At 36.7% G+C, this 144,179-nt stretch overlaps 1 protein-coding gene across 1 annotated transcript; it reads right to left on the bottom strand.

Moving 5' to 3' along the window:
* Window positions 1–29,213: 29,213 nt before the first annotated feature.
* LOC149921397 (protein amalgam-like) lies at window positions 29,214–139,920 on the bottom strand. Its single transcript, XM_090163074.1, has 10 exons — window positions 139,607–139,920; window positions 52,528–52,646; window positions 44,020–44,227; window positions 41,697–41,852; window positions 40,383–40,511; window positions 39,892–40,179; window positions 39,366–39,434; window positions 39,181–39,297; window positions 32,756–32,851; window positions 29,214–30,403 (listed from the first exon to the last, which is right to left on the bottom strand). Exons 1-10 carry the CDS (start codon window positions 139,665–139,667, stop codon window positions 30,303–30,305), a joined length of 1,344 nt encoding a protein of 447 aa, XP_090019200.1. The 5' UTR covers window positions 139,668–139,920; the 3' UTR covers window positions 29,214–30,302.
* Between the last annotated feature and the right edge of the window lie 4,259 nt (window positions 139,921–144,179).

The following is a 144,179-nucleotide window of genomic DNA, read 5'->3' as shown; positions in this document are numbered from 1 at the left end:
CCAGGGGGGATTCAGGCATGGTCTTTATGGGTTGCAGCCCGGGCCCCCGTTCAATCAAAGGGCCCCCTTTGCGGTAAAAAAATGAAAACCTTTTAAATTTAAGAAATATGAATTTTTAATTTACTTTGCAAAAAGCATCTGATACCCCAAACTTGAGTTCATTGGAGATGCCGCAAACAGTGTTAGTCCAAGACCTACAAATTTAATGTTACGCCCGAGGGGTCGGACACTTGCCATTATTTTGTACGGGATTTCGGGATTTCGTAGAGATTTTGGTGATTTTATCATTACTTTTTGAAGTGATTTTGAGATTTCTATGTTAATTTACCATAGAGAGAGTTAAAAGATTATGCGATTTTAGACAAAATGTACGGGATTTTGGTAAATGTCCAACCCCTCGGTTACGCCCCAGCGAATAACACTAGTATTATAGACCGATGGCTACTAGTACTATATACTTCTGGTATTATTTTATCTTCGATGCATTTTACACATTTGAGAATAAGCAAATTACCCAATTGTATTTTTGAAAACTTCTTGAAAACCATTTCCAAGTGTTCGCTCTTGTTAAGGTGTCGTAAGTGACGAGATTATTTACCCTACCAAATACTAAAACACGTTTCTTCAATGTAGCGTCCGACAGAAGCGACACTTTGATACGAAATGTCGCAAATGCGGAAATAGGTCATTTTGGGTGCACTAGAGGAATCTGAAAGTGTGTATGAAATTCCATTGTGTACTTGTTTTAAAGCCAATTTTCTTGAAAGACCATCAGTTTTACAATGATACAAGCTTAGTTCGGGGACAGGTAGAAGATATCTCTCCTGGTTGCTATTATTGGTCTATGTTCCAACAAATGGATTGAATTCCCAATAAATTCCAAAGTCAAGGTGCCTGTCGTGAACTCTTTCGACATGTTTTATATTTAAGGTGACATCTACATGTAGCTTCTTTAAGTAACAACCCAAAATTGATTAACTCAGACTTAATAAGTCAAGTAAATAACAACAGTATGTATCTATGTCTCGAAACGTCTCCTAACAGTCTTAAAAGAAGTGTATTATATTAAAGTAACTGAGTGCTAGATGACTCTTCAGTCGTATCATCGATTTTCCACGTTTCTCGTTCTCTGGGACAATCAATGGAATATGAGCCTAGTGACATCTGTCGGCTTCGTAAATTATTAACTTTGTTAAATTATATCGCAAGAAATGGGTCATACTTTAATAAAATGAAAATATTTATGATAAACATGAAATTACACTAGAGTTAATTTCTTGACGTGCTTTAGCGGAAAATAGGTTTTTCGATCAATAATTAATTCATTTATTATTTTATTAAAATTTTACTATATTATTATACAAAATTACATTATTCAAATAAGCTAATAAATTAAGTTTAAATAAAATTAATTAAAAATCAATAAGTTTAGTAATGGTGACACTAGTTGGCGATAAAGTCTTCACCATTGATTTTTCCTATTTAATATTCCATTATGGTGGAAAGTTTTAATAATAAATTTTATACGAAATATGGATAGTTTTAATACAGTGATATTAAAATTAATGAACATAAAGCTAATCAAGTTGACATCCAGTTTACAAAGCAAGCTATTCAGAAATGTAACGATTACTTAAAGGGGAACGGTCAAGTTTGAACCAGTTAGATAGCCCTATATCCCTTTAAAAACTAAAATTTATGGCGAAAACCGCATAAAAAATATTGAGGGGTTAATTTTTAATAAAATAAAGACATTTCGGGAAATCGAAAAGCGCGCGTCCACCGCGACACCTGGTGAGAAGTCGGTGAGACAGAAAAACAACGTTAAATTTCTGGGTATACACGTATTAAAACTACTTTTTTTTAATAATATCAAAATTATATGTTTCGGCAAATTGAGAGGTGACTAATCTGTATAAATATTTCTAGTATAATAGTTAAATATTTAATTTATTACTCATTAATTGATTGTAAGTTTAACCTTTAAAGCATTGTAGCAAACAGAATCCATATGAGCAAATGAAGTGTTTTGGGTTTCATTTTATTTACACATTTTATATTGGTTCATAATATATTTAAATGTAAATATAAAAAATGGTTGATTTCTGGTTTATATTTTAATCATTTGGAAATTACAATACATAAGTAGTTCAATCAACAGTCGGACAGATTTTCATACTTATACTCTGAAAGTTATTGACAAATATTTCTGCTAAATATATTGTAGGTTTGTACAATTTAAAATTTCGAGATATTGTATACTTAAAAAATTTGGACCTAAGCTTGTTTTTAGCCAAAGAATTTTGACAATTCAAAAGTATATGCAGCATACAATTCTCTAAATATATAAACAAAACAAAACCGTATATAAAAACATCGAAATCTGGTATCAACAACTTTGCACATCAATATTTTATCACTGTGAACCCACACATTTATATTTACTAGTGTCAGCTAGTTATTTCGATCGTGTAGTATTTTCTTGTTTACGTAAGTGAAATGATAGTTAATAAATAATCTGAAATTTTTAGGGTCTTATTTTCGTCAGGAGCCATTGGTTTGCCTGTATATCTATAAATTGTCTGTTATTATAAATGTTTACATAAATTTACACGATGGTCATAGCGATCCATTTTTATGAAAATTATTACAATATTTATCATAATAACCTCTAGCGTAATAAAATGTTAACATTAGCTAGTCTAATAACCAAGGCACCACCTTGGTCTGAAGTCAACTAGAAACTTTTCATGCCATTAATTAAGTTGGCCGGGTTATAATGCGTAGGAGGGTGGTGGCAAGCCCTTAACGCCGCGCGAGCCAACAGCTCCCTTCAAAAACTATTATTACCGTTAAACTCTAGAAATTTCTATGGAAAGGGAAAGCCAAGAACTTAAGCCATTGAAGTTAAAATAAATTTGAAATTTCAATAATTTAGGTAAGCAAATATGTAATTGTTTAAATGTAATTTTTAATATTAGGCTCTATATTGGGTAATTGGGGTAGGTACATTTGTTCGAATTTCAATCGTCTGAACGGTGGAGCAAATGTTCGAATTTCATTCGTCCGAACCGCCGAAATAACAAATGTTACAATTGTTCGAATTGGACAGCTTGTTTGATTCATTCGTCCGAATCGGTAGCATCACTTGTCCGAATTCTGTCGCTTAATTAGTATTTCTTATTGGTGTTTTTTGGTCCGGATTTTTGGCCGATATAGTAAGTGGGAATTGCGTTGAATGTTGTGGATATTTTAGGTTAGGTTAGGTTAGGTTAGGTTAGGTTCACGTTAATGTTACTATTTTCTTATACATGTATTAACAATATTTAAAAAAACAACCAATTTCTAATGTTCGAAAAAACGGACAAACGATTATTCGAACAAATGAAATTCGTCGGTAAAGTTAACATAAATTGAACGACTAAATCACCAACAAAACTTGTGATAAATTTTTCGGGCAATGAAATACGTTTTTGGACATACGATCCTGTTTTCCGGCATTCGGACAAACGATCATTCGGACATTTGTACCACCGTTCGGACGAATGAAATTCGAACAAATGTACCCAAATCGGGTAATTTCCTATTCACTTTGCAGGATTATACATTAGCATTACTACTCTCGCGAAAGATAGCAGCGATAATGTTAATGCAGTAAAGTCAGAATTACCCCTTTTTAAATTTATATTGGTCTATTATTTTAGATATTTCCTTTCCAGAAAGGTCATTTATTAAAAAGGTATATAGCTGATTTTTCCATATCGCCTATTTGCCGAATTTTGTTGTGAATATTGGTAATTTCTTATCATGGGTTCCTAAACTTTCAATTTAAAAGATTTCCATTTTTCAAGGTCAATATTACAATTTTTGAGATCACCCTGCTTATAGTATAGTAGTTATTTTATATTGTAACGTATTTTAGTATATTTCATAAATACACAATTTGACGGTCAACGGAGAAAAACCCGATGGATTTGATATTTTCCACCGCGGAGCTTTTTCGTCATAACGACGTCGTAAGTTGCTGAACGCTTTTATTCAGTCATCGGTGTTTTTTAAAATGGCGTAGCTTTTATAGTAGTTTTACGTCAGTACTGACGTAAGTCATCGTAAAAACCAACTTTTCCAGCCAATGACTTCAGTGAGTAACCGAAGACTATCGTGACGTCAAACCGGAAACGCGAAAAAGCGTACAGTAGGAAACCGATGTCACCGATTAGTAATCGGTGAGTCCGATGAGCGCTGCTGAACGTACCCAAGATCGTAATTTTTGGCCGATATCGCTATTTTCATAAGATAGCCCCTTTTAGAAACTCTTGCGCAACGAAAACCTGGGACAACATATTACCGCTCCATGGTAATCGGTAATACCGATGCCTACCCTCCCATTTCAGGTTCCATCATGATTAAGTCCAGAGCTCCATCTTTTGAAGGAATAACAAACATTATTATATATAAAATTCCTAATAGTTATTAAAATGTATCAAATAATATTATTTTCTTGTTTTTGTGTTTATAATATTAACTTCAATTTTTAATAATTAATAGTATGAAAAGGATGTTTTTCTAGATTTAGCATTATCGTTGCAGAATTTTACAAAAGTATATTTCGAAATAGTTAAATGAAAAAAGACTTAAAACGGTTTTAAAATTCACAATATATTTATTTAAAAATCCAACGTTTCGGAGGAACTGTTCCTCCTTCTTCAGGGATTTTTACAAGTAAAAATATATTGTGAATTTTAAAACCGTTTTAAGTCTCTTTTCATTTAGTTTTTCACTTCTATTCGAAATAGTTAGACTTTAGTCAAATTTTATATTTGTTAAATTTGGATTGTAAATACTTCCAAATCTAAGTATTACCAAAACAAATGAAAAATATAGTAGATCTATAAAAACATGGAAGCCGAAACGGTTTCTACTGCTCTCTTGCGTTAATCGGATCTCAGATTTCCATTAACGTAGGCGGGCCACATTTTTTAACGCTTAAATGGTTTTAGAACCTCAAGTCCGGTCGTAAAATTCCTTGAAAAGTGGCACATTAAATAATTTTATACGGTTCGAATATGATTTGGAAGTTACACTGTGAAATATCAATGAGTAACCGACAACCTTACTATCAACATTAGTTCTTCCAACCGATTCTCAGATATCAGTTATCTGAACCGAGTAGACTAGATAACGTACTAGAGATTACGTACAAGAGATAAGATACTATAGATAAGGTACTGGAGATAAGTACTAAAGATAAGTACTAAAGATAACGTACTAGAGATAACGTGCTAGAGATAACGTACTAGAGATAAGGTACTAGAGATAACGTACTAAAATAAGGTACTAGAAATAAGGTACTAGAGATAACGTACTAGAGATAACGTACTAGAGATAACGTACTAGAAATAACGTACTATGGATAATGTACTAGAGATAACGTTAGAGAGATAACTTACTAAAGATAACGTACTAGAGATAAGGTACTAGAAATGAGGTACTAGTGATAAGGTACAGGAAATGAGGTACTAGAAATAAGGTATTAGAAATGATGTACTGGAGATAACGTACTAGAGATAACGTACTAGATATAACGTAGTAGAAATAACGTACTAGAGATAACGTATTAGAGATTAGGTACTGGAGATAACGCACTAGAAATAAGGTACTAGAGATAACGTACTAGAGTAAAGGTGCTAAAGATAACGTATTATAAATAATGCACTAGAGATAACATACTAGAGATAACGTACTAGAAATAACGAACTAGAGATAAGGTAGTAGAGATAACGTACGAGAGATAACGTACGAGAGATAACGTACTAGAAATAAGGTACTAGATATAAGGTACTAGCGATAACGTACTAGAGGTAACGTAATAGCGATAACGGACTAGAGATAACATATTAGAGATAACGTACTGGAGAAAAGGTACTAGAGATAAGGTACTAGAGATAACTTAAGATAGATAACTTACTAAAGATAACGTACTAGAGATAAGGTACTAGAAATGAGGTACAAGAGATAAGGTACTAGAAATGATGTACTAGAGATAAGGTATTAGAAATGAGGTACTAGAGATAACGTACTAGAAATGGGGTACTAGAGATAACGTACTAGAAATAACGTACTAGATATAATGTACTACAGATAACGTACTAGAAACGAGGTACTAGAGATAAGGTACTAGAAAAAACGTACTAGAGATAACGTACTAGAAATAAGGTACTAGAGATAACGTAAGAGAGATAACTTACTAAAGATAACGTACTAGAGATAAGGTACTAGAAATGAGGTACTAGTGATAAGGTACAGGAAATGAGGTACTAGAAATAAGGTATTAGAAATGAGGTACTAGAGATAACGTACTAGAGATAACGTACTACTTTGATAATATTAATTTTGCAGCAAAATACTTGGATTAATTTTCTAATCATTACTAAGCAGTCGTCATAAAAGTGACCATATTGTTTAGTGGAAACGGTCTATTGAAATTCAATAGGAGTGTATATTTAAATTTATTAGAATCGTCGTTCCTCACGAGACATAGATATATTTTCCATATACTTTCTTTATGGTCGATTGGCCGATTGCCTTTATCAGTATTTGCCGTTATAACTGGGACATGTTCCTAACCATATCTTTACGATTTTTTTGCTTTCTGACTAAACCAAATGAGAACCGCGTCGTGGGCTGCGGAGGAAAACTCGCCAGATGGTCGTGACAAGGAATCGTTTTCGTTCCAACTTTGGTTTTCTTTCAAAGCAATAATAAGCGCGCTAGGAGAAATCTTGGTGAGAAAATTGAGTCTTTTTAAAACGTTTTAGAACCAATCACAGCGATTCTAATTCCGAAATTAATTACCAAATAGAAACAACTAGATTAAAGGGATTAAATTTATTAATTTTCTTTGAAAACCAATTAAAATATAGTACAAATTCAAATATCGTAATTAAATATGTACATTGTATATTTCTGGTGTAATTTTCGGTAAATGTCGATCTCAAAAATATACTTAAATCTTATAAATGTAAAATATGATATAAAAATAATGTAGTATATAATGTAAAATAATATAAAAATAACTACAATAAGCAGGGCTATCTCGTAATCTTTAAAATTATAAATTTGGTCACTACTGTTATATTTCAATAATAAGAATTCTTTTGCACATTTTCCAATTGCATTCCTTATAATTTAAAACCAAATTGTAAGTGATTAATTATAGCATTCAAAAAGCAATTTATCTCATTTGATCGAGTTTACAAAATCGTTTGTTACGTATGATTGAATGATGTGGTTGGTTTCCATTAGAAACACAAAGAATGCTAGACAAGCTAATAAATATTACAATACAAAGTTCACTAACCTTTATCGAAATGGAAAGACTTAATCTAGATTTCACAAAAAAAAGGTTGAAATTCATGTTAAACGTCAGCGGAACAAATAATTTCGTATGATACAATTTTCTTTAATTTAATAGCAAATTCGTTGTCGACACGTTCACCATTAAAATTGGATCGATCTTCAGAATCGATACTGACTCTGCCCAATAGCTGTTACTATATCTTAGTTTCTGGCAAAAATGTTTTAGGAAAAAGGTGATCTTTGTTTTTGCGTATTTCTATCAACGTATGTGAGAGGACTGAAAGTTAAAATCCGAATTCAATTAGAATAATCTTTTTTAGGTATTTAAAAAAATTTCTTTGGAAATTCTTCGAAGTGGATCAAACTCCGAGGTGATTTTGGATTCCTTCTAAGAAAGCATAAACCTAAAAGACCTAAGAGATAAGTAGTTACCAACGTTAAAAAACGGAGTTCTCTTAAAAAACACAAAAGCTTTGAACTTCCGGGTACGAAGAGAAAACCATTAGGAATCCATTTACTTAAAACGTCGCCAATCTTCCAACGTAAAGAAGAAATGAACCCCACGTCGGGTATTTGTGAACAAAAACCGCACAGTCTTGCGGGAAGACCTATAGCCGTAATCAGATTAGCAGAGTCGGCTGTCTACAACTGGAAGATTTATCGAGGCTTTTCACAGCCCTGTACCCCGTGAATTACCACGACAAACGTTTGTATAGGTTTACATTCAAGCGTAGTATATATATATACCCTAATATCTTACACGAAATAAACTTCTTCTTTAAACCTAAGTCGGCAAAACGTAGATTATACCTTGTTTGATACCTTTCCAAAAAAAGCCTTTTTGGTAGACGAAAAAACATGCCTTTGCTATCGAAATGTTTATATATTTTTGGCGCTTTTCAACGTCTTCAAAGAGGTTTTTTTGGCCGAGCCGGGCGTAATACCAACTGGGAATCGTTGAGAAAGAAGATTTCCTTATTTTGCACTTAGCGCATTAGGGCCACGACGATTCTGTCGAGAGAGAGCCGAAATAGGAAAAGAAAACCCTCCGAAGAATACACCGAAAAATCGACGCTTCTTTTTACTTTGAACCAATGTAATTAGTCCCCAGTGGGTCTTGAACCTAGTTTTTCACGCCCACTCCGAGTATAAAGCTATTATTTCGTATATAACACTATCATAAGTAACATCTTTCCGTTTATAATTCTTTCTAAACGGATAAAGCTTAGATGCTTCAAATTTTCGAGTACGATCTATATTTAGAGTACGAATAGCGGGTGTTGGACGAAGACGCTATCGAAGTATTTAACAGGGTTAAGCGAGCCAGGCCCACCGTATAGGTTTAATAATTTGAAACTAATTTAAGGTCTAATAATTTAAAACCAATTTCAGGTCTAATAAAATTAAAAAATTAAGGTTAACAATTTAAAAAAAATTCAAGTCTAATTCAAAAAAATTCAAGTCCAATTTTAAAAAATTCAAGTCTAATTTAAAAAAAATCAAGTCTAATTTAAAAAAATTCATGTCTAATTATTAAATAAATCAGGTCTGATAATTTAAAAATTATTTCAGGTATAATATTTTTTCAAAATATTTTAGGTCTAATAATTTTTCAAAATTTTTTAAGTCTAATTAATTTGATAAATGTTTAAGGTCTGATTACTTTGGGAAATATTTAACGTCTAATTATTTTGGGAAATGTTTTAGCCTGGTGGTTTTGAAAAAATTTCGAATACGATCAAATTCAATACTGCCACCCTTCACATTCGAACAAATTGAACCCGCTCCTAGTTTCAGAGTTTTACCCTTTTGAGCTAAAAAAGCGAAGCTTTCGGAAAAAAAAACAAGACCACTACAAATGCCAATTGTCACCCAAACCAGGACCACAATTCGCCCGGTCCAGGACAGCGCATCTAATACATAGTACATTTGAAGTAAATATTTTTAGGATAAAATTAAACGAATTTTGGGTATGAGCCCTTGAATCACCGGCTCCTAGGTAAACTTACGTAACAATACACAGACTAGTTACCGAGAGCTACGAACGTTTTTAAGGATGCATTCTTCAAGAGTATACAATCTATCGGAAGCGCGTGGCTTAATGTATCTGTGATTTCGTCTCCAGTTCTCCGAGGGCAGAGTGGGTAAAATTTGGAATTTCCTTCGCTAGATGGAGTGGGCCGCTCAAAAGTGATGTATCCCCATCAGTGAACTACTCAGAAGGCTGATGGTTCTTGGGCCATCGGCGTCTCGTGATTGTCACTAATCTACCTTCTCAACTCATCGTTTCTGCACTTCTGAGCTCAGTCGGACCTTGATGACCGCTATCCATCAACTCTGATGCCATCCTTTATCTTGCGCCAGATTCGAGCACCGGTTTCTCCTCCTCCTCCTCCGCCTTCACTCATCGCCTTCTCTCGAGCTCCAAAGCTTCCGTTCATCGTGCCACTCTCTGATAAGCATCGCTTCTCGGTAAATTCGATTCTCTCTCTCTTGAAAGACACAATATGGAAGGAAAACACTTATTGACTGCTTGTTTTTACTTCTTCTACAAGGAACTCGATCAACTAAGTCCATAAACGCTATTGCTACCATATTTTCAGTTTTCTTATAGAAAGAGTCTACTAAGAATGGTTTGCTAACGCAATACCGGTTGGGATTTGTTATTTGGAACAGACTGGCGTTTGTAGGATTTATTTCTGAAATAGCTTCTAACAGGAATCTAAATTCGTCGATCTTTGTAGACAGATTCACCTAAGTTATGAAAATATAGTATATCTCAAGCACCAGGCATCATAGAACACGTTGAAATCCTCTCACAAAAATGTCTACAACGAATTGGTAACCAAATGTCCTGATTTAAACTCTTCGAAAGATGTTAATGACTTTTAAATAGAAGTTTGAGTAGGTTTTTACGTAATTTTTAAAATTTTTGAGTTAACTTGTTACATTTACAAAACCCAATTTTCAGATTCTTGGAATGATTTTGGAATTTCTAAGCATATTTTCGGATTTTCACAACCACAAATGGATTTCAAAAGATTTATTATATTGAAGTTAGTATAGACCGGTTTCGTCTATAATAATAGTTATAATAATATTTAGGCTTAGTTTCTCTATTCGGTGTTAGAGTCGCAAGCCAGATTTCCCGCACGGTACTGACGAGTCCCAAATAGGACGAAACCGGTCTACCGTTAGATTTTCTGGTTATTTTATTTTATTTTATTTAATTTAATTTAATTATTCACTCGAAGATCTATTTGGTACGAGTTTCGCGTTTTTGTTTGCTCGAAGACCTATTGGTACGAGGTATTAGTAAGTTTTTAAATTTTTTAAAATTTGTTTAGGGTTTAGCTTTATTAACCCTTTTCATTATGGACTTATCTACTTATTCGCCAATTTTATCATCCTGAAGTTAATGATGATAATTCTGAAATTGCTTGGATTATTTTGAGGTTGAATTCATGACTTTCAAGTTGATTTCATGATTTTTAAGTTGATATGGTAATTTTGAAGGTTTTTTTCATGATTTTTAGTTGGTATCATAATACTGAAGTTGATTTCATGATTTTCAAATTGGTATGGTAATTTTGAAGTAGATTGCATGAAAGCTGATTTCATGATTTTGAAGTTGATATGGTAATTCTGAAGTAAATTGCATGAAAGCTGATTTCATGATTTTGAAGTAATTATGTTAATTCTGAAGTTTATTGCATGATTTTGTAGTTCCTATCATAATACTGAAGTTGATTGCGTGATTTTGAGGTTAATTTCATGACTTTCAACCTTATTTCATGATTTGTAAGTTTATATGGTAATTTTGAAGGTTTTTTTCATGATTTTGTAGTTGGTATCATAATACTGAAGTTGATTTCATGATTTTCAAGTTGGTATGGTTTTTTGAAGTAGTTTGCATGAAAGCTGATTTCATGATTATGAAGTTGATATGGTAATTCTGAAGTAAATTGCATGAAAGCTGATTTCATGATTTTGAAGTAATTATGTTAATTCTGAAGTTTATTGCATGATTTTGTAGTTCCTATCAAAATAGTGAAGTTGATTGCGTGATTTTGAGGTTAATTTCATGACTTTCAACCTTATTTCATGATTTGTAAGTTTATATGGTAATTTTGAAGGTTTTTTTCATGATTTTGTAGTTGGTATCATAATACTGAAGTTGATTTCATGATTTTCAAGTTGGTATGGTAATTTTGAAGTAGTTTGCATGAAAGCTGATTTCATGATTTTGAAGTTGATATGGTAATTCTGAAGTAAATTGCATGAAAGCTGATTTCATGATTTTGAAGTTATTATGTTAATTCTGAAGTTTATTGCATGATTTTGTAGTTATTATGTTAATTCTGAAGTTTATTGCATGATTTTGTAGTTCCTATCATAATACTGAAGTTGATTGCGTGCTTTTGAGGTTAATTTCATGACTTTCAAGTTTATTTCAATATTTTTTAAGTTAATTTCATGACTTTCAAGCTTATTTCATGATTTTTAAGTTTATATGGTAATTTTGAAGGTTTTGTTCATGATTTTGTAGTTGGTATCATAATACTGAAGTTGATTTCATGATTTTCAAGTTGGTATGGTAATTTTGAAGTAGTTTGCATGAAAGCTGATTTCACTATTATGAAGTTGATATGGTAATTCTGAAGTAAATTGCATGAAAGCTGATTTCATGATTTTGAAGTTATGATGTTAATTCTGAAGTTTATTGCATGATTTTGTAGTTCCTATCATAATTCTGAAGTTGATTGCGTGATTTTGAGGTTAATTTCATGACTTTCAAGTTTACTTCAATATTTTTGAAGTTAATTTCATGACTTTCAAGCTTATTTCATGATTTTGAAGTTGATATGTTAATTCTGAAGTAAATTGCATGAAAGCTGATTTCATGATTTTGAAGTTATTATGTTAATTCTGAAGTTGATTGCGTGATTTTGAGGTTAATTTCATGACTTTCAAGCTTATTTCATGATTTTGAAGTTGATATGGTAATTTTGAAGGTTTTTTTCATGATTTTGTCGTTGGTATCATAATACTGAAGTGGATTTAATGATTTTGAAGTTAATTTTATGACTTTCAAGTTTATTTCATGATTTTGAAGTTAATTTCATGAATTTAAAGTTTATATCATGATTTTGAAGTTAATTTCATGATTTTAAAGTTGATATGGTAATTTTGAAGGTTTTTTTCATGATATTGTAGTTGGTATCATAATACTGAAGTTGATTTCATGATTTGGTAGTTGGTATCTTAATACTGAAGTTTATTTCATGATTTTGAAGTTAATTTCATGACTTTCAAGTTGATTTCATGATTTTGAAGTTAATTTAATGACTTTCAAGTTTATTTTATTATTTTGAAGTTGATATGGTAATTCTGAAGTAGATTGCATGAAAGCTGGTTTCATGATTTTGAAGTTGATATGGTAATTCTGAAGTAAATTGCATGAAAGCTGATTTCATGATTTTGAAGTTATTATGTTAATTCTGAAGTTTATTGCATGCTTTTGTAGTTCCTATCATAATACTGAAGTTGATTGCGTGATTTTGAAGTTAATTTCATGTTTTTCAAGTTTATTTCATGATTTTGAAGTTAATTTCATGACTTTCAAGTTTATTTCATGATTTTGAAGTTAATTTCATGAATTTAAAGTTTATATCATGATTTTGAAGTTAATTTCATGACTTTCAAGTTTATTTCATGATTTTGAAGTTGATATGGTAATTTTGAAGGTTTTCTTCATGATATTGTAGTTGGTATCATAATACTGAAGTTGATTTCATGATTTGAAGTCAGTTTCACAATTCTCAAGTTGATTTCATGATTTGAAGCCGGCTTCACAATTCTCAAGTTGATTTCATGATTTTAAAGTAGTTGACTTAACGATTTCTGATAACTGTAACAGATTTCGGCGCATGCTAGGGATTTAAAAATTTCGCAGTTTTCAGTAATCATCTTATGAAAATTTAACAAAGCTGATAACCGATCCAATTGTGTCAAATATATATATATATATATATATATATATATATATATATATATATATATATATATATATATATATATATATAAAAGATTTAATACTAATTTATCTTGATTATCTTATAGATTAGGTGCTCGGTTGTCGTAAAAACTACAACTGAAATTATTGAATAATTGAAAGACCAAATACAAGGGTTAATATTGACTCTGTATAAGCCAAAAAATAGTAAAGCCGTTATATATTTTATATCTTATCTTATTTAAATAATATAAAATCATTTTTAAGGAAAAGGAAATATTACGAAAGAGTATGAAATAATATTATTCCTTTACTTTCATTGCCATATTGGCTCAACTTTCGTAAAAAAACGATAAAACCAGTTTTTTTTAATAATTGGAAGAGCAAATATGAAAGTTAACATTGATTTTATATAGAATATAATATAGCCTAAATCGTTCCGACAAAGCAATTTGAACCGGAAAACTGTCATTTCGAACGACTTTAGGAGGAATGTACACTGTCATAAAGAAGTTAGTTTCGGTAATATCTCTCGATTTCCTAGACTTGTTGAGCCTTGGCAGGCCAAAATCTTTCTTCGCCTCTCGAAGCGAGCCAATGAAACCACGGTGACAGCTCGAGTGCCAGTTGAAAGAGAAAAAGAATCCTTTCCGAGAAAAAGAGAAGGCCACGGCTAAAATAGAGAACCGTCGAAATGGCCGCCCAAGAAATTGATTGTCAATAGATGGGGCTGCAATCTCTCTTATTTATTTTTATGGAAACCTAACACCTTCTTTTCTTCAGTCAGAGTCGCTGTTCCGCCGTCCTACTCTGTATATAAATATATCTTAAGTCAAAGCGCGCTCTGTATACTTACCCTCATAAAGGTTTCCGATAATGGTGAGGCTTTGCTCGGATTCGTCTCGGGAACTTGGACTTGGGTGTCTTTTCCGGCATGGCTCCCTCTGCTGGGAAAATATAGAGACTACACACTGTTTGCTTAAAAGAGAGTAGATTCTTTCCCTTTTCGAAACGAAGCTCGATCCGCTGATTTCAACCTTTAAATGTTTACGTGTAGAAGACAAGGCCTTCTAATTCGTTTAATTGGATTCATATTATGGTACAATAGTTGCGTACGCGGCGCCTTTGTAAACAGTAGGCACCGCGATTAACGGAATAGGCTTTATCGTCGATAGTTAGTAGCGGTTCGTGTTGCTTTAGAAATGTTTATGGTTCGATTGCGTGCGTATTCGATAAATACAGAAATGCTAGAGATGAGTTTTGGCCCTGCTAAAGGCGGGCTTCACCGACCCGACCCGACCCGAAGTTTTTGGTGGGTCTGGTTGTGCCGGGTTTAATTTTTTAATTTTTTTTCGGGTCAGGTCGGGCTTTTTACATAAAATTGACCAGGTCGGGTTGGTTTGGGTTGGGCTTTTTACATAAAATTGACCAGGTCGGGTTGGTTTGGGTTGGGCTTTTTACATAAAATTGACCAGGTCGGGTTGGTTTGGGTTGGGCTTTTTACATAAAATTGACCAGGTAGGGTTGGGTCGGGTCAGGTTTTTAACATAAATTTGACCAGGTCTAGTCGGGTCGGGCTTCTTACATAAAATTGACCAGGTCAGGTTGGTTCAGGTTGGGCTTTTTACATAAAATTTACCAGGTTGGGTCTGGTCGGGTCGGGTCGGGTCGGGTCGAGTCGAGCTTTTATCATAAAATTGACCAGGTCGGGTTGGGTCAGGTCGGGCTTTTTACATAAACTTGACCAGGTCGGGTGGTGTCGGGTCGGATCGGGCTTTTTACATAAACTTGATCAGGTCGGGTGGTGTCGGGTGGTGTCGGGTCGGATTGGGCTTCTTACATAAAATTGACCAGATTGGGTTGGTTCGGGTTGGGCTTTTTACATAAAATTTACCAGGTCGGGTTGGGTCGGGTCAGGTCGGGTTGGGTCGGGTCGGGTCAGGTCAGGTCGGGTCGGGTCGAGCTTTTACATAAAATTGACCAGGTCGGGTTGGGTCGGGTCGGGTCGGGCTTTTTACATTAAATTGACCAGGGGTCTTATTCTATCTCTCTCGTTATCGTTAAAAATGGCTCGTTACTCGTTAAATTTTACGAAAATCGTTAAGTTTATCGAAATCTGATTTTTAGCAATTCTATCTCTTAACGGTAACGAAAATCAGTTAATCTTATTCGTTAAAGATAACGAGAGCTATTTTGGCTCGTAAACAGTTACGACTGTGCTCCCATTGGACGAAAGTATTTGGTGGTTTTTTAAAGGTTGAAGTTCACTAGGTTTTTTTTTTAATTTTACGTCATTTTTGTGTGAAAATATAGATTATAATGGCGGTACGTGGTGTCTTTAGGATGGAGTTTTTAAGGCAATTATTTGAAAATGAAAATAACAATGCATGGGACCAGGAATTCATACCACGAACTTGGAATGGTTATCCGGCCGTATCCCCTATGGTAAGATCTCGGGGACCGTTTTCAGTGACGTGTATGAGAAAACAAAATCGCCCCCTCGCACGCGTCTCCCCTCTTTAGGAGTTTTTACCCCGCGCAACCTCCCGTTTTTACAACTGTAGTTTTTTGTTGTTCGACTCCCCGGCCATTTCGAAATTTAGGGTTTGAAACCCCACCATTGATAGCGACGGGTCAGCTCGCTCTCCCGACCTCTCCATGTGGAAGGATTAAGTCCGGCATTGTTAGCGCTGTCAAATTGTCAGCAGTGACAATGCCCTTGAGAACCGCGAAGTCCGAATGACGAGGTGACCGTCGCTATCAATAGAGCGATAGCGAAGGGAAAAGCAAAAAGATGTTTGAACCCTTTTTCGACACAGGGAGATGAAATTATCTGAAACTAGGATTTAATACCATTGAAAATCGTATGAGAAAACACGTATGCTCTGACGACAAAATGATGAAAAAAAAACGGTCCCCTAGATAGAGACGGAAATCGGGCGAGATAACCATTCCAAGTTCGATGTATGAATTCCTGATGGGACTTAAGTGAATATACGCTCAAAAAGCTGTTCAGACTTCCAAGAATTTTGGTTTTAGAACTTTGTCAAACTTTGGAAAATCGCCTTTCTGGCTCTCTGAGTACTGCTGTTCCAGTTGATAGCAAAGTATACGAAAACATGTTTAATATTTTAAAGAATTTATTAATATATTATTATTACCTAAATAGATATTGATTGCATTACGCTTTTACGCTGTGGGTTGCTATCAGGTTCATATTATTGGGCAGGAGAACTTAAAAAGAATGGGTTATGAAACAAATGATAAATTTGATAAATTTTAAATAATGTGAAAAAAGGCACCTTTGTAACACCATATTTCATTGGCTTATCAATCGGAACTACGTCATCACTCGTTACCAAAACGAATTCGGAAATAACGAGAAAAATTTAACGAGAGCTTAACGAAACTCGAGACAGAATACGTTTTTAACGAAAATTCGTTAAGCGCTCGTTATAAGAAACTCGTTATATTTTACGAGTCTCGATTTTACGAAAAAGATAGAATAAGCCCCCAGGTCGGGTTGGTTCGTGTCAGGCTTTTAACATAAATTTGACCAGGTCGGGTTGGGTCGGGTCGGGCTTTTTACATAAAATTTACCAGGTCTGGTTGGGTCGGGTCAGGTCGGGTTGGGTCGGGTTGGGCTTCTTACATAAAATTTACCAGGTCGGGTTGGGTCGGGTCAGGCTTTTAACATAAATTTGACCAGATCGGGTTGGGTCGGGTCGGGTCGGGTCAGGCTTCTTACATAAAATTGACCAGGTCGGGGTGGTTTGGGTTGGGCTTTTCACATAAATTTGACCAGGTCGGGTTGGGTCGGGTCGGTTAGGGTCGGGTTGGGCTTCTTATATAAAATTGACCAGGTCAGGTTGGTTCGGGTTGGGCTTCTTACATAAAATTTACCAGGTCAGGTTGGGTCGGGTCAGGCTTTTAACATAAATTTGACCAGATCGGGTTGGGTCGGGTCGGGTCGGGTCAGGCTTCTTACATAAAATTGACCAGGTCGGGGTGGTTTGGGTTGGGCTTTTCACATAAAAATTACCTGGTCGGGTCTGGTCGGGTCGGGTGGGGTCGAGCTTTTATCATAAAATTGACCAGGTCGGGTTGGGTCGGGTCGGGTCGGGCTTTTTACATGAAATTGACCATGTCGGGTTGGTTCGTGTCAGGCTTTTAACATAAATTTGACCAGGTCGGGTTGGGTCGGGTCGGTTCGGGTCGGGTTGGGCTTCTTATATAAAATTGACCAGGTCAGGTTGGTTCGGGTTGGGCTTTTTACATAAAATTTACCAGGTCGGGTTGGGTCGGGTCGGGCTTTTATCATAAAATTTACCAGGTCTGGTTGGGTCGGGTCAGGTCGGGTTTGGGTCGGGTCGGGCTTTTATCATAAAGTTGACCAGGTTGGGTCGGGTCGGATCGGGTTGGGTCGGGTTGGGTCGGGTAGGGTTGGGCTTCTTACATAAAATTGACCAGGTCGGGTTTGTTCGGGTTGGCCTTTTTACATAAAATTTACCAGGTCGGCTTGGGTCGGGTTGGGTTGGGTCGGGCTTTTTATATAAAGTTGACCCGGTTGGGTTGGGCTTTTTATAAATTGGTAATCGGGCCTACAAGTTTCTATTTTATTCGCAACAGAATATCTCTACGTACAGAAAGCTAATCATTATCACTAATTTTTAACCGTTTCTCAATGAGCTCCGAGCGCTATCTACTTACAAAATTTTAATCTGGAGACCACTTTAGCATTTAGTACAAGCGTAAAGTATAAACCTAAAAAGATAGAGTTTTTCGGGTCGGGCCGAGCTTCAATTTTATCGGGCCTGTTCGGGTCGGGTTTTCGAAATAAATAATTTAGGCGGGCTGGGTCAGGTCAGTTTTCAGTTTTTATTAAATCGGTTTGGTTCGGGTTGGGCTTTAAACTAGCTGGCCCGACTCATCTGTAAGAAATGCCGAGTAGACGCCCAAAAAAATCTGGAAAGTAAATGTAAACCGAATAGCAACTTAACCTTAACCTTTTTTCTCAGTCTAAATATACAATACTTATCATAAAACGTGTTAAGTTATATTGTGTACTTTTATCTTTCATTTTGAAGGCGTTTTGGTTGTAGCAATAACTTTGACTTGGAATTTAATTAATTTAAAGTTTGTAATTAGCCTTAACTAATAAAGCCTGACAAAAACGTTTACAAGAAAGAGAAAATGAAATCAAATGAATCCTTATTTTATGTATAAGTAAGTTGGAACATCATTTTACCTTATCATTACTCGGTCTATATATACTCAGCTTGAATGGTAAAAATAGAAAATTATTAAGCTTAGAAACATCCATTGTACGTAAAAGCGTTAAGATAACGCGTTCATTTATGGGCAGGATATCGAGGAATCATTTCTGAATTGAAGCACATTTTCCAATCAATTTATTGAAAGTGTTTAATAGCGTCAATCTACCGAAAATATCCCAATCTGGAATGAGCTAAACTATATAAAATTTAATTAGGAACGTTGGCTCGGTGGTATTATTCTATCTGGGAGAAGCCGAGTTTAGATAAAGCGATCAAACCCACAGAAAGGAAATCCTCGAGTGCGTATAGCGAGGCTTAGGGACAACGATAGGACATGTAGGTCTTTCCTTTTCGTGGATGTTCGCGTATAGGCGAGCATCCGAGGCTAACTTAGGACGACCCGAATTATAAAGTCAGCCTTCCTGAGAGGCCGCTTCTGAGAACAAAGTCAACCGTTGAATAATATTTGCGCCAGTCAAATTATCCTTGGGGCGTCCTAATTCAATTATCGCGAAGTCTATTCGCCGTATTAGTACTGTCTTGCCGACCGAGCGCGCTCCGAGGGTCCGTCGCGAGTCCCGCGATATAAAGACAAATGCCGGAAGGAGCGAAATCTTCTCCTTTCACCAACACACCGAGTGTGTGCCAGTGTACGCGTCCGAGATAAACAACCGTTATATTAATACGGAGTTTGCGGACTTTACTCTTATTCTTAATGATTTATGTATTTCAAGTGGCAAGATGGGCCTTTGCGGAAACAATGGGGGGTGGATATGGTCTTGTTTTGGGGCGTCCTTTTAATTAGAGTCCGCGAGGTCATGTAGAGAATTTACAAATGAGCGTCGCGATACATTGACCGAGAAGACGTGCAGTCTTCAAAAACTTTTCTTTTGATGGCGTTTTCGACTGGTCCTCGTCGTAAATGGTTCGAAAGCCGCTTAAACTGAGGGAAAAAATTCCTTGAGCTATGTATTATTTTGACCAATTTATAACAAGTAGAAAAGGATGTAGTTATATAGAAAAACCCTACTAAATAAAGCCATGAAAATCGTCATTTATTAACTAGGATTAAACTGCGGCAAACAAGAAAATACAGCATAATTAAATAAAATATGTTAGGTTCATTACCGTAAAATATTTACGCTCGAAGTAGATATTTATTTGTTGATTTTATTACTTTGACAAATAGATTTTGCTCTATAAACCTTGTTTCGCAGTCGTAGCCCCCATTACTACTATTATTATTATTATTATTATTATTATTATTATTATTATTATTACAGCTCACTTAGTATTTTAAAAACACACTCCAGTCACCCTACATCAAACTTTTGAGCGATAACGACGGTTTCCGGAATTAATATCTCCCACTAGGAATGGTTATCCAGTGTTAATTCGAACCCAGTGGCTTAGACAAGGGGTTAATTATAGGGCCAACAATTCCATTGAACCGGAATCTCGCATCGATCCCTCCGCAATTAAACATAATCTGTCTGTAACGTTGTGGGTGCGTTGTGGGTGGGGCTTCTACATTTACGAATGACGAGTTGTACATCGAGAGAGATGACGTCACGGATTAGGGGCGGGGCATAGGAGCCCAACAGCCGCCCATAACACGCAATGACATATTACACATGTGATGTACAATCTATGATAATAGTTCCTTGTAGCTTATCAGGTTACGCGCGTTACGCTCAGTCCACTAGGCGGCGCTTTCGATCAATTACGTTCCCAATGGACGGCAACGTTAATAAATCGAACGCTTCACGTGGGTCTGTTCGTGATCTTATAATTACTTACGGAATGTAAAACGCAATATCCAAAAGTAGCTAATATAATTTTTACAAGCCACATTATATTACCACCAGAGAACTAAGAGCGCGACGGAGATTGGGCTCTTCTCTTTAATTAAGAAGAGAAAAATTATCTTTTTCCTTTGTTCCGCTTCCTCGCCAGGCGGCGTTGGCCGACGGCCTACCCAACACAAAAAAGGAGAGTGCCTCTCCGTAGCGCGCGGGCCTTGGGGCGCGGACCAGACCCCTTATGAGAGCGACAAGCTAATAGAGGCTCATTTTTCACCCTGGTTGAATGTCGCTTTCCTTTCTTCGAAGACTGGGTTTTGCCGGTCTTAGGATAATGGGAAACGCGCGGTTTTTCTCGCGTTCCGCACCGTTTCGAATCCAAAGGAGGAATTAAAGGGGAACTTCGCTCCCCTCGCCCTTAAACACTGCAGGATTTCCCCTGTCCCTCTCCGCGACCCTCGCCCTTAAACACTACCGGATTTTCCCTGTCCCCGTGCGTTTACTGAACGCTCTTTTTCATTAGCGAACCAACAAAACCCTTCTGGCTGCAATAAAGAAACGAGGTAGCCACTGTTAGTAGAGTATTCACACTTAATTCACCTTTTTCCCTCTTTTTGACACGAGCGACATCTATCCGATGAAAAAGTAAGAATTAAAGTGGAATTCAAAAAAAATTATCATTTCAACTGGTATCCGGTTAGTTTGGTGAATTTTGTCAATATTATTAGAATTATTTTTTTACGTTTGCACACGTTGGCGAATTTCATGATTTTCATTTTCTGAATACTATGTTAAGATGTCACTCACAAAAATATTTGTTTTCCTTATTTTATCTCAAAAATTTTCCAATTTACCGAAATTTGATGAAAGTTACCTAAATGTGGTCCAAATTATCCATTTTGTGATTTTAATTTTTTTTAATATCGTAGGTGTGAAACCGAGAAAATCCCAGGTTTTTTTAAATGGAGATTTTTTGGTTTTAAGTGGTCAAAAACATTTTCGGTTGCCATGACAAATTGAATGGGTAGTGCCACGTCTTCTTTTGGGAAATTTCATATCTCATATAGATCTACGTTACGCCCGACTGTGAACAAAATCGGCAATAAACACCTCGGGTACTTTCCTTGTAAGTGGTAAGTCATTAGTTAAGATTTCATTCATTTATTTTGGTTAACAGTGCCGCAACCAGTTATTCAGCAAAATTGGATATCGTCAGACTAACCTATTGTCGTTCGAAATTCTGTACATATTACGTCTAAGATTCTAGAAATAACCATTTTAGGTTAATCGCGTTAGTTACTTAGTTGGTTCGGAGTTGAGCTAATTAGATTAAAAGTGAAAAATAGGGAGTCTTAAGAAGAGTCTGAAATTGCAATACAACTAACTTCAATTATTAAATTAGTAATACTTACGTCGTTAGTGTCGTGTGAAACTAGTAAAAAATTGTCATCCATTTTAAATAATCGTATAGAACTAATAAATTCCGCCTTTGTATATTGAAATATTTCGGAATCAGAAAACATGTTTAAAACGAAACCTTAAATCTCTAATTTTAAATAATTATTTATAAATTATATATAAATAAATTAATTATTATTTAATTTTTTGTTGTTTTTTAATCATATGTAACTTTTAAGTATAACATGAGTGTTTAAAAATAAATATAATTGCTGATAAGTTAAGCGCTTACAAGTCAGAGAATTGACTAAGACCAAGAAACTAGCAAAATTCAAACGTCCGATAAAAATAATTTTTTAACAGCAAAATACTCAAACTTAAAATTAAAAAAAAGTTTTATTAAAAGGAGGTTTATTCAAAAAAGTCATCAGAATGTAACTTTGTAAATGTGATGAACGGCGACTTCAACCCAACCACAGCTCTCCCTTGAAAGTCCCTTAAAGTTTAACTCTAGTAGAAATTACCAGAAGTAAATGAACCGAAGTTATCGAAATAGCGCTCAGAATCGGAGGGCGTTTTCGTTATGAAAATAATGATAAAATCGAGTCAAATAAAAGTTAATTTCCATCCCCGTCTTTTGACGCGATAAATTGCACTTGGGAATTGTGGGTATAGCTATTTATATGTATAAAAAATGATTTCATAAAAGCAAAAACCTTTTTTTCGGCCTAGGAGCGCGCAAAATTTCAAATTTGAGATCAAAATGTAACTTCATAAGGAAAACGCCTCCAACATGGGAAGTATAGCAGTCTGATAACTCCGGTTCATTTACTTTTGAAATTACTCGACAAACATTTTAAATTTATCTCGCGCTACTTTTTTTATTTTATGGAAATTAGGGTAATCTAATAGTTCAGTTTATTTTAACGAATCACATTGCGAAGGAATTGCTTAAGAAAAGGCTGCAACCGGAAGCAATTGCATAAGCTTCCTCCCGCAGACGGAAGCGGAGCAAGCGGCGTCGGAAAAGCCATATTCCTCGCGTGAGCGAATTACGCCTATGAGGGGATCTTCTCCTTATTTCAAGCCCCGTCTGAGGAGGAGATTTTCTTTCGAATAGGCGGAGCCCGTTTCGCGGGCTTAGCGAGTAACGGTCGGGCAATTAACGATTAGAGGGAGCTAGATGGGGCTACGTACTTTGCCAGTCAGGCGAACTAAGGCCACATTTATCATTGCCATCTTCGTTCCCCTTCTGTTCGTCTCGGGTCGGTCGGGGGCTTTGGGCTAAGACGCCAAATAAGCGGGTGGTGGTGGTTGGGCCGAAGAAACTGAGTTCAGGCTGGTTCACACGGGCAGTGTTTTCCTCATTTTCTCTATTTTCCCGGTGTTCTGGCGCACGGGAAAACGACTGTACACACGGACAACATTTGACGGATTTTTCCGCCGTCCACGCTGCCGGTAAACGAGAAAACGTAGAAAAAAAATTATGAAATATCTCTACTTTATTTTCCCGGTTTTTGAAGCTCTTTGAGTTCGACTAATCAGCGAGCTTTTCGCTGTCACGTGATATAAGGAGTGATTTTGAAAGTCTTTAAAAGTAGGCTTAAGAATTTTTGCGTCTACCACGTGACGGCATAACGCTGGCTGACTGGTCGAGCCCAACGCCCCTCAAAAAAAGGTTATGCGTTTTATCGTTCCCCGGCAGCGTTCGCTGTGATAAAGTCCGGCAAATCTTGTCCTTGTGTACAGTCGTGTTCCTGCGCGCCAGAAACACGAGAAAAGGCGATAAAACTAGAAAATATAGAAAACCAGGAAAACACTGCCCGTGTGAACTAGGCTTTAGAGTGACGAGAAATCTCGGAGCCTGGACGGACCAAACTTGAAGTAAAGCTGGCGGCGCGCCGAAATAAGCGTAACACGAGGGCTGAAAATACGATCGTTAAGAATGCCTCAGCGCCGCGAAATTAATAACCGCTCTTCGCTTTGCGCTGGCTGACGGCGTACGAGAGAGTAAACCTAGTCGTGTACTTGTCTCGAAATCGTTTTATCACAATTTTAACCATCTACAAGCTTAAAAATTTCCCCTCTTCCATCAATGCCTCTCTAGCTCTTCTCGGGGCTAGTCCGGGCTTGCCGCGTTTTCCTTCCAACCCCCCTCGTTTCCGCTGTTTTCCCCAATTCTTTCGCTTCCACTGCGGGGTCTGCGCCTCGCGACTCGTTTGTCCCTGGCGTCTTTTGAAGTTATATAGTCTATGTGAGCAGCTGCTGAAGAATTTGCTTTTGAATATTTCAGATTCTGTATTTGACAATCTTCAGGATTTTGAGTCGCTATTTTCGGCTTCGAACAAAAAGGGTTGTATCGTGGATGTTTTGAAAAAAGGGGAAAGGTTAAATGAGCTATTTGGAGCCCAAGCGTTGGTTAAAAGACCATCGCTCGTATTCGACCAAACGAAAATTAGAAGCTTAAAGGTTACTCATTAGTTGTATTCAATGTTTGTGTTTGTATTAGGAAAATATTTTACTTAAGCGCAAAACTAAAGGAAGCTTTCGTAATGATTATTTTAAATTAATAAATATTTTTCTATTATTATTAGAATCTACGTGCGTTTTGATGATGGTTAGGAGCATTATACTAAAAATACGCTAAGCTTAAAAATAATAATAAACTTTAAATATTTATTGATCAATTTGAAATTTACGCAATTGACTTTTCTAACATGTATTAATATAACACGCATAGGAACCTTTAGGAATTCAACAGAAAAAAAGGGTGAAATTCTAAATTCACGCTGGTCCTAGGGTTGAAAAAAAAACTATTTCTTGGAAAATAAATAAAAGATTTTTGGCGTTAACCTGTCACTTGTTAAAACCTGGATTAATTTCACAATGGTTTAAATTAATGGACTTTTCCGTTAATGATATATAACAGTATATACCAAGTAACTTTTAACCAAAAATTTCAAATGAGTAAAAAATATAAAAATTCTGTGCTTAAATTAAAATCAACATTTGGTTTCTATACTCTGAAAAAGGCAGAATTGGATAAAAAGGTTTCTTTTTCAAGAGAACCTAAACCTTGGACGGTTCACCGAAACCTGTTCTTATTTTGATGCTCACACTACAATTAGTTGTAACACTTGATGGATAAACTAACCAAATTTCGCGGCGAACCTCTCAATTTCTTTTGGTCAAAGTTTACATCAAAAACGATTTTGTTAACGTTTGAAGGCCTAGTGTAGAGTTTGCACGTACTCTCCCCACTGGTTCAAGGGGTTTCCCCCGAGTTCTTCAATTTCCCCTTTCCATGAAAAATTGTAGAGGTTAACGGTAATAGTTAGTATAGGGAGCTGTTGGCTCGATCTCGTGGCATGCAGGGCTTGCCACCACCCTCCTACGCATTGTAACCCGGCCTCCTGTTTAAAGGCATTAAAAGTCGCTTGATGACTTAGGCCTGAAGCGGTGCCTTGGTTATAAGCCTAGCTGATTAATTAGTCTTTGCAATTTGTATTGTCTGAACGCTCCTGTACTCGGACCATACATTCAAGTTAAAACTAATTTAAATTGAAATAAAATCGCCCGGCGTAGCATATCAACTTCTGAAGTTTTCCGGCGATATTAACCAACCGCTATTGTTAAATCAATTTGGCAGGTGAAGCTGTCGTTTGAATTGCGCCGCGCAGTTATTAAATTAAATGTCGACTAAAAAGCGTAAGAAAGCGGGGACTTTAAACATACGCGAATTTGACAACCAATTCGATCAAGCCGTCTTTTCCTACTCGCTCTTTAAATAGCGTCTCAATCCTTTCCGATTCATTTTAACCCAGCACATTTAACCCTGCGGGGCACGCAATTTTTCTTGTCCGAAGCCATCTACTTTTCGTATCCCGCGGAATTCTCAATTTGAAGTGACAGATGTTAAACCTCGTTCCAAAAGGGGTTGGAAAATGGAATCGAATCGTCAGGAGAATTTTGGACGCGCGAAATAAGAAACGTTGTTTATAAAGGGGGGATGAAAAATGGGGGGTACGTTTGAGGCGTTTTTGATTAAGACGGCGAAGAGACTATAGACTCGCGAGATGGCGACAAAAACGTTTCCGGTGTAGCCGATACAACGGCTGAGACCAGAATGGATTCGCTGGGTTTTCAGGCGATGTTTGGTTGAGATGGACGAATGGATTCTCCCGGTTTTCAGGCGGTGTTTTGCAAATCAATGAGTGATGACAACCGTTAAACGAGACGAACATTGGAAAGGCGGGGCGAATTAATATAAAGGTCGGCTCGACGATCCGAAGCAGAAAACGTCGCCTCGCTTAAAGTACACATTGAGACGGCGGAGATATCGTAGTGCCACTGCTGAGGAGCATCGGGGACATTCTCAATTAATTACTGACGGTGAAGTGTTACGTAGGAAACTGCTATTGTCCCCGGAAATGGACCAAACGTTTAATTAGATAAACTAGAATTGATTGGGTTTAACGGTTTTCCGACAGGGCCTCTTCTCTAAACATTGCTCTCTATTTTCTCTAATGATACTGAAGCCTCTCGATGTAGTTGGGAACCTGGACTGCCACTCTTATGCCACGAGACAGAGCGATTCATAAAGTTGAGAAATTGGTCGTGGAAAACTTTACTTTCTAATTTGAAACGGTTTCAATTCAATTGGTCATATTTGAAAAAATTACTATTTGGATAGTTTTATAAGAAATATCATATTTAACTTATAACTGACAATGTGAGTTAATTCATCTAGAATATTACAACGTTGACTTCAAAAAAAAGTGAAATTTCAATAGACTAGAGTCTAGAGACATTTTAAGCATTTTCCGAATTTATTTCAATAGACTTTTCATAGAAAATTTTGCAAAGAGCGCAAAGAAAATGTTTACAATTTTTTACTACGTTGAGTGAAACCAGCTTCAAAATAATAACCATTTTATGAAAAAATTTATGAACTTGATTTTATGATATCCATTTCGCTGGTGGAGAAAACTCTAATTAAATAAAATACGTAAATTCCAGTAAAAGCAAGTTAGGTTTCTTTCTTCGAAGTTGAAAAAAAGGTCATTGATATAAAATACCTTTTTCCTCGAGAGCTGATCGGAACCCCTAACCCCGTCCGTTTCGACGGGGTACAATGAAAATTAGTTAGCTTGAAAGGAAAGGCTTGACTGAGTTTTGATGGAAAATGTAGCTTTCTCGAGTAATAGAGCCCGAATCCCATTAAGAAAACTCGATCCGGGCAGCCTTCCTTTCTGAGTAGCCAGTCCGCCGAGTGGCGCTGCGAGTCGTTCTTCTTTTTTGATTTTAACGAAATTGAGTGATCCCATAAAATTTAAAGACGTTCGAATATCTCGGATCGTAAAAGAATCTTTACGACGCTCTTCTCCCCGTTTAAGAGGGCGATTTAAATACTGGCCCGAACTCGCCCGAACTCGCCCGGAAGATATACGACGCGTACTCCCTTAAATTTCGCTTCGATTCGCGCGGTACTGTATATGAAGTACCTCTTCGACGAAAGCCGTATTTCTTTGCGAGGTCAGAAGCGGGGTCAGAAGGGTGGCCTTTTAGATACATTCTATCTGGCACACTGGCATTGATGTGTTTAGTCGATAACCTAGGCGAAAGCGTCGTGGCGCGAACCGGTCATCTGTTTCTAACCTCGGCCTATCAACGGGGCTGGAGTTTGGAAAGGTTTATCTATATTTTTAAGCTTAGTTTACGGAGCCGTTATCTAGCGCCACCTCGTTGCCTTTCGGAAAAGCTTTGTTGTGTAAAACGCTTTAAATACCCGTAATTATTAGGAAAAGCGATTAATCTGGGCAATTAGTAGGAGGCTATATCTGACCCGCGTTCGCTCGGGCTCGCGTTTGGGGCCCCGGCGCGGGCCTTGATCGTCACCCGTCTAGCTTATGGCTTTCGCATTAGGGGAATTGGGGGAAAACGTCGATTCGATTTTAATCTAGACAGGGACTATATTTTTATCGCGAAAAATTGCCTCTTACGCCAGACAGCGTTGATTAGAAGCTCGTTCGTATACTATCTACGATGAATACTGTTCAGCGAAGTAGAAGTCTCCCAACCTCAGTTTTTCCTGCACGGCACGCCATAGCGTTGCCGCGTGCCGATAAAGCAACCTCCGATATTCATCTATATATCACGAATTTCTTGCTTCAACAACAGCGCCTCCTATAAATTATATTTTGGTAAAAAGAATTACAAAATATATATTCCTTAATTGTCATTTACTCCGGTAATCCCAAGCGTCTGGGAGGTAGAGTTTGTGGATGGCCGTGTGAGGACGACCACCAATCCCACAACGGGTGGTCGGAATACTTCCGCCACGGGTGTCCCCACCCCTATCCCCACGTATCCCCGCGTTTGCGTGGTCGTTACACATCTCTCGCCCTGATTAATCAGGTGGACGAGCGGACTGAATTTGTCCCACACGTTACACTCACGCCACAAATCTTCATTCTTCCTTCTTTGAATAAAAAAATCCATTTCGAGCGACGCCCGCTAGACTTTGTTGTCGCGCAATAATTACATTATTAGGCATTTTGTTTTCTTTTTTTATTATTCTGCATAAGATTATATTAACGTTTATTATACACAATGAAAATTTATCGCGACTGGACTTAATCGAACCTTTTAATATCGGAAAAGTTAAAAGATTTTTCATTTCATCATCGTTATATTTATTGCTAATTTCTGTGTAGAAAATACACTATTTTTTATGTCTAATTTATTTAATCTTTTCTTTTTGGAAATAGCCGAGTCAACGGGGTATGTTCTTATATTTAATTTACACTTAATTACGAAATTAATATCCTACCGAAATTATACTTTGTTCGATTTCATTTTTGCGCCAATTTTAGCTTCGATTATCGTACCTTACCCGTGTACAATATTAATTATTTTTTCAAAACTAAATTTACGAAGATAAATTTGGTTTTACGTTTTTAAGGATACATTTCTATACAGTTCCTTTTTTATTAAATTATTCCCGATTTAAATATAAGTCGGTACAGTAAATCCTGAAATTTAAAATCGATTTGATTTTTAAACTTCGATCTATCGTCGCGTCGGTACGAAATCAATTTTCTTTTTAAACGTTCATCTTTCGTCGATAAGAAATCGATTTGATTTTTAAACCTCGATTGTTGAATCGAAATCGATTTTCTTTTTAAACGTTCATTTTTCGTCGATAGGAAATCGATTTGATTTTTAAACCTTAATTGTTGAATCAAAATCGATTTTCTTTTTAAACGTTCATTTTTCGTCGATAGGAAATCGATTTGATTTTTAAACCTCGATTGTTGAATCGAAATCGATTTTCTTTTTAAACGTTCATTTTTCGTCGATAAGAAATCGATTTGATTTTTAAACCTCAATCGTTGAATCGAAATCGATTTTATTTTTAACCCTCGATCGCCGATGCGAAATCGATTTCGCTTCATTTGAAATTAGAACTTAGCATTTATTTGGTTTGTTTGGAAGAATTAACGCGAAAAACTGGATAAAATTAGATCTATTTACAGTGGGCTGTGTTAATAGTCAAAAACTTAAAGCCAGCTTAAGAAAGCGTAGCTCTCAAACAACTAATTTTCATTCGAAAAATAATATCTCTTCCAGTAACGTTTTCGTTAATTTAATTTGGTCTTCAGCAATTTGCCATCTACATTTTAAGGAGACAATTTTCGCAGTTAGCGTTTTAAATAATGCAATCTTTTCTTAATAAACCTTATAAACAAAAAGATAATGGTTGACTATATACAGTAATCAGGAAACGTGATGTATTCAGACACAGACAGTCTCTTTTATATTTCCTCTTTTTTGGCACTGTTGAGACTAAAAGTTTGACTTTATTATAACGTTAAACATCTCAAAGAATTTTATTCGGACTTTTTTTTCGCGTGTAAGAGTAGATAGGTGATTAGGTCTGCGGTTTTTGTTTTAATACAACTCTTTATATTTTCATAGTTTTGGTTTTTTGGTTCCTGCATTTGAGCAAACGTTTTTGAAATATTTTTTTTAGGTCCCCAAGTTTTTTATTTATTCTTGCACGCGCTGTACACCTCGATTTAAGTACTCAAATTGTTTACTTCCCAATCTGGTCGCGGGAGAAAGAAAAAAATCAATTGGGGTTTGTTGAATTGTTGTTGGCACTATATCTTCTAGAGACGCTTTCTTAAGTGTTCTCCTTTTTTACTTTTTTTTCACAATATTTCTTTCACCACCACTTGATTTCGTTTCACAGTGACCGCCTTGCGATGGTTAAGTTCTTTATCTCTGTCTTTGTAGAGTTATCTTTGGTATTTCGTATTATTTTTATATTATATTTCGTGGCCAGGGTTTTTCAGTCGGGGTGTAAATCAAAATGGGTTATAAATAATTGTCCGATACTTGCTATGTTATCAGGCACTCGTGCGCTAGTTCTGTCATTTTTAAGTGTTAGAGAACCCCTATCCAGATGATCCTTGATATGATGGCTAGGAATGACACCCTGGAAGTTAGGGAAATTTCCGACAATCGGGACCCTTCGTTTTTGGTTCCTGCAAAGAGAACCGAAAAGAGAAATCAAGAGAACGTGTCCGCTTTGGCACGATTTAATAGACTCAATTTGTAGAGAAATCAAGAGAACGTGTCCGCTTTGGCACGATTTAATAGACTCAATTTGTAGAGAAATCAAGAGAACGTGTCCGCTTTGGCACGATTTAATAGACTCAATTTGTAGATAAATCAAGAGAACGTGTCCGCATTAGCACGATTTAATAGACTCAATTTGTAGATGAATCAAGAGAAGGTGTCCGCATTAGCATGATTTAATAGACTCAATTTGTAGATGAATCAAGAGAACGTGTCCGCATTAGCACGATTTAATAGACTCAATTTGTAGATGAATCAAGAGAACGTGTCCGCATTAGCACGATTTAATACTCAATTTGTAGAGAAATCAAGAGAACGTGTCCGCATTAGCACGATTTAATAGACTCAATTTGTAGATGAATCAAGAGAAGGTGTCCGCATTAGCATGATTTAATAGACTCAATTTGTAGATAAATCAAGAGAACGTGTCCGCATTAGCACGATTTAATAGACTCAATTTGTAGATGAATCAAGAGAAGGTGTCCGCATTAGCATGATTTAATAGACTCAATTTGTAGATGAATCAAGAGAACGTGTCCGCATTAGCACGATTTAATAGACTCAATTTGTAGATGAATCAAGAGAACGTGTCCGCATTAGCACGATTTAATAGACTCAATTTGTAGAGAAATCAAGAGAACGTGTCCGCATTAGCACGATTTAATAGACTCAATTTGTAGATGAATCAAGAGAACGTGTCCGCATTAGCACGATTTAATAGACTCAATTTGTAGAGAAATCAAGAGAACGTGTCCGCATTGGCACGATTTAATAGACTCAATTTGTAGATAAATCAAGAGAACGTGTCCGCATTAGCACGATTTAATAGACTCAATTTGTAGATGAATCAAGAGAACGTGTCCGCATTAGCACGATTTAATAGACTCAATTTGTAGATAAATAAAGAGAACGTGTCCGCATTAGCACGATTTAATAGACTCAATTTGTAGATGAATCAAGAGAACGTGTCCGCATTAGCACGATTTAATAGACTCAATTTGTAGATGAATCAAGAGAACGTGTCCGCATTAGCACGATTTAATAGACTCAATTTGTAGATAAATCAAGAGAACGTGTCCGCATTAGCACGATTTAATAAACTCAATTTGTCGATGAATCAAGAGAACGTGTCCGCATTAGCACGATTTAAAAGACTCAATTTGTGGAGAAATCAAGAGAACGTTTCCGCATTGATAAGATTAATAGACTCAATTTGTTTCACTTTCTGTACGTCTAATTTTAAAATGCACCAATTAATTATTAATATACGATCATACCTAACATAGAAGTTAACGGTAATAGTAATTGTAGGGAGCTGTTGGCTCGTGTGGCATGACAGGCTATCCACCACCCTCCTGCGCAGTGTAACGCGAATTAATGGCTTTAAAAGTCGCTCGATGATTTTGGCCTATGGAGGTGCCTTGGCTATTAGCCTAGCTAATTATTATTATTATTATTATTATTACTCTTATGTCTCTTATGTGTTCAACGTTTTCATACACCCAACATAAAATTATATATGGGGAGCGGGGTTAAAATGATCACATTTCTTGCTCAGGTCAAAGGAGACTTTTAAAGATTATAGGTTAACTTAATTTAACGAGGAGCGCTATAAATTTGACTTGTCAAAGCCGCAAGGACGACAAGATTCTTAATTTCATCTAAAACATTGGTGACGCGTAATTTGTCACGAGTTGGATTTTACATAATTCGTGTCACTGCCCAGGGAGGCTATTCTGTAAAAATCAAAAATTACAAAAATAATTAGCTAGGCTAATACCTTAGGCCTAAGTCATCAAGCGACTTTTAAAGCCATTATTTCAGGTGGCCGGGTTACAACGCGTAGGAGGGTTGTGGCAAATCAGGATCCTTCAAAAATGACAATGCGCGTGTGGAGAAGAGGCTGTTATCGAAACATAAAATTATCGATAGTATTGGTCAAATTCAAAATTGTCGCGGTCTGTAATGCCGACGTAAATGGTTTTAATGAAATGCTTCGACATACGGTCGATGGTGCCCCACAACGAAAATAAACAGATAGTTTAGTTTATGATTAGACTCAAATACTGGATATAGCGTAACATACTGCCACTACATAAAATTTAACTTATACAATCGATAGTTTGATTTTTTGATATAAACCCTTCTCCACATAGGCATTGCCATTTTTGACGGATCGGAAAGATTTTTTTTGTAATCTGGTAGTATTTAATTACTTCGAATACTAGTTTGAGTACTAAAGAGTTAGTATTTCGCACCTGTTTGGACATTCTCGGCTGACGCTTGGTAGGAACGTCCTGTGACGTCATTGGTATTCGACCATTCGGATTTCTTGGACTGACGTAACGCTTTTTCTACATTGAAAAATAGAATTCAATTTAAAATTTCTATTAGCAATATTAGTAAGTGGGAAGTGCAACTTTTAAATTTCGTAAACCCTTAAAAACGCCATCTATTGACGTTTACGAGAAATATATTCCATCCATAAAGCTAGGTTAAATAAAGCAAAGGGGATTTGCAAATCAACTTAAGCCAAAATACGTTTTTACTTAGAATCAGAATTTAGGAACCACACCTTTAGTAAACGCGCCATCTATCGACATACTGGCGCGATAATTTCCGTCCGTAAAGCTGGAGGTTTAAAAATTCGACTTAACAACGATGATTCGGAGAAAAAATTATTATTTTTCTTAAAGTTAAGCTTTATCTTCTTGACGTTAAGCCTTTTTTTTTAAAGAAAAATAAATCTTAAATAATACCATGATGTGAAAGCAAGAGGCTGTTTATTTACAGGAATAAAATTTCAATTTATTTAATGTCTGTTATTAGGCTGTCATCGCCTTTCTTTACAATATGGGCCAGTTTAGAATTGCGCCTGCGATTTGGAAGGGAGAAAAAAGACCTTCTGAAAAGGCAGGTCTGGGATGAAAAGATTCTCCCCAGACGGATAGTGTTACTAGAAAATCGATTTTACATAAGCCTTAACGCGGGCGCTTAATGTTACACTGTTTTAAAAGCAACGGTGGGAGCATTTCCGGGGTCCTCTCTTTAAATCAGAAAATTAATTCTGCAAATCCAATAGGTCTAATTCCCTCATTAGATTTGCCTGGATGCCGAATAGATTTTAACTACGTTTAATATACCACAGTCACAGGACAATTAAAATCTAATAACTTACTAGTTATTAACTGACAAGGAAACTTGCCGTGGTGGTTATCACCGATTTTGTTGAAATTCGGGGGTTAGGTAGACCTTAAAGTAGTATGGAAATTCGCAAAGGGAAAAGTTGCAATGGGCTTTAGTTTTCCTATGGCAACCGAAAATGTTTTGGAACTCGCAAAATAAAAAATCTCAATTTAAAAAAGCATGGGATTTTCTCGGTTTCACAGGGTACTTATTTACTTAAAATTAAATTTTTAAAACTAACCCAAAAAGATGAATTTGGCCTATTTTGGGTAAAATTGATCCAGGATTTTGGGTAAATTTTTACAAAATTTGAGTAACCGAGAAAATCCCATACTTTTTTAAATGGAGAGGTCAAAATCATTTTCGGTTGCCATAGAGAAACTAAAGGCCATTGCAACTTTTCCCTTTGCGAATTTTCATAATACTATAAGGTCTACCTAACCCCCGAATTTCAACCAAATCGGTGATAGCCACCACGGGTAGTCTCCTTGTGAGTTCAGTGATCGTGTGATCAAAACGAATTGAGATATGGTTTGGAAAGTAACACAAACAGGGTATTTCAGATGGATAAAACGTATCCTTGGGGTTGTCCTTAGGGTTGGCCACGCAAGCGCTTTTCTTAACCAATTTTTGAAAATAAGAAGAGTCTTTCTGACTGAGGCTTAGCACCAAATATTGAAATCGGATAATGTTCTTGTTTATTATTTAATTTAAATGATGATACTATTAACAATAATTACCGTTATAATCGTAATTAGCGTATTTTGTAATAATAGACGTAAAAATGCTTCACGTTTTGCAAACTCGAGTAAGAAATCAAAGTTGGACAAGAATGCTGGCTCGTGTGAATGGGTTTTATATTATAACTTTACCATATAATTTAATGCTATAAATGCAATGACCGATATTTTTACAACGATCTTCACCCTTGAACTTTGAGACAAATTAACATTTAAAACCTGCAGCAACCTTAGCATTTTATTATTTTAAATTTCCATATTTTCCGCCACTTTTGGTAAATAAATGACTTCCATGCGTCACTACGATTTTACCCAGAGGCGAAGAAACCGAACCAAATTCCAAATAACGTCTCTCTCGTTAAAAGTCAACAGTGTGTAAATACACTTCTGATGCTTCATTTGGAAATTAGAAATTTAAGGGAAGAAAATATTAAATTTTAATTTAATGATAATTTTCCATTAGAGGCTTACCATAAGTATAAATAACATAATAAATGAAGTATGAAATTTCCTCTTGTTTTAATGTTAATCTTTTTGGCACTAAAGCTCTCACCAAGCTCCAATTTAGACTCACAACCGAACTGACTTGTGAGTAGTATATTATCGTCTTTCGAAATAGTATATTTCACCTAGTGCAGAATATTTATGAAAATCTATTAGATAATAATTTTTGCTAATTTTGACTTTTATTGTCATTATGATGCTAATGCCATTACTAATTTTCGTAACCATAGAAAAAGTACTTTAAAAATTAGTTCATTTCAAATTCAAGCATTTTTTTCTTCAAAAAAGGGTATTTAGATATTCTCTAAGTTAAAGTTGAATTTTAATTGGTTTTTGACACGTAGAGTTATTTGGTCCGAGTTTCCTGTTTTAATTATATTTTCGAAAACCTATTGGTTCGCGTATTTCGTAAGTTTTATCATGACTTTGAATTTTTTAGGGTTGAGCTATTTTGCCGCATTTTTACTATATATGATTTTACCTTTTCACGTATTTTAAATTCAAATTTGTAATGGCCCTAATTCAAATAGATCTTTATGAATCGTCCCCTTTCGAAATATTTTCCATTTAGATAAAAACGATCTTTTAGAGCTACGGTATATAAATATACTCATGGTATATAAATATACTATCTGTAAATATATATATATATATATCTTTTTGCTATTTTATTTTTCCCATCTTCGCGAAATATTCGCGTTATTTTAGTTTTATATATAGAGGGCGCCCTATACCGTTGAGAAGGGGGAAATAAATAGGCTTATCTCCTAGCGTTAAATTTATAGATAAAAAAATGTCTATTTTGTATAGGCTATACTTTTTAATTCCCACCTATCCTCGCGAGTTCCGCTCTATCCCAACTCGGAAAGAGAGAGAAAAAAGAGGTTGCCGATAAGATCCATCGGGGTAGAGTAGGGTACGCGACGGCTATAAATCCTTAAGACTAGAAGTGAAACCCAAGAACGTTCGTTTTTCTATAAGCTTTCCCGGTGTTAGTTTAATTCATCATCTTCGCTTAAATTTATATCCCATTTCTTTGTTTTATTTATAAACGAAAACCAAGACTCATGTTTCAGACGGGCTCGTGATAAAATATTTCCGGGAAGAATATAGTCCCAAGTATAGACGCCGGTTCCTAAGTTTGTCCCTTTGTGGTTTTTCCGAGAAGACGTTCTTGGATAACTTTACCTTCTGGGTAAAATCAGCTTTACTTTCTGGGTAAGACCTGTTAGTTTTGAAAGCTCTTAAAAGCTATAAATTAAAGGGGAAGTGTCAAGCTTTAACCAGTTAGATAGCCCTATAGCCCATTAAAAACTAAAATTTATGGCGAAAACCGCATAAAGAATATGGAGTGGTTAATTTTTAATAAAATAAAGAAGTTTCGGGAAATCGCAAAGCGCGCGTCCGCCGCGACACCTGGTGAGAAGTCGGTGAGACACTCCCTGCTCGATTAAAATTGATAAAAAAAAGCTCGCGCTGCTGTAGATGCGAAAGATTTTAGTTTCTTTTTTGATTTGCACGCGCGGCGCGTTCCAGTTATAAGAGACCTAAGCCTAGATTGAGCGATTTCAAAAGTTAGGATAGTTCGCAAATCGCTCATACGGGGTTAGGTGCGCTGGCGGCAGCCCCTAAGATGGTGGCGAAAATTCAAATCAAAACACCTGGCGTTATTTTTCGTTTCAACTTTTTGGGCCAAAACTATTTTTTCAAGTACATGTACTTGTTAGTATATTGATACGGAATTAAGGCCATATTTCGAAAAGCTTGGCCGTTCCCCTTTAAATAACACTCAAGCGAAACATTCAAGATATTTTTTAAGGTCATTCAAAATTCGAAAGACATTCTTAAAATCTAGTTTTAGTATCTGCAGAAAGCCTTAATTTATGCATTCTGAAAAACTATAAGATAAATAGCACTTAGCAGAAACTTCAATACTCTTTTAAGTCTCGCAAAATTTGGAAGGTATTTTAAAATCTTTTAAAACTAGTTACGGTGAATGTACTTAATTTTGGCATTGTCAAATAATGCCAAATAGTGGAAATATATTATAATCGTCTAGGCTAATATTTTAAAGATGGTTAATATTCGCCTATAGTGCCAAATAGTGGAAAATATTTTAAAATATGGCAAATAGTGGAAGATATCGTAAAATATGGCAAGTAGTGGAAAATATTGTAAAATATGGCAAATAGTAGAAAATATTGTAAAATATGGGAAATAGTGGAAAATATTGGAAAATTCGCAAATAGTGGAAAATATTGTAAAATATGGCAAATAGTGGAAAATATTGTAAAATATGGCAAATAGTGGAAAATATTGTAAAATATGGCAAATAGTGGAAAATATTCTAAAATATGGCAAATAATGGAAAGTATTGTAAAATATAGCAAATAGTGGAAAATATTGTAAAATATGGCAAATAGAGTTAAATATTGTAAAATATGGCAAATATTGTAAAATATGGCAAATAGTGGCAAATATTGTAAAATATGGCAAATAGTGGCAAATATTGTAAAATATGGCAAATAGTGGAAAATATTGTAAAATATGGCAAATATTGTAAAATATGGCAAATATTGTAAAATATGGCAAATATTGTAAAATATGGCAAATAGTGGAAAATATTGTAAGAAATGGTAAACTTTCCAAATAGTGGAAAATATGGAAACATTTATAATATCTGATAATAGTGCCAAATAGTGAAAAATATGGGAAAAGTGTATAATTGTTAATAATAGTGCCTGATAGTAGCCAATGGTGCTAAATAGTGGAAAATATAGAAAAATCTGATAATAGTGGCTAATAATTGATTACTGCTCGTAAAAACCTAAAAACAAATTTAGTGAAATTAAATTTTTTATTTATTTTAGAGTAATAACATAATACTTCAAGTTACAAGAATATTCTTGTAAATTGAAGTATTATGTTATTACTCTAAAATAAATAAAAAAAATAATAATATTTGCTATATTGACCGCTTAAGTCCGTACTATTTGCCACCTGGAATTTTCCCATCTAGGAACACTGAATGAATATTACTTTCCAATGCTTAAAATACTTCAGCTAATTTTAAATTCCATGGTTTATTATATTTAACTTAATAAACTGAGCCTTCCGGAATTCAAGAAGGTTTCTGTAACTCGATTAGCACCAAACTAGCTTCGAGGTTTACTAACTACAATATTAAAATTGCAAATTATTTTAGACATTAGTGGAATATTTTGAAATAATTGTTTGGTAGACGAGATATCATTCCGCTTTAATATCTGATTAAATCAAAGTAATGCAGATGCGTAAATTACGGAAACTTGTTTAAAACGAAGCGATGGTGACTTAAAAATCTCCAGTATTTGTATTAAGTTAAATCTTGCTATCGAAATATTTTCGTTTAAACCCAAATGTGAGGTATCAAGAGAATAGCTTTTAGGTATTAGAACGTTTTGATTTGATGACGTTTAATTAAAAATATAAAACGAAATCTAAAGATTTATGTAACATTTCATTGAAATGTAGATAATTTTCCTATAAATATCTCCAGGACGTTTATGAAGAAATATTTATAGAGCACTCTAAAGGAAATAGAGAAACTTTTGTATTCTATCTATAGTCTTAAATAAGATTTCATAGAATGTATATAGAAACCTTTTTCTCAAAGGGTATTTTTCTATATCCATTGAAATATCTATGAAAACAGATTTATTAATAGAGCACTCTACAGGAAATAGACAACTTAAGATATTCTGTAGATTTAAATAAGAGTTCATAGAAAATGTATAGAAATATTTTTCTCAAAGGGTATTTTTCTATTTCCATTGAAATATCTATGAAAACAGATTTATTAATAGAGCACTCTACAGGAAATAGACAACTTAAGATATTCTGTAGATTTAAATAAGAGTTCATAGAAAATGTATAGAAATATTTTTCTCAAAGGGAATTTTTTACATCGCTTAAAAGATTTATGTAAAAGTCCAGCTGTTTTATTAAGATATATTTACAGAACACTCTAAAGGAAATAGAGAAATTTATGTATTCTATAGCCTTAAATACATTTCATAGAATGTATATAGAAACATTTTTCTTAAAGGGTATTTTTCTATTTCCATTGGAAAATCTATATTTTATACATATATATTAACAGATCACTCTATAGAAAAAAAATTAAGATACGATTTTATAGAAATTGTATATGATATTTTAGCTAGGAATATTTTACTAGGAAACATGTGAGCATTGGAGATTGTTGTATTTACCTGTTCTGTAATCTTGCGATTCATCCATCAGCGAATTGGTCGCGGGGTGCGCTTCGATCGCTTTCCTCTGATGAGCGCTTTCGTTATTCATGTTTCGAGGTTGAAATCGCTCTGAAACTATATCGACGGCAACCGCTCGTTAATGACCCAATTACAGACGTATTCGCTATCCAGGAATACCATACCTTTATTTCTTCTGAATCCCACGTTCAGAGCAGTCGTGATTTTCGGCGTTGTAGTCGGCGGCGGAGTCTCTGTTTCGAGAAGAAAGCAATGGCGATTTAATTTGTGGAAAGTCCTTGATTGCTTTAAAGGACGTTTTTCCCAGACATGCCCAATTGGATTTTAGTGGCGCTTTCTCAATCCGCTTTCGGGAAGGTTTTTTATCCCTCTACTTTGGGTTACGGACTTCAGGTTTTTTAGAATCTAAGACTTAAAGGGCGTTCTTTAATTAATCTTATATCGAATAGTCTAGACAGAGTAATACCCTTAACACGTTAGCGGTGAATTTACAAGACCGCCTTGGCCTGTAAATCGGACAAGTATACGAGGCAAGAAATCTCGGGAGTTGAAACTAATTAAACGGGGACCCCCGTTGATTTGATACCGTTCTGAGATTCCCGGCGCGCTGGGATGACGTGGAGTAGCGAAGGAACTGAAAGGGGATAAGATTGAATTTGGGAGAGGGTTATCTCTCTCTCTCTCTCTCACCGTAAAGCCTAATGTAGCCTTCTTTTTCTCCTAGAGTATTCTTGGCGACACACTTATAAGAGCCAAAGTCCTGCTCAGTTAAGTCATCGATCTTCAACTGCATGTTGGTACGGTAGGAATCGGTCTCGTCGGTAATGCGGTACTTGCGACCATCCAGTAGGAGAAGTCCGTCGTTTCTTATCCAAGAGGTCAAAGGTTGCGGGGAAGCCTCGACCTTGCACTCGAGACTGACCGAGCTGCCGGCGGGGGCCCCGATCAGTTGATTAGGAACGCGAATTTTCGGGCGAACTGTCACCAGCGAAGGAAGAGAGCAGCCGAGCAGGAAGTGGATGTAGGAAGAGAAAAGGAATTAAAGAGATCGTTAAAGGAAAAAAAAGAACGTCGATTGAAAAAGTCTTATCGAATTTGAGCTTCCTCGACAGACTCGATATTTTCATCAATCACGTCGTGCGTGTCTAGATTAGGGACAAGAACGGTATGGCGGCACTTACAGTTCACTTGTAGGATGATCCGTTTGCTGACCGACGGCGGGATTTTGTTCGAGGCGATGCAGAGGTACGCCCCCATATCGTCCCTGGTCACTTGCGAGATGTTTAAGTAATCAGAGTCCACTTTGGGTGCTAGGCCATTTCAAAATGTCATATCGATAAGAAATCAGAGGAAATGTTAGGAAATTAACACTTTACAAACATTACTTTACGGAAACTAAACCGTCATCAACCATATATCACAACAGCGAAACAACGTACGAAACAACGTATAAGCAGCAGCTTGTTTAGACTACCGTATCCAGGTGGAAATTGCGAGACAATAAATGGCCTTCTGCCTAAACCCCAGAGATTCCAAACTCACCGTTCTGTTGGTAATGTGTAATGTAATAGTTAATTTTCCAAAAGAAATTAGATGCTTATTGTTTCTTACGTACTTATCAAAAGTCAAAATTTAAGCTAGAAATTCCAACAGTAGACCGGTTTCACCCTCTTCGGGCTCATCAGTATTGTGTAGGAACTCTGGCTTTACTCGGAAAACTGCTGATATCAGTAAACTAATATACTTCCAGGGTGCCCTATATGTAAGCAGTCCGTTGCAATTGACAGTTAAATTCTTTACCACTTATTGCATGGCGGTCACTATACAGCAGACAACGTTTACGCTTACGTACTTTATAAATTATCAAAATTGCTGACCAGCGCTCTTAGGCCCTAGTGGCGAATTTAAGAACTAGCTACAGATACTAGTCGCGAGGTTTTCCAATAGATTTTTCTATAAAATAAAATGAATAAAAGTAAAACAAAATTGAATATGCTGCTCTTACGTTACAAATCACGGCTTCATTAGCATATTCAAGCCCAATTTGCACGCGCTTGAAAACCCTATATTCCTCGCGACTGTAGCGCGCGCTCGTAGACTTGTAAGTAAGAGGCTATTTTTTTTTACTTTTTATTCATTTTATTTTATACAAACATCTATAGATATTTGACATAACCTTAATTTATTTTAAAACCACGCTGGCTAGTTCGGAGTATCTGGTGGGATTATGAAATATTGTCTCGCGTCACCAGGTTAAGCGATGGTTTTAAAGCGGTGGTAGGTGAGACGCAAGCAGGGTAAGAAACTCGGCAAAAAGCAGCACACAAAAAAATGGATATTGAGAGAGAGTCCACGGCACAAAACATCTCAAAGCAAAAACGTTTTACTTGGAAAAGAGACCGGCGACAAAAAAGAGTACGTGTTCGTATATTTCGGCCAACGGTATTACCGGCGGGACCCTTCTAATATACTCGACGTACCTGAATGCTTTTTACCTCCATACGAGCCCAGACTGATGTTTTTGCCGTCTTCTCGGCGCCAAGATATCACCGGAGCAGGATACCCGGAGGCTTTGCACTTTAAGCTCACCTTAGTCCGCTCTTCGGCCGTTGTGTCGGAACTCGTCTCGGACTCGTTGATAGTCGGAGGGACTGGACGAGTTATTTTTCAAACCATATCAAAATAAAGAAGGTAGAGAAAACAAGAACGGACGAAACCACATTATTCTTTTGAAACCCAAATCTTAATAGGTGAAACTATAAAGTCCCAGGGGCTGAAAAGATGGTAGTCACGTGACTTTGTGGAGAATTGCAGCCACATCTATTCTAAGAAATACGAACTATTATTCATTTTATTTTGATCGATTCATCTAAATGATCTTATTATTATTATTATTTAAAACATCTTGTAATAGAAAGGTGGAAGTTAATTAGCTGTCTGTAGTATGTGGAAGGAATATTTATTTTTACCGTGGCATGGCAAACTATAAACGTAAGTTACCGAATCGAAGTTGGCTGTGATATGGTAGTCACGTGATTTTGTTTTCGCACTTTAAAAACTTGGTTAAAGCCCAATTTACTTCATAGTTTCGCCTATTTGTAAAATATTTGTACTTGTATTTTATCTTCCTTTGTAATTGCATATTTGGCCTTAGGCATATTTAGGCGCTAGGGCTCTTTGTGCTGAACTAAACCTTAATTGCGGCTTAACTCTGAAAACCAGTTTGGCGATAATTTTTGCTAGTTGTTTTATAACACACACTCTTCAACGAGCTTTCACAGCGCCTTGCTAGGCTACCATTAATAATAATACGTTACGCTGTTAAGAACTCGCAGTAAAGTATCTCCAATATTTTTATGTTAAACTTTAAACATTGAAATTAACAATTGATCTAACACTACTATAACTAGCATTATTTTAATTGGTTATGAAACTGCGTAATTCTTTCCATCCTTCCAAGCTTTATCACACTAAAACTTTCTTTTCAAAATAAATTATAAAGAAAACGTTAGACCGTAGTAAAAGAAAGATCAGGGAAAAGCTAGATTCCACCGCGAAATCAATGCTCACGCGAGAAGTTAGCTCAAAGACCCCGAAGAGTCTTTCGGATAAGGTTAAGAGCGGTGTGTTTTTCTTTTAGCAGTGTGGATTCGAGGGAGTTGTTTCGTTTTTCTTCGCGGAGGTTGCTCTGGGTCATCCTGAGAATCGTCTTGAGAGCGAATCCCTCATTGACCCAAATCCTACTAAGCCAATTTTGTACGAACAACACCCCAAAAGTAAAAGCTAGCAGCCCTTTAGACCGTTCGATGTAGCTTCTATCTATATGTTTGAAAACGAAGAGCTTTTCAAGAGAGAAGCTAAGAATTCTTAGATACCGTATAGCGACGAGATACATATCATGGACGCCGCTTCGGGGAAATTGAAGAGACGACCAGCCCTCACGTTGCTGGATTTGTCAGCCTCTGTCAAGAACATTTGCTGAGCTGGAATGATTTTTCCGATGCTCGCAGCGATATTAAATATAGTAGCTACTTGTACGAACTACGATAGGCCCGCGAGTAAAGTTCAAAACATTGATCTTGGTTTAAGGACCTCCCAATTGTACAACAAGAAACTAGCTAGTAGACAGGAATGTAAATATAATACCAGGGTTGGTAAAAACCGGGAAAAATGGAAAAAACTCTTTTCATGCTAAATTAATCATTGATATATCTATTAAGTGACTAATTTGGTCATTGCAAATAGTAGAGATGAAAAAAGGCAAGAAGAAGAGTGAATATAATAGAAGAATATACGACTTTTATTATTTATTTTTAATTGAATTTTGCCACTAGAGGTGGAAAAAACCATGGAAGTATGATTTTCCACACGGTGTTTAACAGGAAAACAATAGGTGGAAAAAACCACGGAAAACTTTAGTTTTTTCCACCCGGTTTTTTCCACGCTTGGCAACATTGTGCCAACCCTGTATAATACATTAGTGATGGTAAGAGTGGTCGCCTTTGAGTACAATAGTCTGTTCGTAATTGGGACGAATTAACGATCAATAATTTCAAATGCACTAGTGGCATAGTGACCTGATCTATAAGTTCTTCCAACCAAAATCAATTCACGTTAACTGCGAATATGAACTATAGCCTTTGCTAAAGTGATTGATCACCGATATTCTCCGACTTAAGAGTACAAAGGAGCGTTGTGCCTTTTCCCCTGTTAGATGGAAAAAATAAGGGGTTTATCTTCCGTAAAACACGAGGTGAATTGGTATTGACCTTCATATTCCTAGTTAACTTTAAAGCAAAGTTATTAAAAGTGACGTACTCATGACATCCAGAAATCCAGTTTGGGAGATCATTGGCTCGGTGTTGATCTGGCACATGTAGTAGCCCTTGTCCTTGATCGTGATGTCGCGAATGTGCAAGTACCACTGCTTCTGCGTGTTGTGGCTGACACGGTAGCGGTCATCACGCAAGATGACGTGCTCGTGTATTGTTAAAATCGTCTCCGTGTCCTGCTTAATCCAGGCTAACTGAAAAACAACACCCAAGAAGCAAAGAATCAGAATAATACGAACGTTTTCCTCGAAGTTCGTTCGCGTAACACCGCCATTTATCAGAACTTTCCGGCGTTTTAACGAAACATTAATCTCTGATAATTTCATTTTTCCCCTCGACATGACTCAATTCGCGACCAGATTTTGGTAAGACGCCCTAACCTTCGTAACCGCGTTCTTTAACGTGGTAACATTAATTTCTAGCCTTAATTTAGTTGTTGCTGCTAAAACTGCTGGAAGTAGTGTCTAGACGTATTTAATTTTTTTCTTCACTTTTTGTGCCGCAGATATAGTATACTTACTCGGAGATTCTTTTTTCAAGACTGATTATTATTAGAAGCTCCCCGGTTTGTCTTGGCACACTGCTCGTCTCTGATTTTGTTTAAAGACTACGTGTCAGACGTTACGGTCTTTATCGTTATTTTAAGTTTAAGCTTTGTTGGACTTGTCTTAATATTGATAGCCCAATTTCAGTATGATATGGGTCTAGTGCCCGACTGTAAATCCGATTAGCCTATCGGCTCTTCTTTTATATAGCGAGCCAAAGTAATGGACTGATGCGTCTTGGATGGCGTGCAATTTTACAAATGTTTTTCGATTGATATGAGTTAAGTCTTCATTTAAAATGAATATTTGTTTTGATTGTTTTCGATGTAGTAGAAAACTATAAACGCGAGCAATAAATATCTTAATTTATTTAGACTAAATCTAATCAAAAATCGTTAGTATTATTTTAAATTTTTTGGTTATCATTTAGCCTTAGTATTGCTTGATATTAGATTTTGCTTATGATAAACATTGTTGTAAAATATAAAACAAGTAGTCAAGCCAAAATATACCTCTCCTCGGAAAAGTTTAAAATTTTCACCTAATGACAAAAAGAGGGATCTTTTGAAAAAAGCTTTTCCCTAATTCCTAGAAACTGCGAACGCCGTGTTTACACTTTGTACGCGTTCGTTGCCCAGACAAACAGACCCACAGACAGACAGACACGGTGATTGTAATAATGAAGTTTATCTTAATGAGACGCATCTTTAAGACGTCATATAACGTGAGAAATTACTTACACAAAATAGCAAACAAAGGGTAATTGAAACACACGGTTACTTAAGTAGTCACCGCTATTTGTTACGGAGAAAAAACGTGAAAATATAGAACTTTAATTTGACAATAAACAAGAGTACAAAAATTTATAATTGGTCCCAACCAACATTTTCTTACGGGAAAAAATGGCAGGAGGCCACGTGAAAATAAAGAATATGGCTTTCCCCTCGTTCATTCTTTATAAGTAAGTTTACAAGATTAATACTTCAAATCTAAATGAGATTATTTCAAGCGGAGATAAACTGATTGAACCGTTGGAAACACGAGAAATAACTCCGTGTTACGTTCAGATCGATGAGGGAATACAAAAGGCAGAAAGAAGCCTCGTTAACTTTGAAGAATCGATTGGTATCGGTAAAGAGTCTTCGAACAGCGACCGAGTTCCCATATATTTCAATTACTCGTAGATCGTTGAAATTTACTGGCGGGGATATTAGACGGGTATAAACAGGCCAGTTTCCTTCAAAGCGAAAAAGTTAATTCGCCAAGAATAAGGGCTCGTAAAGAGGCACCATATAGCGAGCTCTGTTTACGGTAGCTGACCTTTAAACGCTCCTCTTTAAACTTCGAGATTAGAATCAATTTCGAAGTCAATCAAAAGTGGCCAAGTTCGATTCGGCGGCTTTGGGCGGGGTTGGGCTGCTGAGAAACGGATATCGATTGGCGAGCGAGCTACGTTGGCCTTTCGGTTCCTCTCCGTGTCACAATTTATACGCTTAATTGATATTCCTGCGCGCGGGATATCTTTATCCTGGCGTGCGCGGCTAAATGGGAAAACCCTTTCCTCCTCGCTTCTTCCGCGCTCGCTGCTTGGAATTCCCGGCCACGAACGCCGACCACGTTAATCACTGGCTTTTATATATACACTTCGGTCGTCCCAAACACTAGTGAACCGGATGTTCTACAACGTATAAACATCCTCTCTTACCTTCAAATTAAACGACTTTTATTCCTAACGTCGTGTAATATACCTTTTCTATACGTCGCGTCGTCGCTGTTCAAAACGGTCGTATATTCAGAAAAAGGGTGCGCCTGTAAAAGCGTCTTATTTGGGGCTGTAGTATTTTTTCTAAATACGTCGAATACTTTCTTAAACGTTTTCGGTTCTTAGCAATTGTTGAAGAAGGGCAAACATTAAGAAAAAATCAAACTAATGGTAGTATTTTTAGGGTAACAGTATTTCGAGCGTACTAATTGTGTTACGTATGTGCGTATTTAAAACCGATTGAGTATTATATACTCGATTTTATAGTTCGAAAAATAAAAATCGGATAGGAAAATTTCCAGAAAAGTCGATTGAAGGCGTCCGATAAGCCGCGTTCACACTTTGCCTTGATATCGATTCAAATCGATTCTAAACGTTTCGTAGGAGTTTTGTGAACAAGGCTTATACGTTTTAACCCGATTCAAAGCGTTTTCTACCGATTACGTGTGAACGTAGCGTTAGTGATTAAAACTTAAGCAAAAATCGTAGAAACTACGTTTTTTTTTAATTTTATGAAAACCAAATTGTTACGAATAACGTAAGGGGAAAGTAAAGTGCCTCATTGGATCGTTCCAGAAATTTATGTATTCTAAAGCTCGAATTTTAAACATTTTCATTTTATTTCTATCTAAAATATTAGGCCTAGGATGTGTCGATTAGAAGCTTACCAACTGTGGTAAACCATACCCATGAAATAGAGGCGTCAAAACCTGTTTGACCAACGTTTGTCGACGAACAAACTTTATTGCAACTTTTTACCCAAATATATCAGTACGCCATGGTGTCGATTTCAGAATCATATCGTCTAAATTCCGGGGGTAACTTCCTTAACCACTTCTGACTTTAGAGGAGGCAGCAATATAGCTAGTGCTTTGATGAAAAATAGAATGGTCATTTCGGGCTTCGTAACAGGTTAGTTTTAAGCTTAAAAATAATGCACTTAGCGGAAGAATTATTCAGAAAAGTTTACAGAATTTTTCGAAAGCCTCTCAGGCCTCAATATGAAAATCAAATTCCTTGTTGTTTCTCTCGGATTTCCGTGCAACCAACACTTTAAAAAGCAATTTATTGGGTTCATCTCAATGTTATTAACGCCCGCTATTTGATACATTTTTGGAAATTAAAAACCTAATCGATTCATATGATTGAAATAGTTATTTAATGGATTATGAGATTTGACACAATTCATTTCAAGTATATTTAGTTTAAAATAAATTAAGGTAAGGATTTATATTAATTTGGTTATACAATTCCAAGCTATCATAATATCTAATAACATATTTCTGACAACTCAAAGACATTTTTAGAACAATTGGGAAAATTCCATTCAAACCAAAGAATTTTATTTAAATTTATACTCACCGTAAAATGCAATTTTGGTTTAAAATGAAAAAATTGCTACTATTGATAGATTTAGAACCTTGTCTTATACATTAAGCAGATAATATATGGAATAGTTTAACGGCTTAGTTGCAGGTTAATAATTATTGACCGAACGAGACCTCTGGTCCTCTTCAAGAGATTATCCCGTTAACAACGCTTATCCGCATATCTAGATTGGAGGCTTACTAAGATTTAACGCGTATTGATTAACACATATGTCCGTTTGATGTGATGTAAATTGTTAGAAAAGCCATTTAGGTGCACGGCTAATTCAAATTGTAATTCTCGGTTCAATTAAATTAAAATTAAATTAGGATGTGAAACGATTACAAACTGGGGTTAATATTTAACTTTCAACTTCCAAAATCAATTTAAAAATCATTTAGAACATGGTTTAAGTAGGGTTTTTTAAATTTAGATATATTTCAGCTTGATTGAAGATTAACTAAATATATATTCTGCTACAAATCATACATACAATAAGTCATACATTTTTGTTAACAAATTAAATCTAGACCATACCTAATCAATTTTAACATTTTAGCGTAAACGTCGCGATAGTTATAACAGGACAGATTGTCCTCAAGGAATTGTCGGCGAGGAATGTAACTACATCAGTGGTAAACCATGCAAACACTACCACTGAGCGGTACAGACGTAATTGGATGGTGTGGTGGTAGCCAGCCCATTCAATAAACAACTTTCCACCCTACCCCTTTATACCAGTCGGGCACTGGCGATCACTGGCGCAACTATCAGCGCGAACCTTATTTCGTGGAGTTTGCAATTAGATACGAATGAGAGTAATGCAATAAAGACCAGGGCTCTCTCGGTAAATGGACTCAATTATAAGTTGTTTCATTCGGGATGGTCTCTTTACGTCTCTCCATCCGACTTCCCTGAAATCAACATCTTTCCTTTTTCCACGCTAGGCCTGTCGTCGCTGCTACCGCGGTTCTTGTAGCGAGACTTCAGGAGACCGCAGGACCCGAGCTACTAGAAAAGGGTCGAAGGAAATATCCTCGTTTGGTCCCGTGTAAGATTAGCTCGCTTAATTTGGAGGCCCGGCCGAGAGATCGAAGAAAAGCGGAAGGCTTGGCGGCAACCTCCGCTCGGAATGACGTATGAATTGTTAATTGTATTTGCCTCGTTTGAATAATGGCGTATATTCTTAGGAAAGAGAATGAGGCTATAGTTCCTTCTGCGTCACTTAGGGGACTCTGTGGAGAATATAGATTGAATGGACCACGCCTTCAGCGACCCTCTTTCATGCTATGGCTATTCTCGGGAGGGCCTGCCCCGACTTGCCTCGGCTGACCCGCTTGAAAGTGCCCCGGTAATTGTTTTCGTTTTAGCGACCATCCGATCGGGCTGAACCGAATTATTGGCTTTGTCTAGAAATATAAATTTTAGAAGCAGCCCTTTCGCGATCGCCTTTTCTTAAAAAAAAACAGTTTCTTAATGGAACTGCGTGGGCGGCGTCGGAAGGTCGTTGAAGAGACTTTTCTTCAGGTACATAAAGCCTTAACCTATAAAATAGCGCGACGCTATTGTTTTTATAGCCACCACTTTCCATCGTTACTTTATTCTTAACAATGTTTTTATAATACGGGTCAAGTGGTTTGTGTGGCCCTGCTCGCGGTTGTTAACTTGTTACATTGTACACCGTGTAGGTTTTTGGTTCAGAGATATGTCTTGGAATTAATTTAGAACGAACGCTTCTTAATTAGCAAAATATTTTAGAAACGGAATGCGTTTAAAAATGGCTTGATTTATTATTATTTCCTCTGAATTAACTTTAGTTTCAAATCAACCAAATAGAGGGAATCAACTGATCACATTTCCTTTGAGAAACGCTTGTCTGAAAACCCACAACTAACGACAATTTGGTCAAAATGGTAAATAAAACAGAAATTCTAAGGAAGATTTGGGATTATAATTTTGATTTGAAAAAATCTTTTATATTTTTACGAAGAATAGTTCCTTTTTTATTTTGGTACCTTGGTTTGAAATTGTTTTCATTTTTATTTAAAGTAAATTTTAAGCCTTGTTTTAGTATTTGATCTATTACGACTTATACATTTGTTTTTGGTGTTTAAACTTATTATGACCTTTTTTAACATAATAAGTTTGAATTATGAGCTGTCGGTCCGATTTAGGTCAAAGATTTCAACAATTATGTAAAAGGTAAAGGATGTATCACGGAATTTATTGGTTGTGATATTTAAATTTAAAAATTACATTTAACAGTTAGCACTTCCATCAAATGCAGCGGTTCCAGATACACATGAAGGGCAAATAATAATACAAGAAAAAGGTCAAGGATATTTGGTAAACATTTGTCATGGATAATTTGGAAAAGTGAGGAATTTTGGAACATAAATAGTCGTACTGAACCCTGTGTAAGAATTATAGTCTTTTTACGAAGAGCACGTTTTGAATGATGTTTTGGGCCATACATTGGGAGTCTCTGTTTGGCGGTACAATTGTACTCCGCAGCGCTAAACTCTCTTAAGAAAAAGATAGGCGTATATATCCTCCGTATAAACCTATAATTGGAAGAGCCGCTTGTTCAAATAGAAACTGTCTCTCGAATGAAATTACACGATCTCTTCCTTTCAGTCAATGCCTTCACGCGTTCACCCAATTTTCATTCACCACAGATTTTAACTGTTAGAAAAGCCTGATCGATTTCGGAGCCGGGAAACAAGTGTTGTCAAATGATTATCTCGCAAATATTTCTCTTTAATTAAAGTCGCAGTCGAAAGGCGGCACCCTATACCTAGCCTAGCGGCTGTTTCGCGAGCCAATAAAGACAAATACGAAAACAGCGGAATCGCGTAATAATCTAGAAAGCGTATCAATTCGAGGGCTCCGAAACGTGCGGCCGTAATTCGATGCCTCCCAAAAAGAAAAGAACACAGCCGGAGGACAACCGACAGCGACGAGGACAGAGACTTGAAATAAAAGTAGAAAAGGAGAGAGAGTCGGTGATTAGAAGAGTGGCCTTTACGATATCGCGGACCGAGAGAACGATAGCGATGCAAATCGCGCCGAGTAATTTTAAAAGGCTTTAAAAGGGGGCGCCATCGAAGGGGTATCCCGTTTTCGAACGAAGAAGATATAGATGGCGGCACTAGCCTCCACTCGATAGTCTCTTAATTTGAAAGAGTCTATCAAGGTAGCTCCTTTTGATAAAGGATCCCAGCTAGGGGACTAATGCTTTCTGGCCAGGAAACCCAGCTCAAACAGGCCGTACATCGAGAGCGACTGAAGAACCTACCCCTTTAAAGATGGCGACCCTTCGTTTCCTGATAGGATCTAACCATCGGGGTAACGATCCTCGAAGATAGAACGGTTTTAGCCCCCTCTTTGATAGAAAATGGGAGAAGCGGGGATTAAAGAAAAGAGAAGATGCCTACAGTCCCGCGGAGTGGGGAAAAACGAACCTACCTAGTTAAATTAAAACGCGCCTTCCAGCGAAGGAAGCCAACTAAAAAAGGTGCTACGGCTCGAACTGCTACCTAGGGACATTGAGGTGTAATAATTTGTTAAGGGCGGAGTTACGGCTTGATGTGCTCATTTAAATATTTTTAATTTTCAAAAGTGAATGCCTTTAGGCGGCTGGACAAGCAATATTTTAATGGGTAATATGAATGCAAATTGTTTCCCGATAAAGTTTTTTTTTTCAACATTGTTGTGAATTTATTTCGGTACACGTACTTAAGCCACGGTGAAATTCGGAATTTGTGTAGCCTATGATGCTGCCTTGAATATAAGCATTTGCAATACGTATGTAGGATACTCGTAAATATGTCCAGGGTAGACAAGTCGCTGAGATGTGGAAATAGTAAAAAAAAACGGTTTTTAAATGGAAACAGCTATTGTTTGTTGCTCATTTTGAAAATGACCTTGGAGTGGTGTAAAGTGTTAATTGTGTTGCTGTATTTTTTTTGGTAAATTGTTGACTTGGGAGTAATAATAAATAGCCAATAAATAATAATATACAGGACGTCTCACTTTAGTCAGGGCATACAATAATTAAATCAAATTGGCCCACTTTTTTATAAATATTTTCGGTGAACGCAGATTTCAACACAAGCTCTAAGAAACGTACGTTTCGATATTTGGCACGTTAATCGTAAAATACAATTGCTAGAAATTATTATAAAAATACCTTTACTACTATTATGTAAATTTAGATTAATAAAGGTGAGTAAGATCACAAGTATCATTTATTTTTAATCTATAAAAAGGATGTGTGCGAAATATATTAGTTGTTAATAATGGTGCTAAGATAAGACCCGGTCATAAAAATTGGCAGTTTTTAAGAACTTGGTCAAACAAAGAGTTTCTGTTCTATGTAAAAGGACCAGCTTGAATTGCGACCAATGGAAAGCGATGCTTTGAAAAAATGTTACTTTATTTGGATGAACCTTTATTTTGAAAATAATTTAAGTAAGTTAAATAAATATTCCTAACATAAGCTAAAAACTCTAATTAGAAAAAAGTGCGTCATTTTTAATGAGAACACAACTTTTTTGTGATTATTTTGTAACTGGTACTAAGTAGGGTTTATATTCAACTACGTTGGCTAGCGAATGCAACGCGTAGTAAAGCCTACGTTTCTTGGGGTTGTGGAAAATTAATGCTTTCGAAGGCTTTTTAAACTAAGTCATCTATTAGTTTTTCTAGAGGTGTAATCCCTCCGTTTTATAAGACCTTAAGACGCGGTATTAGTGGTGGCTAGGCTAAATCTCTTAAGCGGCATTAGATACTTTAAGCATGTTACGGTAGAACTCACTTTGTAAGTGCCGATATTTTTGACTGTACATTGCAGAGTGGCTTCGCGGCCTATTGATGTTGTTACGTTTGGAATTGGCTCGACAAACTCTGGAAGATCGGCATGTTCTTCGCACAGGACTGAAAAAAAACCAAAAGAAAACCACATTAGACAATTCATCAGTAGAATTTATGCATTTATAAATTTAAATATTTGATCTATTGGAAATTGTTATTTTAGAGAAAAAGTTATGTTCCACTTGATTGAAATGTTTCATCCCAAATACAATTATTTTAAAACTTCATTACGGAACAAATATGGTTGGAAAAAAATTTTTTTAAAGTTTTTAGAGACTTCTACAACATTTTTGGTAACTTATGACGTCAGAAGGGTTAAAGCATATCATTGGTTTGCCTTAATATTTGGCCCAACATGTGTCGGTTTCACGCAGCACCTTATTACCCGATGGCCCCTCGAAATCAACCTGCTTCTGGTAGTACATAAATAAAAATAATATACAACTCGGCTACTACCCAAGTCCGAAGGAACAACCCAAGGCCCAAGTCATCTAGCGACATATATTGCCCTAAATTCAGATGGCCATGTTAAATTGCGTAGGTGGGTGGAGCTCAACAACCACATGCTCGTTGTGGTGCATGGGCCTCTGCTCGCCGTGGGGGCCCCTACAATACAATACAATACAATACAATGTAATGTAATGTAAAGTAATTTAATGCACTGTAATGTAATGCAATGTAAAGTAATTTAATGCACTGTAATGTAATGCAATGTAAAGTAATTTAATGCAATGTAAAGTAATTTAATGCACTGTAATGTAATGCAATTCAATGCAATGTAATGTAATGCAACTCAATGCAATGTTATGCAATGCAATGTAATGTAATGCGATGTAATTTAATGCAATGTAAAGTAATGTAATGCAATGTAATGTAATGAAATGCAATGTAATGAAATGCAAAGTAATGTAATGCTTAGTAATACAATGTAATGCATTGTAATGCTTAGCAATGCAATGTAATGCTTAGTAATACAATGTAATGCATTGTAATGCTTAGCAATGCAATGTAATGCTTAGTAATACAATGTAATGCAATGCAATGAAATTCAAAGTAATGTAATGCTTAGTAATTCAATGTAATGCATTGTAATGCTTAGCAATGCAATGTAATGTAATGCAAACGTTTACTGAACCCTGTGTAAGAATTATAGTCGTTTTGCGAAGAGCATGTTTTGAATGAGGTTTTGGGCAGTACATTGGGAGTCTCTGGTTGGCGGTTAATTCTATCCTTCTTAATTCTACTGTGACGTGACGATAGTTGTACGAAACACGTTAGTTTCAAACTGAAAAATACAGCGCTTAATTGCGAATTATAAAAACAAAAGTGTCATAATTTGAAAGAAGACTTTCAGGCTTCAAGGTTAAACATCTGTGCATTAAAAGTTTGATTTTCGTGCGTTGTAAATCTGAATATTAGCTCTACTACTCCATTAGATTCAAAACTAGGTTATGTTTTCTATACGACCTTCGTATAGACATCTTCACAAATTTCTGGCCGGGAAACAAACGTGTCAATTTAACAAAAGAAAAACTCAACTCTGAAAAAATCTGCATACAGAATACGAAAACAATTAAATTTTTCGCGATTTAAAATTTTCAAACTTTTGGCGCCATCTGGTAAGTCTTTTTGTAATTAAAAATTGTCCTCTAATGACGTTACCCCTGTGAAAGGGTCTTCTTCCGGGATAAATATGTATATGTCTATGAACTTTCTTTCATCAGTAATTTCCATAATCACTGATGGTTTACCCGATACTTTCAGAAACGCGAAGGAATTTTTAAAATTGAAATTAGAAAGCCCATTGGAATGGTCAACGTTATATCGTTTTAGAGCACTTCGAAATGAACTTCACGTATTCAAAACCATATACAGGCCCAAAATTTAAAAATTCTGCTGAACCAACAATAGACGTCCAGAAATACGCTCGTATCAGGTTCCAAGGGGCTATTGTTCCTCGCTCTGATCACGATATTAGACACCAAAAATTGAACGAGAAAATAAAGAATTCTGCTTTAGGAAAATAATATAAAAGTTTGCATCGGGAGAAAGTTTGCAATTTGCTCCAATAATAAGGCTCATAGCATTCGAGCTAACGGAGACGATTTTGCGCGAATGACTTCAACCAATTTCGTTGTATCGGTCCGCTCGCTATTGTGAAGGCGTAAATGAGAATGGCTAGCGCTAGAAAAAAAAGAGAAACCCATTTTGCATCCTGCCCGCTAAATATACCCCCTTTTAACTTTGCCGCGGCCAAATCAGTATTATAGGCGGCGCCACCGGCGACCGGATATTCTCCGGTATCGTAGATTCCTCTTCGCCTTTTATACGCATCTCGGTTTCAATTCTCTGGACGGTTTGCGAATTGCCTCTGTGTGTGTCTCTCTTTTCTTGGCGTATTCTTTCTTTTTCGTTATTCTCAGATTCTCCGCGAGAGAGAGAGAGAGAGAGAGAGAGAGAGAGAGAGAGAGAGAGAGAGAGAGAGAGAGAGGGAGGAGACAAACGGGGGAAGGAAATCAATAAGGAATTGGATCCTTCACGGAATTGTATAAGTTACATCTTTTAAAACCGCACGGATGTTCGCTCCCCTAAGGTCCGTTCTTTCTTGACATCTCCTAACTCGGTTATTCGCCGTCGTCTCGGCTTTCCCGCGAGGTTCCTCCGTACAACAATGAAGAGGGACAATAAGGCGATCAAAATGGGGAGTAATGCGGCGCCCGTTACCTGCCAATCATTCGCTCCCAAAGCGCTACTTTAATCCGCCAGAAATAGTGGGCCACCCTCTCATCCTTAACAATTTCCCAGCTTTAAAACGAATTTTCGCCGACGTCCTTACTTCCTTTTTTTCTCGGGCGCGAGCTTCCAATCCAATTTGACTCAAACCGTTCACTTTCAATAGGTTAAATTGAGAAGGACCATAACTTCTTATAGGCGGCCTATTGTGCGCCTGTCTGCCAGGATGGTTCCGTAACGATGGTTTTCGTCATTTCACCGTCGCTATTCTCCGAATTACTCAACACCCTTTCTCGGGACACTAAACTGTAGAACTAGTCGCGGGGGAAAAAGAAGTTAGTTGAATTCATCCACGCGCGGCTTCGGTTAACTGCTAGACTTTCCGCGCCCAAATCCACTCCCCCCGCGAGCTCGGAAGTCGAGATGGAATGTCCTCGATCCCGGTACGGTTCGTCGAGTTCACCCAATCCGTCGAGACGAAGGCGTAGGCTCGCTAGGTTATTTCATTTTCCTACTTTTCCTATGATTAGCTCGAGTTACGACGAAGCTCTTCGTGGTTTCACGCGCCCCTTTTTGAAAGCGACGAATATGAGCCTTGTCATTATTAACTTTCCTTACTTTTCAAAAGTGAAATGAAAAATATTTCCTTTTTTATTATAGCGTGGGATTTGGCGTTTTCGTTGAGCAACCGAGGTTGATAGTAATATTTTTCGACTTTGAAGTCTTAAACAATATGTCGTAATTTTCCAAAAGGTTTCTAATTTCGTTTTAAGTTTTAGCTTAAAATAGGGATTTGGGACTTTTTTGGCTTACAAAAATAATTTCTACGCGTTTGAAAGTTATTTTAATAAAACAAATATTTTTAATTGGTAGTTTATTATAACAGGTCTTTGCTAGTTTTTACTTTACCTATATTTATTTATTTTACAAATTGCATATTTAATTGTCCGAGTTAAATTGAAATGTGTCTGACTTTAGTTAATAGTTTGGCCTTTTCTAATATGGGCGTTTGTAAATAAATGATAACTCGTTTAAGTATATGATTTGTGTAAACTCGTTCAAAGTTTAATACGCGCTCTCAGAAGACGAAAACGAGAACACTAGTTTCAATTTATCAATAATTCATAAACTCTCAAAGCACTTTTAATTTAATACGAGTTGCAACGCAATGAACTAGTTTGAGCCATTCGTTACTTTTAATTTAATAAAGAAATTATGAAATTAAATGAATACATTGATTTTAAGTCATCAAAATAAACCGGGAATATGGCTTTGGTCAGTGCTAAATATAAAAGTTTATTGGAAAGTAAATATTTGCGAAAATCTATTCCAAGATACGTTTATAATTTTTAAGCAAACTGAAACTAATTAGACATAAAACGATGATTTCGTTGGATCTACAAACTACTGGGTAAATATAGATGCAATTTTATTGGTGTACGTGGTAAGAAATGATTAACAGCTAACGCGAAAAGAAACAACACTTTAGTCTTAGCCAAACTATAATGAAGCTTATTATTAAATTTAAAAATACAAAGTAATCTGTTTTGTACAAAATGAAATATTTTAGAGGTAATTATTAACTCTTAAATGTTTTATACATGTTTTAAGTATGTAAAGCTGTACGTACACAGCAAAGAAGTAAATCAATTGGTGTATTGCTAGCTATCTGCTATTAAAACTCGCTTCGCCAACAATAGTAAATTTACAACATGTAAGCATTCCTAATTTACATTTAAAATATTGTATCTTAACCTTTTTGGTCCTACCTTACGCCCTATCATAAGCATCTTTTTAAAATAAGTAGGGAAATTAACAAACATTATCACCGAACTTATGTTCTGAGTTATTGCGCAAGCACGCTTGATGACTTAGGCCCAAGGTGGTGCCTTGGGTATTAGCCTAGCTGATTATTATTATTATTATTAAAAAAATCACAACGAATCCCAAGAGTGTCTAAAACATACCATTACCGTGATATATAATTACCACGGATGATAATATACTACTGAAATCGGTTGCAGTTTCATGTGCCAGCCGGTCGAGAATGTGAGTGCCAAAAAAGGATTCGGTTCAAAAATTAGCATTATAATAATAGAAAGTATCATACTTATGATATTTACGCTACTTTTGGTCTTACACATACTGTTTTATCGTAAATATATGGAATAGTAGTGCCAGTATCCATAACTAGTATGAAGAAAAAGAAGTTGGTGAGTTTAGCTGACGAACTATTTTTCGTGGCGGATTAGCGCGACGCGGCTCGTACGACTTCGAATAAAACACAAGAGTAGGAAGACAATCTTATTTAGCGTCGGTTCGCCGCCGCCATAGAAGGTTGCGTTCGCCACAAGAGCGAAAGAGGGAAAGTTTTCCTATTTTGTCGGCGAAATAGCGTTATACGGAAACGAAAAGTAGGTTGATGTTAGCGTCCGTCGCGATAAAGACTGTACCAGACACAGACACTGGTAGGATCGCCGGCACAGGGCGGCTGCGGTGGATAGGGCGGCTAAAGGCGGGAAAACGGGCAATGTATAGAGGTGAAAAGGAGCGGAAAGTCCTGCCAATCGAAATAAATAGCGTGAGGGGGCGACACCATCTGGCCAGTGCCGCTTTCACTAGCCTCGAAGCATTTGTATTGTAAATCGAAATATTACCGAGGTGAAGTGGCGCCGCCGTTAGGAACGGGAACCGCTGGGATTTCGTGCCAGCGGTACTATCTGAAGTTACACTGTACGTGGTATTCGCTTAACCTCGCCGTTCTCTTTCGTCTGCGAATGGAAGATAGTAACATCTTTCTAGATTTGAAATATGATATCGATTTCAAAACGGTTTTCAGTATCTACGTGGAACTAGGACAGTTTTGATTTAATTATTATGGCAATACGCTCATCGGATTTTCCGATGAGCAACGTAACGTAGAGAGTTTTGGTAGGTTTTGTTTGCAGCTTATTTCGTTTAAACCTTCTAGATCAGAAAACCATAAAAATATAATAGTGTTTTTATTAATAAGTTAAATTACTAATGATATAATTAAATCGTATTAAATTGAAAAACAATCAAAATTGCGTAATATAATATAATAATAAGTATTTAATTAGTACTTCGTAGTACCATAAGACTATAATATTGTTCCATATGTTTGTCACTTTGGGGAATATTTTACTGAGAGCTAGTAACGGAGTGACGTCATCACAAGCAGAAAATCTCCCCCTAGCGAGACGCTATCAAAAGTTACCTGTAACTTTTCCCATGGCAACCAAAAATGATTCTGATCTCTCAAAACAAAATAACCTCCATTTAAAAAAGCATGGGATTTTTTTTCACAGGGTACTATAAATATAAATTTTCATAACTTACTTAAAAAGATGAATTTGACCTATTTTGGGTAAAATTGATCAATGATTTTGGCTAAAATTTATCAATTTTGGTTAAATTTTAACAAAATTTGGGTAACTGAGAAATTCCCATGCTTTTTTAAATGAAGAGGTCAAAAACATTTTCGGTTGCCATAGGAAAACTAAAGCCCATGGCAATTTTTCCCTTTGCGAATTTTCATACAACCATAACGTCTACCTAACCCCCGAGTTTCATACAAAATCGGTGGAAACCACCTCGGGTAGCCTCCTTGTCAGTAAAACTTTTGCATGTGAAGAATAGGAAGTGTCACTTTTATGGTAGTACTAATAGCTATTCGTTTAGTAACCGATAAGCAACGTGGCGTCGAAACTAGAAACGTCAATAACATTAGAGTAAGAATTCGAACTTAACTTTTATTCTTGGGTGAGTTGGTTCAGCGTAACAGACCTTTTAGTTTCGAAATAACATCTTCCAATCTCTACATTTAGTTTCGACTAATTTTAAATTTATGTCACAACAAACCTAATAATTGAAGAGCTGTTTATTTAAGCTCGCAATCTTTGAAAAATCAAATGTCTTAGGTGCAATTTAAGATCGTTTTTGTAGTTTGTTTAATTTAGATTTATCAGTAGCAATAGGCATCATAGTCTAAATTGGACCGGAAGTGGTGGATTTTCGTATGGAAATTAACTCGTCAATATTTTTCTGACGAGTATGATTGATTAGTCCTAAATTATTTAATTTCGAAACATTAATATCAGAATTTTCCATTAAAGATCACATCCGATATGCGTTTAATTGAGAAAAGCTTTGAAGAAATCGCTATGGTGCCCTAATAGTCGATAAGGCAATAATTTCACACGGAAAGAAAAAAGTATACTTTTAGCGACTGCCCTCGTTCGATCAAAATCACCGGGGGTTGTCTTCGGTTTTGTATAAGAATATTGCGGGTTTATTCGGTTTTATGGGAGATGAAGCCACCCATTTACATTTACATTTATTTCCTCCCCTCTCCTTTGTTCGGCCTCATTTGAATACCATTAAAGCCCGCTGGATCTAGAGCAGGCTCGCGTCTCGCCTATGATGAAGTAATCCTTTACACGACGCCAATCGTACCAATTTATTTTCTAAGCGCCTTAACACAAAAAACCCCGCTACATTGGCCCCGAAGCTAACGCTTGATAAGGGGGACGTTTTTCACATCGAAGAAGACTGGAAAAATCCGTTAAAAACCGTTAAAAATTTTAATCTTCTAATTACAACTTTGTCGCTTCTATGACCGTAGCGCGCCGGGATGTATAAAAAGTATTTGACCAGGGTAAAATTAGGTTTTCGTGAAAAGTTTTGGGGCCTGTACGCGCCAAGACCTTTATAAGTTTGTCGCGATTCCCGGCCAGCGTTAGCGTTGCGTAAGTTTCGCTGTTAGGAAACGTCCGTAAACGTCGGGGTGAAATTGACAAGCCAAAGGCAAAGAAAGTTATTTGTTCAACCTCCCTCCGTCTTTTAGAACCCCGTTATTTTTTAAGCCTTTGCTTCGTCTTTAAAGAACCTTCGGCTAATGAGCAATCTTTCCACTATAGCTGTCCCCAACTCTGGTTCCCCTTCGTGTCCCGGGGACATTCAACGTTGCCCGAGAACAATCTCGTTGCGCCCAGTTTCCGCGTCCATTAATTGGCGTTCAAAGTCTGTGACGAGTGAAGAAATAATTGGTTTCAAGTATATCACGTCAATGGACAGCCGCGTTGACATTTTTAGGGAAAAACCGCTAACAATAATTCTTTTCTACTCTACCCCAGTTATCGACGCTTTTCGGTTTGATGGTTTTTTTTTCTTCTTATTCGTCGCGCGACGCTAGGGGTCGCTAGAGACGCGCGTCTCGCTTCGAAGGACATACACATTCGATATGACAACCAACTTTCTAAGAAGCAGACGAGACCGTGGGTGGGAACTGTACATTGAGGCGTACGACTCCAAAGAAATACATAGCTGTACAATATATATATATATATATATATATATATATATATATTGTACAGCTATGTATATATATATATATATATATATATATATATACATACAAAAAGAATGATAAAAAAGACGTAGTTTTTTCTTCATAGTGGAAATCGAAAAACCATTTTACACCGCCTTTAAGTTGTCGTTACGCCTTCGGAAAGAAACGAGAATGCATGTCTGCCACCTGTCGTGTACAATATTGGCGTATCTTTCGGAATTTGAATAATAAGTTGGTTTTCCAACGGAGGCTTTCGGCTCCATATTTGTTTTGCTATATAGGAAGCCATCTCAATTCAGACGTTTACAGAAAATTGCTTTTCAAATAATATCGAATGTAAATAGAATTTTGGAGTCCCACTTAGAAAAACGTCTGTTCAATTGTCTAAATCGCCTAAAACTGTTTTACTGTCTATTTGTGTACCTACAGACGTCCTTTAGAAACCGTGTGAAATAAATAATTTAAAAAAACGTTCGTTTACATTACCGCCATTTTATGGTTAAATGTCTTAGCTTAATGGACTCTTTCATTTTGCAAAAAAAATAATTTTATGTTAGGCCCCGGAAAAATATAAATTTCGGGCCCCTAAAGAGCCGTAACTATTTTAGTATACTTCGTTTATTCCGAATAGAGCCCTTCTTGTCAAACCTGAGTTAGGGATAATATAGTTAAATACAGAAAATAAATATACCTGTTACATATGTGGCGGTAAAGTCGGAAGCATAAACGTAATTTTCTAATGGTTTGATTTATCTTTAAATATAAGTCGTTAGGCCTTTTTAAGTTGAAATTAGTTTAATTGCAGAAGTTTTAAAATTATTTTTTCTGCATAGTCAGCCATTTATTGCAAATGTCTTACAGCGCTGAATTCGCGAATTCGTAAAAAAACCTTTTCCTTTAAAAATAGACTTTAAGGACCTGATTTATAAAATATAATTCCACGGAAATGAAATCGTGCTCCTCCCACACTTTGGATAAAATCATTTCCTGAATTGGGCTCGCTCATTTACCCTATATATCGCTTTGACTTTGACTGCAACGGCTAGACCCGCAAACTGAACTCTAGCACCATCGGCGCCTTAAACTCTAGGTAAATTTATCACGTAGGCTACTGTATTGAAGGGAGGAGAAAAATCATTACTTTTTTTTCCTCGAGGTACAAAAAAAGTCCTAATGAATCCCTTTTAAAGTTTCGGTAAAAGGAAAAACTAATCCATCTTCTTACTCTTTCATAAAAATGCCTTCGGGTGGCGCGGGACTAAAAATTGACGGAGAAGCCCGGACGATCGTACCTCCCGTCGCCCCACTCACCCTTAAAACCGGGCTAGTCGTTCCTGGTTTCATCCCTTAAAAAAGGAACGGGTCCTTCTCCACCTTACCTCGTCGAGTTAACCACCCCCTTTTTTATTATCTGGGGGTCACCGACAAACGTGTCTTGTTGCGACCCCTATTAAACAAGACGAGAATGAATTTTTGGGCCATCTGACCCGAAGGTGATAATTGAGACATTTTGACGCTGTCATTGAAGGACTAAGGCTTCCTCATCTATTCAAAAATAATAAAAGGAGATCTTATCAATGGGGGATGGGGTTAAAAATGGAACCATCATTTTCTCTCAAAAGATAAGTACCTAATGGTGGTTCTACATTGTTCCCCTGCCTTAATAAAGCGTCTTTTATTTCAAAATTTTCTCGCTTTTAGTGTCTTGGGATTGACGCATTTTTTAATTAAAATACACCTGTTGCTGTTGCAGTAGATATTATATTTGTGGTAATTAACGTTTGGAATCTCTGATTTTGTAAGTATGAATCAATTAGATTTTTCCTCGTCATTTCTCAAATATAGAAAGAAATTGTTTATGGCACCAAGCTACTGTTGTTTATAAATAAACTTCGTTATAACTAACAGTTTTTACCAAGCTGTTATGTAATATATATAAAGCAACTTCCAAGTGGAAATAAAAATTATTCAGTTGACTTAGAAATAATTAAGGTAGCTCAGAAATGAGATAATCTGCATTTACGTTAAAGTATTATCAGATCAGTTGATACGGGTCAATATACAACCAGCGTAGATTAAACACGAAAGTAATCTGATTTAATTGAAAACCGACCGACAAAAGGAAAGTTATTTCCGATGCATCACAGTTTGGTTATAATTCCCAGATAAAATTTCTTAAAAATTTTTTAACAACCTTTTAATTGGCTTTTATTAGATTATATATACTGAAGAAATGATTTATCGCGAATCAGTACAGATCGGTTACTTGGAGTAATGCATCAGATACAGTTTGAACTCAGATTGCTGGGTGACGGGAATACAAAGGTTGCCCGATCTGACTAACTGACTACCTTAGTTTTCTGAAAATTATGATCTGAGTTACCTGATCAGTTGGCCGTTTGAAGCACTAGCCTAGATAAGAAGTAAACCTTTAAATATGTTTTCAGTTAATTGAAGTGGAAAATTAAAACTTTGGAAACATTGTAGGCCCTAGAAAGGCATAAAACGTTTCTTTCTGATTTTTTAATTACGGAAAGGCGATGTTTTGTTATTAAATATGACACCTAAAGAAACAAAACTAGCTGAAGACTGTACTAAACGATATATATTATAGCACAATCAACAGACATATTTTTTAAACCAACTTAACACTTGAAATCAAAACGGAATATGAAATTAAAAATAAGGTCAATAATTATACGAAACATAACATTTTTGAACACACCAAAAGAACGATATTTATTTAGTCGAAAATCTCTTCTTTATTCCGTTTGTCGAACATTTAACACTCTCTGGTATGATTCTACTAAGATCAGCTATAGGTGCTACTTTAGTTCTATTGTAATTCCAGAATGGCAGGGAAACGAAAATTCTTTATAATTATATATCATTTCCTCTAGTGATTATTTTCCTTTTGGAAAACTTGACTATAAACTATAACTAAATATTTTATTGACTTCAATTAAACCAAACTTTTATAATAGCAGGTGCGGCATATAAAGATAATCACGGGTTTCGTAACGAACGAGAAATCTAACGAAATGTTTTGTGAGGAGAAATAGCTATTGGAAAAACCAAGGGGCTTTAGGTTGTTACAATAATCTTGATTAAATGATTAAAAAATTAATACCGATTCAATAATTTAAATTTATATTTATTCATTTCAATCTGGATTTAATCATTTCAATCTGGATTTAATCATTTCAAACTGGATTAAATCTTTTCAATCTGGATTTAAACATTTCAATCTGGATTAAAACATTTCAATCTTGATTTAATCATTTCAATCTGGATTAAAACATTTCAATCTTGATTTAATCATTTCAATCTGGATTTCAACATTTCAATCTGGATTTAATCATTTCAATCTGGATTAAAACATTTCAATCTTGATTTAATCATTTCAATCTTGATTTAATCATTTCAATCTTGATTTAATCATTTCAATCTTGATTTAATCATTTCAATCTTGATTTAATCATTTCAATCTGGATTAAAACATTTCAATCTTGATTTAATCATTTCAATCTGGATTTCAACATTTCAATCTGGATTTAATCATTTCAATCTGGATTAAAACATTTCAATCTTGATTTAATCATTTCAATCTTGATTTAATCATTTCAATCTTGATTTAATCATTTCAATCTGGATTAAAACATTTCAATCTTGATTTAATCATTTCAATCTGGATTTCAAAATTTCAATCTGGATTTAATCATTTCAATCTGGATTAAAACATTTCAATCTTGATTTAATCATTTCAATCTTGATTTAATCATTTCAATCTTGATTTAATCATTTCAATTTGGATTTCATCATTTCAATCTGTATTTAATCATTTCAATCTGGATTTAATCATTTCAATCTGTATTTCATCATTTCAATCTGGATTAAATCATTTCAATCTTGATTTAATCATTTCAATCTGGATTTAGTTATTTCAATCTGTATTTAATCATTTCAATCTGGATTTAATCATTTCAATCTGGATTTAATCATTTCAATCTGGATTTAATCATTTCAATCTGGATTTAATCATTTCAATCTGGATTTCATCATTTCGATTTATATTTAATCATTTCAAGTACGATTTAATCTCGTGAATCAAATTTTAATCATATCAATCACGATTTAAAAATTTCAATCACGATTTAATCGTTTCAATCACGATTGAAAAATTTCAATCACCATTTAATAGTTTCAATCCATCATTTCAATCAATATTTAATTATAGGGTTGTTAATTTTCCGGAAAAATAAAAAATTTAAACATAAATTACTTTTCAAGGGTTTTTAATGTTTTAAACTTTTTATCGATTTAAAATGACTAATATCACTAAACATACTAAAAAACATTAATAGTGTTACATTTCAACCAGTTTAAACTAGTCTATAGGTTTAGTTTTACTTTTAGATTAGAAAAAATGAGGCGAAAATGCCGCTTTATTTAAATTTGCAAACAATATATTAGCCAAATCATGAAATGAAAACGTTTTTAATATTTTTCGAAAAAATACGGAAAATTTTCCGGAAAAAAGGCCTCGGTAATTTTCCGGAAAATTTTCCGACTTACAACACTATTTAATTACTTCTTTAACGATTGAAACTCTTCCCAAACTCGAGCCGAGTAGTGAGAGGAGGAGAAGCCGGTGAAACTTCTTCACGTTCGGAAGTTGTGGAACCTTTCGCTGAGGTAATCTTCTCAATCACAATTTAATAATTTAATTCATGTATTAATCAATTAAATTTCGATTCCATTTAATCACGATTTAATACCATTTATCACTATTTGATCCGTTTTATCACAACTTAATCCGTTTAATCACGCTGACCCAATTCCTAATAATCATAAAAATGATATCTTAATTCAAAAGAACAGAGTGAGATGATTTATTGACTGATTTTAGGATTGTCTGAAGAGGTAATAAGCTTACCTACTCTAGCCTGACCATTATAATATCTGGTTAAGCAACGCAAAATTTATGTTTAAATCCCAAGTTCCGTGTTTAGACAATCATTAAATAAGCCGATTTTAGTTAACCATAAGTTAAAATACATTTTATTGACAAACCACGACTTAAATTAACTTAAATAATAAAATTGATTAGCCTGGTTTTATATGCTACGTCTGCAATGTGCAAAACTATACTGTTAGGTGTCTTAGGTGACATAATGTTAGTTAACATTTTTCGAGAAACATTTGAAGCAATGAAACCAAAGAAATTACATTTATGAATTTACAAAATTCTGGGTAAATAATAGTGATATACCAGTGCATTTTTATTAAGGGAAAAAGACCTAAATGCTGTATTAGAATAACAGCTTCATTTATATCTAAGGCAGGCAGACCTATTACGCCTAAGATTTTAAATTTATGCAAATTTGATTTCTAACGAAGTATTCGGTCATTCTTTCCCGAGACAACCTAGTTGTCTAAAGATATTCTAATCATTAGTTTTCTTCGCTAAATAACAGCGCCTTAATTAATGGCCAACGACTGGGAAAGTCTAGCGTATATAAATGACCACTAGGTTTATTAATCAGAGGTGTAAGGGAAGCTTTGGTAATGATACAGTTTGGAAGTGACATAACCGTCTTGAAGGCCTTGGGGTCAAGAGATACGCTGTCCTTGGTCGTAGACTTATTGGCCTCATTTGACCGAAGGCCGACAATGGTGGCGGTTAAGAGCGCTTTGGGACGAAGCGCAATGACGTCGCTGGAGAGGCTACCTTTTTCCAGGATGGTCAAGATCAACAAAGCGTGTCCACAAGAGGCCTCGAGGGACGCCGAATGTTTCACACGAGAGAGATTTCCACGGACCCCATCGCCGGACACTCACGAACCTCCCTCTCATTCCGTTGGCCGAGCGAACTCGGATCAAGTGGTCGGTGGCAGATTAGCAACGACCTTTCTATCTTCGGCCATCCACTCTCTTTTCTTACTCTCGGCGCGTGTCTCCGCGCCTGGATATAGAAGAAATATCGCCCTGGGATATAACGCGAAAAGGCCGGCCTGATCTCGCCCGTTCTGGCCCGAACTGGCCCGTCGTGGCCGTCTTCGTTGTATCGGCGCGTAGAAATCCTCCTTCTCTTTGGATCTAATGACTGGTCGACGCTTTACGCGCATTAGGAATGTGATGTAGACCCGCCGCGCCTTCGTTGTGTTTTATTTTTCCTCTTTGCACCCTTTGCCTTTTTTTGGCGCCTCAAAACCAGCTGAATCAACAGAAAGGTTAGTCCGGAATTCCTCGCTCGACTTGAGACGTGCTTCGGTGCAACTCTTTTCTTTTCTACTTTCCAGCAACGTCTCGCTCTTTTCCAGAATAATGCGAGCGGAGTTTTTTTTCCAACTTCGACAGCGAGAAAGAGAGAGAGAACCTTAAATTGTTTTTTGCCAGTCGCTCACTCCTTTTCGCCGCTTCCTTCCTATACTACTTTGGGTTGGTCTAGGTCTCTTTGTTTTTTTCTTAACTTCTTTTTACAGCCAACTAGCCGAGCTGACGATTAAGGTATTGCGCCGCGCGGAGTTTCGTAAAAGAAACTTCTTTAAGATTACAGAGTGGAAAGTCACTTCGCGATGGAGCAAGGAGTCTGCGGGTGCAGTGTGCTGGGTAGGAAAAAAAGAGGCAGGAGGAAACTGCTTGACTGGATTGTGGAATTTCTTAAAATCCGGACGTGTGTTCCCGACTTCAGTTTTCTCGGTTCAAATGAACTCTGGCGAAGTTTAAAATTGTTTCGCCACTAATTATTTCTCCGTTGTAGCTTCAATGATTTAAAACCTTTGGATTTTTGAGTTCCAAAGTAACGTAGTTGGTTTGAGGGACCCTTTTCTAAAATCTGTACACCGTTTACAGGCATATGAAGTAGAGCCTTTGGCTAAGCTGTGGAGAGATCAGGTCCTCGAATTCTTTGATTTCTAATCTGGAACAATAAGTGTATCTTTTGACGTCGGTGAATACTTTGATTGGAGGTCGCGGGTTATATTTAACTCATAGTTTATATTGAACGTAATAGGTTCTTTACGGCGTAGGTTACATTTAAACTAATATGTTTTGTAGGATGCGGGTTTCATTATGAACAATAATTTCTGAATAGCGCAGGTTCCATTTAAAGCAAGAAGTTCCTTAAGCTGCAGGTTGTATGGGATGCCGGTTCCATTTAAAGCAATAGGTTGTTTAAGGCGCCGGTTACATTTAAATAATAGGTTCTATAGGACGCATGTTCCATTTAATTAATAGGTTCTATATGAAGCAGGTTCCATTGAATTAATAGGTTCTATAGGACGCAGGTTCCATTTAATTAATAGGTTCTTTAGGACGCAGGTTCGATTTAAAGCAATAAGTTCCTTAAGCTGCAGGTTCTATTTAATACAATAGGTTTCTGGGGTGCCGGTTCCATTTAAAGCAATTGGTTGTTTAAGGTGCAGGTTCCATTTAAATAATAGGTTCAATAGGACGTAGGTTTCATTTAAATAATAGGTTCAATAGGACGTAGGTTTCGTTTAAATAATAGGTTCAATAGGACGTAGGTTCCATTTAAAGCAATAGGTTGTTTAAGGCGCAGGTTCCATTTAAATAATAAGTTATCTAGGACGTAGGATCCATTTAAAGTAATAGGTTCTGTAAAAACCAATTCAAATTTACGGATTCCTACGTATTGCAGTCTTTTAATCTCATAGGCTATTCTGATTGTTCATAAATCAGAACTATTGTTTCACGAGTTCTAACACCTTTCGAATTTAGAGGTTGGTGAGTCGCGGGCTGCTGGTGCTTTTATTAATAATTGTAGGTTTCTGGTATATTCTTAGTTACGTATTTAAAGTTTCTGGTATCTTCTAATTTTACAAGTAACGTATTGTATGTTGCTGGTATCTACTTATCTTACAAGTTACGTATTTAATGTTTCTGGTATCTTCTAAACTTACAAGTTACGTATTATATATTTAAGGTGTCTTCTAAACTTACAAGTTACAAATTATATTTTACGGTGTCTTCTAAGCTTACAAGTAGGCTCTACGTTTCAAAGCTGAAATTTAATGAATTCTACAATCAGCAGGTACTAATAATTATTTTCCCCGTAGCCTACGAACACCATGTACCTTAAAGGGCTACAATGGCCTTTTAATTTTACTAATTCACTAGCAAGAACTCCGAACAAGGGCTTATAAATTACCATAACACGATTGGCTGGACTAATAATAGTGACGTACAAAAGAGGAGGAGCTACACGATTTATCAAAACCCGGTGTGTCCTTTTAAGAACGCCTACCGTTCCCGAGGTAGTTTAGTTGGCGTAGCAAACGGTATATCGTTAAATTGCACGCAACATTTTATTAATCAGTAAATCCGGTTTCTGGGGGAAATTTTATCATTCTTTTAATATTAAAACTCGGAAACGGTCGTTCAGGCAAAGAAAAAAGGTAATCGATATCGGGGTACGGCGCATGTAGCAAAAGACCGAATTAATCTCTTTAATTAAATAAAAAAATCAAAGAAGCGAGGGGGAGAGAAAAGAAATAAAACGACTCGATTCTGGATATAAAACTTGGGTTTTTTCGCGGCAGTCGGAGAGCGAATCTTGAGCCAAAAAGGAGAATGGAGTACCTGTAGACGAGGGAGGAGGAGATACAGTGGCTCGCGAGAAGGAAAAACTATCTTGTTCGAGCATGTTCCGAAAGGCGACGACCGGACCAAGGCGCCAAAAGATTTTTTCATTCAACCTGATGATGCGAGCTTGCAGGAGCGGACTGGGATTGCGGTGGGTCGTCTTAGGGTGGGCCAATAAATCGGACCCCGTCGACCCGCGCCGAAAGAGAAAAGCATCGGGAAACGGAAGAAACGGAAGGGGAGAATAAAGAAGGGTTATTTTGTTCTTTTGAAACTAGATATGTCGTCGTGAAGGGGCTAGTAATCTCGTTCTATTCTTCGCTCAACAAAAGGCTCGATTTCGCGCCGCAGATCCGAAATACCACACGCTATGATTAATTTTCTTTCCCGCTATTTATTCTCTATTCTTCGCCACGGGGAGGAAGATTTCGTTTTTTTCTTTCGCGAGTCTGTGTGTCTTTCGTAACACGGCGCGTTACTGTTCAGGTATTACGGTAGATATATCTTAGGTACCTACGAAGGAAGGCGGAATATTAACGAGAGGAAGTATGGTCTCGTTTTCTCTACAGCTCCTGAGCGAGCGATGGAACAGAATACCCTTAGGACGGTTTCCGAGACACGCGAGAACGCAACGAAAGCCGGAAAACGACGGACACTTATTGGGTGTAATTTGTGAAAAATATTAATCTTGCTAATGGTTTTCTTCGGTATGGCCGAACTCGCGAGGCGGATGCGATTACAATTTATAATATAGAAACGCGATTGGGTAGTTCGCGATTCAGAATTTCAGCGTTAGACCACCAACAAACTCAAATGGATGGTAACAGAAATCGTCGTTAATTAACTTTGGTGCTTTTTCCACCGGAATCTTAGGTGATCTCATCCTCTTGTATTAATTTTGTTTGTTTCACCTCCGACCTCTCGAAAAAAACATATTTTTAATAGACTTTGAAGGTGGGGTGGCGGAGTAGTTAGCGCTTTCACCTCGCAGCTAGAGGAGCCGGGTTCGATCCCAACTTGTGGCACTGGGTGAAAACTCGGAACTACTCCTTATGCGTTGACTTTGCAAGTTCTCTCCCCACTGGTTAAAGGGGTTTTCCACCGAGTTCTTCGGTTTCCCCTTCCCATAAAAACTTGTAGAGGTTAACGGTAATAGTTAGTGTAGAGAGCTGTTGGCTCGCGTGGCTTGAAGGGCTGGCCACCACCCTCCTACGCATTGTAACCCGGCCACCTGTTTAAAGGCATTATAAGTCGCTAGATGACTTGGGCCTAAGGTGGTGCCTTGGGTATTAGCCTAGCTTATTATTATTATTATTATTATTATTATTATAATTCCCATTTGTTTGATCTTTATGGCCAAAACGTTTGTAATTCGATTTCGTTTTTGCACATGATGTTTATTTTCCCGGGAGCTAAAAATAATACATTGAGATTTTGATTGGTTTTCGTAAATCATCGGCGATGAATACAAAAAACATATAACAAACTATGTAAAATATAGGTTTTTGAGGGGTCAAAGGTCAATTTTTTCGACAACTTAAAACTAATAAATAATTCGTACTGAAATGTCTTCTGTGTCTACAAAATGACGTGAAACTGTTAAAGATATAAGCTAGGACTTAAAATAGAGATTTAAGACAAAATTTATTAACTTTTAAACGAGAAAATATTTGGTTGAGCCACGACCATGGCCAACAAACAATTTGGATGAAAAATGAGCAAATTTTTTTTTCTAGCTGATGATTTTTGATTGAAAAAGAGCAATTGCGGTGCGTGAGGCATTAATTTGAGCCACGGTTTAAAATTATCTATTCTCCAACTGTTAAGCCTGAGATGACGCCATAGAATGTGTAGCGAATAATCAATTCAATTGGAGTTATGAATTTTTGTGATCATGTTCTTTAAAAAAACCGAAACTTTCTTTTGCTTAGACCGACTTATAAATTCGCGGGAGCTACACGAAATTGATCCAATATTTTCGAAATCCAGCGAGATTTGCGGTTTGAATACGTGTATTTTAGGCTCTTCAATCTTGGTAACATACATTTTTTTTTAACTGAAATGCAGATATTTTTCTAGAGAAACCAAACACCCAAGGGCAAAAGCGTAAGCTAGAGTTTCCTATAGGGTGGAAAATATTAATCTCACTAATGGTTAAACCTAGTATATTTGGAATTTCGCGACATTCTGCGTCTTTCGGGTAGTTCCGTATCGATTTTCGACGGTTGATGCCAATTTGAATGTATGATTAATATTGGCCAACATCGTGTCTTCTGTACCTCTTTGATGTTCTATTGACGTATTAACCCCCTGAAGCTTCTCCTATACTGTATTGTAAATTCCAAATATACACGCGGACTTCCTAACTCGTCGGGTTTCCTAACACCGGCGCTTTTTAACGGTATTAAATATTTTAGTAAATACTACGCTCTAAAATGTTAATTAATTTATTTATACCCGTCGTAGTTAAGAATTATTAAAGGAAACCGGATAAAATAGAGCGCTTCAACTAAACGTTATTATAGATACAATATTATTAAAAATATATCGAAGGCAATATCTTTGCCAGTCAAGGTAATTTATAACCAGTTTTAGGAATAATTAATATAATTTTAATTAATAAAATTGTACAAATATCTTTAAAAGTAAGCGGTAACGTCATAAATCGTTTAACATATCTTTGTTTAGTGGTGATACACTTAAGTTACTATTTGATGTTGGTTGCATTTCAATGTTCACTCGTTTCAAACGATCTTTAAGAAAACAATTTCTCGACATGATGCAACTGATATTCAAATATTGAGAACACAAATGTTTATATACCAGATGATTGACATTCTTAATTTATTTTTTCACGGAGTCGTAGGTGTCCATGGAAATCCTTTTTACGCATTTAACCTCTGCCTAAATACCTCTATGGATCTAGTTACGGTTGAAATTGCATTCAAATCGCTGACCGAAGACCATGACGATGACAATCAGTGTTCGGTTGTACACATCGTAATTTTGTATAGTACATGTACCTATATTCGTTTTCAAATGTTTATATAGCGCACGCGCGCGTGAAAGTGAGTTTTTGGTTGCTGTTAAAAAAGGTGTTATTTTGCGCGTGTAAAAATAAATTAACGGCCAGTTCTGTTTTGAAATAAGAGGAAAAAGGTTTACCGGTTTTTATGTCGGAAAAGTTCGCCTCTTTTATTTCGCTGTTCACGACATTTTTTGGTCCGTCGAGCCGGATACATTCGTCAACTTGATTATGTTCCTCAACTAATCATCGAATCGGCTATCTTTCCGTGAGAGACAGTGAAAATTAGCGTGGATTCTCCGTTGGAAACCGTTTAAACCATCGATCATATCCCGATCGTAAACGAATCAACATAAGTCATCATGGATGTTCTGGTGAGAAGAAGAGCAGCTATCAAGGGACAGATCACCAGGATTGAAAATGCGGTGGGTCAAACAGCAACGAATCTATCTGACGTCGCCTTGAAGCTGTATGTAGACAAGGTGGAAAAACTATCGAAAGACTTGGATGAGGTTCACGATGCCGTAGTTGCAAATATCGATCCCGACGACGACGATTTCGCGGATCACGAAGATGAATACAACCCCCTAATCGCTCGACTCGAAGATCTGACAATCCTACTCGTCACTGAATCGAATGAAAGAGCAGCAAACATTCCAGTGAGACAAGTCAGACCAGCTAGTGATGTACGTTTACCGAAGCTGGAACTTCCATCATTCAGCGGTGGTTACGTCGATTGGCTTCCATTTCACGATCTCTTCACGGGCACCGTACACAACAACGAATCGCTCACCGGAGCTCAGAAGTTTCAGTATTTGAAGTCATCATTACGAAACGAAGCAGCGCTCCTCGTTCAATCTATTCCGGTAACTGACGCTAACTATCTGGAGGCTTGGGATATCTTAAACAATCGGTTCAACAATACCCGGGAAATCATCGATGCACACGTAAAACGTCTCTTCAGTCAAACTAACGTCATCCAAGAATCTTCATCCGCTTTACGAACGCTCATCGATACCACCGCCGAATGCATAAGGGCGCTCAAGGTTCTCAAAGAACCAGTACAACATTGGGACTCCATACTACTTCATCTTGTAAAGGAAAAACTGGATTCAGAATCTCGCCGACAATGGGAACTTTCCCTGAGGGGGACCGAAAGACCAACTTTCGAGGATCTCGTTACATTTCTTGAACAACGGGCCAGAGCCTTAGCAGCAGCTCCGCCTACAACTACTGCAATCAAGTCGAAGCCTCCATTACATCAGAGACCGAGTACAAAGGCTCATCATGGTGCTCTGAGCGAGACGTGTCACTTTTGCAACGAAACACACTCTGTATACAAATGTACCAGTTTTCTGAATGCATCTTCGGACGAGCGTTGGAACATGGTCAAGAGGAGTGCCATGTGTTTCAATTGCTTACGAACCGGTCATCAAAGCAATGACTGCAAATCTGCTCATTGTAGGAAATGCAACGCACGACATAACACACTTCTACATCAAGAGAAGGAATTAACGAAGACGAAGGCAACCTCCGGTGTAGTTTCATGCCCATCTCGTGAAATAATTGGATCAACCCAAGTTATCTTGGCAACCGCAATGGTCCAAGTCAAGGGACTTGACGAGCAACTTTATCCAGCCCGAGCGCTTCTGGACTCGGGTTCTCAAGCCAGTTTCATCACGGAACAATTCACGAGGAAACTAAGATTGAAGCGAACACGTTTCAACGTCTCAGTTGACGGAATTGGATCAACCGGAATGAACACCTCTCAAGGCAGTGTCATGGTGAATATTCAGTCAAATATCATTAACACGTCGGAGGTCATCGTCGAGGCAATCGTCCTGAAAAAGGTCACGGATTATTTACCTAACAGTCCGTTCGATCCTGGAAATTGTCTACACTTGAAAGGCTTAACACTTGCTGATCCAACTTTTCATAGCCCTGGACAAGTGGATATTTTACTAGAGCTCTTACAAGATGGCATTTGCAAGGGGAAAGAAGGTCTTCCAGGTGCCTTTAATACTCTTTTCGGATGGGCAGTTTCCGGTCCATTGCTGATGGCCGGAAGAAGTTCGAAAATAAAGGTCCACCATTGTACATTGGAAGCAGATTTGAAACATCTTTGGGAGCTAGAAGACATCCAGCCTCGAAGAATACTATCTCCAACAGAAATTCAATGTGAAAAGAACTTTGAAGAATCACATACACGTGACTCTACAGGAAGATTCACTGTACGATTACCAAAGATAAACGATGCACCAAAACTTGGAGATTCTAAACAAATGGCAATCCGTCGATTCTCTCACTTAGAACGACGTCTACGTGTTAACCCGAATCTCTATGAGGAGTACCGCAAGTTCATGGGGGAATACATTGCCCTTGGACATATGGAACTCATTCCCTCGAATGAAATAAAAATCGAAACCAATCCATCTTACTACGTGCCTCATCATGCGGTATTCAAAGAAGACAGTACCACCACGAGAGTTCGTGTGGTGTTCGACGCCTCTGCCAAATCTACAACTGGAGTTTCCCTAAACGATCATCTGCTAGTGGGGCCAAAACTTCAAGATGATTTGGTCAACCTCCTTATTCGCTTTCGTCAACATCGCATTGTAATGAAAGCAGACCTTGCCAAAATGTTTCGTCAAATTAGAGTACATCCAGACGACTCCGATCTTCAAAGAATTGTTTGGCGAAACAACTCACACGAACCCTTGCTCGAATACCGTTTGCTAACGGTTACATATGGAACCGCATCAGCGCCATACCTAGCAACTAAAGTCTTGAAGCAACTCGGCCATGACGTGAAAGAGACACTTCCGTTGGCATCTTCGGCTTTACAAAATGACTTCTACATGGACGATCTAATGACAGGCGACGAAACGATTGAGAACGTTTTAAGACTTCAGTCAGAAATCATTCAAGCTACATCTCAAGCAGGATTTGAAATAAGGAAATGGGCGTCGAATGAAGCTGCATTATTGGATACACTACCAGCCAACATGAAGGATTTACAAAAGCCACTATGCATCGAGAACGACGAATCAGTCAAGACTCTCGGCCTATATTGGACTCCTTCGGCTGATAATTTATCGTTTATGGTTACTTCTCCAGCGTCAAGAAGTTCAATCACTAAACGTACGATTCTTTCGGATACAGCAAGGATATTCGATCCTCTGGGACTGTTGGCACCAGTAACCGTTCGAGCGAAACTGATGTTACAGGAAATGTGGCAGCTAAAATTGAATTGGGATGAGCAACTTCCCCAACCACTTCAAGCTAAATGGAGGTCGTTTCGAACCGATTTACCAGAAATTGAAAACATTACGGTTCAACGGCACATTTCGCAAGCTAATGCTACAGACATTAGCCTGCATGGATTTTGTGACGCATCGGAGAAAGCGTACGCAGCTGCCGTATACCTGAAGACGGTGAATAACAACGGACAAATCAAAATACAACTGATCGCTGCGAAAACAAGAGTCGCTCCGCTCAAACAAATCACACTTCCGAGACTGGAATTATCTGGTGCATTACTTTTGGCTTCTCTGATTCAACTGATCAGGGAGTCATTGAGATTGGATATAGCTGATGTTCATTGCTGGTCGGACTCAACAATCGTCCTAGCTTGGTTGAAAGCTCCACCGCAACGTTGGAAAACGTTCGTAGCCAATCGAGTGTCAGAGATCCACGAGAAACTACCGAGAGCGCAATGGCATCACATTTCAGGAGACAGCAACCCTGCAGATTGCGCTTCTCGAGGAATATCCGCTAGCGAACTGGGAAATCATGGTCTCTGGTGGCATGGACCGCAGTGCCTTATTTTCGCCGCAACAACGCAAGAACTACATGAACTCTCAGAGCCAAATGAATGTTTATCCGAGGAAAGACGAATTATTTCTTTAGTAACACATCATCAAATGGATTTCACGCTCCTTTCCAAATTTTCAGCGCTTAAAAAACTCATTCATATCACCGCCTACATTCTACGTTTTGTCTTCAATTCGCGAAATGCGACAGAATTGAGGATTACTGGACCTTTATCGAAGGAAGAGAACGAAAAGGCGCTATCCCATTGGATTCGGGTCGTCCAAAGCAACAGTTTTAACGAAGAGATAGCTTGCCTTAAACAAAACAAAGAATTACCACGGAAAAGTAAAATCCTTTCGATGCGTCCGTACATCGATCAAGATGGGATTCTTAGAGTTGGTGGCAGACTTTGCCACTCCAACTTACCATACGAACAAAGGCATCCGGCACTGTTACCGAGACAGAGCAAATTAACAGAACTTCTAATACAACACGAGCACGAGAAACATTTTCACGGAGGTGCTCAACTACTAACTTCTGTCTTACAGAAACGTTATTGGATCGTCGGTCTTCGTGATGCCATACGTTTCCATATCAGAAGATGTGTTTCATGTGTACGACAGCAGGCAGTCACTGTAAAGCAACTTATGGGCGATTTACCACCAGCGAGAGTAAATCCTGCTCGGCCATTTTTGAAGTGTGGAGTCGACTACGCAGGACCATTTACCCTTAAACTAATGAAGGGACGAAGTCACTTCAGGTTTAAGGGATACATTGCCGTCTTCGCTTGCTTTACCACAAGATCAATTCATCTTGAACTTGTCAGTGACATGACCACCGAAGCATTTCTGGCAGCATTGAAACGCTTTGTTGCTCGACGAGGAAAATGCGCCGACATTTACAGCGACTGTGGAACCAACTTTACAGGAGCCGATCGAGAGATGAAAACATTCATCAAATTCATAGTCTCTACAAACAACAACGATCAAGTATCACGATGGCTCGCAGACGAAGGAATTAATTGGCACTTCAACCCGCCTGCAGCGCCACATTTTGGAGGCCTCTGGGAAGCCGGGATGAAGTCCGTCAAGTATCATCTGAAACGAGTTCTTGGCACCATGGTTCTAAACTTTGAAGAAATGCAAACGCTTCTTTGCCAAATCGAAGCTTGCTTAAATTCACGTCCTTTAACGGCGTTAAGCTCGGATCCAAACGACTTCAATGCGTTGACACCTGGACATTTCCTAATCGGAGATGCACTCACCGCAATACCCGAACCCGATCTCACTTCTGAAAACGTCAACCGCCTGTCACGTTGGCAATTGGGCCAACAAGTACTGCAGCACTTTTGGAACCGTTGGCGAAATGAATTCCTCTCTCGCCTTCTACAACGTCCAAAGTGGACTACACCAAAACCGAATCTACGAGTCGGCGACTTGGTCTTGCTCAAAGATGAAGATTTACCTCCAACCAAGTGGAGAATGGCAAGAATCACTGAACTTCATCCAGGACAAGACAATCAAGTTCGCGTCGTAACTGTCAGAACCTCTGACAAATCACTGAAAAGACCCGTAGTTAAATTATGCCAGTTACCACTAGACTGATTTTAATTGTATTCAAACTGTTTACTAAGGGTTATTTATGTATGCAAATGTAACTTTTCGGACTTTTACTATCTCATTTGAAATTCGTTATTTCAAGGCGGGCGGAATGTTCGGTTGTACACATCGTAATTTTGTCTAGTACATGTACCTATATTCGTTTTCAAATGTTTATATAGCGCACGCGCGCGTGAAAGTGAGTTTTTGGTTGTTGTTAAAAAAGGTGTTATTTTGCGCGTGTAAAAATAAATTAACGGCCAGTTCTGTTTTGAAATAAGAGGAAAAAGGTTTACCGGTTTTTATGTCGGAAAAGTTCGCGTCTTTTATTTCGCTGTTCACGACAATCAGTTTGACTCGGCGATAAAAATTAGATCAGTTGTCTATTCAACACCAAAAGTTCAATACATTTCGGTGGTACTACAAAGTACTCGCTTACGAAGTTCCAATTTAAACTCCCGTTTCTTCGTACACATATCGCTTCCGCGAGAAATTCCTGAAGTAACACCAACCCCATAGAGAACTTTGTATCGATTGTCTTCTGGTTCGTTCCGTCGGATTAACAAAGAACAAAAAAATCTAAGAACACGAAACGAGTGGAAAGAGTTTTCTTCTGTCCGCAATTTTGGGGGCTCCCTCCCGGTCCTTTTATTTCTCGGTGCACTTGCCATTCCCCTTCGAGCGACCCTCTGTCGTATTTCTAAGAAGCAATAGAGCCGCTGGATCTGGACGCCGCGGCTAGAGTCTTTCATCAATACCGAGAGTAGCGCGTTTCAACTGGACCGGGTTTCGGAACCGAGAAAAAAATGTATATACCCATATACCGTAGAATTGGGGAGGTGGATCATGGACATGTATAAACCCGCCTGCCCTTTCGCGTGTAGTGTATTTCATTCAGCCACGAGTGCTGCCCGAGACTGCGAACGGTGTATATAGAAGTCTTCCTTGTTCGAGACATGCAAGACGTTATTACGTCCGGTCTTAGTCTTATTCGGAAACGATTCTTGACTCCTTTTTTTAGCTCCTCGCTCCCAGCGTATAAACCACGTTTTCTGAGCCAGCTAAAAAAGGGGAAGAAAGGTCACCGTCGAAAGTAGTCTTAAATTTCGTGGCACGGCCCGGGGTCCCGACGGAAGCAGCTTGGAAGACTGCTGTTTGCCGTAACTGCGCCCACCCTTTTTTCACCGCCGATTCCCGCAGTTCTTGTACTTTTCCCGTTTTTCCGCGACTGAAAAAGAAATGAACAGAGTTTTCATTCTAACCAATGTTATTGCTTTTTCGGGTTGTAGAGGCTGGCCCGCGTCTTCTTTGGCTTTGTTTGCAGCTTCGGTTTTGCTGTCAGCCGTCAGACCCGGATTTGTTCCATTAAATGGTGGTCGGAGTCGCCTGGACTACATTCTTCCCATCTGATCTATCGAAATCTGCTTTTTGTACTTTCTTTTGACTTTCTGTCAGGGTACGGTTGGCTCTGGGATATCTATTTTAAGGGCACTAAACCGCGCGTCATAATGTTTTTCTCGCGTATTTTCTAAACGACTGCGAAATGAAGACTGCGGTTTCGCTCTTATACCCCCTTTCTGGTACCCGGCTGTCGATTGTGTTGTTGTTTTAGTAGAAGACCAAAGAAAACATTGAAGTCTGATTTTTTGCCAAGCGGCTGAAGGATAACGATAAAGAAGGGTGTACTTGGTCAATATTTGGTCTATACTTAGAATTTTAACGTTAAAAGGAACCACCTATGGACTGCAATGCAAAGGATGATAAAATTAGCGAATAAGTAGATTAGTCCATTAAGAAAAGGTATAAAAAAGCTAGACCCTAAACAAATTTGAAGAAATTTAAAATCTTACAAATAGCTCGTACCGATAGGTCTTCGAGCAAACCATATGATGCGAAAGTCGGACCAAATATATCTTCGAGTGAAAAACTAAATTAAATAAAATAGCCAGAATTTCCTACACGTTTTGAAATTTTTAATATTTAGGCTTAGTTTCTTATTTCGGTGTAATAGTCGCAAGCCAGCCTTCCCGCACGGTGCTGACGAGTCCAAAATAGGACGAAACCGGTCTACCGTTGGAAATTCTGGCTATTTTGTTTAATATAATTTAGTTTTTCACTCGAAGACCTATCGGTACGAGCTATTTGTAAGTTTTTAAATTTTTTCAAATTTCTTCAAATTTTTTTAGTGTTTAGCTTTTTATCCCTTTTCATAATGGACTAATCTACTTATTCGCTAATTTTATCTCACTTAGAATTTTAGTCGTTGTCGTTTTCACTGGTCTTTTTCGTATGAAATAAATTACGTTTTAATTTCCCATATAAAGACTGTCTGTGAAAATCGTTTGTATTTTCCAAACCACTGTTACGTGAAGACTGTGTTTTTGTTTAATTTTATCCCGCTTTTTGGATTCAGTCTGTTAATTTAGTAGGCTCCTTTTTGCTGTAAAGGCTTATAGAAACTTTAAAAACTGATTGTGGTGAATGACTGACTGATTAATTAGTTCAATTTTGAATGCTAGTAAACTAGTACCCATTTCATAAATAGTTCAGAATGGAAAATTAAGTGTGACTCAAAACAAAAACTGAACCTGGTTTTATACTTTTCATATGAAAAGAGTATTATTATAACTAACGAGGAGTGTACCCGAGGTGTAAATCACCTTTTTTGATGAAACTCGGGGGGGGTATGTAGACCTTGGGGTAACATGAATTTTCACCAAGGGAAAAGTTACGCTGGGCTTCCGTTTTGCTATGGCAACCGAAAATGTTTTTGACAACTTAAAATGAAAAATCTACATTTAAAAAAGCACGGGATTTTCTCGGTTTCACAGGGGGGCTACTTGAGGAATTTCACCCAAAATTGTCCAAATTTAGTATTTTAGTTGAAGTCTAAATTTTTATTTTTTTTTAGGTTTTCAAAAATTTTCACAGGGTACCCCCCTGTAAAACCGAAAAAATCCCATGCTTTTTTAAATGTAGATTTTTTCATTTTAAGTTGTCAAAAACATTTTCGGTTGCCATAGCAAAACGGAAGCCCAGCGTAACGTTTCCCTTGGTGAAAATTCATGTTACCCTAAGGTCTACATACCCCCCGAGTTTCATCAAAATCGGTGATTTACACCTCGGGTACACTCCTCGTTAGTATAAATTATAAAAGATCTACTACTACATGGACAATTAAAAAAAGACAAGACATAAAAATTGTGTAAATAAATGTGATAAAAACAATGGATTAAGCATGCATTAATTTAAAAAAAGACCATAAAATAAATTGGGACTCGACTAAAGTGCTTTGTCAAGAAGCTACATGGTTTAAAAGATGTTTTAAAGAAGCTATCTTGATAAAAGATAGAGGTATGTTAAATTTAGATTAAGGTTCGGTTAATATTAAAGGTTGGGGGTGTTTAAATTAAAAAAAATTGTAAATGGAAAAAAGGAAAAAAATTAGGTGATAGGTCGAAGATAATTAATGTGTAAACGATGTTAGAAAAACGTATATTTGCTTGTTATATACGATGAGGAAGGACCACGGCCCGAAAGCTCCCGACGGTAAATAAATATTATTTTATCAAACAACTCCATGTAGTAGCAGATCTTTTATAATTTTTACAAAGTTACAATTTTTAACCATGGAACAAAATTTTATTATTTAAGAGTATTGTTATCTTTATCATTTATATCCTAAGAATTTTAGTGCATATTTATTCGAGATATCGTAATTTCTAGTGCACCCGAATAGAATTTATGTAAGATTATCCGAATATCATACTACACTGAAATGTGAACCCTAACGCTTGACATGTTAATTTGATAACCAAAGTATCTATTTTATTTTTAATGTGTTACAAATCAACCGGACCTTGCGTGTTTATAGCTAATACAATCGGCAGTATTGGAACATGAATATCCTTAGGAATATTGAGTTAATCCAATGTACAAATTTGAATCCAACTGGAATTAAGACACAAAAAGTTTCAAAAACTTTTGATCAAATCTGTTTGAAGTTGAATTTCAATCATTGAAATTGGATCACTTACAAAAAAATTAGATAAGATTTTGCTATCAAATTTGATACTCCATTTTCGTAAAGGTATACTTCTCTAATGTAGTACTTTCGATCGATTCACAGTTGCGTTATTTGAACCGAGTTAATAATAACGATAGAACAGATAGGAAATTATTTGTATTTACACCCAGATTTTATGAGATCAGTTGAAATCGGTCAAAATTCAAACCAGATGGCTTCAATCAGAAACTAATCTAAATAGCAGATCAGCTAACCGTTCAAAGCATTAATATTACGTACTTTTGTTAATTATTCATATACCCTCACGCGTAGCGACAGTGTGCCTAAGGTATAACCCGAGGGGCAGGTCACTTCCTTGATTAACGACGCACCCCTCAAAAGATTAAATCCGATTAAAACGTTATTATTTTGATTATATTCAATTTAATCACGATTAAGTTGATTAAATCACGTTTAATCATGATTAGAATGTTTAAATCTGATATAATCATGATTAAATGATTAAATCTGATTAAAATGATTAAATCTGTTTAAAATGATTAATTCCTGATTAAAAAATTATATCGTGATTAGTATGATTAAATCGTACTATAGTTTTGATTTTAATGATAAATTCTCGATAAATGATTAAATCTAATTAAAAGATTAGATAATGATTAGAATGATTAAATATCGTTTAAATGATTAAATCCTGATTAAAAAGATTAGATCATGATTAGAATGATTAAATCTCGTTTAAATCGTTATTTGATTTTCTAATCTTGATTAGATTTTTTAATCTTGATTACCCTGATTTAATCACGATTACCCTGATTTAATCATTTTACTATGATTAAGACGCACCCAAAATGGAAGTGACCTGCCCCTCGGTATAACCATAAGCACTTCTAAAAATAGGTCGTGGTTATAGAAGAATGCTTAAACTTGCAACCAAAATCCAGCTATTCAGTCATATCGAAATATAATAAAAAATAAACCACTTCCCATCAAAGTTTGTTTTACAAAAACATTGACAGTGGACAAATATATTTGTCCCGAAATCCGCTTCAAGTTTGGAAGACGCTCTCCTGTTTAGTCTTTTATCAAAAAGAATGAAAAGAAAATACTTGTTTGATATAACGTCAAAACTACGTATTACTAGACTGATCAGTCGCGTTTTTGGGTAAAAAGTTTTCTTTGAAGGGACTAAAAAAATTCTTTTAAGGAAATATTCATTTTTATCGATTCTTTTTACCCTTTAATATAGCGGTAGCTTCCGAGTGTCTAGGACCCCGTAAAAATTTCGGCCGGTTTCTAATAAAAAGGAGAACCTCTATTCAATAGTCAAGAATCAGAGTACGGTAGAGCTTTTTCCCTCCGCTCGGGGTATATTTTTCCCTAGAATTTACCTCGAAGGTTTTCGCGTTGCAAACGAAGCGAGACTACGCTTTCAAAAGGGCGGATAGGGTTCAATCCGCGGCGCTAGAAAGAAGTAGAGACCATCAGATGTCGAGATGCTCGCCTCTTCTCGCGAAAAGAAGTTCTCTTCGCCTTAACCTTATCGTCTGAGAACCGATCCAACTGCTACTTTGAAAACAAATGGCGGTTCCGTGTTCTTTTCATAGAGGGAGCCACCGTCGCCCACGTCATTGCCAACTGGCGAATGCAACTCTCAAATTTTAATGCATAAAAAATGTGTTGCCGTATTTCCTATTGCTAGGCGAACTCTACTACTTCGCTTTCCCTGTTAGCCCTTTTTTTCACCTCGTTCCCTCTAGGTATAGAGAGGAAAGATGGTGTTGTTTTCGATGCTGATGTTGGTGCTACCTCCTAAAATGTCCCCGCGAAACATACATTTATTCTCAACGACAGTCGAAAACAATTTAATTGATGCGTTATTCAGTTGGTGTTATATACCTCTGTTTAACCATGGTTATCAAAGGGGGGTTTTGTCCGAAAAAAAATAGGGTCAATAGAGGTAAGTGTGATCACCCCTTATTATTTCCACAAATATTATTATAACAAAATATTTGATGAATGGATATTGAAATATACTTAATTATACACATTTTGTATATTTTCAATATTAATTTAAATTAAATTTAGTTTTTAAAAATTTTAGTTGAAAAAATGTTATACCCTTCTACTCGTGTTTAGAGATTTTATGCCCAAAAGATAAGTTCTGTAATTTTTTTTCTAACTAACAAACCGGTTTTACATACTGGTATTTTGTAGTCTTCTTAACCTTTTACCTGCTTGGAAATTTTGTGTTTTTGCTAATATTTTGAGGTTTTCAAAATTTAATCTGAAAAAAGTCTTTCAAAATTGCGGTGCGGGGTAAGTGTGACCACACGAAGATATTATTTTACAGCTACGAAAAAAATTAAGCTTTATTGGGACATCATATTTATCCGCTGTATGCAATTTCATTGCGATTGGTCAAGGATTTCAAGTGATCACAATTACCCCACTCCCCTATCACACTTGCCCCGCATTTTGGGGGTAAGTGTGATCAGTAACAGAGTTAAATTAAGTAATTAATATTTTAATCACTGTTTAATTGATATTATATTTGATTGTGTGGTTGTGTAGGATAAAGTGTCCGTATTAATGGTACCAATTCTTAAGAGGGTGCAATTTTTAGTTTAAGAGTAATTTCAAGTAAACGCCCAAAAAAATATTTTGATCACACTTTCCTCCATGGACCCTAAATCAAAATATTAGTCAATAACACTTTAATTGTTGCATCGTTAAATTAATAGTGGATATTATTCCAAGAGGGTTTTTCGTCCCCCAAGTTGATTGAGGAATATTATGGGTTTGGGAATTTCGAATGGATTGAGTATGAGGCTACTATTATGGCATGTGCCATCTTGTTTAACTCTGGCACCTAATGCTCGCCTTGCATACTGCGATTAGTAAAGCAGCTACGAGGACTACAACACTGAAACCGTGATAACCAACTCTTATTACCTTTTTTGCTAAATGGTACAAGAAATATTAAGCTAGTGTTAAATGCAAGATGGTTCTTAAAAATTTGAAATTTAAAGGGAGTAAAAAGGTTCCATATTTAATTTGGATCACCTGATTTACCATCTCTGCTACCACGATTATCAAACGCTTCGCAAACTGGTGCTAGTTGCGTAAAAAGCTAGTTAAAGAGCGTGTTAACATAACAGGTATTTAAATGAAATTTAAAATAATAAAGTATTGATAAAAACGCTAATTATTCTGGCGTACGCTGTTCATATTTTAGTAAATAACTCGATTGATTTGGCACGTTTAATTCTTGGAAATCGAAAAAATATTTTAAAAAAATTGCTAGATCTCTCGGTAAAACCTTGGATTAATAATAATAGTTCCTACCTGGATATATCACTTGGAAAAAACCTGACAAGCAAATGGCTTTTGCGACCGCAGCGCCGCTTCGGCGGAGTTAGCGGATCATTTCCGAAACTCCCGTATCACGAAGCCTTCTACAAAGCAGAACCCGTAACAAACACTTAGCAAATGCACGCGGAAGGCTAGAGTGATATATCCAGGTAGAAACTACTATTATTTATCCAAGGTACAACAGCCTACAGATATTTCTGTGGTAATAAACGAATAAAAAGAGTAATATAAAATGTTGCTCTTACGTCACAAGACAGCTTTATTTGTATGATCTTCGAATTTAGAAAATCTTAAATTCTTTAATAATGTCGTAGATTTGTAAAAGTAAGAGTCAGTTATTATATTTTCATAACAAATAATTTTATTGTTTTTCACTAATTTGCTTTCCAATTGACCCTTCTAAGATAACTGGGTTTTTAAATATGTTACATTGATCCTATAAGCATTGTATCATGGGATAACGAAATGAAAGTCGCATGATGACTAGGACCTAGGGTGATGCTTAGGGTATTAGCTTAGTTGATTATTAATATTATTAATAAAGACACTTTTACCAGAGCAAGAAAGATCAAGCATCAATCGATTTTTAACTCGTGCCACTACAGTTTGGAATGCAGTAGGAAATTCGAATTTCCCATCCTGCTACGAGGTAAATAAAACTATCGTTTGTAGATATACGCTCGAAGCTGTATTTCCAACTACGTCCTAAAATATCTTCAGCGCCTAGGCGGGTTATACACTCTTGACAGAGAAACTGTATTTTAGGCTCGCCCGACCCGTTGGTCATCTAGAAGCGATGCCGGTAGAGAGTCAGTCGGAAATAAGGAAAGAAGTGAATTTAGCCCGCGCTATAGCGTATCACGGGAGCAACCTCAATCCTATTTCACCGTGAACTTTTGCCAAATCGAAACTAGTGAGCTTTTCCACGCCTCTTTCCACGAGGAACCGATGCGTTAAAATAAATTTCGAAAGTTTTCCGAAATGCGGAGAAGCGAATGTAAGGAGCCTCTCTTCGGCAGTTGCCCGAGTTTATTCTAAACAGCGTAAACAGACCCTTCTGTTTTTCATCTTATATAATTCGGAATATACCCTGAATATCACCCTTTTTTTTTAACCCAAGTGCCCTGTCTCACGAGTTATCTCATTCGATACTTGGGATTTTTTTTGATGACGTGTTTCGTCAAATAAGTACTGTTTAGCATAGAGTCTTGGAACTTTATGCTGACATCTGTTATTTCATTTTTGAACTAGCAACTACTCTATGATTTTGTTTAAATTCGGAGCTTATTCTACATTGAAATATCGTCTGCTAACATTCGCTACCACTTGGGTTTTAACGTAACTAGCGCCTGTTACAATTTGCTTTATATTATTACCTGGTGGCGGAAAGGGAAACGAGGTTATCCACCATATATATGGAACTTTAAACTATACCTACTTAGAAAATGGCTGAAGAGAAAAGATTCGATGAACGCTATTTTTGCGGTGGCAACCTAAAATGTGATTAACAAATTAAACAGAAGCTTTCTGATATGTGATTTAACATGAGAAAGGTAAAAAATATATTTCGGTGAATTCCACTAAATACGTGTAAGTGTGCTTCGATAAAACCTTTGTTTTCCCATGTTAGATGTCTAAAGAAAGTTTTGTATTTTGTCGTCAAAAGCATTTTTGCTTCTCACCAGGGTTTCAAGTTTTGGTGACGCACAATCCCCCAGCCCTATCACCAGGGCATCCCTGCATCCAAGATATTACACATTTTCCTTAAAGGGGAACGGCCAAGCTTTTTCAAATATCGCCTTATTTGCATATCAAAAGATCAACAAGACGTTCAATATACTTACACGTACCTTATTTTGTCTTGATAAAATAGTTTTGGGCCTAAAAAGTTGAAACGCAAAATCTTAAGGTGTATCGCCAGCGCCAGCAGGACCTTAGTGAGTGATTTGTGAACTGTCCTAACTTTTTAAATCGCGCAATTTAGGCTTAGGTCTCGTATAACTGGGACGCGCCGCGCGTGCAAAAACCAAACTTTCGCGTCTTCAGCAGCGCCCGCTTTTATGTTGTTTTTCTGTCTCGCCGATTTCTCACCAGGTGTCGCGCTTTTCAATTTCCCGAATTTTTTTTATTTTATTAAAAATTAACCACTTAATATTTTTATGCGGTTTTTGTCATAAATTTTAACGGGCCATAGGGCTATCTAACTGGTTAAAGCTTGACCGTTCCCCTTTAAAGGAGAATTTCCAACGAACCGATAGTTAAAGTTATTAAACAAAACATTTTTTTAGCATGTCTGTGAATTTAACTATCATTAAAATACCCGGTACAGTATTTATAAATTTAAATAATTTTAATTCGACATATCTTCTCACTATCATTACTTTTCATTCTTAAAATTGCTGGAATGTGCACTTCTACTTTGAACACAACATTTATTAGATCGTGCGCCCACCCGAAATTTAAAATTCCTATGATATTTCAGATCAAAGTCATTTAAGTCTATGAAAAACGTTTAGCTACCTTAATAGCTCAGAAACTTCGCTTCAGACAATCTGGTTTTCAATGTAGGAAGAAGATTAAAAGAAAATTGTAGTTTATAATTGAATTTATTAAATGAACGAAAACTTTACGCTTGTAATTTGTATGCAAATAGATATTATTTAAAGAAAATTGGGGATAGAAATTAGTAATATTCATTAAATCATATCTTTCGAAAGGCATATTTTTATTAACTGACGCGTGCTTTATTTGCGAAGCGGCGAAAAAATAGTTCCTTTGAAAAATATTACACTAGGAACCCTGAGCCAACTAAGTTTAGAAAAACCCTTAAAGAAACATTTTACATTTTGGCGCAGTTTTTATCAGAGACGCGCCACTCTGGATCGATTAGCGAAACAAGCGAGCATTGATCTGGCTTCGTGGGTAGCCTTCAGTTTAGCGCGCTATCCTTTAAAACACATACAGCGCAGGCAGCCTATGGATTCCGAGCGAAAAACCTCAAAAACTCGGCGTAATTTTTCCGCACAATGAAGCGGAGAAGAAAGATTTCTTCGCGGAGGTAAAGCGGCACCGGCGAAGAAGAATTGGGGAGAGGGTAAGAGGGAGCCTGCTTATCTGGCCCTGGCGATACCCTCTGGGGCCACGGATATCCCCCGGGGGCCCCGGGGTAGACTCGATTATTGAAGAGAAACGGGGCCAATCTTCGTCTCGGTAATGAGCCCGCGATTGTCTTTAATTTTCGCCAAGGCTTAAGGTGGAAATGGCCCCGGGCCTGTCCAAACCCGCGACGCGTAGCGTACCTTTAATCTCTGGTCTCGGTAAATAATTACTCTTCGGCCATAAGCAATCTTGGACGGGGCACCCCTCAGATAAATCTCCCGGCGTCATACAGCGACCACGGACTCTGACGGTCATTAATAATTTCCAGCTGATTCCCTGTCATCAAATATAGTGAGGCTTGTTTCTTTCGTTTCTAAAAGTAAAAATAGGCGGTCATCGCTAACCCTTACCCGTTTCTATGCCAAAATACTATACAGAGAGTTTCAAATTTATTGTAAAGCTTCAGATTTATCTTGGATATGGACATTCGAAACTAAAATGTTGAAAGCTAGCTGAGGTAATTGACTTTACTCATTGAGAACGCTACAAGTATCTCTAGTACGGTTGATTTCTCACGCACTTCCTTGTGCATCGCTAGCTATAAATTGCTTACTATGCGAAGCTATAAAGTCTTCCTTGAACCTCATGGATTGTTAGTCTGTGAAGTCTTCCTTGAACCTCATGGATTGTTAGTCTGTGAAGTCTTCCTTGAACCTTATGGATCGTTAGTCTGTGAAGTCTTCCTTGAACCTCATGGATTGTTAGTCTGTGAAGTCTTCCTTGAACCTCATGGATTGTTAGTCTGTGAAGTCTTCCTTGAACCTCATGGATTGTTAGTCTGTGAAGTCTTCCTTGAACCTTATGGATTGTTAGTCTGTGAAGTCTTCCTTGAACCTCATGGATTGTTAGTCTGTGAAGTCTTCCTTGAACCTCATGGATTGTTAGTCTGTGAAGTCTTCCTTGAACCTTATGGTTTGTTAGTCTGTGAAGTCTTCCTTGAACTTCATGGATTGTTAGTCTGTGAAGTCTTCCTTGAACCTTACGGATTGCGAATCTATAAAGTTTAGCTTGATTCTGATAAACTACAAATTCTTGTTGCGCAAATCCGTTAAGTCTTCCTTGATACTTATGGACTACGAATAGTCTGCTGAACGAAACTAGAGAGTTTTTCTTGAACCTTATGGACTACAAATTGTATGCGGTGTGAAGCAATAGTGTCTTCATTGAGCCTTATGGACTAGGAATTCCTGTTGCGCAAATCAATAAAGTCTTCCTTGATCCGTATGGAAAAATGTCTGCTAAACGAAACTAGATAGCCTTCCTTGAGCCTTATTAACTTCAAATTGTTTGCCGTGTGAAGCTATAAATTCTTCCTTGATCCTTATGGACTACTAATTGTCTGCTGAACGAAACTATAAAGAATTCCTTGATTATCATGGACTAAACATTGACTTCTGAACGAATGTATAAAGCCTTCCTTAAACCTTATGAAGTACAAATTGTCTGCTGTATGAAGCAATAAAGTCTTTCTTGTGACTTATAGACTACGAATCTACTGTCTTTGAATCGATAAAGTCTTCCTTTAGCCTGAAATCTTCATATTTTCCTCCGTTTTTATTTTATATATTTCAATCTTGGACATCTTAATTACAAGTGTGAGCTCGTCTGGAAGTGCACCTGCTTCTACAATTGCCACCAATTTCGCGTGAATCTTAGAATTCCACAGCTCGGAACACCCTGTGTACGCAACCCGGTCTTTTCTTGGTCTTCTGAACTCGATCAAATATCCTTCTCCGAGTCTATCTCCGCCTGACTGATGGGATTTGAAAAAATAGGAAATACGGGAATTGTCTTTTACTGCTTTTTCCGTTTTGAATTATCATATAGTTACGCGAAATTCTATTTCTACGGAACGAAAGCAAAAAAGTCCCTATTTTGAAATTCCGCCCCTTTGATTTTATTCACTTTGAATACCTTCAACGTCACTCGTCTTTGGCTTGAGATTAATTGTTTGACGAAGATTAAAAAATGTTTGACAGAAAAAAGTTTGGACGCTATACGTTTTAAGATTTTAATTTATTTACGTTTTTTTTTCAGTTTTTCGATGGCATCATCCGTAAAATTTTGAATCGTTTAGTTTATCTGTCGAGATTCTAATTTTTATGAGTGATTTCCCATTTTTTTTCGTTAATTTGGTAGAAATTTTAGTCAGGAGTTTAAATCATCTTCTGTCTTTTAAGGAACGTTTTGGAATTCACACGATTCTTCTAGTTTGTTTGTGTAAATTTAATTCAATGAATAAGCTAAAGTTTTATTTTTCCATTATGTGCAAAACCTCCTCATTTCACCTTATCAGACAACATTAAACTTCTAACCTCTAGAATGTTAAATAGAAAGAATACATTCATACGTTAAAGACTAACAATTTTTAAGAAGAAGGTAAATTTCACTAGCCAAATGATATCATTGTTATTACTTCGTTATTTAACATTCATCAATATCTAAACAAAATTGACATTATAACAAACATTTTGTGAAATTAGACACTACAGACTTTTTGTTAGCGTAATACTTACAATATCTTAAATATTAAGTATGAATAACTGTAATGGATGTTTGTCTAAGGTGAAATATTATCTAAAGATCTAATATTGCATCGCAACAATTTCCGATGAAGAATTTCTTAGATTTTATAGTATGTCCGAATTATTTCTTCCCATTTGGAAAATTCTTTGGCAATCGGGTGATTTGCATCTAAATGACCATGAAGGGAGATGACGGACCGCTTTGAAACGGTAGGGGGTGGAAAACGTTTCGAGGAGAAATTTCTTTAGTTTTCGATGCTGAAAGAATCGTTAGTGTTTCGCGTAAGGAGGTGACGCTCGCGGTACCACCTCGAGATGGGAGAAAAGAGAATGATGGTGTAGTGGTTTAGAAGGATGTAAAGCAAAGCGCTCTCAGGGCCGTAGATGTCTCGCGTTTTTGATAAACCGTTTTCGCGGTCCGGAGATAAGAGGGTCTAGACGCGTTGTTGTCGTGAGCACCCGCACCAGTTGCCGCTCGCCGTCAAAGCGCGAGTTCTCTGTTGGTCACGACATAAACCCATCTTCGGTGTAGTTTGCGTCTTCGCTAGATGCTAAATTTTCGTGCGCTCGTCTTTTTGGAAAAGATGTAGATTTTGTACCCCCTCACTTCCAGCCCCTTTTCTTTAAGAATGCAACATCAAACAGCGTTGTTTGTTGTTATTTGTTAGGTAACTCCTCCGTTCCCGCTGCAAACCACAATTTCGCTACGAAATTTATGGAAAAGGGGGCGTACGTAGAAGCGCATTCCCGCAAAAACCTCCACCTTCAGAATGCAACACTTTTATATATGGTTAGTCTAAAAAACGCGCCTAATCTAACACATGCTACTTTTCTCAAAGCAATTTTATACTTATTTTTTTCTCTCCTTCCAGCGTGGATTCCCCGTTCATCATTTACGAACCTTTCCCCCTCCTTGGCCGGCAACCAAGAGGCTGGTAATGTCTTTCGGAACAGGCATAAAGGATAAGAATATTACGCGCCTTTTTTTCCTCGAAAACATTCTCAATGGTACTTTGCCAGCGCCCTCTGTACTTCAATATTGTCTATATCATCTAGGTGAATTATCATTCTTCTTAGACACGAACGTAACATTAAAATGTTTTATATATTTACTATAAAATCTTCAAGGCCCGAAAATGCGTTCCTTTTTATGTTTAAAATGGCGCTATTTATAAACGTAGGAGGTTTCGGGGTAATAAAACGAACTGTATCGTCTAAGCCCGCTGAATAATAATTGGGTTTTATTCGAAGCGATATGTGGCGCCCCTCGCGCCGTTAATTAACGACATCATAAAGTTGAATATGTACCCCCGAGCGCGTTGCCGAAACTTCCATTGCTTTATCGCCGAGCTCGATCTTTTAATTTTATTAGGCTGTATTAAAAATTAGAGTCATTAATGAATGAGGGGGACAAAAAAAGTTTTAAAATGAAAATGAGCCGTCTGTGGAACCATTATGAACCCCTTCTTAATGGTCGGTACTTTGATTAGCTTCATTAATTGGTCCGATCCAAGCACTCTAGCCAATTACCTGTTACCAATATGGATGAGGAAATTCGGATTTAAGCTCGCTACGCTGTGACCTCTCTACGTGTGAGGAGAGAGGCTTTTTGTAATTTATATATCCCCCTGAGTCGTAACTAAGAATATCATTGTTATCGCCACAACGAGCTCTTAAGGTTTAAAGCAATTTTACGCTGTAATCTGATGTCTGAAAGAGATACGGCACAAAATTTATAGACGCTATGTATTCGGGAATACTCAAATTTCGGTATGGACCTTTTAAAAAGTTCTTTAAAAAATTGCAATTTTAAATAATGAAAAACAATCATCGCGATTACGATAAATTTTATTAAATTTTCTAGTCTCAAAACAGTAATATAATTTATTTTCTAATTTCGAAAATAAGATAGCCTTTTATTTAAGATAATATAATAATTTATAACTAAACCTAATTATTAAGCAGCTTTCACTGAAATTTTGAATTATAGATTAAGGAAATCCTAAATTTGAAGGAGAATGGAACTATGAATTTATAATTAAAATATTTCATTCTTAACGAGTCGTGAAAAGGCACTTGTTTCTCGAATATTTTAAAGCTTTTTTGTGTACTTTCTCACTTTATTTAAATTCTACAGCTTATTTTTATATTAATTGCCAAAATGAAGTTAATGGAAAGTTTTATTTTACAAAAAGTCGTCAATATTTAATTGGAATAACGCATTTTTTGTTTTAGGGGCGTTTTAACTAACAATGTAAGTGCCTACGTAGCAAGTTTATCGGGAAAATCAGTATAAAAAGCAGCGAAGAGAAAACCTAGGCAGGCTTTACCGTCGAGCCTTCGCCTAGGGAGACAAAATTTTAATTTTTCTTATATGTAAACGTGTATTAAACTTTTAGAGAAAAGAGAAAATTTCAATTGTAAAGATAATTTTTTGACGACTAAAAATAATAAATTTATTTATACTTAAGGATAATTTTTTTGCAAGAGCATACTCAAAATATTTCTTATCCCTAAGCATAATTAAATACATTATTAGACTAATATAACATTTTCGAATTTAATATTCAAAAACTCACTAATTATTTGAAATATTTTCTTCGACTTTGCCTAAATCGTATATTATTTGCACCATTTATTTAACCTATGTTAACGTTATTTAGTCTGAAACGTATTAGCAGCAAAAACACACATTTGACACGAGCTCAAATATGCATAGGATGACCGTAGAATTCGTATAACCTTTAGATGGCTGCAGGTGTCCAGGCTCTTTATGCGGTGTGTTCGTTGCTCCTTGTTTAAACCGAACTTTAATTAAAATGTTCGTAGCGCAATTTAATTTTAAAAGCCACGAACTGTTAAAGCGAAATTGTTTCGATTTGACCAAACGAAATAAAATTATTTAAAGAAAACGAAATTGACCTAAATTGTAGACGTTTTAACTCTTTTGTAGCAATCAAATAAGGAAGCGATAAAATCAAGTCACTTGACCCAGTTTAGATCAAAATGCTTTGTCTCGGAGCTCTATCCACTTAGATTGAGTAATCTTACGTCCTCCTTACCTTCAATCGACGCGCCTCTAACCGAGTTTATTGAATTTCAATAGGTAGCGATTAAAGGAGTAGACGTTGCAAACTGCTCTTAAAACTTTACGACTAACAAAACAAAAGTCATTAGTTCGTCTTTCTCAACGATCCTCGTAACCGTTTGATAGTACCCCGCTCCGGCCGTAGAAGGCGCCACTGGCGCACGACGCGGACGCTTTACTTATGGCTGCCAGATAAAATGATTTTCATCCGTATAATGATTGCGGGAGCATTCATTAGCCTTTTCGTCGACCTTCCTTTCGTGGCTGCACTCCCTTTCCTAGCAACTTCTCCCCAGGGCTATCACTTCATTTGTCTTTGGCCCCCAAAACGATTACTGGCTAGTAGATTTTCGTTAAAATCCGTTCTCTTCGAATGATGGTAATTGGAAACAAAAAAGGTCCCCCTTCTCGGTATAATTGTTACCGAACGGTCGCCGACGAGATTCGAATGCCAGGATGAAACAAATGCGCACAACTTTTAGTTTTATACGCTTCTCAGTTTCAGGCTGTAACTGATCTAGAAATTTTTAAATCTTGTTAGCGGCTTTGAAAATTAAAATTAAATATTTCGAAATTTAACTAAATTTGGTTATTTAAAAGAAATGGTAATATAATCGAATTCGTTATTAAAAAAATGTATTAAAAAAATTGTAACTTTGAAAAAATGGTAATTGAAAACAATTTCATTTTGAAACATTGTAATTTTTTATAAAACACTATTTTGAAAAATGTTAATTACCGATTGTACTTTTAAAAATGGGTAATTTGAAATGTGATGTTACAATGTTAATTTTAAAAATGGGTAATTTGTTATGGTAATTTAAAAAATAGTAAATTTGAAATGGTTATTACCAATGGTAATTTAAATAAAGTGTAATTTGAAATGGTAATTACCAATTATAATTTTAAAATGGGTAATTTGAAATGGTAATTATCAATGGTAATTTGAAAAAAAGTGTAATTTGAAGAATTGGTTAATTAATAAATTTAGAAATTTAAAAGATTTGGTAATTTACAAATATTAATTATTTATCAAATTAAAATAAATTGTGATTTAATAGTATTTAATAAATATAGGTTTTTTTAAAACCTTAAACTCTTTAACCTTCATTACAATGTAAGTGTATTCTTAGGTGGTATGCTAGTCGCAATATCCTTAAAGATGTTTTTTCGGATGTTTTTGGATTTTAAGAGCTTTGTACGTAATGAACTGGAAACAAAGGCTTAGAGTATAATCTTTAATTAAGAGCGAGAGGCTTGTTTTTCTTCTAGTGCCAAAGTCAAAATTCTAGTCGCGGCATTTAATTCTATATAACGAAATACAAGCTTTTATTTATTTACGGTTTAGTGGATCGTATCTTTTGTTCGTTAAATTACTCGTGAAAAGCTTTTCCCGGAACTAACCTTTTCTGTTTGTGTAAGTTCGCGGTATTTCAAACTATTTCGATTCTACCTCAAAAAAATAAACCGTAAACAACAATCGGGCAAAGTTTCATTGAGGGGGCGAAGTGGTTAGCACTTTCGCATCGCAGAAAGAGAAGCCAGGTTCGATATAAGCTCGTGGCACTGGGTGACCACTTGGAAAAACTCCCTCCGCGTTGAGTTTTCAAGCTCTCTTCCCACTGTCAAAAGGGTTTCCTCCCGAGAACTTCAGTTTTCCCTTTCCATAAAAACTCAAGGTTAACGGTTATAGTAAGTGTTGATTCGCGTGGCAGGCTGGAGTTTCCACCACCCTCCTACACATTGTAACCGGCCACCTAAATAGAAGTCTCAAGTTGACTTGGGTCTAAGGACCGTGCTGTCTTGGGGTATTATATTGGATTGATTATTAGTGATAGCGTATGTAACATAATTACTCAGAAGTGTGCCAGAAAGAACTTTTTATCAATGATACCTTGTTGCAAGGATATGACGTACTTGACGTCACTTCCCAGTCGATGACGGTTTTATCGTCATCAAAACTAGTTCTGGCGGGGTGGGAAGGAAGTTAAAACCGGTTTTACGCGACGTTAGTCCCTATTTTCTTTGGTGGCTGTTAAACAGAGGCACACTTATGAGTAATTATGTTACATATAGTAATAGGCATGTTGCGAAAATACATTATCAGCTCACAAACTGTTCATATGGGTCTCACTCTTTTCTCAAAAGCGGCTCAGATCATGCTACTTATCTAGGAGCAACAAACACAAGGAGAACGCAGCTAGACTTTAAACACGCTAACGAAGGGTTGTGTACGAATTTCATTGGACGAGCGTCACGAGCCTTTACGCTGAACGTTTTACGGGCGGGGGGGAAGACAATTTCCGAATTTCCCCTTCCGACGGCAGCAGGCGCTAAAGCGTCTAGCCAATGAAAAACGTACACAAGAAAATCCACGACTTTTGACGGGTTGCGTTCTCCTTGTGTCGAGTGCTGTGTTTGTTGCTCCTAGCTCTCATCGACTAAGACTAAATATATTTAGTAACAGCTTATGTGTTCTCTTGCCCAATTTTCAAAGGAACATTAACTTTACTAATGTTAGCATATAACCTATTTAAGCAACAAAATAACTGCAATAACTAATAAATAAAATAAAGGCCTGAAACATCTACGTAATAGCGTATAGACTTCATCGCCCAGTTAAAGTTTTTCGATAGCTTAAGAGAAAAAATAACCGCTTTTCTCGTGCTTAATTTATTACTAACAAGGAGGCAACCCGAGGTGTAACGGACCGATTTTGTTCAAACTCGGGGGTTTGGTAGACCTTCATGTTACTTGAAAAAACCTAAAGGGAAATGTCTCCATAAGCAACCGTTTTGCCATGGCAACCAAAAATGTTTTGACAACGCAAAATTGAAATATTCCCATTGAATATAATATGGGAATATGACCAATTTTAATCAATTTAGAATTTTTTCATTATTTTCTTATTTATATTTTCTATTTTTAGCATTTTAAAAATCTAAATTAATATTGGTCAGATTCCAATGTTATTTTCAATGGGAAAATTTCCATTTTGTGTTATCAAAAACAGTTTTGGTTGCCATGGAATAACGGTTGCCTATGGAGACATTTCCCTTTAGAGTTTTTCAAGTAACATGAAGGTCTACGGTCTACCAAACTCCCGAGTTTGAACAAAATCGGTGCGTTACACCTCGGGTCGTCTCCTTGTAAGTAAAGCTAAAATTTGTATTTTCAACGATATAAAGGCAGCTCTACTAATCTCATTTCTTTAAAAGCTACAGCTCATTCCGAGTCCAATCGCTCCGATCCACTCTAAAACGAGTGGGCACTATTACCTTCGAACTCAACTTAATTTTATTCCCAAATCTATAGAGCCACCTCTTCAATTTCATTGCACTGAGCACTGATGACATATCCATATGAAAAACGGTTTTTGCATTAATAAGTCGACGGTCGAGTGCCTTCAAATTCATATTGCGCAGCCATGAATTCCATTTAAAGAGATTTTCACCCCGCGATAAAGAGCGCCTTCTATCGTCGGAGGGGGGAAACATATTGGGTACTATAGCGAGCGGGCTGCTCGGAAGTGCATCGAAAATTCAAATCTTTTCCCGTTTACACTTCTAACTTTAATCATAGAGGGCCGCGCTGATATAATCGGGTTACAATCAGCAAGTCAAGACCCCGAGAAGAATTCCTAAGGAGAAAATACCATCCCCTTTTATATTCCAATCCTCGACATTTTTTTACTTCAAAACTCAAATTTGTTTTTCAAAGTTCTAGTCTGATGGGGTTAAGAGGGCTGGCACGTTTTACTAAAATGAATATACTCCTTAAATAAATGTAAAAATTTATAGAAAATGCTCGTAGTCAAATAATTTTGAAACATTTTTTAGAATTTCCATTTCCGAAATTATGAATAAAACCTAGAAAAGACGTGATTCAAACGGACTTAAGTAATCTAAATTTACCTTATTTTAAATAAAGTTGAAAATTTGTACACGTTTTCTTAACCATGTTTGAATATTAAAAGCTCTATTTTACTACTTTATTTATTTTCTATAAGTCAATTACAAAAATCAAATCATATTAAAATTGGTGAAATCATTATCTCTATGAAATATGTATAAATAAAAAAATCAATATTGCTAATTTTACAAAAGATTTGGAAGAATAAAGTGCAATGCGAAATAAGTACAAATCCCTACGCAGTGAGAATTTATTCTTATTATATAGTTAGGCACTAGTTTATCCTTTGCAGGTATAAAGTGGACTGTACGTTAGTTTGGCATCTATTAGTATCCGTGTAGAGCCTGCGAAGGTACTTGTTTCGTTTTAAAGGGGAACGGCCAAGCTTTTCCAAATATGGCCTTTTTTCCGTATCAAAAGATTAACACGACTTTCAATTTACTAACACGTACCTTTTTTTTCTTGAAAAAATAGCTTTTGGCCCAAAAAGTTGAATTGAAAAATAACGCCAGGTGTTTGGGTTGGAATTTCTGCGCCATCTTAGGGGCTGCGGCTGTTGCCAGCGCCCCTAACCCCGTTTGAGCGATTTGCGAACTATCCTAACTTTTAAAATCGCGCAATTTAGGCTTAAGTCTCTTATAACTGGAACGCGCCGCGCGTGCGAAACAAATTTTTGGCGTCTTCAGCAGCGCACGCTTTTACTTTGTTTTTCTGTCTCACCAACTTCTCAACAGGTGTCGCGGCGGACGCGCGCTTTTCGATTTCCCGAGATTTCTTTATTTTATTAAAAATTAACCACTCAATATTTTTTTATGCGGTTTTCGCCATAAATTTTAGTTTTTTATGGGCTATATGGCTATCTAACTGGTTAAAGCTTGACCGTTCCCCTTTAATGAACTAAATTGATACCTTTCTCGACATATATTACAAATATAATATCATTAACAAAGTAACTAAACAATACCAAACTTAAAAGCACTAGATGAATATTAGATCTTTTCACCGAAAAATAGCTTTTTGGGTGTAATAGTTGAATAAAAGATATGGAACTCTAAAAGGCCTATTTTATAGTGCGATAATTCGTTATTAAAACTATTCTTCATCTCCTCAAAATGAAAGATAAATACAATTAATCGGATTTCTGTAAATTCCTAGTAAAGGTGCTTTTTTGGTGTGACAAGAAATTTTTACATTTAGAGTAAAAAACTGGACAATTTTAATTCCTAAAAAGGGGAGAAGAATATTTGGTATTTTATTTTACCCTGGCTATGTTACCCCAACCCGAAATATTTACACGAGTTTACTTTGAATCAGGGGCCTTAGTGAAGAGTGTTTAATTCGGGGAATGAAAGTTATTTATTTTTCACCAACAGGAGCCTAGGACGGGTGTGCCGATGAAGCTTTCCGATTTCGCCAACTCAAACAAAGTTTGCCAACTTTGAAGAAAGTTGCTGGGGAAAGCTCATCCTGCCTCCCTCACTACGCCCATCATAATAAAATACCTCTATTTAGAAATTCCAGAGCAATTCCCCTTTTTAAATTTTCGATAAACTTCACATTTCGATTTCAAAAGTACAATGGCACTTTGCCATCTTGTTTGAATCTTTCTATAGAACTCCAGCTAGTTCTAGTCTTTTCTCTCTCTCTCTCTCTCTCTCTCTCTCTCTCTCTCTCTCTCTCTCTCTCTCTCTCTCTCTCTCTCTCTCTCTCTCTCTCTCTCTCTCTCTCTCTCTCTCTCTCTCTCTCTCTCTCTCTCTCTCTCTCTCTCTCTCTCTCTCTCTCTCTCTTCTCTCTCTCTTTCTCTCTCTCTCTTTCTCTCTCTCTCTTTCTCTCTCTCTTTCTCTCTCTCTCTTTTTATGCGGAAGCAAATTTGAACGTCCTTTCTTTCCTTTGGTGCAGAGAGAGAGAGAGAGAATCGATGGCTCTTGACAGCGAATATAAAAAAAGCCAATTCAACGGTTGATGGTTTGGAGAAATCATGCTTAGAATCTCAAAGATGAAAGCCACCGAGATCCGACCCCAGCCCCGCCCGTGCGATAATAATAATCCTATGAAAATTCAAAGTCGTATAACTAGAGCGGGGTGTGCTTGTAGTGCTTCGTATAATAAGATACCGCGGTTTTCACCGATCCGTTTTTATGGACGCGCCGCTGTAAGGATAGGCCAGTTCCCGCCATTTTGAGTACAGTACTTTGAGTGGCTGAAGCTATACTTTCCGAGGGTAAGAAATAAGGGATCTAGAGGGCAGTACCGTTCTTACCCCCTCCATATGTCACTCTGTACTAGCAATGTGGAATATACTTTGGATTATGTCGATACCATAGTTGTAAACCGGGGTATCTCTAAAAAGGAAATGTGTTTAAAGTATTTTCAAGAACTTATATATGTATAAGAATAACTCTGCCCTAAAATGCAGCGCGCGCTTGAACTAGCAACGGTTTTAACCTTTAGCGCGCGCCGCGCGCGGTTTTTTGGGTGGAGATATTCTGTAACCGATTATATCATGGCACCAGGCGCCTATTTGATCGTTCAACGTTCTTATACATAAATACGTTCTTGGTGTTATTTAAAGGAGTATAATACTAGCCCGGAAAGTATAAATTCCGTCACTCCACCCGTAAGAATTGACGTTGCATCTGACGATGTTTCAATTGAGTTCCTAAAGCTAGTGGTCCACCAGAGGTTACGTAACCGTATCGCAAGCGTTACGTAACTTCCACGTCGCATGACGTTTTATCAGCGTTATATCGCGTTATATTTACGTTTCAAAAAGCGCACGTCCATTATCTCTGATGCTAATACGTAGACGCTGATTTTCAACAACAGTAATGGACGACCTCTTTCTGTTATTTTACGTAATACTCTAACTTTCGTATTTTCAACCTATCTATTGCCTAGTCCTATTTCGTAACTAGACAGTACTATTATATAAAACTAAGGAATGCAATCTGTTTTATGTTTCCATTCGCGGTACTTGATCGTTTACACACGGCTTACATAAAGCAACAGTTAACTTTTCTTTATTTTTATTAGATGCTACATTACTATTAGGACCAGACCGGGCTTTCCTGCGTTACGCGTGTGACATTTGTCATATTATCCTCACATGCCCAAATATTTACGTGGATGAACTTGACCACGCATTAGATTGTTAGGATTTCGATCTGGATTTGGGAGCTAACTCTGCTGAGTTGACGTATGTGATTACTAAACGCGAACTCGGATATTGGGCTGGTCGAAGATTAAATAAATCAGATAAAATTATAATTAACATACATATATTATTTAATTAATTTTTAATTTTTAATACTTTCAGTATTTAATTTTTTTTATTTCAAAAACATTTCTTTAAACTTTCCCCAATATTATAAAAATAATACACCTATGGAACATTATTAAACATACATGGAATATAATTATACAACCATATGGAATACAAATATATACACCCATGGAATAAAATTATACGCACATGGAATATAATTATACACCCATGGAATATAATTATACATACATGGAATATAATTATACATACATGGAATATAATTATACACTCATGGAATATATTTATACACTCATAGAATATATTTATACATTTATGGAACGTAAGCATGCATTTATTGAACGTAAAATTTTTATGAATTTATGAAACCTAATTATGCATTTATGGAACGTAATTATGTATTTATGAAGCGTTATCATACACTTATGGAACATAGCTATATACTTACGGAACTTACGTAGAGAACAAACTTATGTACATGTGGAAGATAATTATAAACTTGTGGAACATAGTTATAATTACACATATACGGAACGTAATTCTACAAGTATGAAACATGATTAGGAATTGTGGAATATTATTTTACAGTTCTGCTATAAATCCATGCCCACACGAATGAAGAGATTTTATGGTGACATTCTGTGTTCCCTCAGACTTAAAATGCACACCCGTGTTGCCGAGAAGCAAGAGCAGAACAAAGGGGCAACGCAGCACCCTTGTGCACTGGCCTATTGTTAAAACGCAAGAAGAAACACAGCCACACGAACTCCAACTATAGAAAAAAGAATCTTTTTTTTAGCATTCGGTGTTTATCGTATATTCGTTTACACGATGATTTTTTTCTTCTTTCTGTGACGCGTTTATTCGGCCAGCAGAGCGAATGGTCTGCTTGGGCAAGTTTGGACGTGTCTGGACCTGTTTGGATTCGCCCCCTATCTTTCCCTAAACTTCGTTTTGTTTTTATAGTTTATATCTTTATTTCGCGAGACGAAGAATGCCCGTGCTTTTCTCCATATTTCATTCTGCTTGGCTGGAATTTCGTAAAAACAAGAAAAGAAAAATTTTATTCCATTATGCAAACGGCGCAGTTTCCGTACTAGAATTGTTCTAAAACAATTTGGCCTATATTTATACCTATAGTTTTCAAGATATTTTGTTTGCCAAAGTGAGTTTAAATGCGATATGATTTTTAAATCTCACGTATTCTTTTCGTTTTACGATATTTTGTAGCAAATTTCATTCTTAAAAATAAACAATTTTTTCTCCCCAATCGGCTGTTACGAGGCTGACACGTAATATATGTATTTTGTGTGCATTTATTTAAATTTATGAAGGTGTAATTTAATGGACTGGAACAATTTCCTTTTCGAATAAGTTTGATATAATTTGTGACACAAACGAACACGTGGAAAAATGATTTTGCATAGGTCAATTTAATTTTGTATACGTCAAAAGAAACATCTAAGCAAATATTATTTGTTTTACCAACGATCTCACAATTTACTTCTCACGTGTTAGTTTACTTAGAAAAATCATGTGTTTACAGTACAATTTTACAGTCATTACTAATGGAAAATGTGATTGCCAATTTTTATTTTAGTCATTGCTATCGAAAACTTTGATTGCCAATTTATATTTTACAATCCTTGCTATTGAAAAATGTTATAACAAATTTTATTTTAAAGTCTAAGAAAACCAAAAGGCCTCTATTACAAATTGAATACTTGTTTTTTATAGATATTAACCTTCTACTTTAGTTGCAAAGTCGTTAAATAAAATAAAATAATACCAGAAACTAATGCAACAACGCAACGTCACAAAAAGCCTACCTTCAAACAAGGGCTAAAATTAGAAGTCGAGTTTTCTAGTTTACGTAAAGGGAAAATTCGAGAAAAATTATTTGATTCATTTGAGTAAACCAGGTACGAAATGTATCAAATACATTTAGAGGAATGTAATGTAGTACTTCGCCATTTCTTTAACCGTTTCTAGAATATTCCGTGAAATATTCACTTTGATCCCAACCCGGTATTTTCCGGGAAATAGACGTTCCATAAACTCCTGCAACATAAATGGACATCAAACACGTGTTCCAAATCATTTTTATATTGATGTAAAATTGCATTTTCTTAAACATATCTTTCCCTCTATGGAAAATAAAACCAAAGACTGCAGCTATAGCTCCCAGCTCGCGCTTTAATATTAAACCTGTTATATTTTTCTTGGCCAGAGTGGGCCAAGAAATATCTCTATATGTATATGATAAAAGCGAATTCTTTTTTTCCCACTCGATTCTACTCAGCGCTGTTCTCGGGGAGGGAGGAAGGGGGTGGTTGGTAGATAGAAGGTTGAAATCCTCGCGAGCTGGTGGCGGATGAAAAGCAGTAAGTGAAAGTAGCGGGTGAGGAAGGGGGATTTCATAATGCCGCGGTGAGATGGCGCTAGTGGTAGGCGAGGCTTTCATGGCTCCGCGATGTGTTTGTCCAAGCAGTGCAAATTTGAAAGCCTAATTGGAGCGCGGAAGGGGAAAGGAAAACCATGAATTATTCAGAGGTTTAGGTCTAGCTCGGTTTCGCCATTTCCTTCCCTCTTTTTCTCTCTCCAGCCAGCGGCGCCCCTAGGTTTGGCGGGCCGCGTTTTCCCGTCGTAGCGCGTAGAAAATAGAGGAAAAGATATACAGAGAAGCAATAGGCCCTTCCATATTCCCTCTATTCCCACTATATAACGCTAGGAAAGAACGTTACAACTTATTTCATCATTTTTTCCTATTTTACGCGGGGGTATTTGGGCCCCCGTTTTCGCTATACAAACGTATGATATTCGGGTGAAGGTGCGTGACATAGGTACGTAGTAGGTCCCCCTCATTTTTAGTCACTTTGCGTTGGGTAAGCTTACGTATTTCTCGCGTACGTAATTTTATCCGTCGGCGGTACCCCGCGGCGCTATTCCCTTTCTCCACTGGTGTTGGCGAAACAGCTACTCCGCGGCGCTATTCCCTTTCTCCACTGGTGTTGGCGAAACAGCTACTCCGCGGCGCTATTCCCTTTCTCCACTGGTGTTGGCGAAACAGCTACTCCGCGGCGTTATTCCCTTTCTCCACTGGTGTTGGCGAAACAGCTACTCCGCGGCGCTATTCCCTTTCTCCACTGGTGTTGGCTCAATGAGGTGACGACTCAAAGGTGGCAGGAGTCATGGGATGAGAGTGAGAAGGGAAAGGTAACTAAGAGGTACTTTCCTAAGGTCAATGGTAGCTTCAACACGAATTACTATTTGACGCAAATCCTAAGTGGACATGGTAAGTTCCCACTCTACCTGTTCAACTTGGGTCATATTGCATCGCCCAAATGCATATGCGGTGCTCTGGAAGCAGACTCAGAGCACTATGTTCGTAATTGTCCTAGAACGAACCATTTGTTAAGGAGACCAATCCGCGAGAATGGTCTCCACAATCTGGATAACGAAACGATCAACGATCTTGAACGCGTAATGCGTTATATCGTTGTGAATTTTGACGAACTCACGAGTGAGTCGTGAGTAGGAGATGCAGGTATACGGGTGTATACCGTTGTGTGTATGTGATTTAGGAAGCATTTCCTATCTTTGTATACAGGTCGACGGCTCGGCCGGGACAGATGATGAGTAACCCCTGTAATGCTTTGGCGGTGCACGGGGTATATAAATACAACAATCTGATGGTGTTGGCGAAACAGCTACTCCGCGGCGCTATTCCCTTTCTCCACTGGTGTTGGCGAAACAGCTACACCATAATAATGTCGCTAGGCACGCGCTCTTTTCCGTAAGTAGTCTCGGATAGGACAGTCCGCAGCTGCGCTGGGAATGGCTTCAAGTGTGTTTGAGATGTTCGTCCACCTATTAAAGTTGGCTCTTCTCTTATGTTATGGTGGCGAGGGGAAACGCCAAGAAAACCGGAGGCGACTACTCCAAAATAGCGTGCAATTAGGGGCTGCCCTCAAAAGCGTTTGCTCTCGCCCTCTATAAAACCGACGCACCCCTTTCCTAAAGTCGTAATTCCATAAAAGAGTCTACCGCGAAACCGGCTGTGGCGACGTGCCTCGTTTCCAGGATTTTTCTTCGCAACGCATCCTTATGTAAAGCAAGCTTTCCCTCCCGAACATATTTATAACGTTTTTACGCGCCTAGCTTCCTCCCTTAACTAGATCTTATTAAGTCGTACGGTAATCATATAGCGCCGCTACCGTTTTTTGCGCCCTCTTTATTCCGTCTTCGGTATTACAACGAGAACGTTAACTAAACATTTTTTTTCATCCTTACGCAGACTCTCCCAAGTACTTTTCTCGACTCTTAAAATTCCCGCTCCCGTATGGCGGCTTTTGTGTATCTTAGAGATGAAGCTGGCGCAGCTATAGGCCTTGACTTTCATTATGTCTAGAGGTTTCTACCCAAATTTTAATCTCGTCTACTGAACCGCTTGCGAGACTTTGTTAGTTCGACTCTAGGGCCTTATCTTATTTGGATTTCTGGTTAGCGTTTCAACTAAGGGTCGTTTCCCGAATTTGAGTAAATCATACTTCGCTTTTAATTTTTTTTATATCGGCTTAAGGATAGTGGCACTAGCATATGATTTATTTATAAAGTAATTCTAATTCAGGATGGTTTATCAATAAAGAAAAATTCAATCCAGAAGATCTAATATTTTATAGAAATATCTATTTCGTCTTTAATAGGAATACTTTAGACCAAAGTTTATAAGGCAATAATATTGAAATATTTTGAAATCTTTCAATGAATGCGAAATTGCGAAAACGGATCTGAGCGGCTTATAAATTTTCACCTTTGAGAGAACTGTTTATCTCCTTTGGGAAAATTCTGTTTTTCAATTTAGTTAATCCGATTAGATAGCTTGAAGACATAAGAAAGTTTTATTTTCATTTCTCCGAAGGGATTTTGATTGAGAGGGTAATATGAAATGGCTTTATTTAGCTTCCGTCTGAAGAAAAGATTTCGACTACAGAAATAAAAAAATATTAAGTTTTCAACTGATTTATTTTCTGTTTGAAACCGTTTAAATAAATCTTCCAGATTATCTAAAAATACGAGAATTATTTAGAATCAAATTAAATTTGAGAAACTCTTTATATTATTTATCGATAGTATAGGTCCCCGGTTATTAGATTACCCTTGGTTTAGATTTGATCGAAGTTATGAGAAAATGTCTACTTTAGTTTATACCGCTAACAACTCACGGGGCCGGCTCTTTGTATGTCGATGGTAGAAATCGCTCTCGAAAAATCTGCGTTTCGGGCAAAAATGAAATAAAATCGTTTTAGTTTCGCCTTTCTAGCTAAGAGAACGGTATCCGAGAGCGCAGGTGGGCCAGAGTTTTGTCTGCCTACTTTATTTTGCTCTTTAGACAAATAATCATTTCTTTACGCCGAATTCCGTAAACAGCCTACTCCGAAAGCTTTAAAAAAATCTCGAACGTAAATAAAAGATTTCCACCCGAGGATAAAGTGTCACGTATTCCATCTATCGAAACTATTTCCAAATAAGGATTGGACGTTATGCATAAGATTATTGTTTTTGAGCGGAAAAATGTGAAAATTATTATGATGTCCAATTTGTTAGTTACTTTTAAGTAAATGCAGCTAAAGCGCTAAATGCGGATCTATCTGGTCAAAATGTTGGAGCAAAAACTAATTAAAACAAAAATTATTTTACCGAAGAAGCTAAATCCGATGTAAGGTAGGGGACAACGTTGATTACCTATATAAAGGATCCGATGTAAATAATTTTTTAGATAAGAGATATTTTTTCTGGGAATAATTTAAAATATAAAGTACTACTATGTATTAACCGTGTTTGCCTCGAATTTATTTTTAAGTAATCAAAAGATAAAATTAAATAGAATTTATTTCAAGTTTAGGTTTTTCTGGGTTATACTTGGTTTGTAGGTTTTGTAATTTCTCTATTATTGGCTAAGATTAACACTCAGTGATCAAAAAATTGTGCAGTTAATTCAACTAATTCCTTGTAAATAATTAAGATCCATTACGTTTGAATGCCCAAATTTTTTTGACATGGAAATTTACTACATTTCATCCCAGTAATTAAAATGTTTTAAGTGATTTATATAATAAAAAGTTTAAAATTTAACCACTTCATTTGAAATTGAAGTAAAATTCTCAAATGCGATGGGAAGGTTATAAATGAATGAAACTTCCAACAAACCTTCTGTGGTCTAAAATATATTTTTATATCAATTAAAATGAAACCCTAAAGGTTTCGAATTTTGGTGATATCTTACACAGTGATTCTTCAGAAGCTCTTCATTAATAACCTTTCAAAATTATCACTTTTAACTAATTTATTAGCCACAACACAATCACTGAGTTATATAATATTAATTCTAGATACATCTAAATAGTTGTAAAATGTAGGTCTCACTCAACAGCTGAGATTTTACCTCTATGCAAAAATCAATAAATTTATCAATACTGTTGTGAAATCAGAGATGGCATTTAATTCTGCTCCTGAAAGCGGCAATCTAAAACCAATTAACCTCCAGCTAGGAGCAACAAACACAAGGACAACGCAGCTAGCCTTTAAACACGCTAACGAAGGGTTGTGTACGAATTTCATTGGACGAGCGTCACGAGCCTTTACGCTGAACGTTTTACGGGCGGGGGGGGGGAAGACAATTTCCGAATTTTCCCCTTCCGACGGCAGCAGGCACTAAAGCGTCTAGCCAATGAAAAATGTACGCAAGAAAATCCACGACTTTTGACGGGTTGCGTTCTCCTTGTGTGGGGTGTTGTGTTTGTTGCTCCTAGCCTCCAGTAAGCTGTGATATCGTACAAGAAATTGTTAGTTTCTTCTAACCTTAAATGTATGAGCTAATATACATTTATGGACTAATTGTTTCTACCAAAGCAGTCGCTTAAAGGTATAAATGGATTACAATTAAAATAATAACAGTGATGGTTATTTTGATCTATAAATATTTAATTGGGTATAAATAATGAAATTTCCAAAAAAAACAAATTACCCATAACAAAGTTTTATTATCCCTGTAAAGTGCGAAAGACAACGAACATTCGTTAAAGTGGAATCGAATAAAATGAAATTTTTGTAATGTGCGACCCAGCTGGTAACGAACGGCGCATGCGCGAGATTAAAGCCTGCCATGTCAAAAATATTACACTTTGAAAATATATAGTCAAAACCTTTTATCTACTGTCAACTAACCTTCGTTAAGTAATTACGGTTGTTAGCTTCCGTAGTACAGAATCTTGAGCATGAAAATGTTTAATAAAAAGTGAAATGTCTTAATATTTAAGCGATCCGACTATGAACTTTCGTGCCTTTGGCTGTACTCATTTTCCCCGTAGAAATGTTTACTGAGGCCTTATATAACTCTGCATTATCGGCACCTATAAGTGGCATGTTTTAAAACTATTGTGTTTTAGTAGTCTAAAATATCACCAATTTAAACATTAGCAGTCCAATATATCGTTAATTTAAGCACCAGAAGAAGTCCAATACATCGCCAATTTAAACATTAGCAGTCCAATATATCGTTAGAAGTCCAATACAAATATTAATATCAGCAGTTCAACATATCACTGATTGAAAAATCAGAAGTTCAAAATATCCACACACGTATTTCCAATAGTCCAAAATATCCCAACATGTATTTTCAATAGTCCAAAATATCCCTAGTTTCAATTTCAGTAGTCCAATATATCCCTTGTTTTAATTGCAGTAGTTTAATATATCCCTAGTTTTAAATTCAGTAGTCCAATATATCCATAGTTTTAAATTCAGTAGTATAATATATCCCTAGTTTGAATTTCAATAGTTCAAAATATACCTAGTTGTAAATTCAGTATTCCAATATATCCCTAGTTTTAATTTCAGTAGTCCAATATATCCCTAGTTTTAATTTCAGTAGTTCAATATATCCCTAGTTTTAATTTCAGTAGTCCAATTTATCCCTAGTTTTAATTTCAGTAGTCCAATATATCCCTAGTTTTAATTTCAGTAGTTCAATATATCCCTAGTTTTAATTTCAGTAGTTCAAAATATCGCCCATTCAAATTTTAGTAGTTCAATATATCCCCTGTAGTTTTAAATTCGGTAGTTCAATATATCCTCTAAAATTTTAAGTTAAGTAGTTCAATATATCCTCTATAATTTTAAGTTAAGTAGTTCATTATATCTCTAGTTTAAATTTCTATAAACCCATATATCCCCAATTTAAACTGAGCTATCAACTAGAAATTTATTGAAGACAAATAATTAATATCACAAATTAATACATGGTGATATAGATTTATTTTACACATTTAAATTGATTAACGTGATTAAACCATTATAATTTGCACAAGCAATTTTCAGCACGGCTTTCAATAGCTATAATTCTACAGAATAAAAGAAAAAACTGTCTGCAATTTCCTTCAGCAACGAATAACGAAATTGGCGATAAACGGCCCAGACTTTGAAGATCTCAAAATACAGTGAAAGTCGAAATAAAAGTGAAAATAAATTGGCCTTCTGCATCGATTCTAATTCTCAGACGGAGATGTCAGAAAAACAGAAATATTAAAAAAGCAAAACGAAAGGTTGAAAGACGGCTTACAGGGTGGTCCCGGTGGTTGCGATAGGGAGCCTCCAATTCTAGGATGAGTCTAAAAAGTCGAGAGCTCTCCGGAAACTAGCCTTTTGGCCCGAGCAAAATCGGGACCGTAACGCGTGGAGCAGTCGGCAGGCGGCAGTGTAATAGGCTCGTATTTGTATGCAAGGTGAAGACTACCAACAGGGGCCGGACGAGAGGGCCGGTGTTGTTGCGTGGGAGGGGGGGGGGGAGGCGTAGGATGGGGGAACATTAGCCGAAACAGCTGTTGATGAGATTTTTCCCCTGAAGCCCCCTAATGAGAATTAAGGTATTAAATGAAAATGCGTAAAGGGGGAGCTTATTCCGAAGGGTTACGGGCGGTGGGCCAAGTTCGGGTGATGACAAATATATAGACTAATAGAGAAGCTCGTCCTAGCGGAAGAGGGGAAAAACTGGTTAATCGATTTTGATAAGAAACAGGGCTGTTGTGTTTTTTACACCCTTTCCTTACAGCCCTGCTTTTGAAAAATTTATACGCATATTTTTATCGATAAAAAATGTATAGCCTTTCGAAAAACAAATTTTTAGATGGTCCTTTCAGGGTATTATAAAGCTCTTGCGGTAGCGCGGTTTTGCAATGATTGTTTTAGTAAATAAATTATGTTGTGTAATTTCGGAAGTGATGTAGTTGTGTATAAAAAACTTTGTAACGAAAAATTGATTATTAATAGATAGTAAATATAATTAGAGGTTACGAATTATTAATTATTTTCATTAATAGCGGGTTTTACTTCTAGAGTGGGTCTTAGGTCTAGAGCGGGTTAATGTCTAGAGTAAATTATACATGTAGAGCATATTTAAGATCTAGAGCAGATTAAACATGTAGAGCATATTTAAGATCTAGTACGGATTAAACGTTTATCGCCGATTTAACATCAAGAACGTATCTAAAGTATAGATCAGATTTCAGAAATAGAGAGTATTGAACATTTACAGCTGGTCTATAGCGTAGAGCGGATTTAACATCAAGAACGGATCTAAAGTATAGATCAGATTTCAGAAATAGAGAGTATTGAACATATACAGTTGGTCTATAGCGTAGAGCGGATTTAACATCAAGAACGGATCTAAAGTATAGAGCAGATTTCAGAAATAGAGAGTATTGAACATTTACAGCTGGTCTATAGCGTAGAGCGGATTTAACATCAAGAACGGATCTAAAGTATAGAGCAGATTTCAGAAATAGAGAGTATTGAACATATACAGTTGGTCTATAGTGTAGAGCGGATTTAACGTTAAGAGCTGTTTTAATTTTAACAGCACAATAAACATGTAGATAAGATTTAACTCCTGGAACGGATTTTGCATTTAAAGTGGATTTAAAATAATAATAATAATAATAATAATCATCAGCTGGCTAATACACAAGGCACCACCTAAGGCCTAAGTCATCAAGCGACTTTTAAGGCCATTAATTCAGGTCGCCGAGTTACAATGCGTAGGAGGGGGGTGGAAAGCCCTGCATGCCACGCGAGCCAACAGCTCCCTACACCCACTATTACCGTTAACACAAGAGGGTATTTAACGACTAGAGCAAATCTCACGAATTAATCGCTTAAGGTTGATTTTACATCTAGAGCGGATTTAATATCTAGAGCTAATTTAACCCTTATAGCAGATTACATTTAAAGCGAAAAAATTAGCGAATAAGTAGATAAGTCCATTTAGAAAAGGGATAAAAAAGCTAAACCCTAAACAAATTTAAAGAAATTTAAAAACTTACAAATAGCTCATACCATAAGTTAATGATACCTCTAAGTAGACAAATGGCTATGCTGCCTAAGGCGGATATGCTTGTCCAAATTGACCTATGTCTCTCCGTACTGCGTATCAAAGTAGCCTTAACATAGACTTGGAACTGCCGAAGCTGACGTTTCTTTAATCCCGTTTGGTGCAAGGCTAGCTTGAACTTCCCCAAAAGAGATAAATTTCGGTATTAACTTATAAAATTCGTTCCCCCCGCAGAGGACAAAGAACGTTTTTTTGCTACACTCTTTTTAGAAACGTTTACTGGGCGCCGCCATCATCGTACAGACAACCATCGAGCAAGCCCTCTACCACAGAAATTCCTTCCCCCCAAAACCGGTTTTTTCATCACCCTCAACGTAGACTGTAAGGTAATGGCGGTCAATTGGGGAGGCGGGTTTAAGAGTCTATAGTTTCATTCTCGACCGCACAGCGGCGCTGGGTCAGAGATATTTTTCAAAACTTTCATTTTCGCGGGAATCGGAGAGACAAGATTTGACATCACATTTTCTGGACAAAGATTCCACCTTGAAAGGGCTTATTTGTCTACTTAGAGGTATCATTAACTTATGCTCATACCGATAGGTCTTCGAGCAAACAAAAAGACGCAAAACTCGGACCAAATAGATCCTTGAGTGCGAAACTAAATTAAATTAAATAAATTAGCCAGAAATTCCAACGGTAGACCGGTTTCGTCCTATTTGGGACTCGTCAGTACCTTGCGGCAAATCTGGCTCGCGACTATTAAACCGAAAAGAGAAACTAAGCCTAAACAATAAAAATTGCAAAACGAGTAGCGTAGCAACGGAAAGCGGAAAAGGAGGAGGGTGGTGGAAGTTGGAATGCCTATAGTGTAATGAAATCAACAGTCGATTAATGCTATTCATATTCTATTTTTGTATGATCTAACATTATTCCATTATATTTTGAGGTGAATTTTATATTTAAAATAATAATTATCAGCTTGGAAAGTACTTAAGCCTAAGTCATCAAGCAACTTTTAAATGCATTATTTCAGGCTGCCGGTTTACTTACTATCTCTAAACGTTTTTTATGGAAGAGAAACTGAAGAACTTTGTGAAAAATTCTTTTTAAATCCAGAGTGAAAAGTTTTCAAGAAATAAGGTAGAAATTAGGATAATCACTATTTCACACTCACAAGGAGACATCCCGAAGTGTAACCCACCGATTTTGTTCAAACTCGGGGGATTGGTAGACCTCCATGTATCATGAAAAATCCTAAAGGGAATTTATTCAATGGACAACCGTTTTGCCATGGCAACGAAAAATGTTTTTGACAACACAAAATATTAAATTTTCCCATTGAAAATAACATGGGATTTTGACCTCAAATTGCTCAAAAGTTGATCAGTTTTGATGTTTTTTTGTCAATTTATATCTATTTTTTGTATTTTTGTCATTTTCGAAATTTTGAAATTTGTCAAAATTTTTCACAGGGGGGGGGGGGGGCTAGTAATCGTTCACAACCCCATGTTATTTTCAATGGGAAAATTTAATATTTTGTATTGTCAAAAACAATTTTCGTTGCCATGGCAAAACCGTTGCCCATTGAATAGATTCCCTTTAGGATTTTTCAAGTTACATGAAGGTCTACCAAGCCCCCGAGTTTGAACAAAATCGGTGTGTAACACCTCGGGTCGTCTCCTTGTCAGTCAAATCGACACTCTGGTATATTTCGGTAGGTATTTTTCTCAAGGTTACTGAGTCATTTCTTTAATAGGAGCGCTTGCGTTCACATGTAGTCTCCTACAAACTTAAACCCTAAAAATCAATCAAGGAAGTCTCAAAAACATAAATTCTTTGACCCACCACCGAACACTCGAATTTATACTCCCTTTAATATTTTACATAGCAGTAAATATTTAACAAACAATTGAGAAAAGTTCGAAAATGAATTTTCTTGCGCAAAGAATAGAAACGTAATTGGAGGAAACTAAAGGAGTTGCAATGTAAACATCGTGCAAGTTACAACACTTTCCCAGCTGTTACCCGTAGTCATTTCTAATGAAAGACGATAAGTATTACCGTTCGTCGATTGTATTATCGCTTAGAGGCTCTCTTATAATTAGGGGAATAGTTTAGCGCTCTTGTCTCCCTAAACTGCGTCGATTACCATTTGTCCGTTTTATACAAGTGGCGAACAATGAGAAGCTCCGGCCATTTATTCGCTATTATTGCATTTCAACGAGAGTCCCGATCACGGCAGCGCCATTGAAACGGGCGGAGGGGGTCGTACTTGATCTCGTTAGATTGCTGCCGGCCCCCTTCGCGTTATTGTGACGAGCGCGAACAACAATTATTCGACAAGGAGCCGCGCCCCCTACCGTCGTTCTCCTGCAAAATGAAAGCTTTCCGGAAATACGATTTCGAGTTCGCTTAATTTATTTTTCAGAGCGTTAATAATGAATGACTTTGGTAAAAATCCCTTTCTCGCTGGCGTAAACGCGACGAAGACTGCTCAATTGGGGAAAAAATACGGCAGAAATCGTAAATATAAGTTTTTCACTTCGATGAACGCGTATTTTCTCCTTTCTAAATATCCGTTATCCCGTTGTTAGCGGGATGTTTTAACTTGTATCCGATTTGTGACGCCATAGCTCGTCTAGTAGCTTCGTTTCCAAATACGTTTTTGAACCCTAGCATTATAGAATTCTACTTAGCGACATTTTTGAACGCTTTGACATTCTGGGAAAAATAGGTCAAAGCTTCGTACGGTCGGCCGGTGTATCTACTGTCCTTCATATAGATTCAGTCATTAAAAAGAAACAAAAACAATACGAAGTTACAAAATGATCTTTTCTCCGTTTGGCTTTTCTTAAGTTTCTATTTTTCGTTTGGCTCCATACTTAGCGGACTATCCGGGAGAATCATTAGCACTTGTAGAATGGCGGCTTTTTCTTCTCGACGTCTCTCGGTCTCCAATACGCTTCTGTCGACTCAACGCTCTGTAATTGAATCAGATAGCTAGGCTAACAGTTTAAATGCTTAATGAGACCTTAAAGATTACGCCCGTGCCAAAAAAGATAAAATGGCGATCTACTTCGTTTTAACTACGAGCGAAATAAAAACTCAGAATGATCTCGGAGCGAAATTTAATTATTTTTTTTGTTGGTTGCGAATTTTATCTTTTGTTCAGTTCGAAGAAGTAAAAGGTCGATTCGGGTCGAATTTAAATTGAACCGCAAAAACCTTCAGAAAGGTTTAAACAGTCGTAGAAAGGCCAGTGTAGTTACGCCGCTCGTACCATGATGGCGTAATTATTTCAATTACACGGGCACGAAAATGGTTGTGGATGTTTAAATACCTCGCTGCAGCGTGCTTAAGCGCGCGAGATATTCGTAGAAAGTGGGTGGCATAATGGACCCCCATCCTTCGCTTCGAGATAATTCCTTACAGAATGTCAAGAAAATTAAAGCGCCGAAGCTTTTAAGCCCACCGAGTTTCAGGTGGTTTAATGAAATCGTTTATAACGGTCTACGGTACGTATTAAAAATGAAAAGTTCCACGCTGTTCGGACTCCCGAGAGAAACTCATCTCTTCTAGCCACTAACGTCATTTACAAGACGCTCCGATGTCCCCTTTCGTTTTCGACCATTGTTTACACGCGAGACTTAAGAGACTCGGTAATTAAGTTAAATTTAATTATTTAATTTCATCACCACCTTCGGTAATGGGGGAACCGCTTTCCGCAAAATATCGATGGATCACTCGGGATGTCCGAAAGTTTGGTTAAGAAAGAGCGCCCTCTAGAATTCTCCATGGATATACACGAAAGAGGGAGTTTCCTGAATTAAACGAGTGTCTCAAGTGTTCTGTTTCATGGAGATTTGTACTTATCAGCAAGTAATAACGTTGAATTTATAATTAAATATACTAATGAATTCCCTTTAGTTAGTCCATAAAATAACTTATTTCCGGTTAGAAGTACAAACCGCAACCATGCAATTCCCTGTTGGAAGTCGAAATCAGAACCCTTTCCCAGTTGCGAGTTTAAATCACGTTTTTTAGGCAAGTGTCGGCTCGACGTGAAGTAGCTCTTTTTTCAACAGATGTCACTAACGTCGAAATCAAAACAAGATGCTTAAGCTACATTGTGACCCAAAAGGCGGGACATAAAAGTACCCCTCGCGTTAATTAGCTCGTTTGTAAATTTGAATATAGCTTAAATTAGGTTGTATACTATTGGACCGAATCCCGTTCGATCGAATCCCATTGAACCGAAACGTATTTTCTTTTATAGCCCAACATAGCGGGATTCAGTTGAACGGGAAATTTAAATCTGGTTCGTTTTCACTTCGGGTAGGTTAGTTCAGGTTGGGTTGGGTTGGGTTAGGTTAGGTTAGGTTAGGTTAGGTTAGGTTAGGTTAGATTGGGTTGGGTTAGGTTATATATGGTAGGCAACTATTTCACGTCGGGTCTTATCAAGGTTATTTTCAAAAATTAAACCCGGAAAATATCGAATTTCAAGGGAAAAAGGTCTAAAAATACACATCGGTACAAAATAATAAATATTTAAGACACAGTTTTGTCCAAATTAGATATACTATCGTAACTTACCCTACGATATATAAAAATGTATCACTAACGGTATATTTAATGAAAACCGCGCAAAACGCGATTTTCGGTCGATTGGGATTCGGTTAAATGGTACATTCGGACGAATGGGATTTCGGTCCAATGGTCTACAATCCTTAAATTATAGTAATTTTTTTATTTATATAATTTGGTTTAAAGTCCACTAACGACGTAAGTAGAGTATAAGTTGTCAACAATGGTTCTTGGACGACGTTATTGTTTCGCTATTTTGAAGTTTAGCTTATTTTCCATTAATAGATAGCACCACCACGGTTTATAGAATCTACACAGGTTGGAGCGCTTGGGATATGGGAGGGTCCGCTTACTCGCTACTCCCGCGTTTAGAAGATTGAAATCAGCAGGCTAAGGCGCCGAAAGCGTCATCTGGAGAAAACTAGTGATTTAATTTTACTAAATGCTTCGGGACTCCAACCTTGGAAGGTTTTCTGAATTTCGTATTTAAATAAGGTATACTAATTCTTTATGTTTCATATTATTTAATCCTAAACCACCTTATAATTTTCAAATTGTATTTTTGGAATGTGTTTTAAGCTTCCTGTTTAAAAATATGATATTATTATTAGGCCCTAGTGTAGATAGACACGTGGATTTTTGTCTCTATAATCTTGATTTTAAATTAAAATTTTAAATATATAAATTAAATAAAAAAACAGGTGAAGCTTTTGTTGTATTTATATTTCAAATTAATTTTTAACAAATTGTATATAAAGTACATTAGTACTCTTTATAACATACAGGTGGCGCATAGATAGCTAAGTCTGGAGCAGGGTTGGAACTTGGCAGGCAGTAGAAAATAAGGGGACCTAATTGCTAGCATGTACGAAGGTACAGGGAGCTCCAACCTGTGTAGATTCTATAAGCCGTGGCACCACGCTCTCAATTAAAGTCATTTTTGCGAAGAACCGGATATATTAATTGCCATCTCTTATAACAAAGGTCTAATCTTAATGCTGGTGGCCATGATAGAGCCGACAGTTGCTTTATGGAAATTGTTAAAGAATTTTAAGTCTAAATCGCAACTTATTCCCGTTTGCATGTACAAAGTACAACAAATCAAATTCAAATCAAATCAAATCAAATTCAAATATTTTATTGTTAAGTCAATATTTATTTTAGATATTTGGGGGTCAAGTCTTCACGCGACTTATAGCCCTCTTTTACAAATAAATGAGTTCAAAATATTTTTAACTTGTAACAAATGTAAATTTAAAATTAAGAACAACTCGATCTAGGCTCTAAATCAAAATTAAAACTCATCCCCTGTTACAAGTCCCAATCAGTATATCACCTATAGCTACGCTATTAGGAATCTCTTATAATAAGTAGCTTTTTATTTAAAGCGTACCATCAGATAACTTTGAAAATCTTTTTATTTCGAAGTATAAAAATACTGCCATGTGAAACTTGTCCCTTATCAACCGCTTTCCCCCGTATCGTTCTTAGAATGATGAACAAAGGAAAAAGAATTCGCCCAAGCAGCGGCGAAAGTACGTTTGAGCGACAAGAAAATAAACTGCTGTTACCCGAGCACGATATAAAATCACGATAAAAGTCCACACTCTCACCTTCTTCGTCGACTTGAAAGAAAAGAAGAGACAGACCCGATAAGCTCTAAACAACAAGGTGTTTACGAGAAGACCCACCTTGACTGTCTCTCGCCACTTGTCCCTTCTTTCTCAAGTCGCAACCCCACCGATGAAAGAACGCTTCTCATTTTTATCAAATTCCTTTCTTAGTTCCCTCGTCCTTTTTTGTACTTGAAACGAGTATACGAGCTTCTGGCAAGCGATCCCGCCAGCAAAGCGACAGAGAGTCATTTCCTTTGTCATCAACGTCTCAAAATGATGTTATAGTTCCGATGACAGGCGCGCGGGGCCTCGCGAAGGTGATCGTCACTAGTGCCAGCCTTTAGATGGATCTGGCAAAGCCGTTTTAAAGGAACTTAATTCCATAAACAGATTTTGGCAGGTTGTCATTTTTGAGCTCTTCTGGAAGTTGTCCCGTTTCGAGTCCATCCCGTGTTCTCCGGCGCCCTGTTTGAGTTACGGCTTTCGAAAGTTACCCAGCTTTGTTCATTGGCTTCGTTAATTATAAGCAGTATCTATACTTGAGCCTTTGAATTTAAATTCAAAGGTTTCTTAGTTTGTTTGGATACTAAAAAACGTCTAATTTCATATAATTTAACTATTTTTACCTTTCCAAGGGGACTATGTACCCTAGGAGCGGTTATAGAATCACCGTGTCTGTGGGTGGGGTGTGGGTCTGTGGGTTTGTCTGTCTGTCTGGGCTGCGAACGCGTACGCATTTTCGGGGCAAAGTGTAATCACTGCGTACGCAGTTTCTTGGAATTAGGGAAAAGGTTTTTTTTGCCAAAGAGCGTTCTTTTTGTCATTGGGTGTAGTATAAATTTTTTCAACTTGCGTTAGTACCGGGCGGGATTTGAACCCGAGCCCTCCTGCACGATACGCGAGCGTTCTACAACAGAACCACGGATTTATGCTACACTTCACTGCCACTGGATTTAGAGGTGGTTTTACAGAAAACTTTCATTTTTGACAAACAGCAAATGCTGAAACCTTCTTTTACGAAACACGTCGAAATTTGGAGTGAATATTGATCAAAATAAATGTTTCAAATTTGTTTATTATTTCAGTTAGTTTTATTCAAAACAAAATCCTGTCAACGCTACTGGATGAACCATTTATTTGTAAATCTATTTATAACTGTATTCTTTTTGACTTTATACATTCCCGTGGTTCGCGCCTGAATAGAGGTTTAGTTAATTACTTTTGGGGCATATATTGCTCAGATTTGACAACACATTTTCCCGGATGTAGTTGACATTATAATGAATCATGCAAATGTCCGAAATCTCCTCTAAATATTTCATTTTTAGTGTTCTCAAAATTAAACATTCCACACTCTGTTTAATTAAGAAATTCCAAGACGAAAGTCTTCGTTTAATATTTCACTTAGAACACGCCACGATATATATTTTTTTAATTTTAATAATCGTGTGTCTCCTAAAAGCTTTACATTTTTGAAGAGAAAAATGTGAAGCTTAAAGGCGTATATGGCTTATTAAATTGCGAAGTGTTCTTTTGGAAGAAAGATGGTGTCGAGGCCTGAGGGTAAGGTTCTATTAATCATTATTTAGCGTAGTGTTTAACATCCACACTGACTAATAAATTACCGAGACAAATTGGAAAATTCTTTTCTGCGCGTTCGCGTCGCGAATGTTTTTCTAAACAGAGGATTTCCTAATAATGGTACATTGAGATATTCCAGTTAATAAAAGTAAAGGCTTTGAGGGGTGGAAGAGCATTTTTTGTTCCTCTTTTTCGTGACGGGCGAAGAGAGAACAGTAGAGAATGGAGTTGCCACCAGGGAGCCTCATAAAACAGACGGTGATGACAGTGGACAAGATGGATCGCTGAGGGACGTTTTTACTGTTTCGGAGCCACTCCAATCTCGAGTCTTCCTTCGCAAAAATTTGGCGGGAAAAAAGAAGGCCTATCTTTACGTAACCGAAAGGAATACGCCACTGGTTTACAAATGGGCGCTCCCTGGTGGAAGCTTTGGAACAGTCTTGATTTTCCCAAGTTCAGTTTTATTATAACCGTTGAAATTCAACTTGTTGGAATTGGAGCATTAGTAACCAGGAGTGTAGACAAATATGTTCGTCATGTAAAATGTAAGAACCTCCATCTGATGACGTTAAATTTGAAATAAAAACACATTACACACTACCCTTGCGATTCCTGCTGTAAAGTGTGACAGAGAAGTTACGATAATCCTTGAAAATAATTGAGACAGTGGGCTTCACGTGAGTTTATGATTGCCTTTTAAATTTTACCTTTGAACCCTTTTAGTCTTACCACCCTTGTTTTCATATTTTATCGATTACGTCTATAGCTTTGTTATACGCCTGTAAAATAATAATAATCAGCCACGCTACTACCCAAGGCACCACCTTAGGCCTAAGTCATCGAGCGACCGTTAAAGCCTTTAATTCAGGTGGTCGGGTTACAATGCGTAGGAAGGTGGTGGCAAGCCCTTCTTGCCGCAATAGCCAACAGTTCCCTACATTCACTATTACCGTTAGCCTCAACAAGTTTTTATGGAAGGGGTAAAGCGAAGAGCTTGGGGGAAACCCCTTAAACCATTGCGAAGAGAACTTGCAAACTCAACGCAGAAGGAGTTGTTCCGAGTTTTCACCACAAGGGGGGATTGAACCCGGTTCCTCTTGCTGCGAGGCGAAAGTGCTAACCACTTCACCACCCCACCTCATAAGTATCGTTCAAAGTTGAAGAATCCTATCCGATTAGCTCCTGTTACGAAAAAATAAGCTACTTTTTAGAGAAAACATCTTCCTATAGCCACAAGTAATAAAATAATCATAAGTAGCACACTTCTTCTTTTCCCAAGAGATCACTACGCTACAAACTATCAAAAAGTGAACTCGATCGGTGTCTATACTTATGGTTATAACTTATGATAGAACTTCTCAGAGCTTAAAATAATATATTTGGCTGTAAATAGTGATTATATTAAGGGATTACAGATAATGATTATAGTTTCTGGGTTTTGTGGAGAATTTTGTAAAATTGGTATACAAAACTGGAAAATCGATTTTACCGTCGAAAATATGGGGATAAAACTGTTTTCCAAATTATTCTTTTAAAATCTTAAAATGAACATGGGGATTACGTAAGTTTGCTTTAACGTGAAAATCCCGTAATAGAAATATACGAATTATCTTCTTCAAGTATTTATTGACGTCCTACCAATATATTTATTGAATAGCATATTATTCTAGAAAGAGTTGCGTATTAAAAGTTTGACTCAGTCGACCTTTTGAGATAGACTTTTCTATGCGCCTGTTTAAATTTTAGAGTTGGGCTCGCGATTAGCATTGCCCGTAGAAAGCTATTAATGATTTAAGAAATTGAATTCCCTTCGCAATTGGCTAGAATGAAATTAAAATGTAAATATTTTAAATTATTCTCTTCAGAGGAGACTTTTGCAAAATTAAAGTTAAAAAACTAATAACAAAAACTTAGATACCTAGAATATTGTAAAATATTACTGTTGTTTCATGTAATTTTCCGGCAAAATAAAAAATTGAAACATAAATTACTTTTTAAGGGTTTTTAGTTTTTTTACTTTTTATCAATATAAAATGTCTATTAACAGTAAACATACTACAAACATTATTAAATACTTTCATATTTATGTTTAAAATCTTTAATGGGTAAGAATTTTAGTAATATAAAGGTGGTCAAGTTCTATAATGCTTTTTATTTACATATTTCCAAGAATTAAATTAAATGTCTAACTTAACAATTTTAAAACTCCAGAAATGGTAATATTAAAAGTAGCATAATGAACCATGTAATTTAGGACACATCCTTTACATTTAAGCTCTCATTGAGAAAAATAATTTAATGGCACCATTACGAGTTATAAGGTTACATATAGTAAAGACATGGTTAAAATAAAACTTTGTATTTATAATGAAACTTCTGATAAAATCTATTCTAAGACTAAAATAATGAGTACATTCGAAGGAAAATCATTAATTTAGAAATCAATCGGGAATCACTTAAATGTCCAGCCTGCAAGGCCCTCTCAGGTTGTTACTTGCTTTTCAAAGTAAAAAGATATTCTCTAAAGCTATCAATTTAAAACTTTATAAAATTAATGATCGATAAACGTTGTTCTTTATTCTAATCGTCCAATTTTCTTCAATAACGCAGGTGCAAAAGTCAAATTACTTCATCGTTAACTCTTTTTTTATTAAAACAATTCCTTAAACCGATGCGTATATTTTTCAATCCTAACTCTGATTTCTTGGAATTCTGTGATACAATAGTAAGGTTAACCGAATTGGGGCGGTTATATAGTAATTTTAATGGGTTCGTTGTTTGTAATTTTGAATAGTTATGACGATTTTTGTAATTTTGTACAATATTGATATTGAAAATTTGGGACATTTTGACGATTTTCTGAATTTTGTACTTTTTTGTTTTTGAATATTTGGGAAGTTTTGACGATTTGTTTACAATTTTGAACAATTTCGGTTTTGAAATTTTGGGTAGTTTTGTCAATATTAGAAATTTCGTGCAATTTTATGTTTTAAATTTGGGGACATTTTGACGATTTTCTGAATTTTGTACTACTTTTGTTTAAATATTTGGGTAGTTTTAACGATTTTATAAAATTTAACCAATTTTGGTTTTGAAATTTTGGGTAGTTTTGACGAATTTTTAAAATTTTAAACGGTTTCAGTTTTGAAATGATGGGTAGTTTTGACGATTGTTGAAAGTTTGAACAATTTTGTTTTGGAAATGTTGAGTAGTTTGGACGATTTTTGTAACTTAATTTGTACTATTTTGTTTTTGAATATTTGGGTAGTTTCGACAATTTTGGAGTTTTCTATTTTTAGGTGATGCAAAATAAAATAATTTTAATACTTATAAATTTTAATACTTTAACTATAATTAAAATTTCGAAGCATTTAGTGAAATGTTGCCCCAGATATCGTGTAACCCGGTTTCGGTAACAAAAATGTCTAACAAGTATAACCTCATCCACTCACCCAATAACCTTATTATTTTCCCAAACTTCTTAAATTTCCAAGTTTGCTATTTTAAGACCCCTCTGAAATATCCAATAATAAATGGAAAGTAAGTGGAAATTCCGGCACTCAGTTCAATAAAGCGGCGCTTTGATATAACTCTCAAAGTTGAATATTGAAATTTTACCCTATATCTGGTGTGTGTCTTAGATTTCTAAGATTTCGTCGGTTCGTTTGGGCCCGGCGTGATGAGTTTTGTACTTGGCGTATTCCCATTAAAGATATTTCCGGCGTCTTGACTTTCCTCGGGCGAGTATTAGGAATAACAAGAGCGTTATATTCGCTGCAGCCATCAGTTTTCCAGCCAGCAAAACGAGCCGAATGCACCCTTCCACGCGGCTAATTAGCATGGCTAATGGATTTCGCGTAACTCGCGAAAATCTATAATTTGCCGATTTAACATTAGAATAATTGCTTCAGAGCCTTAGAAGGATGATTTAAAGGGAAACTGTAAATTATTAGCGGTCTCTCTCTCTCTCTCCGCGATCCTAGAAACCATTAAAGTCTCGGAGGAATACAGCGCCCTCTTCTGGGAGAGAGAAGGAAAGGTTATTGAATATCTAATCGGCCATTCGCCATATATATCCATACATTATGGCTCGCCGTTCTTGTATTTGTTTTAGAAGTCGATTCAGCGGTTCTGACCTTAAGGGAATTTTCGTTATACTTTACAGAACTTTCTGGCTGATTTGCTGGAACAAAGATGTCCGTTTAGAGTCTTTGTATCGAGCTCTCTCATTACTGGTGCCTTAGACCGGAAAAGTCCCGTTCGAAGGCGTCTTTAAACCGCGTCCCAATTGCCAAAGATTCCTTAAAGCGCCGTCTGAGAACCGCCACTCCAAACTAGACGTTTTCCGATATCCGTTCCTTGATACGCGAGAGAATTGACGTGGATAACGTTATCTTAAAAGCATTTCCATCCTATTCTACATTGGTCTGAGGTTGAAACTTTCTATTGGAGATGACTGGGGTATGTCCACGGATTCTATCAGAATTTTGAAGCTAACACTAACCGAACTGATGTCACATTTGACGCAAAATTAACAAGTTGGATGGATAACAATTCCGCGTTAGAGATTTTCGGCCGACATATTTTCTTTAAAATTAATAAAAAGGTTTTCGTTAATATGTTAGTATTTTGAAGTCTGTCTAACGAGGTTAATATGGTGCAAAGATAAAATGAATAGGCTAATAATGACCGCTTATGGCTCCCTAGAAGTAACTAGCTCTGTTAAAATGCTCTTAGTATTAATATATATAAAAATATTTTCATATTTCTTTCGAATTATAAATTAAACCTGAATTTTATACATACAAGCTGAAAGCTCATTTAATAAGCTTATTTTTAAACACTAAGGTGGTCAACCTATGTTATATTTGAAATCTACAATTTATCTAAATTACTTAATTATACGAATTAATAATTTAATAAATCTAGAAATTGGTAACAAATTAAGTGTACCTGATATGCCACATGGCTTCGCGAGTAAATAATTAGTTACTAACCATTCCATTACATATTCGCTCAAATACATGTATTTATCTCCAATTCGTTAACATTCCGTAAATTTTAATTACCAACCATTCATTTGATGTAAGCTTATACATTCCCAACCATTACCGAAGTTAAAAATCTCACCATCTTATGAAAACTGTGGCATAGCAGCCCTCCAGAATACGGAGCCCAAGTCCTACTCTGAGTAATAAGCGTTGTTTACGACCAAAATTCGATCGCTGTTTAAGGACTTTAGTTTATGAAAACATTGTCACTACAATGTTTTGGATGGACTATGAGTCACCTAAACTAATTCTGAAACACCAGCTTAAATTTAATAAAAGTCAATTTGGTATTCTCAACAGAAACTCTTACATTCTTTCTAAGACAAAGGATATGGTTACACTTTTTAGGTAGCTGAGATGCTTTGTGTTTAAATGCCTTGAAACTTGAATCCTAGCGAGGTCATTATGGTTCAACAGTTAAGTTAAAAGGTATTTTTGTAACCAATTATAAATCGGAATAAATATTATCCCACTTTGATACAGCCATCTTACGAATGAAACAGTTATTATTGATAAATATAAAGATGAGCTCGTTAAAATAATACCGGAATTAAATAATATAATTCTTAAGATAGGTCCTTAAAATGAAACATATACCTGGATTTCAAAGAGAACGAACTTCTCCCAAATCGTATAGAAGCATGGCTCAAAATATACCTCAAGTATTACTTCGTCTAACAATGAAATCCATATGGGAATTTACTCGTATCAAAATTATATTTTATCAGCACTATTTTTTTCTTCCAAAAATAATTTTGAAAAAACAGTGCCGGCGAAAGAACGTAGTTGGAGACTTATCTCGTGAGAAATATTTTACATACTTCTGATAATATACGTTCCTGTAAGTTAAAATTAGTTTGGGCCTGTAGTTCAATTTCCATTTGAGACTAAACGTAAAATCGGGAAATGTAAATCTTCGACTAAAACTTTCATAATAAATATATGTGAAATTCCAAAGTATGGCGCAAACTTTGACTAGTAATCACTCCGTTGTAAAGCGACTAGTTGTACGTCTTCTTCCGATCGGGTTAAACGCGATTCCATTTGAAATTACGCTATCTATAAAATTCTTCGAAAGAGCAATCAATTTTTCGTCTCGCAGGATCCGGGAACAGATACCTGGTGAGTCACCTTGGGCCAACCTTTACGAACCACGTCGTATCCGTGGGGCGCGTCGGGCTAAACTATTTTTCGAAATGGCTATTATAATATCTAAATTCGTCCCGGCGGTTCCCCTCGCCAGTCTATTTAGCCCGAGTTAGCCCCGTCGCGAAGGCGAGAGCGCGCCCATTTCGGTTATACATCAAAAGCCACTAATTTGATTTTCACTTTTCCCCTCGCTACACTCCGCGAGATAAAAGCCGCCACTCTATAGCGGTCTATTACTCCGCGGCGCTACGAGAACGCTTAAAGCGTAGCGGGGGTGATCCGCCTCCCTCTGGTGGTGGAAACTCTCCTCTTATTCAGTTTGGCGAGTCCCAGAAGCGCGTCGCGTCTTCGCTTACATTATCAGTGCCGAAAATTGGCCGTCGCAAGGCCTCGCTTCGATACGGTAATATCTTCCGCTCGCAATCGATGGAATGTGTAACTCCGCTTGTTCGCGAAACCCGGAGAACCAGAAGCTAGAATTTGGGGCTACACCAATATCGGATATTCGTGCGCGCGCTATCTCCAGCAGAAAGTCTAGAGCGTATAGCTTATTATTTTTATTGACTCGTACCATACGTACGCTGTAGTCAATATGTGTTTAGCTATGGCGTCAACATAAATGCCGCGAAAACATTTTTCACGGCTACCCCTGTAGCGAATTAGAGTTGGCAAAAGGTACTAAACACTAAAGTCGACCGACGGTCGGCCGACCGTTGTATTTAGGGTCGAAATGTCCTAGGGGTAAAAGGGTCGGCCGACTACAGAACGTCGACACTTTACCGCCTTTTAATAGACCTAAGAACCGACTCCGAAACGACGTCGGGCCGACTTTATATAAATGCTTATTTCCGACCCAAAACTGATCTAATTATTAGATGCCGCGTTTTTCGAATACAAATAAGTTTGAAGAAAAGATAAAAGTTAATAAAAAATTATCTCAGAAAATCATTAAATTGGCAGAAAATAATTAATATCCCCTTTTCCTAAATACACATGTTCTGTTTCATAAAGTTAATTTTGAATCCAATAATTAAATGTAAGGTCTATTTTAAGTTGGATAATGGTCGGCATACCGACTATAAATAGTCCTAAAAAAAGATTTACGGTTTTAGTGTCGAAAAACGTTCGGACGACTTCATGTGCTACAGTGGTAGTTTCTCTCGAGTACTCCTTATTCTAAAAACAAAGTCTTTTAAGAAAAAATTCTAAAATTTGGATCGGTTCAGAAATGTGTATTTTTAGCACCAAATTTATAATCTAAAATCCCAAAAGCAACGAATACTTAATTTAAAATGAAAAGTAATTTATTTAAAGGGCCTCAATGGCGTTTGAATTTTTCTAATGTATCCGCCTGATCTCCGGAAATAGGCTTAGAGTAATCCTAGCATATGATTGGCCAGAGCTACTATCACGAGGTACAGAAGAGAATGCGTTTCTCAATGTTCATCCAGATTTTTTAACGACCAGTTTCTTTTTACACAAAGTTATTTTTAAGCAGTAATTTTTGTTACTTGCCAATGTTTTTAAAAACTCGGCCATCTTTAATTCTTTGAATAATAATCAGCTCCGAAACCCAGATCAACTAGTGGCGTTTAATGCCTTTAATTCAAGTGGCCAGGTACATATTGCGGTAGGAGGGTGGTGGTAAGCCCTTCATGCCACGTGAACACCTTAAATTCTTATAATATTAATCACAGCTCCAAAACCCAGATCACCTTTTGACGTTGAATGCCTTTAATTCAAGTGGCCAGGTATATATTGCGGTAGGAGGGTGGTGGTAAGCCCTTCATGCCACACGAACCAACAACTTCCTACACTTTTACCATTAACCATTGCAAGTTTTAATGGAAAAGGGAAAGCCAAGAACTTGGGAAAGCCTGAATTCAGGAGGGACAGATAACTTAAATTCCGCGAAGAAGGAGCTGCTCCAAGTTTTCACCCAGTAACACAATCTGGGGTCAAAGTGCTAACCACTCCGCTAAGCCTCCTTTCTAGCTATGAGCGACCTAAGAAGTAATCTTACAAATCTAACAAAAGTGAGGTTTCTAGAAATCTTGAAATAACTAACCGAACTTTAGTTTAGAAAATATTTAGACACTGGAAAAGTCGCAGGTGGCGTCATCACAGAGCCATTTGGGCTCCGTTAAGTTGGCGCCCCCTTGTGTTCTTTTTCAGAAAATAACCGACTAAATGAAAGGCACCCATTATGCACCATTATGCACCACCCATATTTTATAACGCACCACTTCCGTTTAGTAGAAAATTAAAACTTGAAAGGGGGTGCTAACTTAACCATAGCGCCCCCATATCGCCTATCACCTTAAAAATGGGTGCCAATCAAATGCACCCATTACGCACCATTACGCCCCAAAGAGTTTTTATTTCACACCATTATAATTAAAAAGTTATTCCATTTTCAAAGTGGGGGTGCTAGGTTTACCTCAGCGCCCCCTATCGTCTACCGCCTTAAAAAGGGTGCCAATCAAACGCACCCATTACGCACCATTACGCACCAAAGAGTTTTTATTTCGCACCAGATTAGCTACGCGGGAAAATTAATTTAAATATTTTAGACCTCCAAAAATCTAGCTTTCCCTCACGCCCCCTATCGCCTATAGCCTTAAAAATGGGTTCCAATCAAACACACTCATTACGCACCATTATGCACCACAGTCGATGTATTATGCACCATACTAGTTAGCGAAAATAATTTATTTTTAAATTTGGGCTTTCGATTTTCAATTTTTAGCAGGGGAAAAATTACGTCTGCCCGCCCCACTTTTACTAATCGCCCTAAAATTGGTTCCATTCAATTGCACCCATTACGCACCACAGATTTTTCTCATTGCACCATACCCCTTTAGGATATATAATTGAATTTGCTCTTTCCAAGCTTTTAAAATAAATGAAAATATTTGCTTTTAACGACAGCCCCCCCCCCTTCAATTTCAATAATTAACGATTTTAACGCGCTGCAGTACTATGCACCGCAGTTAGTTTTCATTGCACCGCACTCCTTTTGGAGATATGGCGTATATTCAGTATCAAGCGTTAGGGCTAGGTTAACGACAGCCCCAACTAATGATCTTATTTCAAAAATGACTTCTCAACTGTAAGATTGTCGACATTTTCAAGCAGCTTATAAAACATGCGTAAACGCGAACGTCTACGGTTTTTCCTAACGTTGGAACAGGAAAGTCGTAGATGATAGGGATTACGGTTGTCTTATTAGCACCGGTATATAAATTCTGAATACAGGTCTTATTAGCTGTTGAAACTGTGTAATAGAAAAATGAAGATCAAGCTTAGCTTCTTAGTCGTGCACGACATCAAGTGGCTTAATCGGAAGTCAAAGTAAAGTATAGGGCCCATTATAAAGTTGCGTATTCTAGATTTACAGCGTGTTACGGATAAGAGTACCGAAACGTTTATAATTTATTCTATCGGTCCCTACGAGTTTAAAATGTCAAATGAACCATGGTCCTAAAAAGTCCCGTTTCAGAGTTACGAGCTCTCAAAAATCGGCCTAAAAACATCGAAATCCACGCTAATGTGAAATCTTCATTCTTCCTTGACCCCAATGGTTTTCATAAATTTATCGGTTGTTTTTTAGCGATAAAGTGATAAACACATTGTCGAATATCAAAATATCATCAAGAGATCGTTCAGGAGTATGCACAGCTAGTTTTTGAAAATAATAATTAGTCAATTTTTCCAGCTTAAATTTAGTAAATATTTCAAGTAAAATCAGCTAAGCCCTTGTAGTTAGTCTGTGAGTGATACGCAAAAACCAAATTTTTTTACAACCACTATTCTAAATGCCCACTTTGGGCTTTAATACACAAACGACAACGGCGTAAAAATGATTGACCAACGTTAGCAAAGATAAAGCATTTTCGCCTCGCAGCAAGAGGAGCCGGGTTCGATCCTAGCTTGTGGCACTGGGTGAAAACTCGGAATAAATCCTTCCGCGTTGAGTTTGCAAGTTCTTTCCCCACTGGTTTAAGGGGTTTTCCCCCGAGCTCTTCGGTTTCCCCTTCCATAAAAACTTGAGGTTAACGGTAATAGTTAGTGTAGGGAGCTGTTGGCTCGCGTGGCATGCAGGGCTAGCCACCACCCTCCTACGCATTGTAACCCGGCCACCTGAATTAAAGGCTTCAAAAGTCGCTTGATGACTTAGGCCTAAGGTGGTGCCTTGGGTATTAGCCTAGCTGATTATTATTATTATTATTATTATTATGGGTTCCAATCGGGAGACCGGTGGAGCTCCATCGTGCAAGAGCCACATTCGCTGTCTAGTCGCTAACGGAAAGTCCTCCAGTAGCTCTGGTAAGGCTCGTTGAAGAAATTCATTTATCCTAGGCGGTAGGAAGTAGGGTTCCACTAAACTGTCTCTAACAATGCTGTCGTTAAACGAAAATATTTTCATTTTTTTTAAAAGCTTGGAAAGAGCAAATTCAATTATATATCCTAAAGGGGTATGGTGCAATGAGAAAAATCTGTGGTGCATGGTAGTGCATTCGATTAGCCACGTTAAAAGTATCGATATCGAGAGTGGGGGTGCTACCGTTAACTTAGCACCCCCATATGGTTATGACGAGTTCCTATACCTTTTGAAGGAACATGGTGCAATGAAAGATCTCTGTGGTGCACGATGGTGCATGACGGGTGCATTATGTGTCAAGTATCAATTTTTCATTTTAGAGGGGGGTGCTAACTTAATGTTCACTTAGCACCCCTTTTTGCTTTTCAATTGGTGGTGCAGCACCCCTTTTTGCTTTTCAATTGGTGGTGCAAGTTCGTGCACGAAGAGTGTATTATGGTGCACATGGTGCATAATAAATTGACTGTGGTGCATAATGGTGCGTAATATGTCCAATAAATGGCACTATTTTTAGTGTTATTGTTGTAAGTGGGTGGTGACTTAACTCTGTCCCCGTGAAAAAGTGAAAAATGAGACTACAAATTTCAAAAATATTTTTTTCCCTCTAACTATTATGGTGCATAATAAATGGACCGTGGTGCATAATGGTGCGTAATGGGTGCAATTGAATGGAACCAATTTTAGGGCGATTAGTAAAAGTGGGGCGGGCAGACGTAATTTTTCCCCTGCTAAAAATTGAAAATCGAAAGCCCAAATTTAAAAATAAATTATTTCCGCTAACTAGTATGGTGCATAATACATCGACTGTGGTGCATAATGGTGCGTAATGAGTGTGTTTGATTGGAACCCATTTTTAAGGCTATAGGCGATAGGGGGCGCTGAGGGAAAGCTAGATTTTTGGACGTCCAATATTTAAAAAAATATTTTGCTGCCATAACTAGTATGGTGCGTAATGAATACCCTGTGGTGCGTAATGGTGCGTAATGGGTGCGTTTGATTGGCACCCATTTTTAAGGCGGTAGACGATAGGGGGCACTGAGGTAAACCTAGCACCCCCACTTGGAAAATGGAATAACTTTTTAATTAAAATGGTGTGAAATAAAAACTCTTTGGTGCGTAATGGTGCGTAATGGTGCGTAATGGTGCGTAATGGGTGCGTTTGATTGGCACCCATTTTTAAGGTGATAGGCGATATGGGGGCGCTATGGTTAAGTTAGCACCCTCTTTTAAGTTTTAATTTTCTACTAAACGGAAGTGGTGCGTAATAAAATATGGGTGGTGCATAATGGTGCATAATGGTGCATAATGGGTGCTTTTTATTTAGTCGGTTATTTTCTGAAAAAGAACACAAGGGGGCGCCAACTTAACGGAGCCTTATATTTGTGTATTGCTGCGCTACAGTTCGATTATAAAAGGCCTTGATTAGTAGAGATGGCCATGTATCTACATGATTCTTCAGAAAAATTACTTTACTGGAGAGCGTGGTGCCATCTATTAATGACCAAGGAAGCTAATATTCAAAATAGATAAACAATAACGTCGCGACGTCAGAGAACCTTTGTAGAGTATTATAATTAGACAACTTGTACTCTACTTAGTCGACTTTAATCTAAATTATATATCCCATATAAAATACATTTATAAAATTACTATAATTTAAGTTATTTTGAAATTTACAAACGAGCCAATCAACGCGAAGGGTACTTTTATGTCCCGAATTTTGGGTCAAAATGTTGCTTAAGCATCTTGTTTTGATTTTGAGGCTAGCGACATCTGTTGAAAAACAGCTACTTCACGTGGAGCCGACACTTGCTTTAAGTACTAAATATATTGTATAAAAAATTAAAAATCCTTCTCATTTTATTGTTGAGAGGACTAGTGGTACTGCTGGCAAAAGCGTATCTTCAACAGAAACAAATACCTGAAGCTATTCATAATTCACCTTCTTAAAAGGAATCTCTCAAAGCATTGTTGAAGCGCCAATTTGAATCATATAACCTTCGCCATTGGTCCCTAGTTTAAGTATTAACAACGCCAATTTTTTTACCTCAAATCTTTTCAGTTGAAAATAAATAACGCTGTGTGTAAAGAAGGTGTAACTCTTTACAAATTTTATACTTTGCGTAGAAAGGTACGAATAACGAAGTCAACGAACTTTCACGCCAAACTTTGTATCTTCAATATAAAACGAAACTTGAATAGTGCATAGACGCGTCGAAGTTGGCTCCTAACAGACCCAACGCGAAGATACCGCCACGAAAGATACGCCGGAAAATATCTAAAGGTCTTAATAACTTATTAACCTTCTCAAAATAATTCACCAGCCTTTTCGAATTAAAAGCGGTGTCGCGTGCCCTCCCCTTACGGAACTTTCCCCGTTCTAATCTCATTAAAAATTCCTTTTGTAGTGTTGCCACGAGCGGCCAAGACCCTTAGCGTCGAATTGCGGAATGAAGCGAATCCGATGAAATATGAATGGACGAATATTTCCCTATCTGTATAGCTTCTCCGCCGTTCGAAACACCACCTCGACCAGCGCTATCAAAAAGGCTCTAACATTTCTAGGATTCAATTATTAGACGCGAATTCTCTATACATCTTGGGTGAAAATTAAATTAATCAGTTTATAGGAAATTGGCCGGACAATTAAATTTGCCTTTGTTGGGAAACCAACACGAAAATTAAATTTTCCGTGAATAATTTCGTGGCACGGATTTATTACAGGAAATAGGACTTTAGATATATTTTAATTTTGTATTTGAAGCAAACTCCATTTATTTGATTTAATCGGGAATCGCAGTCTGATAAAACGCTTTTCGCAGATATCGCGTTAATTATATTTTACGGTTAATAACGCGCTAAATGGGCTGGAAATAAATAATTTGCAACCTATTCAACGTATAGTTTGGTTTCATTATTTTATTTACTATAACCAAGAATGTATTTATTTATACTCAGGGAGAATGAATATGTCGAGATTATTTTTAGCGTTTCTCCAATTCCAGCCGTTGGGGCCCCCGGTATGCTCCTCCGCTTTAATAAAATCAAATAATACTGCAATCTCATTGGTTCTTAAGAATTACGTTTTTCGACGCGATTAACGCTGCTGTGAGGACGCAAAAAATAAGAACGCCTCCTTTCCCCCCCCCCCCTTAGCGTGACGCGGTTAGGGCCTCAACGTGTCCGTCGATTGTCTCGACATATTCATTCTCCCTGAGTATAAATAAATACATTCTTGCTATAACCTTATATTAAAAACTCTATTATAGGCATTATCTAATGTATATTTATCTGATCTTTCCACTGGTGTTTCGAATAAGAATGTCAAGTGTTAATAGTTTATTAAAGGATTAGTAGTTTAGATAATGGTTGTAATTGATAATGTTTTAATAAACAGGAAAAATCAATTTTCTGAATATCCAAACAGAAAGTAAACGTTAAATTTGCTTTAAAAAAAGTTTCTTTAATCTAAAATTTAAAAAAATAATAATTATTATTTAAATCTTTATCTGATTGCTGATGGATTTCCGAATTTTTTTAATTCTAATAAAACAAATCAGTTCAGAAATTCAGATTAAGCGATCAGATTATATCAGATAAGATTAAAGCTTTATCTGTATCAAAAATAGTATGACAAACAGATCCAGATATTTTTTAAACAGATGGAGACGGGAAGCCATATCAAGTGGTAGTTTAACATAATACTAGCTTTATGCTTATTTTTATCTAAAGAATGTGCTAGAGAGTTTTAACATGCTTATCCGAGATACCAAATTAATATCTTACGAACAATAGATTTTGCTCTTAAGGTATAATAAAATACGGCACTGAGTATTTTCTCAAAGATTTGAAATCTTTAAAATCAGTTATCTCAAAACTTGATTTAAAAATTTCAAGTAAAGATACACGAAATTGAATTTATATTGAGAGAGTTAGATACTGCAGTTTCATCCAATAATTACTTTATTGTTTATTTTTATTTAATAAGAAATATTTGAAAATGAAGGTAAAATTGTCCTAAATTTTAGTTTCAATAGTTAATTTTGAATAAAATTTATCCTTTCACTAATGACCATATAAATTATAACGTGTCTAACGACTGACAACTCTCCACGACTTGTTAAAAGTCTTTGGAACTGCCAGGTGATGATGTCCAAGAAATTGCCACCCCAACCCAAAGTCTATTAAAAATTTAAACAATTTCAAGAGTAAAAATAATATTTCACCTCGCAGCTTATAGTACTGGGAGAAAACTCGGCACAACTCTTGCGTAGAGTTTGAAAATTTTCTCCTCACTGGTTAAAGGGGTTTTTCACCGAGTTCTTTGGGTTCCCCTTTTCATAAAAACTTCTTTAGCTTAACGTTAATAGTGAGTGTAGGGAGCTGTTGGTTTGCGTGGCATGAAAAAATTGCCACCACCCTCCTACGCAATGTAACCCGTCCATCTGTATTAATGGCTTTAAAAGTTGTTGGGTATTAGCCTAGTTAATTAAAAAAAATCATTTACTGTCATACTTATGCGCGTGTGTTACTTATGGAAAGTGTAATCTAATAGAGCATACAAACCGGTGTTTTCTCGAGAAATTAAAAATAAGTTCGGTAAATGTTCATTTCACCCATCAAATCAGAAAAAGAAATTTATGTAAAACAAAAAGAACTTTATTAAATTTTCAGCTAAAAATGAAATAAAAACGAAAAACATTAAGAGAATTTCGCCAAAATGAAACGGAAAATTACATTAACTCTGAACATAAAAATAAAATGAAATGTCCAAATAAATTCGCCATATAAATGAAAGATAAAGCTTAAAGCCTCTTGAGAAAGACATTTATTAACACTTTTGGAATGTTGTAATAAAAATAGTCTACTTCGAGTGGTATTTAGCATTTCGATAACAGTTATTACCTGATAAATAGTAAAGATAAAAATTATTAGGATATATAAAGCAAACCTTTTTTGGGATAAAAATTATAGCATGATGATGATCAGTTAATTTTAAAATGATTATTAAATGATAAAACATATGATTAGCTTTATTTGAATTTCAAGCAAAACTTTAAATTACTCAATGGGGACAAATTTAATCCGACTACACTGAAGATGGCGCTAATAATATTTCGTTTGAAATTGATATTTATAAAAAAATATTGTCTATAATTTATATTCTATGGTATATAAGTATAAACCAAATTATTATTCCTTACGTTGATATAGATGACTTTTAAAAATAATTTGGAACTAAATTTCACGCATTAAAATATATTTAGTCTATCGTTTACAGTTTTATCTAAAGATACAAATTTTCAAAATCACCTTACATTTCTATTTCTATTCATTTGGTGGATAACGGGAGTCAATTAGGTAAATTTTAAAATTTATATGCAGATTATCACCAAATGAATAAATAATTTCGATCGTAGAGATCAAATAAAAATGTACATAAAAATTATTCATGAATAATAAAGTAAATAAGGGATAAGAAAAAACAAAATATATTTATGTTTGAAAATATTCCAGAGTTGTATATTGTTTATGAAATTCAAATATATCAAAATACGAATAATAATACGAACTACAGATAGATGTTTTCGCTATTACAAAAATCGACAATCTAAATCCAACCAAATAGAAATATTCCTCAACTATCAACAAAATAATATCGGAGAGGCTACTCTATCAAGACGCAAATTGACGGTCGTTGTATACGAGCGCCATCTATTATTACCGCAATCATAAAAGAAGCGTCTTGATCCCATCTCAGTCGCCATTTGTTTAAACTCAGCGAATGCGCCCGTGTGTGGTCTTGGACAGATTTTTTCACTCACTTTACCCCGTAAGACTCTATACAACTCAGTACCACTATAGCAACTCCGTAACCGTACGAATCCCGACCGAGGTCGAAGTATATGGATTAGGCGTTCGAGAGCGACGTCGAACGTCGAGCTAACTCAAAAAACACCTCCTCTATCTTTTAGAGCCGACACTCTGGAGAGTCGGGATTTTCGACAAGCGGCGATGAGGGGGGGGGGGGCTAAAACGACGAAACTAAACAAAAGGTTTTCGAGCGAAGCTGCATAAAATATCCGTCGGCACTCTCTTCAATTGGCGAGCAAATTTTTCACTTCCTTCTCCGGTAGGTCCTTCATTCACTTCCTACTTCCTAATACTTCTCGATCTTATTCTTTCCTTCAAATGCAATCTGGCTTGGACCGGCCGGGACTAAACTTTTCCATGGTTTATTATCATTAGCAATCCTTCTATCTAGCTCCGAGGCAACCGCGTTTTCTTAGCCAGTATGGATATAAACTAAAACCTTTCCCTTATAAAGCGAGACAGCACCCGAGCGTTCGCTTTAAACGCGGGAGTAATGTACACAATACATCCTAAGTCGATGGGCCTAAGATTTTGACGTATTTTTTCCTTACCCTAATAATATTTTTTTTTTTAGCAAGTAGTCTTTTTTATTATTATTATTATCCACTAGGATCTAGGCTGTCCCTTTATTCGTGAAAAAGGGGGTATAACAATAATAGAATACGTCTCTCCGAGATACGAGCTTAGGGTACGGGTTGCAACCCTGGCAGGCAAGGACGGAGTGGGTTTTTGCCTCGGCTTCGTAACCCTAGCGCCTTATTTTTTTACACCGTAGCCTTATTCATTTTTAATGCCGCGTTCCTTCCATTACGCCGCGGCGCTAAGCAGGCTAAGCGGGGTATTTCTCAATGTCTCGGGGTAGCCTTAAGTCGTCCCTGTATTTTCTTTTATCCGCTTCCTTTCCTCCTTAACCTAAGTCCGTGGCTACGGGGGGGTGGAAACGCGGGGCGGAGGGGATTCATATTTCATTTCCCAGTTGTCCTTATAAGATTTCATCTTCGTTGTTTGACAGTTAATTCAACGGGGGGTCCCCTGACGGGCTTAGTTGAAACGGCCATTCAAACTTTAGGGTTTTTTTGGGCTCGTAACAACGCAACTCGATACTTTTTCTCGCCGTGAAAAGAGTTTTTTTCGGGAATAGACAATACATATATTTTCACTTGTTTACCCTTTTTAGAGACAATAACGTCTTGACGTTACACATTTTCAAAGACTCTTATATCCGGCTAACACTCGAAACATCTTTTGAATACATTTATTCGATATAAATGTACGTAGCTTTTCTCTCCGCGAATGCCAATCTGATTGGATCTCACTCGGGATCGTTTTCTCCTCTTCACGAGGGAGATAATCCAACGACTAGTACCCGTTCCGTTACCTTTATCGCGACTAGCAGATAACGTCGCCAGTAACCACCCCCGTAACTGGGGTATTTAAAGGGAATAAAATTGGGAAGCCGGGTGGCTCCCTCTAGTAATCGATATATTCGATAAAAAAACGCGATGAAATAAGCGGAGTGAGACTTAAGTAAAGTATTGATCCTATTATGGGCCGATTCTGTGCGGGCAGCTTGGACATTTTCTCAACGCTAGTTAAACGAGCCTTGCTTTTTCCCAGTACTTTTTTAGATGGCTTCAAACTCTATACTTAAAACTCAATTAATTTAGAACTGGGTACCGGGGAGTCCTAAGCTTGTTTTTTTTTGGAAGGGGGATGCGTTTTAAGGATTTACTGATAAGACTTTCGTTTTGCTTACATACATTTTGTCGCAATTATTTCTGTTAGTCTTTCTAGAATTTAATTTTAAGGAAACGAGTACACCCTTTATAGTTACACATTAGCGTGTAATTTAAATTGAGGTTATACTTAAGTAAATTTTGTTAAGAGGAATAAGGTAATGATACATTTGGCTTTCGTAAGGAAAATCATGATTTCTTTTATATTATAACCTTTACGAAATACAATTGTTAGGAGATTACCTCCACCCCAAGCCACTTAACAGCGCCAAAAATTGCCAAAGCCATAGGAGGGAGTGGACAATATTCGAATCTTTGGCAAGCGACATATATACTAGAGGTTATGTTCCGTTTAATCATAATGGTATTTTTAATTATTTTTCATTAAGTGATGTTTCTTATTTCAGGGACATCAAGGAGCCTGTTCTGAAACATGTAAACACATGTAACAGATTAGAATCTTTGTTCTAGATTCCACATTTACCTGCTTCTCTAACTCCGTAGGAGTCAAAACCATAAACTCCAGAATAGGCTTTGGTTTGGAATTCATTTAAAGTCGCTTATGTCTAAAGATCTTTGTCCTAGAAGCAATTCTTAGTGTAAAATATGAACTCCCCAAAAATATTCATATTTTGGGGAAAATAATTAGTTTTGCTACCACCATTTTTTAACTTAGTAGATAACTAATTCCCCTTTTTATTTAAATGTGTTTTATTTATAATAATTTGACTATTAATTAATTTCAAACTGATTTAAATTTAAACCGTGCAGATGGAATTTCACTACAATAGGTGGTTCTTTTCGCATGTCCGGGGACAAAAAGTGTAAACTTTTTACCCTAAAACGTTTTATTCGCCTGTTCTCGGGGTAAGATTTACCCTGTCCCGAATTTTGTTCGCTTGTTCCAGAGCTCTAAGGTTACACTTTTTACTCCTCCTCGAAAGGAGGTGTAGAGGGTGTAATCTAGCTTTGTCGTCTGCTTAAATTTCGTTTCACGAAAACAACGGGTTTAGTACCTCTTTACACGAGGCAAGCTTTAACCTTTAACCTCTCCCTTCTTACCCCCACTCGTTTTTTTCGTCAAGGCAGAAGTCATATGGCTACACTTTTTAACCTGCTCAAAAACCCCAGAACAGGCGAAAAAAAAACCACCTAATATTATTGCCTACATTGTTTCCAGCAAACAGCAGTTGGTACTTTGACTACATTCATATTATCCACCTAACAGAGATCATGCAAGATTTACACTCTTACTAAGGTGTTGAAAAAATAAACCAGTAGTTATATGTTCGGGCTGTAAAAACGTAACGTCCTTGCAGCTCATTGGTCTACGAAAAAACCAACCCCTTTTCTAGCATCCGAGACGGTAGCAGACACCGAAGTGCTCCGTATAGACACGATGGGTGAAGCCAGGGCAATAAACAGGCGGTCGTAAACGGCTAAATATTTTCAAGTGATAAACCCCGTTCTTTTAGGGGGTAACGGTGTATAAGGGGCGCGTACAGCATAAAATGATAATAGTTTTTTATGGAGGATGAGATTGTACCACTTCTATATTTTCTACAAGCCGCGAATGGAATCGAGTTCTAGGGTAAAGCTTATCTATAGACCTCTTTTTTTACAGCCACGCGTACGTATATTTTAGTTCATATTGATATATATATATAAGTATATATATATAGTAGTACAGTCTCGACGCGGTCTTTATACAGAAAAAGAGAAACTCGGAGATACCGGCGAACTCGCGACGAGGGAAAATGCGAAAGCGATAATGCCCTGTTATCGACGAATACAAAAACATCGATATATAGATGGGCATCTCCCGATGGGATTCCGCTAGGAAACTACATACCGCAAATACCTAATTCTTTGGGCTTTCGCGCTGGCTATGTTTCCGTTTGACCACTAGTTGCGCGATTCGGGTTTACGGGAACCCGAGCAACCTTCGTATAATAATATACGATGGATAAAATCTCTCGCTCCGTGTTATTCTATTTTCGGAAAAGATTTCTGTATAATGTTAGCGTTCGCGATTTGCCGATGATAAGGTCGACGCTTTCGACGCGGACTTCAACGCGCTATCCCACCAGATGTAGAAAGGGAATTTTGATGATACGATAAGATTGAAAACAGTCTCGGGAAACTCACCTTGTAGACAAAATAAGATATTCCAGCAGGTGACTGCGTACAGTAACCTTTTGCGTCTCATAGTCCCAAAATCGAAGGATCGTATTTTTAACGGCGTTGTAGAAAGTTCATCTTTTTATCGCTTTAAATATAGTTTATTTCCAGCGGTGTTTGTATCGCGGCTATATATACGAGGGATGGATCAGTCTAAATAGAATGGATTTTTCCAATTATTGTCCGTAGATCTTTTGGCCGTGCCGTGACTAAAGAACGCTTTTCGCCCGTTACCTATCCGACAATCCGTAACTCGCGGATGAAATTTCTCCCCATCTGTTCGGCGCGCGTACTATTGTGTGTGTGTTAGGTCGATCCGGCGGAGCAGCCTACAAGTAATCCGGTATGGCGCAAGCGCGTAGCGATCCGTTTCTCTCTCAGCAACCTTCTCTCGGAGATCCGTCCTCTCTCTCTGGGCCCACACTCTCTCTCTGTTCTCTAACAAACTTTTCCGTTCTACAGGGATACTGGAGCTCTCGTTGTTAGATTTGCCTACAATTTCGGTTTTTCATCGAATCAACTCGGACCTTTATTTTTAGGTTACGGGCCGGTAATTAGATTCTTCTCACGTGGTGAAGTGCTGGAACAAAGTACTTGTTGAGGGATAAAACAAAGACTCTCCTTTCTTGAATACATTTTTCTTCGTCGTTATATTCTCTAACCACTACTTTATAATTAAACATTGCGGCGTGCTCGAGCCGCCCACTTTGGACACGTTCTGGTTTTTGGGGTGTTAATTTGAGATGCTCTTTCTAAACTTGGAAGGATAATGGACGTTGTATTTAAAGGTTTTAAGTTTAATATTCAAATTCTGGTCTGATATTTAGTCAAAATGATTTTATTTCATTGGATTTGAAAAAGCTATTCGATTAGAAGTTCAAATGTTTTCAGTTAGTTGATCCTGCTACATTTGGAAGACTACAACTTTGCTTCAAATTTGGAATGATATTTCCAATTTATTATTCAAAGGCTGGTCTGAGATTTAATCAAAATTATTTTATTTCACTGGATTTAAAAAGATAATTGATAAGAAGTTCAAATGTTTTCAGTTAGCTGATCCTGCTACATTTGGAAGACTACAACTTCGCCTTAAATTTGGAATGACATTTCCATTTTATTATTCAAAGGCTGGTCTGAGATTTAATCAAAATGATTTTATTTCACTGGATTTAAAAAAGATATTCGATTAAAAGTTCAAATGTTTTCAGTTAGCTGATCCTGCTACATTTGGAAGACTACAACTTCGCCTCAAATTTGGAATGACATTTCTAACTTATTATTCAAAGGCTGGTCTGAGATTTAATCAAAATGATTTTATTTCACCGGATTTAAAAAGATATTCGATTAAAAGTTCAAATGTTTTCAGTTAGCTGATCCTGCTACATTTGGAAGACTACAACTTCGCCTCAAATTTGGAAAGACAATTCCAATTTATTATTCAAAGGCTGGTCTGAGATTTAATTAAAAGTGATCTTATTCTAATGGATTAATCAAAATATTCGATTAGACGCTTACATTTTACTCCAGGTAAAAGAGCTAATAGCCAATCTTAACGAAATCTTGAAAATCATATTACTCCAAAAACATCAAATTTGGATTTTAATTCCAAATTCAGATTTAGGCCAGCTTCCCGGTTACAAAGTTTCTAGTATATTCGTTTCTTACATCTGATTTCTTTTCATTTCCACGAAAGTTTCGGTTTAAAAAATATAATTCGCACTCCATTCAATTTATAAGGATTAATTGAAAACAATATTTGAATCCACTTTCTTTTGAAAAAAAAAACTCAAGTGCAATTTTTAATGACCTCTTTGCTACAATTCGACTTCCAGAACATTAAAAAAATTATTCAAATATCTTTCAAATTGAACGTATACTAATTGATAGAACCAAGTTATGAGTGAATTTTGCTTATAAAGCCGTCAAATTATAGTCTCTAAGACGAAAATAATACGAGTGAGAAGGAAATTAAAGACAAACTGTTTTAAAATTGAATTCGATGTATACGCTCGCGCTAATTAACTCGCTTTTGCTTCTATACTTCCAGTTCCAAAAAGAGAACGGTCGGGTCTTAGAGAAAATAATTATCAAACTGTTTCCGGGTTTTAACCTGAGGAAAACAAAAGCGTTACTGAAGATTAAAAGCAAACTCGGAATGGCTTTCCCGAACCAGCCGAAAGAATTATGTTCGGATGTACTTTTTTTAACGTTTTCTCCTTTTGGCTTACATTCAATGAAATTATCGTTTGTTCCCTTTTGGGAACCCCACCGTCTTCCGACCGAAAAGAAGGGGTAGAGGATGTTAAGACTGTTCATAGTTTTCCCCAACGTGAGACAACAAACGGGGCATTACGGGGTCTTGGAAGCGAGCTTAACACGCCCAAAAGACCTATTTACCAGGGACCGAGTTCCCAATTCTGGCAGCTATAGCTCTTAGTCGATTAGATTAAAACACGAAGCAGTGAACCCCAGACGCTAGCTCCGGCCGAAATATAAAGTACTAAAGTTTTCCAGACTTTCTATATATTGTATAACTGTCTCTGTACAAATAAGGAGAAAAGGTATTCCATGACCCGAGAAGCCAGTGACCCTGACCATAACAGCCTGTCGTCTAACGCCTGTTGGGGATCTTCCACGTATTGTTTTTACTTTTAAATCACAACACTGCTCTACCATATAATAGTTTGAGTTGATTTGGCAGGATGGAATTGGGTGGCTTTTATTTCGTCTGCTTTTTGGTTTCGAAAAAAAAAATGACGAATTTTCAGATTGTTATCGGAAGCGGATGGAATATAAAAATTCGAATGTAATAGGAATAGAAAGGGTTACTAGTGAAAGCTCATCGTGGTTTTTCACGAATGGAGCTTGGGGAAATGGATAAATTAACCGCCAAAAATTTAATTAATCCTAGAAAATTCGATTAACTGTTTATTTATGGATATAATTAAAGGGATTATAACCTCAAGTCGTTTTTTATGCTTTTTTATGGAAGCAATTTTGGCGGGAAGTCACTAAACAGCGCCAAAATTATCTAAAGTCATAAGAGGGAGCGGGAAATGGTCGAAGTTTGGTGTTCCACACCTAAAACCTAAGGTTATATTCCCATTAACGACTATTATACGATCTAATATGCAACACAAAAGTTTGTATTCGAATAATTTTTCAATATGGATATAAAATAAATGAACGGAGCCCTTTTCACAAATACGCGATTTCATTAAAATGCTGTTGTATCTTCGAAATATTCACATATCCACAAAATTCATAAATGGAACTGGGAATGGATGGTAACGGAATGTAACGGAACGTTAACGGATATAAGAAAAATTTTAATGAAAAAGGAAAAGTGTAATTCAAGGATAAATGAATGTAAATTATAAAATTCTGCTTTCAAAACCACTTTCAAGTGGTCAATTAGAAGTTAACTCAGCTAGCGGAAGAAGAGTTTTGCTGATATTGAAACTTCTGTCAGCGGGAATTTTTCAAGAAAGCGTCGAAAGCCAGCACCTCAGACATGGAGTTCCGTTGGGTGGCTATACAGAACGGTCACTTCCTATGATCCTGAATTTTCATGGATGACAATTTAAGTAATTTAGGAGATAAAGAAACTTCTGACGGTGGGAATTTTTCAAGAAAGCGTCGAAAGCCAGCACCTCAGACATGGAGTTCCGTTGGGTGGCTATACAGAACGGTCACTTCCTATGATCCTGAATTTTCATGGATGACAATTTAGGTAATTTAGGAGATAAAGAAACTTCTGACGGTGGGAATTTTTCAGATGGCAGTAAAAGCCACCACCTGAGATCGGGGGACGTTTGGTATTTTATTGAAAACGGCTACCTTCATTGATCTTCAATATTAAAGCTAGGTTATTTTTAATTATTTTGCAGTAGTATTATTTTTACTACAAAACCGTCTTTAATTTACTGCAATCATATTTGACCTCATACGTGGTTGAGCTTATCTTTAATTTGCTTAGTCGAAAAATCGCTTAAGTACGCTGATATCCCTCGACGAATTAGCACGTATCCAGAGATAAGACCGTGTCTTAAAAGGCCTTTTAGGACTTGATACTTACCCCGTCTTTGAATTGTTAAAATGGTCAATTTGAATTATTCCTTTGGACACTGTGAAGCCATGTTTTAGTAGAACCTTTGTGGTTTTAAAAATCATTATTTTAACGTATCTTTGAATGGTTAAACACAATGGTTTTTTATCATGAAATATAATTAGGTATGCTGTCGTATTCGGGCATACGGACACGTTATGACGAAACTAAAATTCGTAACTTGACACTTTACAAAAATTTCAAGGTTCATATATATTTTGTAATTTTAAAGGTTGATAAATAATTTCACAAATTTACCAGTTTCATAAATAATTTTAATAATTTTCAATCGCCTGATAATTTTTGAACTCTCACAACTGTCATAATTTAATAAATTTTCGATACTGATAAGAAAATTTCAGGTCTAATATATTTATGGATATTTCTGCATAATGTTACCAAACTTTCGACTCTGATCATTAACGTATTTTG

Source organism: Leiobunum rupestre, chromosome 11, assembly GCF_980474605.1.
Source record: "Leiobunum rupestre chromosome 11, qqLeiRupe1.1.hap1, whole genome shotgun sequence".
Taxonomy (NCBI): domain Eukaryota; kingdom Metazoa; phylum Arthropoda; class Arachnida; order Opiliones; family Sclerosomatidae; genus Leiobunum; species Leiobunum rupestre.
Note: the sequence above shows the minus strand (reverse complement) of the source record. Positions and strands in the feature narration are given on the sequence as shown.

What these genes read in the sequence shown, in the direction of transcription:
- LOC149921397 (XM_090163074.1), bottom strand. Translation starts at nt 139,667, where the DNA reads ATGAGACGCAAAAGGTTACTGTACGCAGTCACCTGCTGGAATATCTTA. An exon ending in AAAATATCGGCACTTACAAA is followed by an intron (nt 44,228 to 52,527) that starts GTGAGTTCTACC and finishes GTTGTTTTTCAG; the next exon opens with TTAGCCTGGATTAAGCAGGA. An exon ending in AGCCGAGAATGTCCAAACAG is followed by an intron (nt 30,404 to 32,755) that starts GTGCGAAATACT and finishes TTCTCTTTGCAG; the next exon opens with GAACCAAAAACGAAGGGTCC.